The following is a 141,646-nucleotide window of genomic DNA, read 5'->3' as shown; positions in this document are numbered from 1 at the left end:
AACGAGGTGATATCAGAAAAACCTGTAGTCTTCAATTGTTTTTATAGAAATCCCAAAATTTTGCAGACGACCCATCGATTTTGATCAACCAGCAACAAAATGGATACGCTTACACAACTTCTACTCACTATCCTATTCAATTATCCTCAAATCGGAACAGTAAGTTGGCTGGGGCACCTTGGACGCGTTTCAGTAAAATAATTTTAGGCATCAATTCCCGCGCAACACCATCACCAGAAGTCGTCCAACAGCTTCAGCAAGTGTCGGAGAATGTAAGTTTTAAAACTACAAAATACACTTTTTGCAAGTGGGCGTGGCCTAAAGTGGGCGGAGCTTCGTCATAAAAATAGATAATTTCCAGGCGTCCAACTCGACATCACTCCAATTGGCGTCAAGTCTGACGCAACTGGTGCAAACACTTCTCACCACGCTTCGCCTACAGTAATTTTTGACTAAAGTCATCCATTATCGATTGATTTTTATTTGAATTTCTGCTTCCACCAATACGTGTCTTGTTCAAAGCTTTTGTGCCTTCTCCCGTGTGCACCGCCCTGTATTTTTTGCTCTCGTTTCTTTCTTTTAATTCCAAAAATCAATAAATTTATTCTTTTTTTCCAAAAAATGTTTTTTTTAAAGTGTCGGTTATTTTGTCCGCAATCAATTTTCTTAAAGCAAAAGCCGATATGCCGATATAAAATCGGTTTTTACTCCAAAATTTAAAAAAAAATCTTCAAATTTGAAATAAATATTATCGAATGTTCGGAAATTGCAATAAAATTGATATATATTGTCGAAATAAAGAAAAGTGATACCCGGTGTTTGCGGACTTAATGCTAATTTTAATAATTTTTCCACTAAGTCCGCAAACACCGGGTATCACTTTTTTTATTTCGACAATAATTGCTTAAGAGGCGTTGTCTGTAAGATGAGGATTCCTCTTGGCACAGTTGCAAAAAGTTGTTTCAATCTAAACTCTTTTTACAGCATATGTACCCCTATGGTAGTGATTTATAAAAAATATGTCACCAGTCCCCTATGACGTCATCCCAGGAAAATATGCCCAATAATGGACTTTTCACCCAAAAATCCATAAAAATTTCAATTTTTTAGATAACATCGGGAAACTTTCGCAACATGTTAGAATTGTTTTTGGTTACCTCCACACAAATTTTCGGCACCCCAGACATTCCAGAAACAGTTCAATTGAATTTCATTTTCATGTTTTTTCAACTTTTCTCGAAAATTCCCTCTAGAAGTTCTCAAATTTCAAATCGTATTAGTATTCCCCGCTGAAAGTTCTTTTAGGTCCGATTGAAAACATCAAAAAGTAGGGGGACCATTTTGAGATATTTCGATTTTTTCAAAAATCACATAAGGGTCCCCCCTTATGAAAATTTCATTTTTGAAAAAAATTTCAAAAAAAAATTAACTCCGAAAATAATTGGAATGTTGATAAAACCCTTGAAATAAGTCACTCACAAAATATGAAATCTCAGAAATGTGTTTGAACGGATTCCGTTTTTTTTTCATCCAATTTTTTCCAGTTTTTTCCCGTTTTTATCAATAATTTGTACAGAAGTCCTCAAATTTTTAACGACATCCTACTTCCTTGCAAAATTTAACATATATTTCAATTGACATCATTAAAAAACAGGGGGACCATTTTGAGATTTTTCCATTTATTTCGAAATTCAGATAAGGGTCCCCCCTTATGAAAGAAAATTTTTATCAAAAAAATAATTCAAATTTTTTTTGATGCAATAGACGTTCAAACTATAGAAAAGTATTTTCGATATTTTATCGATGTTCTCAACGTCTATTGCATCAAAAAAAATTTGAATTATTTTTTTGATAAAAATTTTCTTTCATAAGGGGGGACCCTTATCTGAATTTCGAAATAAATGGAAAAATCTCAAAATGGTCCCCCTGTTTTTTAATGATGTCAATTGAAATATATGTTAAATTTTGCAAGGAATTAAGATATCTTATAAAATTTGAGGACTTCTTTACAAATTATTGATAAAAACGGAAAAAAAACTGGAAAAAATTGGATGAACAAAAAAAACGGAATCCGTTCAAACACATTCCTGAGATTTCATATTTTGTGAGTGACTTATTTCAAGGGTTTTATCAATATTCTGATTATTTTCGGAGTTAGTTTTTTTTTGAAATTTTTTTCAAAAATGAAATTTTCATAAGGGGGGGCCCTTATGTGATTTTTGAAAAAATCGAAATATCTCAAAATGGTCCCCCTATTTTTTGATGCTTTTAATTAGACCTAATAGAACTTTTAGCGGGGAATACGAATACGATTTGAAATTTGAGGATTTCTAGAGGGATTTTTTGAGAAAAGTTGAAAAAACATGGAAATGAAATTTATCTGAACGGTTTCTGGGGTGTCTGGGAAGCTGGAAATTTGTGTAAAGGTAGCCAAAAACATTTCTAACATGTTACGAAAGTTTCCCGATGTTATCTGGAAAATTAAAATTTTTATGAATTTTTGGGTGAAAAGTCGATTATTGAGCATATTTTCCTATGATGACGTCATAGGGGACTGGTGACATATTTTTTATAAATCACTACCATAGGGGTACATATGTTGTGAAAAGAGTTCGGATTGAAACAACTTTTTGCAACTGTGCCAAGGTTCAATACAAACATTCTCACTCTTACAGATAGTACCTCTTAAAATGAAACTTAAAATCTCCAGAATAGAAAATTAAATAAATAAATACACAATCGCTGCGAGACCCAACACAAAATATATCGCCATGCGCCTTTAAAACTACCGTAACTCATTTTGGCGGAAAATGTGTTTTTCGGACCATTTAAATCGATTTTTCTAGTGTTTTTTCGACGAAAAATCTCCGAAATATTGATTTTCCTACTGTTTTTCTAGGTTTTCACTTGAAAATATAGTTTTTACTTCTATCTATTTCCAACAAAACTTTGTCTGAAATTTCAAAAAAAATCAATTTCTCGCCACTATGAGCGTTTTCTTTGTTTTCTTTCTCCTTTTTAATGAATTTTTCTGCTAAAAACCGATTTTTAGCAGTTTTTCTACATTTTCAGCGTCATTTTGCTATAAAAATCGGTGATTTTACTCCAGAAATACCTCCGTCGTCAGGTTTTGTGTATTGTCCGCAAACACCGTCACGTCAAAATGCGGACTGCGAAAAAAGGCGGTGCATTTGAAAACAAAAAAAAATCGGCGAGAAAATGGTTAAAAAGTGATTTTTCGACAATTTTTTCTGGATTTTTATTGAAAATTTTATTTTAATGGCTTCAATTTTTTCTCTCACCGGTTTGCGATTCATTTTTGATATAATTTCATCATCTGAGCTATTTGCTAAAAATGCAATAAAAAATCGGTTTGTCATCTTTTCTTCGTCAATTTCAGCATTTTTGCTTGTTCCGTAGCCTCTTCGTTACTCAAACGTAAATATCAGACACTAACTGGGGGTAATGTAAATGCACTCTATTGAACTCTAAAAATAGGAGCGAGTTTTGAATTTTTTGACTATAATTATAGAAATATAAAGCTAAAGTCTCCCAAGTTTTGTAACCAGTTGATACTGGGTCAGAAATTCTGAATTTTCAGAAAAACACACCGAGAAAATACCAAAACGTTTAGTAGAAACTCGAATAAAGACACAAAGGAGAAATCTGTCCTAAAATAATAAAAAGGTGTGCTAAAATCTGTCCTAAGGCCTAAAAAGCAGACTTGTCAAAAATCGGGCCGGGCCGAGATTTTTCTTGACCGGGCCGAACCGGGCCGAAATTTCTCTTGGCCCGGTCGGCCCGGATTCAAAAATGGGTACCCATTTTTACCAATTTTTTTTTTTGAAATTTTTTGAAAAAATAGAGTAAAAATGCTTAAATTATCCTACATATTCACATTTTAATTCAATTTTAAATGTTTATTCGAAAACTATACTTTTTTCAAAAAATTTCCAAAAATTTCCCAAAAAAAATTCAAAAACTCAAAATGTTTTGAAAAAATGCTTCAAAACGGGCCGAGCGTGCCGGGCCGGGCCGAGATTTTTACTGATTTTGGCCCGGCCCGGCCCGTGACAAGTCTGCTAAAAAGCAGAAATAATCTTCCCAACTTATTGAAAAAGTGTGTCGTAGGATATAAGGCATCGTGACGTCACTGCCGTAAACACCATCACGCAAAAGTGCGGACTTTCAAAATATTGTCATTTTCTGAGAATTTTTATTGAAACTTAACTGATAATTGCTAAAATTTTACGCTTATTTTGCATTCTCTTCACAAATTTGTTAATTTTCGCTCCTTCCGATCGAGATTTACTCATTTTTAACGTTTCGCCGGCCGTTTTTTCATTGTTTTCGCGGATTTTAATCAGAGAATTTATTTAAAAATTATTAATTACTGTCCGCTACTTTTCCGTTGCTTTTTATAATCATAATACTCATTTTCAGAGATATGTATCAGTTTTAGAGTAGAAACAGAAAATAATGAGAAGTTGTCGTAGGATATTAGACATTGTGACGTCACGGTCGTAAACACCGTCACGCAAAAGTGCGGGCCTTCAAAATTTTGATGATTTTTGAGAGTTTTCGCTGAAATTTACTGGAAATTGCTCAATTTATACGCTATTTTTTCGATTTTCACACCTCCCGATCGAGATTTACTTCGCCGGCCGTTTCTGAATCAGGTTTTGTCGAGTTTAGTTATAAAGCTTCAAAATATTGATAATTTTCTCATAATTGAAAAATTGATATTTTTGAGAGTTTTTGTTGAAATTTACTGCAAATAATGCCAAATTTGACGCTTATTGTGCAATTTGTTCACTAATTTGTTTTCGCTCTTTCCGATCGTAAGAATAACTATTTTGAAAGATAACTCTATCCGCTGCTTCTCCGTTGCGTTTTATGATTATAATGCTCATTTTCAGATATATTGATAACTTTTTAGAGTAGAAACAAAAAATATTGAGAAGTTGTCGTAGGATGTAAAACATTGTAATGTCACGGCGGGTAACTTCAATAAAAAATAATCTCAACTTTGACGCTTATTGTGCATTTTGTTCACAAATTCGTCAATTTTCGCTCCTCCCGATCGTGTTTATCCCGCTTCGCCGAGAGTTTTTTAATTAGGTTTCGCTGATTTCAATCAGAGAATATATATTTTTAAAAGTCAACCCTTGCCCGCGACTTCCGTTGCTTTTTATCATAATTCTCATTACCTGAAATGTCGATCACTTACATTTTTAATCGCTGAAGTTGTTTCTCTCGGCAACAGCTTTCTATCGTTTTCTGCAGTTCAGTTCCTTTTGTCAAGTTTCTATATCTTCCGGCTATCTGTATTGTCGTGTTCTGTTGTTAGATTCTGCTAAAATCTAATTATTCAAAAGGTTCCTTGCTTTCCAGGAAATTTTTTTCTGGTAAAACCCGTTTTCGCTACTTTTGTTCCGCCCCACTGTCTTTTAAACTCATATGCACTGACTCTTTCCTTTCTCTTTTCAGCATTCTTGTTTCTTTCCAAAATGTCATACAATGTTCACATTTTTCAGAACCGACGCCAACAAATCTCAAAAACTTGGAGAAAAAAGCAATGATGAGTGTGTACAACCATTACTCTAGCTTTTTCAGGAGGAACTCCCGTTGAAGTTTTCATGCGTGTAAGATGTACTCTCTCCGGGTGGTCTCTCTTCGGAGTTATCTGATCCATGCATTTTGGAGTTGGAGATACACATGCGGAGTTGGATTCAAATCCTTCTCACTAGGTTGGAGATGCTCCGGTAGATGTTCGATAGCGTAAAAGATGTAATCTCTCCGGGTGGTGTCTCTTCGGAGTTAACTGACCCATGCGTTTTGGAGGTTGAGTTGCACACGCTTAGTAGGATTCATATCCTGCCAACAAAGTGAGAGAGACTCTAGTTGATGTACGCTCCCGCGAAAGATGTACGCTCTCCGGGTGGTCTCTCTTCGGAGTTATCTGACCCATGCATTTTGGAGATGGAGTTACACTCGCGGAGTTGGATTCAAATCCTTCTCACTAGGTGGGAGATACTCACACATTAGATGTTTTTCGGAATAGAAATTGTAACCTCTCCGGGAGGTGTCTCACTTCGGAGTTAACTGACCCATGAATTCTGGAGGTTGAGTTACCGATTCGCGATGATTACATCCACTCGGTGATACTGAATCGGCTTCTCTGAAGTCTTAGATAGAAATATCAGTAAGGGATCCGGTGATTACATTTATGAGCGAATCGAATATTTTTTGAAAAATGTCAAATTCAGCTTTTTTGCTTGTTCCGTGGCCTCTTCGTTCAGCTCTCCTTCTGTTTTCAGCAAAAGCTCTTCGATATTTTCGAATTTTCCGCCCAAAAGAAATAGTGATTTTCACTTGAAAAATAAATTTTTTATGGCTGTAATTTTCTAATTCAGTTGTCATCGACTCATTTACGCAGAAATTCATACTACTGAACTAGATTTTGCCGAAAAATAGCTGTTTCCTCATTTCATTTACCAGTTTCAATATTTTACAAAAAATAAGCTTAAAAGTAAAAAAAAATATTATCGAATGTTCGGAAATGGCATTAAAATTGGTTTAAAATTGCAGAAAATAATAACTTAAATCTCCAGAATAGAAAATTGAATAAGTAATTAAACAATCGCTGCGAGACCCAACACAAAATATATCGCCATGCGCCTTTAAAACTACCGTACCCCATTTTGACGAAAAATCTCGGAAATATTGATTTTCCTACTGTTTTTCTAGATTTTCACTTAAAAATATAGTTTTTACTTCTTTTTCATCTATTTCCAAAAAAAATTTGTCTGAAATTTGACCTTACGAGAAATAATCGATTTTTCTTGTTTTTCTTTACGAAAAATGTCGAAAATATCTATTTTCCTACTGGTTTTTTTTCCAGATTTTCACTTAAATTATAATTGTTCTGCTTTCATTTTCTATTTTAGTTGACACCGATCTGTTTTCGCTGATATTCCGACTACTGGGCTAGATTTTGCTGAAAAATAGTTTATTCGTTCATTTCTTCTGTCCGTTTCAGTTTCTGCTCATTTCTCAATCGTTTGATATTCCTTCTCATCTGCAGCAAAATCTATTTTTAATTTTTTTTGGTTTTTCAAAAATTCTACGTTTGAAATCAAAAGTTTGTGAACTTTTTTAAAGGAAAAATCAGCGGAATAATGACGAAAAATGTGATTTTTCGACCGCTTTTCCTAGTTTTTCACTAAACATATCAGTTTTAACGGATTTGTCTCCTATTTCATCCGATCTTGTCATTTTTTGCAATGTTTCAATATAACAAGATATATTTTAAGTTAAACTTTATTCTCTCATCATTATTCTGATGATTGATTCGATATATTGTGATAAAATTGTGAGGGTTGTGGTTGGGTGGTAGTGATTAATCCCGTTCAGAAAATTGTGTAATTAGAAAGAAAAAAATAGTAAAAAGATAACAACAAAGAGAGAAGAGTCAGAATGATTGTGGGGTGGCAAGACAACGGGAAAAGGGTACAAATACATATAAATAGACTTATATATATAAAGAAAGGTAAGTGAAATGCTCAGATGAAAAGGGGCGTGGCTTGTGATTATGTAAAGTGAATAGTAAAGAAAATGAGCAAATTTAAAACATTTTTGAAAGCAAATATGGGGTAAGAGAGGTGCATAAAAAAGTACATAAAGAAGAGGCCTAAAACAATGAAAAAAGTTTTTTTTTCAAAAAACCCGTGAAAATAGTGTTTTTTTTCAGTGAAAAATTATAAGTTGTGAGTGTGTGGTGAAACACCGGTTGGACGAGTATCGCAGGGAATAATGAGATGGTGGGAAAATGAAGGAATTGAAGAGAGACAAAAAATGATACAATTAAGAGATTACTGAGCACTTTCGATACTTTCCAGTGTCACCACCGAAATATTATCTCGCTCGTCGTCATAGATTCGCAATTCGTCGTACGGCGCCGCGTTCTGATCCGATTCCAAATCCTTAATCTTCGAATTCAGCTCATGATCGTCTTTCGGTTGTTGTCCCATTCCACGTGGCGGGTAGAGTGGTGGGACTCCGCCCATTCCACCTCCCATTCCGGTGTCGAGTGGCATCACGGGCTTACGGAGACCGGCGATCGAGTACTGAAATAATGAGAAAAAATTATAAGAGAATCGGAGAAAAAATATTGAAATTTTACAAAAACCGATAAAATTTGAAAATTTTCGATTTTTGCCGAGGCTAACTCAAAAAATGTAGTTTGTAGTCATAGCCTCAGCAAAACTGATTTTGACAGTTTTGTCTCAAATGTTCGAATTTGTGCTCATTCTGGATCGAAATATACGAAAAATATTATCTAAAAACCAATAAAACCGGTTGAAAACGCACAAAGTCACAGCCATTTCAAGTTTTGCTGAGGCTAACAGACTACAAACTACGAAAGTGAGTTAGCCTCAGCAAAACTTCACTGAGGTTAATTTTGACCGTTTTGTCTCAAATTTTCTCATTTTTTGCCGATTCTGGATCGATTTTTCGGCATTTTTCTTCGAGTCTATTTATTCCTACCTGATCATTATCCGCTTCGCCACCACCTTCCACTGCATACGGTCTCAAATTGTCTCTATTCATCTCTTCCGGTCGAACAGTCTCAAATGCTCCGGGCGATCGTTTCGTGTAGACAACCATCATGACAACTAACAGTGCGAGAAGGAATAGAGAAACAAGGATCAAGACGATGGCTGGAGAGCTGATACCCAGCTTCGAGACGGCCAGTGTTTCTCCACATCCGACAACTTGTCCATCGTCTCCGAGAATCGCATTGGCTCCGTCATTACACGTACAGAATGGTCCTTTCCAGAAGTCCACACACGCGAATGATCCACCACAGTAGTTGGTTGGCAAGTCGGCACACGTGATTCGTAGATCACAACCGTCTTGAACTCCCGCCATATTCGAGATCGACACTATCGATTCCTCGTTTTCGTCCATTGCTCCGCCACGTTTTAGTGGAAGATTCTGTTTCGACCAACGATACGTTCCGATGCATCCCTGAAACTAGTGAAATGATGAAAAAATGAAAGAATTCGTAGTTTGTAGTCAGGAAAACCAGAAATTCGTGCGCAAAATCGAATTTTTTAGTGATTTACAAGCTAAAAATACTCAAAAACCGCCCGAAATCAATCGAAATGTAGCGAAAACCGAAAAAAAAGAGGAATTTCTGAAAAATTTCGATTTTTGATGAGGCTAACTTAAAAAGTAGTTTGTAGTCTTAGCCTCAGCAAAACCAATTTTGACCGTTTTGTCTCAAAATTTGCCAATTTTGGTCAATTTTTGGTGAATTAACTATGCGAAAAACACTCAAAAACCGCCCAAAATCAATAAAATTTAGCGGAAACCGGAAAAAACCCTGAATTTTGGAAAATTTTCGATTTTTGCTGAGGCTAACTCAAAAAGTGTAGTTTGTAGTCTTAGCCTCAACAAAACTAATTTAGACCGTTTTGCCTTAAATTTTCGCATTTTTTGCTGATTCCGGATCGAAATTTGCCTGTTTTGCCTCTCAATCTCCCTCACCTGGAATCCCTTATTTTGTCCCTGTGTTCCCAAAGTGATCTGATTGACTTGAAGCGAGAACGGCTCTCCCTTATCCAACTGTGTCGAGACAGTGTACGCATTATCGATCGATAGACTGGCACGAGTAGGATTCCGTGTGAATTGCAACCAATAACTCGCATTCTCTTTCAGAAGCACTTCAGACACTCGGAGCTCTTGTCTCGCCCGTTTTCCTCCACTTCCGATATCGAATTTTCCAGCGGCAGTGACTCCGTTCTGTCCAGATTCCAAGTTAGTCGACACATAGCTCTGTTGGGAATCAGTGCCGAAAGAGAGCTCCGCCGGTGCTCCATTAACTTTTCCAGAGATGAACAACAGCTCAATATCAGATACTTGTTCCGGGAATGCGATACGCGGGGAGTACTCAATGAATGCACCTTGTGCGAACTGAATCCACTCCATCTTTCTCTCACATCTAGCTCCACCCCATCCAGGATCACAGACACACTTGGCAACCATCGCTCCGGATCCTTGAACATCCGCAAAACAGTCTCCGTGGACACAATGATTGAGGGAATCAACTGAATTACTGTCACACGTGGCACCCCACAATCGACATCCTTTCTCCGAGTTTTGTTCGAAAGCGGGCGTCGCCAAATCGTATTGATCTCCGTTCACGTACAAATTCCGAACGCATCCGTTGAGTCCAGCACGTGGAATAGTCTGTGGATAGTCCTGACCGGATAGTGGTGCGAGACCTCCAATCTGCACTGGAGTCACTATATTCAGACGTTCGTCGTCATCCGGTGTGTACAATTCGGCTCTACACGAAGAATCGTCGGCGCCAGCACCCAAGAATCGACAGTTGTCAACTACCAGTTCCACTCGTTTTCCCTCTTGATTCACAGAGATATCATGCCACGTTCCGTCGTTTAGAGCAGTCGATGCAACTTCCAGAGAACTTCTCGATTGTCCGTTCATCGACACTTCCAAAGAGATTCTACCGCCGCGGAGTTGGATGAAAATGTAGTCGGAATACTCGATGTGAGTGTCATTTCGTTGAGTTTCGAGCGGTCCGTTGTAGAAGAGAAGAGCGTCGGATTGACTGAAAGAGATTGAATTGAATTGAGGGAAGAAATTCGAAAAATTTGGATAAAAACGGCGAAAATCGGTTTGCTGCGGCTAAGACTACAAACTACATTCTGGAGTTAGCCTCAGTAAACTTCGCTGAGGCTAAAAATTGTGTAGTTTGTAGTCTTAGCCTCAGCAATCCTAATTTGACTGATTTTTTGTGTTTTCTGTCGGATTTTGTCGATTAAAGACCGATAAATACCCTTTTCGTATTGAAAATTGCGATTTTGCACCCAACAATCGAATCCGCACCGAATTCCTAAATATCAGTTTTGCTGAGGCAAAGAACTTTTGTAGTTTGTAGTCTTAGGCTCAGCAAAACCAATTTTGACCGTTTTCAGCCGTTTTTGAACGATTTTCAAAGCTAAAACAACGTTTTCATGCTAAAAATGTAGTTTGTAGTCTGTCTGTTTAAACTCACGTAGTCATGAAGCTGAACGAGATATTCAAGCTAGTACACGCCGGCATTGGCTTATACCACGCGAATCCGTTTCCTCCGAAACTTCTCGTCGTTCCCTGGCACCTTGATCCCTTCAATCCATCATTTCGACACTCGCAGAAGAATCCAGGATTCGTGTTGTGACACACTCCATCGTTATGACACAACGAGTGTTGACACGCGGGCGGTGCTCTCCACACGGGACACGTGCAATCGTCACGTGACGTCGCATTGACTCCGACGATTACTGTAGAGTTGGCGGAGACGACGATTCCATCGTAATCTGCAGAGTTGAGTGTCTGACAACCGGCATCGCATTGAGTGAATTTGCACATGTCGATTCCGACGCCGACGATTTCCACGTTGAGTTTACGTTGCAAATCGGCACGATGGGCGGCGATGAGTCCGTTGAGTTGGGCGGTATCACGATATCCGGAGCCACGGGCGTTGAAACGGACATTGAGAACTGGTACGTCACGTGTTTGGAGAGTGGCGATTCCGACCTGCAATTTGGAATTTTGGAAGAGAAATTTGGACAGAAAAAGAGAAGTTTTGAACTAGAAAGTGTGTTGGACACGCCCATTTTTGAAGTTTCTGTTTTTACAAAGTGAAGTACGCGTTTTTTGGAATTTTGACAATTTTCCTGCTTCTTCGGACCGAAAATACTGATTTTAAGGTTAGAAAAACAAAAAATCGGAAAAAAAAATCCGCAAAAATACAAAATTTTCCATTATTGCTGAGGCTAACTCAAAATGTAGTTTGTAGTCTTAGCCTCAGCAAAACTAATTTTGACCGTTTTGCCTTAAATTTTCGCATTTTTTGCTGGTTTTGGATCGAAAATTGGCTGTTTATCCGAAAAAATACTCAAAAACCGCCCGAAATCAATCAAAATGCAACAAAAACCGAAAATTAGAAACATTTTGTTTTTTGCTGAGGCTAACTCGAAAATGTAGTTTGTAGTCTTAGCCTCAGCAAAACCATTTTTGATCGTTTTGACTCAAATTTTCGCATTTTATGCTGATTTTGGACCGAAATTTGAGTCGAATATCGCCCACTGTTGCATTTTTCTTCACAAATTCGTTCAAAAATCATACCAAATTACATCAAAATGTTCAAAAAGTGGCTATTTTTGACCATTTTTCATACAAAATTTTAAATTCCGCTAAAAAATGGGCGTGGCCTATTCTAATGGTGCGATCAGAGTGGGTAAAAGTGTAAAACGTGCTATATAGAATCTATGAAAAAAGAGTCACAAAAACACAAATAGCACGTCTAATATCCATGGAAATTACCACTCTTCCCAGCCGACTCGCCCAATCAACCTAAACTCTTTGTCTGTCTGTGTGTCTGTCCAGATGTCCACCTACCTGTACTGAAAACACGTCAACCGTCACATCTCCACCCATATAAGCAGCCATTTCCTGTTTGAAGATATCCATGAGAGATTGTCCATTAGAATCCGCACGAATAAAGTCATCGGGTAGTTGGAGTGGTGTCTCTTCAGCTATCAACAACTGGACACTTCCCTGATTGTCGAATGCAATCTGTGGAACGGCACTGACGATTACTGTCACGTGACCGACGGCGTCCTCATCTCTCGCGTTATCATGTACATTAGCTGACATTGTATAGGTGCCTGCAGCCATCTCGGCTGCCATTGTGATATCTCCCTTGTCGGATAATTCGAATCCTGGACGTGAGTCTTTCCATGAGAATGTCTTGTCACCGAGATCCCAATCATCTGCGTCGTCCACGTAGACACGTCCGATTACTGTCTGTTTCAGGCGGCCGAGGTACGAGTTGACGTGGATTGTCATGTGACCATCGTGCATTGTGTTGTCATTCTGAAAGAAATGAGAAAATAATGAGTTTTGCGTCGATTTTTAGGGTGAAACGTTCAAATTTTCAGTTTTTTTAAATAGAAAGCTGAAATTCTGAGAAAAAGTCATTGGTTTTCAGCAAAAGTCGTTTTTTTTTGGAAAAAACGATCAAAATAGGTTTTACTGAGGTTAAGCGACTACAAACTACAAAACAAAGTTAGCCTCAGTAAACTTCGCTGACACTAACTAGCAAATGTAGTTTGTAGTCGCTTAGCCTCAATATAGGCTGCTTTCTCAGTAACATTTCGCTGAGGTTGAGCGACTACAAACTACAAAATGCAGTTAGCCTCAACAAAACTAAATTTCCTTGTTTTTCGTCAATTTTTTCGGTTTGAACCGCTTTTTGGCGATAACGTTTTGGATATTTATCCTCAATTGAACCCCCAATTGACATCGCTTAACCCATTGTGTGCACACATGCATATATTTTTTGTATTGAGAAGGGGCCGCCTATTTGTTTGTCACCTTCAAACATGCGCGGTATGCACCGCGCATCTCTTTTGATGGTTTGTAATGAAATGTGTGACCAATAGTGAAGAGATGAAAGGTGTTCCCCCGCCGACACACTCGTTTTCTCATCTTTCTTCTGATGGCATTTCACACTCATCAAATATCCAATAGAAATCTCTCTCTTCGCTTGTAAATTTGCGAATGGAACGGAAGTTGGCACAAATCCATTTCAGAAGGAAAGAGTGCACATCCCCTAATTGGCTAATAGGACGTTCCTTCCTCCGTTGAGAGACTACATTTGCATAAATCTCATCACATTTACATAAGGAAGAAGAAGACGACGTTCTTGACTTTTTGAACAGGAGATGAGTGAAGTGAAGTGAAGACGAAGGAACAGATGGTTTAGCCTTAGAGACGCTAAGAGCTCAATTAGCATTAAAAAATGCGAAAATATAATCAAATTCGGATTATTTTACAGCCATCGAAAATTTGCAAGAATCTATTGCGAACTCCCTCAAAATTCGATTCTAATGCAAAAAATCTAATTAAAAGTCAAAAAACCTAAGATTTGCATTTTGCTGAGGCTAACTCACAAGTGTAGTTTGTAGTCTTAGCCTCAACAATTCCAACTTTGATTAATTCTCGTTTTTCCGGAATTTTGACAATTTCCCGCTTTTTTCGACTCAAATACCAATTTCAAGGTAAAAAAAAATCGAAAAAACTCGCAAAAATACAAAAATTTCGATTTTGCCGAGACTAACGCAAAAGTGTAGTTTGTAGCCTCTTAGCCTCAACAAAGCCCAAAAATCACTCATTTTAGCTCATTTTTCTCCATTTTCTCGGGATTTTCCCTTAAACTATTTGCACATTCTCCTATACAACAAATTAGCGGCACCCATCAAAAAAAAACCGTTAACCCCCTTCCATGTGTCATCGGATTACGGTCATTCCCCTCTTTCTTTGTGACCCTTGGCGACCACAAAAGGAATAAGAATAAGACGTCATAAGACGCTGCTGTCGTAGAATACAAATTATATGTATCCGACGGCATCGTTAACCTAGAAACTGTCCGTTGACAGGCGGCCCGGAGAAAAACGAAAAACGCGTCAAAGACACGCCAGTTATACATCAAAATTTCACTTTTTCCTTACCAAATCTCCAATAATCACGTGAACCGATGCCTCATTTCGTCTACCAGCACGATCAGCCAATACCAACGGAATCTCCAGAATCTTTCCTGGTACCGGAGCCTCTCGATCGAATTCCTGAAGTGGTGTGATCGTCATTGAGCCATTTCCACCGTCTCCGTTCGGATTGAAGACAACATTCAAATATTGACTATATTTGAAATTCGGAGAGAGTTCCATGGTGAATGGTGGCCCGAATTCACTGAAAATATGGGAAAATTAGCGAAAAATTTGAAGGAAAACGCGCCAAAGGCACGCCAAACATTAAAAGTTCGAAAGAATTGACAAAAAACGGCTTTACTGAGGCTAAACGGATACAAACTACAAAGGGAAGTTAGCCTCAGCGAAAATTACTGAGGCTAAGGAAATTGTGTAGTTTGTAGTCAGTTAGCCTCATTTTCAGTTTTTCGCAGAAAATCTTGTATTTTGACCGTTTTTTAGTAGTGTTTTCACTAAAAACATAATCAAAACGCGCCAAAGACACGCCAGAAATCCAATTTCATCACTTACGCAGTATCCCTATCGGTGGCTCGAATCTCGCAAGTTCCCAACTGATTGACCGGAGTATTTTCGCGGAAAATACATGGCCGCGGGACAGTATATGGCTCGGGTCCGTTGTCGTTGACGTCTTGAAGATAGACTGCGACCATTTGTCTCCCGATGTTGTTGGCTGAAAAAAGGGAATTGATAGGCGTCAAAGGTGCGCCAGACATCATGAATTTTCAGCGATTTTTGGTCATTTTTTGGTCAAAAATGTCCATTTTAGGCAATTTTTGATCAATTATAGTTAAAAAGTACTCACAATTATCATAAGCCTCAATTATCAAGTTATAAACGGCAATATCCTCGCGATCCAGTGAGTGAGCAACACGCAGAGTTCCATCCTGATCGATAGTGAACTGACGTTTCGGGTCGGATTGACGATTGATGCGGAATCTGAAAAAATTGGGATTTTTGAAAATTTTTTACTGAAATAAATGAAAAAAGTTCGAAAAAACTGACGAAAATCAACTTTTTTTACTGAGGCTAAGCGGATACAAACTACAAAGTGAAGTTAGCCTCAGTGAAAATTACTGAGGCTAAGGAAATTGTGTAGTTTGTTGTCAGTTAGCCTCAGTAAACGGAAATTTCGCCGTTTCAGTGAATTTTTCAGGAGTTTTCAGTTTTTTCGGTGTTTATAAAGATTTTTTGCTGAACATCTTGCATTTTTACCGTTTTAACAGACAAGTGTTTGCTGAGGCTAAATGGTTTTGTAGTTTGTAACCAGTTAGCCTCAGCAAACTTGAATTTTACTGTTTTTGGGTGAGTTTTCTCCCAAAATCCCTCATTTTTTCCCTATAACTCTTTTTCTTCATATTCTCTCCCCAATGACTCCAGGTGTGTTGTCTCCTTCTCTCAAGTGTCGTCTTTCCTATAGCCTCATTGGCCACACCGGTCAAGCGAGGTGTTGTGTGGAGGTGCTTCCATGATTGGATGTCTCTCCCCTTCAACACGATATCATTTTACATGTGTATGCAGTCCCCCCGTCGTCAAATGAATTCAAAAGGTTGGAGTGCCGTGTCTGTGTACACTTGCGTAATTACTCGCGGTGGTGCCAAGCCTCATTAACCATGCAATAACTTCTTGGGCTTGCTACTTTCATTTTGGAAGAGTACTCCCAATACTATTACTAGTAGTAGTAGTTGGAAGATGTGTTCACAAGACATTACACTTGTTTCCGTTATAAGGATGTGCCTCTCCTCAGTGTATCCACCTAATTACATAGCCCTTATGTCCGTGTATGACATCTGGTCACTTTTCTCCCTATTTTCCAATTTTACGGACACTGTGTTATGAGTGGTGTGTAGTTAATCCGACTTTCCTGATGAAATCGAATTGGAGGAGAAATTCAAAAATTGGGGGGGGGGGGGGGGTGTTCATGATTCAAAATGCAAACAGTCCGGGGAGGCTATTATTATCACTCTAATCTATGGCTCACGTCGTTCTACAAATAATGAAAACGAATGGAGATTATTATCATCGGACAGACACCGAGAGATAGGAGAGAAGAATTAGGAATGCATGTTCCGTCCGCAAAACCGATTAGTGGAGACAAGCCACGTGGCATAGCAAAACTTCAGACTTTTTCAGATTGCCACGTGGAATCGACCGTGGAAGATCTGTTAGTTACTTAGCAAAATATTTTTGCCGAAATCAATCGAAATGTAACAAAAACCCAAAAATTTGTGAAATTTCGATTTTTGCTGAGGCTAAATCAAAAATGTAGTTTGTAGTCTAGGCCTCAGCAAAACCGATTTTGACCGTTTTCTTTCCAATTTTCGCATTTTTTGCTGATTCTGGACCGAATTTTGACTTTTTTACCGAATTCCGCCCGAAATCAATCAAAATGTAACAAAAATCCGAAAAAATCAGAAATTTTTGATTTTTGCTGAGGCTAACTCAAAAATGTAGTTTGTAGTCTTAGCCTCAGCAAACCCTTTTTTGACCGTTTTCTCTTGAATGTTCGTATTTTTTGCTGATTCTGGATCGAAATTTCACAGTTCAGATTGCCACGTGGAATCGACCGTACTCTCCCAATTTCAAATTTGAAAATCCCCATGACGTCAGCTTACACTCCCCCGAGAACCTCTGACTCATCATATTCAAATTTCTCTCAAGTTTCTTCCATTTATTTATAAGAAACATTTCAATTTCCGATGAGGCGAGAAACAAAAAGAAACAATAAGTCAGAGAGTGACCACAGCAATCGTGAAGTTCTCTTCTCTCTATATATAAATGCTCGCACCCCTTCATGTAAACAATTGGGGGGACGAGGAGAGATGAATGAGGCCGTACACAGATTCCGAGGAACACACATACCAACAAGGAGGGGAGGCAAAAGAAACAGAAACATTTCCGTCTTTTCACTCGGCCAACTTTACACCGAGGAGATGAAGGGAGAAAACACACTACTAGATAATCCACTTGTGAATATAACGACGACGGGCGGCACCAAGTACTTCCTGACTTTTGGCAGGGCCTTGTGTAAAGGTATGCATTCGATTTGATCTACAGGAAGAAGAGGAATCTCGAAGTTTGAGAGCAAATACGCTCTACTGAACCCTAGCCACCTGGAATCCCAAATCCCACCAAAATATTTCGTACTAGTCGTCACCAAATGTGAAGGCCACAATTATCTCATCTCAATCCTGACAGAAACCTGCCAAAACCTTTCAAATCGTGTGTGGTGGCATATGTGGGAAACAACATTGTGTTCGAGTCCAACCACTAATTATCCTTATCCGCATTGCTCAGAGCACGAACGTGAATAGACCCGCTAATCAACTTGTCATCTCATTTTCATTCCAATAGAAGAGGTGTCCAAGGCCATCTGAATCCCTCCTGCTGTGAGCTTATGGGGGCTCTCGAGTGGGTTCAAAAACGTCTCTCTATATTACACTTTGCGCGCTATCGGGGGGTCACTCAAATGTGACAAAAACTGTGCAAATAAGTGAAGGATGATAATCATGTCTCGGGTCACTGACTCAAAAGAGTTGGAGCATAGGTGTCTGGTATAGAGGAGGCCTAAACTACCAGAATCCCTCCAAGACGGTGTTACACAATTTCCTCTTCAATGGTGGCGTAAGCGACCATCGAAGGGGGAATTGAGAAAAAAAACGAAATGCATTCCGTTATTCATTCCAAGGCCACCCCAACAACTACAAATACATCTCTTTCTCCCTCCGGAAGGCCAAACAAAACCCCTCTCTTTCTACACCAAAACCCACCCAAATGTAGGTAAAAGGTAAGGGAAAAAGGAGGAAAAGAGAACGAGGTCACCACTCCACCATTACCCCCCCGAGGAGACAGCCATCTTCCCCCTTTTCGTCTTGTGTGCGCGAAAACTGTCATATATAGTGGTGGTGGATAAATGCAGAAAGTGGTAGAGAGAGAGAGTCGATAAAAGTCGACTTTTTTGACAAAAATCTAAAATGACAGCACAGTCATCATCGATGTCCCCGAGGTTTCCTAGTTTCCTACCATCCACTTCGAATCGCGAATTCATAATTTTCGGCAGAATTCCGACGGATGATCACTATCTCACTCTGATGAATCATCGCGTGAATGTTGTTGTGGAAGAAGATGGAAGAAGTGAAAGTAGAGTGAATAACGGAAGAATTGAGATTCATGTAGAGAAGTTGAAATCGCGTGGAAGACGTGGAAATCGCGACGTGGAATTCAAAAAAAGCGGAGCCACGTGGAACTTCAGAATTTAAAGTTTTCGCGTGTAAATTATGACGTGGAATTCGAAAAACGCATTTTTCACGTCGAAAATGGAAAGTTGTGACGTGAAATTACGAATTTGAGTTATATCACACATTTAACAAAAAAAAAAACGAAAAATTCGGAGAAAAACTCTTTAAAATCGTGGAAAAACACTTTTTGACCCAATATTTCACGATTTTTCATTGAAACTGCTAAGGCCAAGCGACTACACACTACAGGAGAGCGTTAGCCTCAGCGAAAAAACCAAAATTAACTGAAAAATTCTAATTTTTCCACTATTTTTCGATGAAACTAATCGTTTTTACCACCAAAATGACCCCCAAACTCTCTTTTTTCTACCAAAACGCATTTTGAAAAAAAACTTACGAGAAGTTATACATCGGATTACTCGGATCGTGAGCCTTAAAAGTCTCCAAAACCGTTCCGATCGGTGTATCCTCACTGATATTCTTCATAACAAAAACGTGTATATCGCGTGCCCGGACACCACCAACCAGCGACGAGAACCGAGATTTCGCCACTGATGGTTCAAGTCCAAATGGTAGCGACAAATCGGTGAACGCCTCGGCGGCGTGTATCACAAATAAGCTCGCCATGAAAAGTGTCACCCAGAGCCCCGGAAAGTAACCCCTACCTTGCCGTGTCGCCGGCATCCTTGTCACTCGTTGTGTATCGTCCGATGATTGTGCCACGTGGCACGTCTTCTCTGATACGGTGCTCGGTGGCTCCGTGAATGTGTGGTGCGTGGTCGTTGCGATCGACGAGTGCCACGTGCACCGCCGCTTCTGCATCGTGTCGTCCGTCGGAGACGCGGATTCGAAGTGGGAAACCGTCGCGTTGAGCGGAATCCTCGTAGTCCAGTGGCTAGAAATTTTGGGGTTGGGGAAGAGGGGCTCTCTATAAGGGTTAGGTGACACTAGGCTTTTTGAGATTTTTCGGGTTTTAAGGCACTTCTTGGGCGATGTTGTTGCTTTGATGGTGTTGTTGAGTGCGGCTAGGCCGACTTTTGCGTTAGACGCACTTTCTACTGAAAAAGAAACAAATGAATTTAAGAGGAAATAGAGAAAAGAGAGAGATTTTGTTGCAAAAACATTTCAAAATCAAAGGAAATTTGCATAGAAAGGGAAACGTGTGAAAGCGGATATAAGCGGAATTGAAGGGAGGAAAGGGCGCGGATTACGAAATGAAAACAGTTTTTTGTTGCCAAAAAGAAAGAAAAAATCGAGAGGAAACAGTTGTTGCTGAAGTTAAGTGACAGTAAAAGAAGCGAAAGGACGATTTTGTTGAGGCTAAGCCTACAAACTACAAAGTTGAGTTAGCCTCAGCAAAAAACGCAAAATTTACGCTTTTCATGAAAATTTGAAAATGTTTAAAAACAAGCAAAAAAGAGGGAAAATGCAATTTGCTGAGGCTAACGGCTACAAACTACAAAGAAAGTTAGCCTCAACAAAAAAAAATTAATATGCGAATTTTACCTTTTTTTTCACTGTTCTCAACAGATTTTCGATTTTTTATCACTCGAAAATCGTTATTACACACTAGAAGTTACAGAAAAATCACAAAAAATTCAAAAAATCGAGCAAAAACTACCAAAATTACGCTTTGTTGAGGATAACTGACTACAAACTAGAAGATGATTAGTCTCAGCAAAAAGAGAAAAGTTTTACTGAGGCTAAGAAGATATACAAACTACAAAACAAGTTAGCCTCAGCAAAAAACGAAAAATTCGAATTTTCAACGGAAAAAAAAAAGATATTTATGGAGTAGAAAAAAAATACAAAAATGTAGGTCAAACCTAAGATCAAAAAATCTTACAAAAAACATTTTGTGCCCATAAAAGCTAGTAGTAGCTATGTGTAAGTGTGTGCGAAAAAAAGTTTCTTCTCTATAAGAGATTTGGGATGAATGAAGGGAAAAAAAGGGGAAAAGTAGGGGGAGGAAGAGTATAAACGTGAAAGCAATGTCTTCTTCTTCTTCCGAAGAATACTAGAGAGAGAGAAGATACACAGAGAGGAGCGATGCGCGATGCAGGAGGCAAGGACCTAGAGAAAGGTCGAATCAAGAGAGACGACAGACAGTGAGAGACGCAGAGAGAGTGTCCGAGTGTGAAGAGACGGCGAGACATAGGCCACGCCCCCACCCATCGCTTCAAGGTAAGAAATAGGAGAACACACAACCGAGTGGACCTTGGCGGGAGGTGGTATGGAATGACTGTAGAGAGATGTGAATGAAGAGAGAGAGGGGGACGAGAGAGACGCAGAGAAAATGCACAGGTAGGTCTCTCCGGAGAGCCTCTAGACGCAGAATAAATGGAGGTAATCGCTAATCGGTTTGGAGGCCGTTTTTTGCGCGCGCGCGCAACGCTTTGGCGTCGGATAGAGGGAGAGGGGGACATTATTGAGATGGATTGGGGCTCGGAGATGTCAAACCAGTCAGTTGGGTGTGGTTTTTGCAAGAGAGAGAGAAATCCGACAACGCTGGGATTTTTTGTGAAAAAAATTCAGAATTCAAAACTTTTCTTTAAAAATTGAGATGGAAAACTCGAAAGCCACGTGGAAAATTAAGAATATGAGTTTTGTTGAGGCTAAGTGACTACAAACTACAAAACTGAGTTAGCCTCAATAAAAACTGTAAATATCTGATTTTTGAGCAAAATCAGGATTTTTACGAATTTTTGGCAAATTTTTCCTCACAAAATACATTTTAACCTCGAAAATTCATCAAATTTACGCAAAAATTAGAAAATTACGAGATTTATAACCCCTGAGAGCTGTTTGAAAACTTTGCTGAGGCTAACTGACTACAAACTACAAAACTGAGTTAGCCTCAACAAAAACTGGAAAATATGAATTTTCAGCATTTTCCAAGATTTTTATGTGCTTTGAATAGAAAAAAAGCGTAAAATTCAGCAGAATTCCAAAAAATGCAGAAAAAGCGATAGAATTTTCGAATTTATACGGAAGAATCGGGAAATTCGCAGGAAATCTGCAAAATTATACAATCGTAGGTCAAAAGTAGTAGGTCAAAACCGCTAAAGCGAGTGAGTAAAGTGGGTGTGAAAGTTTCGTAAAGAAGAAGTTTCGAGCGTGAGAAAATTAGCCGTCGGGGGAGCAACGAATTCTTAGAATTCCCCGGCCGCGGGTGGGGACCACCCATTTACGTTTCTCTCAATTTATTTTCTTCATTTTCTCACTTCTTTTACTCCGGAAGAAGACGACGTTTTGCATATAAACGTCTCCTGAATCCTAAACGGGGCATCATAGGAAAAAAGAAGGACAAAAGACAGCTGTAATGCTTCTAGGCTTCTGACGACAATGATGGGTAAAAGTATAGAAGAGAGAGGCGGCGCGGAATAGAAAAAAACGAGGAATGGAGAGAAAGAGTGAATCTTGTTAGGAGACGTCGTTGTTGTCGGATGAGAGAGAAAGGAGTAAAGGGACCTCCGGAATAGTAGACAAAAGGGATAAAAACTAACTGGGAGTGAGCATTCTACAAAAAAATCGGGAAAAAATCCGAAAAATTGAGAAAAATCGGCTAAAACTCAGTTTGCTGAGGCTAACTGACTACAAACTACAAAACTCGCTTAGCCTCAGTAAAACATAACTATTTATGTAATTTTTCTTGATTTTTTCAAGAAATTTACGACTTTCACTTTGATTTATGCTGCTCAAATAGCATCAAAAATCAAAATTTGAAAAATAATGTTTTACTGAGGCTAAGCCGAAGTTAGCCTCAGCCAAGTTTTTTGAGGCTAAGTAACTACAAACTACAAAACTCGCTAAGCCTCAGTAAAACCGGAAACTTTTTTAAATCAAGAAATGGTAAATCCCTGGATTTTTTCAAAAGTTACGATGATTTGCAAGTTTTTGGGACAATTTGAGCCTTTGAATGCTATTGTACTGAGGTTAACTGTCTACTACAAACTACAAAATGAAGCTAGCCTCAGCAAAAATCGTTTTTCAGGCTTTGAACAGGAAATGTTGAGTTTTTGTGGTGAAATTTGCCTCAAAACCACTCAATTTTGTCGGAAAATGACCTATAAAAGCTACAAAGTTAGCCTCGGGTCATCGCTTTCCGCTTGAGCTAGCACAAGGCTGCTCTCGCTATTCGAAGACAAAAAATGACCACGGAGGGAGGGGGAAACACTAAAAAATGTCTCCCTCTCATCACTATCTTCTCTATTGAGTTCGTCGGCCGCGCGGAGGAGCTCTTCCGTCCTGCTCATCTCTCAATCCACTTGAGGCATTCTTCCCGTGTGTCCACTTGATAATATAGTAGAGTAACTAGCCTCTCTTGCTCTCGTTTAGCTATGCGTTGAGCTGACCGCCCCGCCGACAAAAGACACAAAAAAAGTGTCGAGGAGGTGCTTAGAGAGGTTAAGCAGCTCCCTCGTGTTCGAAAAAGTAGGTCCCTTTGGTAGTAATAAAATAAAGAGTACTCGCGCGGCACCTACTTTTAGTAACACGGGCGGTGCCTAAAAAGGGAGAGAGAGATGGGCGGTTAGATTTTGAAATTTTATAAAAAGGGCGCGTGAAATGAGTTTTTTATTTTATTGGAAAGAAGGTTTATGGCTTTGGGAAAGTTTGAGAGCCGCAAAAGGGAGAGAAAAGAATAATGAATGGGAATGGATGCATTAAAAATGGGTGATGAGATTGAGCAGACTAAATTAGATTCGAAAAAAACCGCGAAAATATGAAAAAATCTATTAAAAAGTTTAATTTTGGTTTTGCTGAGGCTAACTGACTACAAACTACAAACTCCAATTAGCCTCAGTAAAATATGGAAAATACAATTATTCCAGTTTTTGTTCCTTTTTCAAAACATTTTCTTTAAAAATCCGACAAAAAAACGACGAAAATTCCAAGAAAAGCAATTTTTACCGAGGCTAAGCGAGTTTTGTAGTTTGTAGTCAGTTAACCTCAGCAATTTTTACTGAGGCTAACTGACTACAAACTACAGCTTGGAGCTAACCTCAGTAAAATGTGAAACATGCGTTTTTTTCCAGTTTTTTTGGCTTTTTTCTGAACATTTTCTTCAAAAATCCGGAAACAACTACGAAAATTCCAAGATAAGCAATTTTACTGAGGCTAAGCGACTACAAACTACAAACTCTAGTTAGCCTCAGCAAAATTGAAAAACTGCCTAATTTCGCTATTTCTCGGTTGTTTTCGACGATTTTTAGCTTAAAATGACGCAAAATCGCAGCAAGTTCCGCTTAACCGCCTCCGCAAAGGCCTAAAAGGTCGGTCCAATGTGAGCTGACTCATCACTGGTATTCTTATTTCTACAAAAAAGGAGGGTATGGAAGAAACAGGACAGTGCCTCCAAGTGCTGTGTCGACAAGACGAGATGAGTCAGTGGAGGACAGAGTGTGAGTGCAAAAGATGCATGTTCTTTCTACTAAAGAGGTGTAAGAGAAGAAGAAGAAGACGTTGTTGTGGTGGTAATACGCATTGTATGCACAAGTGTGAACATCACTAAAATCAACATAGAGCACCTGCGCCCTATAGAGATAGGTAAAAAGTTGTCAATAGAGCGAGAGACTCTATTTCGAAATTTTTGGATTTTAGGCTGAAAATCTGGATTTTTTTAAAGGTAAAAACACCTAAAAACGAAATTCCGAATTCTATCCTAGCGCCGTCGACTATATAGAAATCGCATAGAAAAGAGAACACCTGGGTATGCTGCCGACCGAACAACGTATGTTTTAATGCATTCTATATAGCATTTCGCGGATATTTCAAATGAAACGGGCGGCACGGATCGACGTTTTATTCTACAACTACAAACGCATCGAGAAAAAACGAAAAACTGACAGATTGGAAAAGTTTCAAAACTATTTGAAGAAATGTGCGCACCGACGCATGGAGAATAAGAAAACGAACGCATCGAGGAGAGAGTGAGGCGTGTGGGCACTTGAACAAACATTTTTATTCATATCACTCGTCGCTCTGTCATTTTTGATGATACCTCCGAGGCGGCGCCGGAAAGAGACGAATGAGTCATATAGAATGTGTTATCAGCTCTTCTTATCGATTATTGGAGAAAGAGAGAGAGAGCACAATAATAATAATTGTTTTTATGTGTGTGAGAAACTAGTAATTTTGAATGATACTAAAAGTAAACGTTGCGATTATTGGCAAGAAAGGGGACTAGAAATGAGAAAATCGCTTCAAGCGACTACAAACTACAAAATGAATATAGTTAGTTTTGAGAAAAATAGATGAAATTATCTCGGAAACACTGAAAAATTAGACAAAAATAGGGGAAAAAATGAAAAAAGTAGACAAATTCAATAAAAATCTCAGAAAAACGGTTTGTTGAGGCTAACTGACTAGAAACTACAAAATGGAGTTAGCCTCAGCAAAAATCATTTTTCGATCGTTTTTTTTTTCAATTGTAGAGTGAAAAATGGATTTTCATGACTAAATTGCCATAATAATTTGGAAAAAATCGGTGGAAAATAGAACAAAAAACGAAAATATTGGTCGAAATTTGAGAAAAAAGTTTCCTGAGGCTAACTGGCTACAAACTACAAAATGAAGTTAGCCTCAGCAAAATTATTTAATGTCAAAAATTATGTTTTTCGGTCGTTTTCAGTTTTAGAGTAAAAAGTGGATTTTCAACACTAAATTGCCATAATAATATTGAAAAATCGGTAAAAAGTGAAGAAAAATCTCCGAAAATCTGGTTTGCTGAGGCTAACAGACTACAAACTACAAAGTAAAGTTAGCCTCAAAAAAAACTTGCATTGGGCTATTTTTTCCCGTTTTTCTCAATTTTTGAACCAAAAAATTCTAAATTCCAATAAAAAAGAAATGAATGACGTGTATCACTACCGTTCACCTCTTCCTCCAACCAAAAAAAAAATCAACACAAAAGGGGGGTACTAGAGATGAGTGAACAGGAATACAATGCTCAATACACCTTCCCAAAATCTGGTCATTGTCTCCTTCTCTTGAGAATGCTGCATATAGCTCTTGAAGTCTCTTCAATAGGTTTGAAGGGAGGAAAGGAGCTCTTCATTCGAAAAACACCAGAAAAAAAAACGAAACCATCGAGTGTGAACTCTCCGAATAAATACACAAACCATTGGCTAGGCGACTGACCTGACGGACGGACTGACTCAATGTTGACAGGAGGCGCTAGTAGCACACTCCTCTCTCAACACAGGAAGAAGAAGAAGCCGCGCGCGAAAAAATGACCATCGGCTAGTTTTTTTTTTGAGGAAAAGGAGGCGAAGAGTGGATACTTGTAAGAGAGAATGAATGATGTGAGGATGGCATGCAACCCAACACAACCACCTAATTGCCAAGCATTATTGCACTTTTTTTGGGGGGAATTGGTTGGAGAAAGCTATTTACCGTAAGTTTTATTGACAGTTAGGCAAGTGGTAAGTGTGTATTGTGGAGAGATGGATTCAGAAGATTCTGATGAGATGACGGACTGGCAGCTAATTGGATATGAGGCATTATGGTATAGCGAACGGCGAAAACTAAAGGATTCAACAAAAAATGATCGAAATATAGGATTTTCGGTATTAACAAAAAACTTTTTTCGGTTTTTGTTCGTAAACGACTAAAAATAGGCTGAAGTGTGTCGAAAAAACGCAAAAATTCACTAAAAACTGACCAGAATCAGTTAAAATTCGGTTTACTGAGGTTAAGAGACTACAAACTACAAAGCGGAGTTAGCCTCAGCAAAAACGGAAATTTCATTGAAAATCAAAAAATTTTCCGATTTTCAAGAAAATCAGAGCGGAGTTAGCCTCAGCAAAAAGCTGAAAATCAATATTTTTGCGTTTTTCGAAAAATATCAGAAATGGCTACAAACTACAATTCATCTTTATCCTCAACAAAACACTTCCAGCTGTTAGCAGATGTCCTTTCTCACCTCCTCCTTAACACGTGTAGATCAAAACCTGACGATGTGCTAAAAGACGGTAAAGACACCGACATTATCTAATTTCTAGATAACATCTCAACCAACAGTGTTTTTTCTTCCTACATTCCATCAAGATACCAAAAGTGCGAATACCCACTCCGTTTCCACTTCGTCACCTCTTCTGAAACACCAACTAGGTCACGAAGAGGGATGGAATAGGGAGAAGGAGAACAAATTGAATCATTTTGGCAACAATTGTAATTAGTCTCACCTCCGACCGATGTAAGGTACAAATGAGGCTAACGGCGACTAATTCCGAATGAAACATGATGAACAAGTTCATCAGAAACATTGGGTAGGGACTTGGCCAGGTATCGAGTCTATCAGAAATTCCGAAACGTGGAATGACTCAGAAGCTGACGTCGTGAGGATTCTGAATCCACACTGAGATTCTCCTGGGATGGAAACCGACCGAGACCACTTAACATCGTGAAAAGTGAAGAACCTATGAGATTGACTAAAATCTGATATGACTCAGAAGCTGACGCCGCGAGGATTCTGAATATCTTTTCTAATTTTGTCTAGGACCATAATTGACCGAGATACAATGCTTTTTAGTTTGGAAAATGTGTAAATCGGTCAATTTTGGTCAGAGACGAAATTTGAAAACGGATTCAGAATCTTCACGACGACCGCTTTCTCGTTTCGACTGGAAACATCAAGTCTCGGAGTCTGAGGACCGCCTAGACAGAACTCATATAATTCAAAAAACTCTACTGAAATAGAATCGAAAACTAGTTTTTCGAAAAAACCGGCTTCGGATTCCTTTTCAGCAGAATTTCAGCTTCCTAACGATAGTCAAGGGATCGGGTTGCATTGCGGCTCTCAAGATGTCAAAAAGTACGATAGAGCGAACTTTTGCCTCTAGAGATTCCAGGCGTTTTATGCTATCTAAACCACTTTTTCAGCAAAAAGTCATCTCATTTCTATATTTTTGTGAAAATCAATCTATAGAAGCCATCCGTCTTCTTCTTCCTCCAAAAGTCAAGAAAGACAAAAAACCAGTTATGGTCTTTCAATATCGATGAACGACGAAAGAGGCTTATTCCTCTGTCTCTCAATTCTCAAAAGACAAAAAAACCCACTTCGAACAGACATACACCGAGACTAAGTCGGTGGTGTTGTAGAGACCGCCTTTTAATTACATACCATAACTACTGTCAGAAAAAAAGAGACCGTCCGTGAAGGACCTTCAAAAGGACAGTTGGTTGGCAACAAGAAAAAGCGCCCGGGTGGTATGTCAGGGTGCGAAAAAGACAATAAAAAGGTGATGAGTGGGGGAAGGGTCATCAAATGAGAGAGACCTTTTGTCGTCGCTTTATTCTTCTTTCGAGAAGAGAGAACCAGCGGAAGCACCAGGGCACCTTATAAATCAGTCACTTTCAATTGACCCTTCTCGGCTTTTTTTCAAACGATTCTGATAGGTAGATGAGCACTTAGAGATGGGCGGTTTGTAAAGTAGTGACTAGACCACGCACGTTTTGCAATATTGCTGAGAAACCGTGACAAGAGGAAGTAGCTTGTGACGTGACAAATTTGAGATAAGACACGCCCATTTTTGCAAAATTGCCGCACGGAAAAGATGAGAACTGCGCTCAGAGGATTCACAAGTTTTGTGGTTGGGTGCAACGTGGAAACTTCTGCAACCCGATGAGTAGGCCACGCCCATTCAAACAGAAACTGCAGATGGTAAAATGTGGGCGGAGCTTTGCCACGTGATTCTCGGAATTCGGATCAAATTGCCACGTGACATAACTTGAGCTGAACCACCCCCATCTATTACCATGTTCCGCATGTAAGCGGTCAAACACCGATAAGTAGGCGGAGCCACGTGGATTCTGTTAACCACGTGTCTCCTATGCTGACGTAACATATCCATATCCCGAAAAAAGTGCTAAAAATTCCGGTTTGGAGCATTCCACAGCGGGAATGAAATGAAAAAAGTGATTGTTTCTCTTCTTGTTGCACCGTATTTAGATGGAAAAGAGATATCAAATTTCGCCACCGCCCTTTTTGCTACAAAACAAAATGGTGTATACGGGCGGTGGTCGGAAGCGAGTGGAAAGAGAGAAACAAAACACGGGCGGCTCAAAGCGGATCATCTTGCGAAACTTAAGATTTAGAGGAGATTTTAGATGTTTGGAGAAATTGTTCAAGAAGTGGAAGTTTTGGTTTATAATAGGGAATGGTAATTACACTATTTCATGTGAGTGAGATAGAGCGAATTAGCTATTTTTGGTCAGTGCCATAGAGCAAGTTAGCAACTATATTTGGTCACTGTACTGCAAAATTGAGTGTAATAGAGCAAATTTGCTACACTGTCCAATTCTCATTCACGAATTACGCAGATAAGTGATACAATGAAAAGTGATAAACCTCATCCTCTCGGAGATCACATAAATCCATTGATTCTCTCTCACATAGTTATCGTTTCGCATTTCTCGCGAAATCCATCTGCCAATACAGAAGGGTCATAATCGTTTCGCATCTAATCTCTCTTTCTCGAATTCCGAAACTGGCTTATCGAGAGAATTGGGGGGGAGAGGAGTGGGTAATAGAAGAACGGCGTCGTGGTGATGTCCAGTTGGAGACGGTCTCCAGCTGTGTGAATTAGGAGAGAAATGTGAAAAGTTGAGAAGATTCTGGAGGATTCTGAGGAAAAGGAGGGGAACTGGAACGGTTGTTGAGGCTAACTTGGAAGTTATAGTTTGTAGCCAGTTAGCCTCAGTAAAGATTGCAGAGGCTAAAGTTACAGTGACCAAGTCGTCAATTTTTTGTGATTTTCTAAAACAAAATTTCACCCCGAATACCACAAAAACTCAACATTTCCTGCAAAAAAACTGTGAAAAACGATTTTTGCTGAGACTAACTTCATTTTATAGTTTGTAGCCAGTTAGCCTCAGTAAAGATTGCTGAGGCTAACGACTATAAACTACAAAAAAAAAGTTAGCCTCAGCAAATCCGTTTTTTTTTTTCGATTTTGGTTCTCTAAAGAGATTTTTGAAGGTATTCGGACTGAAATTGGCTCAAAATATCCAAAAATTGACTATTTTTATCGAAAGATTAAAGAAAAAACTCAAAATTTCCTTCTAAAAAATCCTGAAAAAAGTTTTTGCTGAGGCTAAATTCATTTTGTAGTTTGTAGCCAGTTAGCCTCAGTAAAGATTGCTGAGGCTAACAGCTACAAACTACAAATTAGAGTTAGCCTCAGCAAAAACAGAATTTTTGGCAATTTTCAAGATTTTCGACTCAAAAAGTGTAGTTTTGACACGGAGATTTCAATTTTTCCGAAAAGTTGAGATTTGTAAGCATTTTGACATCTTTACTGAGGCTAACTCTAAGTTATAGTTTGTAGTTGCTTAGCCTCAGTAAAATAGCATTCTAAGGCAAAACATCCAAAAATTGACTTTTTTATCGAAAGATTGAAAATAGGCTCCGCCCCACTTAGGCTACGCCTTCTCACACGATTTTGCATTTGAAAATCGTGTTCCAGGAATAATGGAAAACTGCCTCAATGCTCCAAAACTGCAAGAATGGGCGTGGTTTTTTTTGCAGAATTAGAATTTCTGCAACTTAGAGGCTACCAAAAACAAAGTGACTCCCAGTGCTCTTACTACCACTACAACGGAGAAAAAACTAATACATATCCGGAGAGAGAAGTTTTATGGGTGACAGCCGGTCCGTGCGCGCGCACTTGTCGGTGTGGGATGAATAGAGCGGGAGAACCTTCTATACGTTCACTCTCTCTTGGGAGCTCGTCAAAATCGCATCAAACATGGAGAAAAAGTAGAAGAAGACGTGAGAAGGACTTCAGAAGATGTTGCCTACTCCTTCTTATTCTCTTTTTCTCAGAGCCCAGGGAATCTTCTTTTCTGGCGGCAAGTTGTACTATGAGAGGAGGAGGCCGTGTTTTAAACCATTAATCATCAAAAGTTTCCGCCGGAAATCTGGGAGTGGCAGATTTCTTTGGAAAAACGAGGAAAGAGCTTGACCGATTCGAGTGTTTTTACTATTTTTGAAAAGAAAATAGCAAATATTTTCGGTTTTTCGAAAACATACCGAAGACAACTCATTTTGCTGATGCTAACCGACTTTTTGTAGTTTGTAGTTTTCAAGGTATCCGAGAAAGAAACGGTTGACACTAAAAAACCATCGAAAACAACCAAAAACCGATTTTACTGAGGCTAAGCTCAATTTGTAGTTTGTAGTCTTAGCCTCAGTTAGTGCTAAATGTAAAAAACGTGGGAAAATTTGGGATTTCGGCTTTTCTTAATTCAAAAATTATGTTTCGAAATTACTTACGGAATTAATCAATTTTTCTTGAAAAATATATATAGAAAAATGAGAAAAATAGCTTCAAAACAAGTTTTGCTGAGGCTAACTGACAATAATAAAATACAAACTACAATATTTTATTAGGCTCAGCAAAAACTAAAACAATATTCCGGATGTTTGATGACGAAATTCAGTTTCTAGCAAAGAAAATCGAAATTTTCTGAAAAAAACTTTAAAAATGCGCGAAAAAATCAGAAATTAGCAAAAAAAATCAATTTTACTGAGGCTAACTCGTCATTGTAGTTTGTAGTCGCTTAGCCTCAGTAAAAGTCTGCTGAGGCTAACTTGCTACAAACTACAAGTCAGAGTTAGCCTCAACAAAACGAGAAAATGGAGCGAAAGAAATTCTCCGGTTTTCTCGACGAGAAAAGTGAAAATTGGGATAATGTAACTATTTGCGAGAGTAAAAAGGAACTTTCCAGACGATAAAATGACGATAAAAGGAGTATTTTCCGAGTCAACGAATTCATTCGGAACACGAATAAATCGAGGAGTAACGTCTTCTTCTTCTGAATACATCTAAAGAGATTCAAATCGTTCGAAGATGAAATCAGCACTCCCCTCAAACACGGCAAAACAACTAAAACTTTTCGGAGAGAATGACAGAAAAAAGAAAGACGGGCGGCGCATAGAGTGATTCATGATTCATTATGATCGTGGTGAGAAACAGAAGACTATTTTTGATTTTATAGAATCGTGGGAAGGTCGGAAATTCTGCAGAAATGGGAAAAAGTGGCCGGAAACTAGAAAAATAAAATTCGAATTCTGATTTTTAGCGCCAAAACAAAGTTGCTCGTAAAACTCGGTGCATTCGGGTACGTGAACACCGTCACGACAAATTGCGGAGCCACGTAGCAAAAATAATTTTTGAATTTTTTTCAAGAAAGAAAAAATTAATTTCAGAGCGTAAAAAGTGGATTTTCAGCGGATTTTCGAAATTTTTCCTAGAAAAAATTGATTCTAAAGCTCCACCCACATTTTGGCCACGCCCCCTTCGCAATTTTGTGACGTGGATTTTACTTTCTTGGAGTTTATCAGTTTTTCTCAAAATTTGAACATTTTCCCTCATTTTTTTGGGGAAAAAACTGAAAATTAATCATTTTCTGCTAGTTTAGAAGAGTTTTTCACGAAAAAACCTAAGAAAAGATTATTTGAATCATTGGAAAACGGAAATTTTAATGTTGAAAAATAAGAAATTTACCTTTTTCCAGCAAAACTAAAGCAATTTTTACAATTTTAAAGTCAAAAATCATGAACTTTGGTTCTCAATGCTTATTTTGAAAAACTATTTCGCCAAATTGTTTTCTGAATTTTAACAAACATCGAGTCTATTCAATTTCTGGGTTTATTCCGGTTTTTATTGTGAAAAATGCGGAATTAAAGTCGAGATTTCGAAAAAAATACTCGGAGTAGTGGGCGCAGCTGATTTCCGTTTTTTTTAATTTCGAATTTTCACCACAATAAACTAAATTTCCGCAGATTTCCTCTGAAACAAAATGGGATCCAATCAAGAAAAAAGCGTTTCTGATCTACCGCACATTACACAGACACAACGAAACATCTCATGTTGTCCCAACAATATCTGGGAGAGTGAGCAGCAAGTGTTGGTGGCTGTTGTCCAGTTGGGAATGAGTCGACAACAGTTGTTCTCATTCACTACTCCACACAGAGGCATCTTTTTAATGCTTTACAAATTGTGATTTATAACCTCTTAGTAGTGATGAAATACGGGGACAGATGAATCATTTAGGATTCTGGAGAGATGAAGAAGATGAGTAAGTTTTAGGGTTATTCGTTGTAAACTGCAAAAATCTAGATGGAAAACGTAAAATTTTCGAAAAATTGAGAAATGCAAGCGAAAAATCGCAAAATTTGAAAAAATTAGTTTTACTGAGGCTAAGCCAAATTTGTAGTTTGTAGTGAGTTAGCCTCAACAAATTTTGCTGAGGCTAACGACTACAAACTACAAGTTTCAGTTAGCCTCAGTAAAATCTTTTTTTTCGATTTTTTTTTAAATTAATAGAAAATATATAGACTACAAACTACACAGTTGGGCTAGCCTCAGTAAAAATTGCTTTTTGCCCAAAAAAGAAGAGGATAATTAAAATTTTTATGGTCGCTCATCCGTCCGATCTTTTTCCAAAAAAAGAGAATTAATTTTTTTTCGTAATAATCCAAAAGAGAAGAGGATACATATCTCAAGTGGATATTGGGGGACTACTTTTTAGGCTCTGCTTAAGCAGAAAATTGGGGAGAAGAAATTGTATTGTTTAGCTGGGTGGAGTAGTAGGAGAAGGGAATTGTTTATTTTGGAAGGCTTAGGGGGACACTAAAATAGGTCATTAGGCGGGTATGCTGGAACTCCAATATGCGAGAGAAATTGCGAAATTTCATTGAAGAAAAATCGGTTTGTTGAGGCTAACTGACTACAAACTACAAATTTGAGTTAGCCTCAGCAAAATCGTATTTTTGTGGTTTTCAATGAGTTTTAGTGGGAAATGTTCGAATTTTTAGGTGTTTGCACTAAAAACATTGGAAACGATTTCAAAACTGAGTTATTTGCATGAAAACCTAAAAAGTTGACAAATTATATTTATTTTGAGTCTTTTCCAAAAGTTATCTAGTTTGTAGTCGCTCTCTTCGCACTAAAATTGAATATGGTAATAACTCTGTGTCCCCTCCCTCCGATCATCTATCCAAAATGATTTATTAATGTAGTTTAGGAAGGGAGAGAGATGACGTGAATAGGGGAAGAGGAGGAGGAACAATTAGAAAACTGTCTCCAGCTGTCTTCTTCTGGAGACCTTGAATAGGGAAAGAACTAGACCGATTAGGAGTAAATCGAGAGGAGATGATGGAAACAAAAAAAAGTATATTCAGCGGAGAAAAAAAAGGGGAAATTACAAAAATGACGTATTGAAGATCCCGTCACGGCTATGTTCATTTACTAAACTTTTCAAAAATAGGCTAGTTTTGTAGATCACAACTTTTGGATCATTTTTCTAGTTGTCAACTTTTTGATAGCTCCGCCCACTTTTGAGATATCCGCCTTTAAATATGCCTGCGGCGCTAAAATCGTTATATAGAATCGTCAGGGGTGCCTGCGGTGCTAGAATCGGCTGGGGTGCCTGCGGCGCTAGAATCGGCTGGGGTGCCTGCGGCGCTAGAATCGGCTGGGGTGCCTTCGACGCGAAAATGGTCGATGGAGAGGAAGGAGAGGATCTTGTTGAAAGAGCTATCTTTAAAGGCGCATGTCTCAAAAATGGGCGGAGCTAGCAGAAAATTGTGATCTACAAAACTAGTCTAAGCCGTGATGGGATCTTAAAATTGAGTTTTGAAAAAAGTTTTTAAAAAAATTTTCAAACTTACCATAAAACCCGAAAAATCTCATTTTACGCCTTGTATCACCCTTAAAACAGGAAAAAACGAAACATACCTGTTTAACTCTGAGTACTCCCACCGAAGACTGTTTTGAATCCTTATCAGTTGTCACATAAAAATACTCGGATTCCTCTGCCAACTGATAAGTGAACACGTTGTCTTTAGCCTCCTCATCAGCGTCGAATGCGGAGAAACTCATTACGGCTGCACCGATTGGGGCGGTCTCGTCGACTGAGCCTTCGTAACGGGTCTGCAATGAAATGGGGTTGGAAAGGTGGGTAAACCACAAAAATTGAAAAAATCTAGGTTTTGAAATTTTACACTGACAAAAATTGTCAGTGTACTTTTGTCAGTGTAACTTTAAAGGCGGATATCTCAAAAATGGGAGAAGCTACAGAAAAATTGCCAACTACAAAAATGTAGCCATAGTTTTGATCTAGAATTTTGATATTCTTGTTTTTTTGTTTGCTCCGCTCACTTTTTTGATACGCGTCTTTAATATAGATGCTTCTCTACCCTCCCCATTATCAAAATTTGCTGAGCATAATCGGTGGATTTTTGTGAAAAAACGAATAAAACTTTAAAAGTTCAAGGGATAATATGAAAATGCAAGAAATTCTGCGTGTTTTACTCCAAAAATCATAAAAATCGATTGAAAACTCGCAGAGATACACCCATTTGAAGTTTTACTGAGGCTAACTGACTACAAACTACAATTCTCAGTTAGCCTCAGCAAAACTGGAAATCACTGTAACTCAGCGAGTTTTAATCGGATTTTTGTGATTTTTGGAGTAAACGATAGGATATTTGCCCTATTTTTTTCTGCAATTTTCTAGGCTGCTTACATATATTATAGTTGTTCCAAACACCACTCTATAAAAACTTTTTGGGCCGTACTGTATCTCAAAAGTTGGAAGAATTACAAAGAAAATTGTCAACCAGAGAGAAAAATTGAGCGAATATGATAATTTACTCCAAAAATCACAAAAATCCGATAAGAACTCGCTGAGTTACAGTGATTATAAGTTTTGCTGAGGCTAACTCATTTTTGTAGTTTGTAGTCAGTTAGCCTCAACAAAATTTAAAATAGGTGCAACTCAGCGAGTTTTCAACCGATTTTCATGATTATTTAAGCAAAAAAAGCAGAATTTTTTTGCATTTTCATATTATCCCTTAAATTTTATAAATTTTATTCATTTTTTCACAAAAACCAACCGATTATGCACAGCAAGAGTGTTGTCGGTGTAAAAACGAGCAAAAGTAGTAATATTCTTAATAATCTGCCAAATTCTAACATCTTTTTGTAGTTGGCAGCTTTTTGATATTTAGCTCCGCCCACTTTTGAGATATGCGCCTTTAAAGGTACACTGACCAAATACAGTGACAATTTTTGTCAGTGTAAAATTTCCGACTTAAAGACTTAATTTGTAGGGAAGTTCATGACGGGATCTCAAACATTTTCAGTTTCCAAAAAAATCAAAAATTTTTCTCATTGCTTACCTTCTCGAAGAACGGTGCATTATCATTCATATCAGTCACTTTAATAGTGACATTCGCGAATCCCTCTCTCGACGGAACTCCTCTATCATTTGCTCGAACTTCTATAATGAATTCCCTCTCTGAACTGATCTCTCGGTCCAAAGAACGCATTGCAAATATCTTTCCCGTATTCTGATCTATCCGGAATACAGGTTCTCCATTTATCAGTTTATTTCTGACGATTCCATATTCAATGTTCGCATTCTCTGTCGTTGGATCATCGAAGTCACGGGCCTGTACATCCATGAAATAGACACCTTCCGAGTCTGGAAATTACAAAGAAATATGATATAAAAAGTACAATTATTTTGGTCGCTGCAAAAGTTTTTTGTTAGTGTAACCTTTACAGTGACCACTTTTTTGTGAACTGGAGCGCCTCCGACGCAAAATTGTTCTGGTATGCCTGCGGTCCTAGAATGCTTCTCTATAACAGTTTGGGGTGCCTGCGGCGCTAAAATCGTCTGGGGTGCCTTCGGCGCAAAAATGGTTGCATTTTAGGGATCTTGTTGAAACAAGTATCTTCAAAGACGCGTATCTAAAACGCGGACAGAGCAAACAAAATACAAGCAATTACAAAATTGTAGATCAAATTGTGATCTACATTTTTGTGGTTGACAACTTTTCAATAGCTCCACCCTCTTTTGAGATATTTCACTTTAAAATAGGGTATTTGGTGTTAAAATTCAAGTTTTTCCGTGAAAAAGTCAGAATTAAAAGAAAATCACATTTTCAATGAAAAATTGAAAACATTTTCAGCTATCGAAAAAGTGCCAACTACGAAAATGAAGCTATAGTCTTGATCTACAAAAACGTTAAAAATCAAAAAAACTGAATCATAGGTGAAATTGTGACGGACTCTCAAAGTTGGTCACTGTAGTTGGTCAGTGTAACACTTTGCGATCTTTAAATGCGAATATCTCAAAAGTGGGCGGAGCTATTGGAAAATTTTCAACTACAAAAATGTAGCGCTCGACTTGATCTACAGAATGAGTTAAAATTCAAAACAATTAAATAAGAGGGAAAGACGTGACGGGATCTATTAGCTCGACACGCTTATTACAACCGCGCTCTACCGAAACCGAAGAAAATTGTGTGCGAAATTGAGAGACTCAGAGAAAAAGAGACATTTTTCAAGGGTATTTCGGTGGAGCGCAGTTGTAAGAACTGTCCGGAGCTAATAAACAATCTGAACTAAAAACTCACGAATAGGCTCCCGATTCTCCTCAATGAATCCATACAGACGCTCCGGGAATATCGGTGAATTGTCATTGATATCCCTCACATTCACCTGGAATTCAAAAACTACAGTATCATCATTGACTACAGTAATCCTCACCTGCACATCCGCATATCCTACCAGACCATTTCCATCATCATCTATCGCCTGCACAACGAAATTCCACGAAGGCACGCCAGTCGGTGGGTCTCTATCAAGAGGTCTCACCAACTCGATGGTCCCCGAATACTTTCCAATCCGGAACACCTCATCAGCCCCTTGTCCCTCCAATCGATACACTATTCGACTCGATTTCTCATCCTGATCCGCATCCGTTGCCCTCACATTGAACAACACTTTTGGCACGTCCACGTCCTCTTCGATTACTGTAGTCGCGTATTTTAATTGCTCGAATTGCGGGGCGTTGTCATTCACGTCTTCTATATGAATGTACACGTTTGTTGTCGCATTGTGCCGCCCGTCCGAGGCGATTAGGATGAGATGATATTGGTCGGATGACTCGAAATCCAGGGGTTCTTTCACAAAGATTGTTCCAGAATCAGTACGGACTCCGAATGGAATACGGCCGCCACCGGCGCCGATTAGATGGTAGCGAAGGTTGGAATCTGGAACACAAATCGTCATAATCTAAGATAAAACGGGTCAAAGGAGCGCCAGAATAGTATAGTATAGCAACTTTGATATTCTGAGAAAACGCGCCAGTGACGCACCAGCGATTTGAATATCGGAAGTATACCCACCAGGACTATGCGAAAAACTTTACGACGAAAAGTTTTTTGGTTTTTTTTGGATAGTTTTCTTGGTCAGTGTAACTTTGTCAGTGTAGTTTGTCACTGTAATCAGTTGGTCATTGCAATGGCCGAGTTGACGGATTCTAGGCCACGACTACCTTTTTTTAGCTGGTTTCCGAAAAAACCGTTTAAAACATTTTGAAAATTTCAGATTTTTCGTTTTTTCCTGAAATTGTTTCTTATTTTGTACTCCAAAACAGATTTCAATTTTTCGGTCAAAATTTTCGAAAGAGAATAGAAGTTTTTCGCTCAACCCTGGTACCCACCGACTTTTTTGAAAACTTTAAAAAACCAGGAAAAGGGGGCGGAGCCGATTTCTAAGATTTCTGCGACTCTTCAATTTTTTTGGAAATCTAGGAAAAAAAAAGGCGGAACTTATTTTTCAAATTCTGGAACTACTTAGAAGAAACGGAGCAAAAAAATAACAATTTTTTAAATGAAAGTGGGCGGAGCCTAGAAAATGGAAAAGAGCAGAATTAATTGGAAACACGATTTTTGCTGAGGCTAACTAAACTTTGTAGTTTGTAGTCAGTTAGCCTCAGCCAAGTTTTACTGAGGCTAACTGACTACAAACTACAAAGTTTAGTTAGCCTCAGCAAAAAGAGAAAATGGGTTTTTGAGTTTTTGAACAGTGTTAAAATTTTTTCTTGTTTTTTCTGAGGCTAACTCAATGTTTGTAGTTTGTAGTTTGCTAACATCTCCCTTACGTTTATCCAAATCGTGTGCCTTGATAGTGATGACGTCATGTCCCTCCCCTTCTGATTCCTTCACACGTCCAATATATTTGGACTCTTCGAACGATGGAGCATTGTCGTTCACGTCGTTTATCACAATTTGCACTTTTACGTTGTCTGAAAAATTTTGTAGTTTGTAGTTTGTAGTCTCTCTAAGCCTAGCAACAAAATCAAAAAAATTTTGTCAGTGTAACTATTTTTTGTCAGTGTAACTTTTTTTGTCAGTGTAAGTTTTTTTCATACAAACTACAAAAAGTGTAGTTTGTAGTTTGTAGTCTCCATTACCAACCTTTATTCGGTCCATTTGCTCCTGGCAATGCTGAAACCGACCGATCGCTTGCCTCCACAGTGAGAATATACATATCAACTTTTTCGCGGTCGAATCTGAAAAAATTCAAAGTTTTCAAAAAACGCGTCAACGTCACGCCATACTTTTCATTGGGGAATATTTCTCCGGTCAACTCGTCAATTCGAAAGTGTTTCGTCTCTTCTCCATTCGCTTCACCGACTATCCGATAGTGTACTTCATTCTGGGGACCATCGGAATCCGTATCGATTGCTTTCACAGTAACAATCGGTTTTCCTTGGGTTCTGAAACAAGTAATTAGGGTTAATTTGACTAATTAACGGTTAATTGGAGAAGAAGACGCTTCACCCACTACTGAAAAAATGGTCACTGTAAATGGTCAGTGTAACTTCTACAGTGACCAAATGTAAGATTCAAATTTCAGAGACTACAAACTACAATTTTCAGTGACGACCATCGTCAAGGATTCCATAACTAATTAAGGTTGATAATCAGGCGGCGCCCACTTTTAGGACACCTTCATTCTGATATCTACTGCCCAAATTTATTCAAATTTTTGGAACTAATTTTAGGTATCGCCTCCAGAAAAAGTTAAGTGAGAGGGGGTCCTATTTTGACTGATTTCACTGAAACTGCTGGATGAAAAACTCTGAAAATTGGTGGATGAAGTAATTGGACTATGCTTAACAAAAATATCAGTTAGAATCCTATAGTTTTTAGCCAGATTGTTAAGATATTCCTGTTGGAAATCGTTTTGAATTGATATTTTTAATTTTTAGAGTTTTCTACTAGTTCTGTCATAAATTACCTAAAATGTAGTGTTTCAAAAACACAATTTAGACCATTAGAAAGCAAAACTCGTGAGAATCTGGAATCTGTTTTTAGAATCCAGCCAACTCCAAAACCGACCGAGATACAACGCTTACAGTCTCAAATTTTCTTTCTCTTTGTTCATTTCCACTTTGTTCGAAATTTCCAGCAGCTTTCCGGTTACCGTAATCTTCTTCAGACTACAGTACTCTCCCTACAGTACCCCTCTCCCCTACAGTACCTCTCCAAATACTCATTCGGTGTCATTTCTTCATCAATTGTTCCCGTGAACAAGTCAACTGTGAATTGGGGAACCACGTCGTTCACGTCCATCACTTCAACGACGAATGTCTTCGTAGATGCCACGTGGGATGTCATGTCCTGAAAAAAATTTAAAAATTGGAAGAGACTACAAACTACAAAAAATGGTTAAACTCAGAAAAAACAAGAAAAAATTTGGTCACTGTAACTTTTGTCAGTGTGTTTCAAAAATCCGTCTTTTTGCTGAAGCTAACTGTTTTTTTGTAGTTTGTAGTCAGTTAGCCTCAACAAACTTGACTGAAGCTAAGCAGGAAATGTTGATTTTTCAAGGTGTTAAAGCTGAAAAATTTGAAAAAAACTGTTGACTTTGTCATTTAACTTTTGTCAGTGTAAGTAACTCTATTGTCAGTGTAACTCTATTGGGGGCCAACGGAGGCCAGTGGGCTGACGACTAAGTTTCCAGACTACAAAATACAAACTACAAACTACAAACTACACACATACCGTAGCCGTGAGTGTCAACGTGTAATTGTTGACCTGCTCGTAATCCAATCCCTCCATAATCGCCACCTCAACCCACTCGTTTCCATTCTCAAATTTATTAAACTGTCGGAATTTCGACTCGGCTTTCGATTGGCCCTGTCCTCCAGCCGACGCCGTCAATTTATAGATGACGTCACTTTTCTTCTTCGAGTCTCCAGATGAAACCGCCCGACATCTCAATATCACTTTATTCATTTCCACGTTCTCGGCTACAGTAATCACTGATTTGCAGTCTGGTGATAGTTGCCATTTCGGTGCTTTCTGTTGTTTGTCCAAAACGTTTAAAACGACTTGGGCGGTCGATTGAAGGGCATCCGGCATTCCGTTATCGTCGGCTATCACGTTGAAAATAAACTTTTGAGTCTTCATTGGAATCGATTTGATCAGGGTGATCTCTCCGGATCGGCGATTTACGAGTTCAAAGAAATCAATGTCGTTTTGATGCTCTTCGCCTGGAAGATATTGGAATTATAGACTACAAACTACACAGAATTTTAAGATTTTGTCTTTGTAACTTTTTGTCATTGTAAGTTTTTGTCACTGTAACTGTCCATTCATTTCCTGACAGAGATTATCAAAAACAGTTGAATATCTACATATCAAGTTATGTTTTATAGCCTAGAAAATTGCAGAAAATAAAAAAAATCTAGCAAATATGCTATCTTTTAATTCAAAAATCACAAAAATCCGATAAAAACTCGCAGAGTTTTTAGCGATTTCAATTTTCGCCGAGGCCAAGTCAATTTTGTAGTTTGTAGTCAGTTAGCCTCAGCAAAGTATATTGAGGCTAACTGACTACAAACTATAAAATAAAGTTAGCCTCAGCAAAAACCGGTTTTTCACGGTTTGTGGTTTTCGGACTGAAATTTTAGTGCCAGTTAATAAATTCTGCAAACGCGCCCACGGCACCCCAGCCATATTTCCAGATATTTCTCACCTGCCGTAGAGTCCACCTCCAAAGAATAGGAGATTTCCGCATTGTGTGCTGCATCGTTATCAAACGCGAATACAGTAATCACAGAGGTTCCGATAGATTCAAACCGGGAGACAGATGTCTCGTAGGAGGGACGTTCGAACTGTGGAGAATTGTCATTCACGTCCACAACTTCCACCGAGAATTGACAGAAACCAATGAGCGGACGGTCGCCGCGGTCGGTTGCCTGGAAATTGATTTAGATTCGGAATTTTAGTTTGTAGTGAATTGTTTTTATGACGCTCAGCTTACTTGTATGGTGTGCATTATTTGGTCAGTGTATAATTGTCAGTGTAACTTTTGTCAGTGTAAACTGTACGGTTGATTTTTTGTTTCATATTTTGTACTTCTTCACAACATCCTGTGCGGTTGATAGCGGCTAAGAAAGACTACCTCACTATCTAGAAAAAAGAAAAAAAAGTTAAAGACTATGCTCTGTTTTGGCTCGAAACTACAAAAAACCGAAAATTCGTTTTCGTAGTCTATAATATTTGGTCATTGTATTTTGTCAGTGTAATATTTAAATCATCTAGATTTGCTCATTAGCTAGCTGTTAAGACACTACAAACTACAAAACTTGACTCAGCCTCAACGTTAATCTGAAAGTTTTGGCCATACTTGTCAAGGTCCGGGTATTGGGCCGCAAAATTCAAAAATGAAATTTTCTAGAAATTTTTCATTTTTTTTTTCGCGAAAAAGGCAAATTTTCGAACATCATTTAGAATTAGAGGAAATTCTGAAAAGTCATCTAAAATGATCACATTTTTGATGGAAAAATGAAAAAATTTCGAAAAAAATTTCCAAAAATTGGTTCATTTTTTTGAAGCCTTTCGAAGTGTTTGTAATTATGTCAATGTAAACTTCCAATTATGACTCATCTAGACTCTGCTTCAAAATTTCAGTGGCACAAAAATCTGTATTTTTTGAAGTTTGTAGTTTGTAGTCTGCACCCCCCCCCCCACTCACTTTGACAGTAACATCCTCCCGTGGCCTTGTCTCCCTATCAAACACAACATGTGGAGAAGGTGTGAGTATTCCAGTATGCCGATCGATGACGAACGCTTTCCGACTCTCCGATTGAGTATAATACAGAGAGTATACAATATCACCGTTGGCTGACGAGTCATCATCTGTCGCCTCCACTTTCACAATGGTTGGAGGGTCGGATTTGTAGGTTCCTTCCTGGATTTTAGCGATTTCTGAGTAACGGGCGCAGTCTGGAAAAAGAGGAATGGTTAGAAACAAAATATTTGACAAAATAAGAAGAAGTTACAGAGATTCCTATAATTTAGAATTGTGGCCTAATTTTGTTCACATTTTTCTCGGTCAACACCTTCTCAATCTTTTTGAAAACACCACGAACGTATTCAGCTTATCAAGAGCTTTCAAATAAGTATAATCATGACCTCATTCCAATCATGTTCAGTTTTGACCTACCGGCAACCGGGTTACTGTACTTTTCGTGATGGGACCCAATTTTCTGCGAATATGGGCATGATTATACTCATTTGAAAGCTCTCGATAAGCTGATTTCAAAAATAATAAAATTTCAAAAGTTGGAGTTTATTTGACTGAGTTACTGTATCTCCAAAAAATGGCATGTTGGTCACTGTAACTTTTTTTGGTCACTGTAACTTTTTTGTGTCACTGTACCTGGAAACTCTGGTTTATTATTATTGACATCCTCAATCCCAATTAACAACGTGGCATACGAAGCATGAGTCTTCGACGGATAGACACAACAACTCCCGTCGTCCTGTACAATTACAGTCAGATTGATGGGATTTGGTGTTTCAGCCAAATCGACTGGAGACACTCCATGTCTCAACTTGACGAGTCCCGTGTGTTGATCGATTGTGAATAGATTCATGGTTTGAGTGGAACGCTCGTTTTTGTCAAGGAACGAGTAGGTCACTTCGTCACGGTCTGCGTCTCGGGCCTGGAAATATGGATGGTGATTAAAATAGTTATGCTAGAATCCATGATCTGGGGCGCATTTGGCGCAGACATGGTGCCTGCGACGCTAGAATGCTTATCTATTACTGTCTGGGGTGCCTGCGGCGCTAGAATCGTCTGGGGCGCCTTTAGCGCCAAAATGATTGCTGGTGAGGGATTGGTGGATCTTGTTGAAACAGCTCTCTTTAGAGACGCGTATCTCAAAAGTGGGCGGAGTCAAAAGAAAACTGTCAGCTACAAAATAGTAGATTAAATCTAGAGGTACATTTTTGTAGTTGATAAGTTTTTGATAGCTCCGCCCACTTTTGAGATATGTACTTTTAAAGAAATGCATTTTTAAGCCAAGGTGAGGCAAGTGCTCATCTTTAAAGACGCATATCTAAAAAGTGGGCGGAGCACAGAAAAAACAATCAATTACAAAATTGTAGATTAAATCTAGAGGTACATTTTTTGTAGTTGACAACTTTTTAACAGCTCCTTCCACTTTTAAGATATAAACGTTCTAAGCGCCGCCATTTAAAGTTACACTGACACACGTCTTCTACTTGTCTGTCTTTAAAAACGCATATCTCAAAAGTGGGCGGAGTTATCAAGAAGGTGTTAACTTTGAAAATAGAAATCTTAAATTTCTCTTCATTTTTGCAATTTACAAATTTCTAGTAGCTTCACCCACTTTTGAGAATTAACGCTTCAAAGTTGAAGATGCCCCGGCCTATACCAGCATCGTTGACACATCTGTTTGCGCCGAAGGCGCGCCAGCCTGTTCTGTATAACGATTTTAGCGTCGGAGGCACCCTAGACAGTTATAGATAAGCATTCTTGCGTCGCAGACATGTCACGACAATTTGCGCCGAAGGTGCGCCAGCTTTTGGATTCTCACGCCGCAGGCATATCCAAAGACGCTTATCTCGAAAGTGGGTGGAGCCAGAAAAAAACTGTCAACAACTAAATTGTAGATCACACCCAGGGCTACATTTTTGTAGTTGACCGTGTTCCCTTGGCTCCGCCCACTTTTTAGGTATTCTTTTTTAAAGATAGCTGTTTCAACAAGATGCTCTCCTCCCTCACCACCAACCATAATTGCGCCGAAGGCGCCCTAGACGATTCTAGCGCCGTAGGCACACCAGGACACATTATGACCGTACCTGTATTTGAATAACGGGAGTCCCTCCCTGTGCATCCTCGGCCACGAATGCAGTATACTGACTGGTCGGCAAGAAAACCGCACTTTCATCATTCGTATTCTCCGTCCGGATATGTACCATCGCCGTACTTTCCAACTGATTCGTGTGTCCGTGATCACGGGCGGTCACATTGAAACGGTAGACAAAGTGTCGTTCGTTGAATTGATCGGCGTCTAAACGGACTTTTGCACTGATCTCTCCGTTCTCGTTGATTGAGAAATTCTGGTTGTCCAGGGAGTAAGTGATACGAGAGTTGTCGCCAGAGTCCTTGTCGATGGCGGTCACTGAAAATGTGTAGTTTGTAGTCTCTTTGAAAGTTGGTCATTGTAGAAGTTACACTGACAATTTACAGTGACCAAGTTTTTCAGAAATCTGGGGTGCCTGAGACGCGTTTTTTCCGTTTCTTAAAGATTGGAAAGCGCGCCTACAGTGCATCTGACTGTGACTACAAAACTACAATTTCATGGCTCTCGATAAATTGGTGGAAACTGCGAAATTAAGTTGATGGCCTAGAAAATCAAAATTTTGAAAAAAAATTAGGTCATCGAATTTTTTTGAATTTCTCAATTTTTCAGTGTTTTAAGGTGTTTTCAAACTCAAAACACGATTAAAACACGGTGTTTTGTATGGTGGCCTAGAAAACCAAATTTTCTTAAAAGTTGGACCATCTTCTTAAAATTTTGGAATATTCGTAGGTTCCAAATGTAAACACCGCAAAAACTCGTAAAGCATGATTTTCAGCTCAATGGCCTAGAATTCCAAAAGTTAGGCCACCAATTTTTTTTCAAAATTTTTATTTAGTATTTGCGTTGTTCTCAATCGACTATTTCACGAAGCCATCTTTAAGACATGACAATGTTAAAATGCGCCAAAGGTGCGCCAGACACTTCCATGTTAAATTCGAATTCCCGGCCCTTTTTACGCCTATCTAGACGGTATTCTTACAAATTTCAAATACTTGGCATTTTGTCGTCGGTGTTTGCTCACAATCGGTGGTGCAGTATCCCGAAAAAGCTTTCCTAACGAATTAAAACCAAGAAATCTGAAAACGCGCCAACGACGCCCCAGCCCTTACCTTTCAAAATAGTCTGATTCAGCGGGATATCCTCCCTGACTTGAGCAGTATACAGTGGACGAGTGAACATTGGAATATTGTCATTGACGTCATCAATCCGAATAGTCAATGCCACGTGGCTCTCTCGGTTGTCCTCTCGAGCAGTCACTTTCAGTTGATGTTGTTTCGGAAGGGATTGATCGTCGTAGTCGAGTTGTCTTGTTAAATGAACTATCCCTGTTGACGGATTGATTCGAAACCATTTCGTTTCGTCTGGGGTGTCTCCTTCGAGGGAGTAGATGATGGGTCCCTTCGAACGACCGTCCTCGATGCTTCGAAATGATTGCGCTTTCACGTCGACCACACTGAAATGGAGGGGAGAAATTAGTAAAGTGACCAAAGTTAACTTTGGTTTACGAATTTACCCAAGTTTTGTTGTTTAAACCTATGCAATGAAAATTGTAGTTTGTATTCTATTAAGACTTGTATTCCGCCTTCCGCCAAATGACCTCAGAGCGGAAGGAGGAATACAGGCTTAAATGGACTGTAACTCGTTTATTTTTTAATATCTTAAGTTAATGTCCTGTTTTTTCTACTCGATAGACAAATTTATGCTGCAAATTTCATCTATTGAACACTTTTTGCTACCGTCCCAAAGAAAAGCTACTCCGCCAATTTAAGGAGCTTCTTCCGCTCATCTCTGTTTGTCACTGTACCTTGGTCAGTGTAACATCTTAAAGGGTGCATATCTCAAAAGTGAGCGGAGCTATCAAAACGTTGTCAACTACAAAAATATAGAGCGCAATTTGATCTACAAAACTGGTTAAAAATTAAAATTATCTGACAACACCGGAAGTGTGACAGGATCTCAAACAATTCCCAACCTACACTGACAATTTACACTGACAAAATTGTCACTGTACGTTAGACTGCGTGTATCTCAAGAATGGGCGGAACTATAAAAAAGTTGTCAACTAGAAAAATAATCTAAACTTTATCATACCAAATTCACACAAGTTTTAGACACCCCACCTTCCTCAAACTCTTACCTATAATCCACCAAATTATCTTCGGACACCGTCACCTCGTACTCTTGTTTCGCGAATTGCGGCGGCCGTTCATCAGCTAGAATCTCGAGAATCGCCACTTCCGATAGTTGAGATGTCGAGTTGTCAGTGGGTGTCATATCGATTGCTTGTACTGAGATACGGTATGTCTCTCCTCTTTCATATTTACTCCATCCAGTACGGACGACTCCAGATTTCGAATCGACTGAGAACGAACCCGCGGCTGGAAAAAAAAGAAAAACTTGGTATGGTCTGGTGCGCGTTGGACGCGTTTAAAAAAAAATGTAAATTCCATACTTGTTAAGGCCCCGTGCTTATCTATAACTGCTTTGGGTGCCTGCGGCGCTAGAATCGGCTGGTGCGCCTTCGCCGCAAAAATAACGCAAAAATGAGGATCTTGTTGAAATAGCTATAAAGTGGGCGGAGCAAACAAAAAACTAACAATTACAAAATTGTATTAGGCTGATGCATAAGTTTCTTTCTTTTTTGAAGGTGTGACTTTGGTCCCCGGTCTCTAAGCGATGAGGTTGTTTTTCAACCCAAACATTTTTGCATTTTTATGACCTCTTTAGTGGCTAACATATAATGTTTCAAGTTGGTGCCTAGACACTCCGCTCGTGAAAACGATGGATTTTTTGATCGCCAACCAAATGCCTATTTTGGAAGGTTTTTTGATTTTTGTCGCATTGGTATCAAAATAATAAGATCTTTATAAGAAATTAATTGCAATTTATAAAACAAGACTTGATCTTGTTATCACATTTTAATTTTCAGTCGGAATGTTGAAAACAAAAAAGTTAAGATCAGACTATTGAGAGCAACGAGAAATCATGGTTCAGCTGGGTTCAAACAGATTACAAAAATATTTGAGAGAACATTTGTACCAAACTATTTGTAAAAGTTAGAGGGGAAAATGAGTAAGTTATGCCATAAAAAAGTTTATGACACAGCTATCAAATTAAGTGATAAAACTTGGCTGATAAATTTCTTATGATTTTTGCTCTTTCGAGAAATTTTGTGTAGTAGACCTAAGTGGAGTCTAGGTCTCTTCTCAACGCTCACAAACAAGTCTGAATTATTTTATTGTAAGTAATCAATAGTACATACATTGATCTGAAAATGTGCAAAATATTTAGTGGATTGCTTCAGAGCTTGGAGCAGTAGGCCTCATCAAACTCAAAAATCACGTGATTTTGATGATGTTGACTTGGGGCTTCTTGCGAAAAAGAACAAATGATGTGAATATTGGAAACAAAGTAAATTTAAAAACATCAATGTCTACTTTACTCAATAACTAACATTTCCACCGATTTCCCTATCTACAGTTGAAGAAATATCGAAAATACTCGCACACTCCTAAATTTCTGATCCTAACCTTTCGTCAGGGACCCGCACTGAACTATCGTTGCTTAGTTGGAATGCGTTTATTTGTTTTTTATAAATGACATTTCTTGCTTGTTTTAATTCTGAATAGCTCACCCATTCTTGTCAACATTTTCTAGTAAAAAAATGGAGACGAAAAGTGGTAGCAAAAAAGGGTTACTCAAGTGTTTTGACGTGCCTCCGGCTGAGATTAAACGGATGGTGGACGTCAAGTCACAGGTATAATCACAATGAGTTATAGGTACTAACCAACAATGTTTCTTATTATGTGAACTATTAGTCTTCTAGAAATTTCATACCAAAAATTACCCAAAAAAAGAAAGAAACTTATGCATCAACCTAATAGATCAATTTTAGCTCTCCATTTTTGTAGTTGACGGGTTTTTTCTAGCTCCGCCCACTTTTGAGTTATCCGACTTTAAAATTAGGTATCTGGGAAAGCCTCACTTGTCTTCTAGTTGTCTATCTTAAAAGACGCATATCTTGAAAGTGGGCGGAGCTATCAAGAAGGTGTCAACTATGAAAATAGTGATCTTGAATTTCTCTTTATTTTTGCAATTTATAATTTTCTAGTAGCTCCGCCCACTTTTGAGATATGCGCCTTTAAAAATAGCTAACTTGGTGGGAAAATTAAATTTTTTCCGAATTTTTATTGTGAAAAAAGCAAAAATTTTTCCGACTATTAGTCAGAATTAAAAGAAATTTTAAAAAATCCTCAAAAATAATCACATTTTTAATGAAAAAATGAAGAAATAGGCAAATTTTTCAAGCCGGGGCCAGCTCTTGACAAGTACGCTTCTCATCACTTCATCACAGTCTGGCGCGCCTACGACGCGTTTTTATAGAGTAAAAAACTCACGAATCACATCGATCTCCTTGTACAGAACATTCGAATCGCCATCTCCATTCTCATCGCGTGCCACAAATTGATAGACAATCCGTCCGATTGTTGGATTCAGAGGGACCACGGCGAGCATAGGAAGCGGAGAATTCACAAAACTGGGCGGTTCGTCGACATCTTCCACATGGATTCGAATCGTCTGGGTGCGGCCTGAAAATAGTTTTTCATTTTTTATGAAAATTCAGAAAAATTTGAGTTAACATAGGTATAGGGACATTTTATTCTACTGATAACGTAGTAAACTTTTATTTTAGAAAGTTTGGCGCACCTTGGGCGCGTTATCAGGAAAGAAGAAGTTAAACTGATTAAATTCATTTTTTCGAGAGAAAACAGCGTCTAAGGCGCACCAACTTCGTGAGTGGGAGAGAAACTGAAAATGCGTCACAGGCGCGCCAGACTGTCACACCAATTGAAAGCTTGGAAGGTTACAATGACCGAGTCTCAGTGACCAAAAGTGATTTTTTTCGAAAAACGCGCCACCGACACCCCAGCCTCTTTTCTAAAACTTCCAGTTCCTGGGCAGGAAAGCTACACTGACCACATGTTTTTAAAAAACGCGTCAAAGGCACCCCAGTTGGTTTTCGAATAACAGACGGATCATCTCATTATAAAGGTTACACTGACTAAATTCTTTTTTTTTTTGTGAAAAATGCGTCAAAGGCACCCCAGACAAACATTTTTTGTGAAGTTCAAACTGAAATGACCCTTTGTTCCTAAGATGAAAGAAAAAGCGCCGCAGGCGCGCCAGATTTTTGAGAACCTTTTAAAATTTAGGGTAAAACTGCCTAAATTATTATACATATTCAATTTGAAATGCTGAATTTAAAATTTTGAGTCGAAAACTATACTTTTTTTTTAATTTCAAAAAATACAAAAGAATCGAAAATTCTATCGTAACAAGTCTGTAGCAGTCTAAGTTTCTTATAGACATAAGAACCGCGCCGCAGGCTCCCCAGACGATGTTAAAGTTTGTCACTGCAAAAATCATTTTGTAGTTTGTAGTCTCTTTCCAACTGTATAGATTTGTATAATAATGTTGCATGCATCATGACTAATACCCAAAAACCGTTCCAAACGAAAAACCAGCCCAAAAAACTTGATCAGTTAGGTTTTATCAGGGGGAGGGGAGGGTACAAAACTAGACACTTTCTTATCTTTTTTTTATTGTCATTGTACATATCAACACACAGCTGGTCATTATCATTCCGTTATTCTCTGACAAAAATTATGCAACTTTTTATTCGATTTCTATCAATTCTCACTATTCTGGTAGTGGTTACTGTAGCTGGAAAGATTCCAAAGAATTCCGATTCCGAGAAATTGACGACTACAACGGAATTATCGAATCTACAAATTCAAGTCAACTCTCCGAATGGGGCGGGCTTTGTGCATTCAGCGGTGAGTTTTAGGGAGACTACAAACTACAAAATTAGTAAAAATAATAATGAGGGTTGAGTTTCTACACTGTCAAAAAAAGTTTAAATTTTGTTCAGTGTAAAAAATTTTTACACTGACCAAAAAAAATTTGTGAGCTTTTTGTCAATTTGTAGTTTGTAGCCTGTACTCCCATGTCTCTTTCACTATTTTCAGCTGCCAATAGAAGCACGTGCTCTGGGAGCCCGTCTACATGGAGGGAAGTCGAAACCGACGATCAATGATGATGTTCTGATTCCGTTTGATGATCCGGATTTCCAGTAAACATAGATACTGTTCAATTGTTTTTGGGTTGAAATTATGTAAAGTTTACTGTAAATATGTTTTCTATCTAATAAATAATTCAGTTTTTAGAGAACGGGTTTGTCAGCCTATTTTCAATTTAAAAGCACCGCAACTATGTAAACTTGCATATATCTTGAAAACAAATGAAAAACCAAACGTCGCGACGGGATCTCAATTCAATATAAACTTTCCCCTTTCTACCTGTACCAAAACTTTTGAGGAGACTACAAACTACACTTTTTCTAGATGTGGTCAGTGTAATAATTGGTCACTGTATTTTGTCAGTGTTACTTCGTTACAGTGACAAATTTTTTCAGTCTGTTATTTTTCATAAACGTTCCCCCTTCTACCTGTCTCTGATAGGCCCCCCTCAAAACCTTCGAATTCTTCTATCAATTTCAAATCCCCCTCCTGCTTCCTCTGCCTGTCTCTTGTTTATCCATATGTTTTCATTTATTAAATATATGCGCGTGCACGAATACACACACACATATGCCACTATCTCCTCCCTGCTTCTCCTTTCTTTTGTTGTTGTCACTATCCAAGTGGAAATGAAATAGTACAAGGATGTGGAGAGATGCAGACACAAAGAGAAGAGAACAGAAGTTCTTCAAAACTACTTTTTATCACAGGAACTTACGAGCTAACAGATGGTTGACAGACTTTAAAAGTGCGTAGTGGCTAAGAGTCTAAAAACGCTACAAAGGTGCTCCAGATTGCTCGATTTCAACTTTTATCAGGTTAAAAATGAGTAGAATATACAGTAACCGTTTCAGGCAAAAAACTGCTTTCAGGCGCGCCAGACACCACTGAAACTGTAAATTTCCCCTTTGTTAACCAGAAAAACTAAATTTTGTCATTTTTTACATTAGAACCATACCAAAAGACGCCAATTTTAAATGAAAACGCGCCCAAGGCGCACCAGACACAAAGGAACAATAAAATGCTACGTTGGCAATGAAAAACCAACAATTTTTTGACAATTTTTAGTCAGAATTTGCGAAAACATGTCTCAGGTGCGCCCCTAGACTTTAAATTGCCAATTTCCAATAGAATTTCAACATAGAAAGCTAAATTTTGCTGATTTTTGTCATAAAATGCTATGCTGACATTAACAAACCAAACATTTTGTGACGATTTACGGTCAGAATTTGCACAGAAAACGCGTCAAAGGTACGCCAGACACTAAAAATCACATTAAATCCCGGTTTGAAACCAGCTGTTTTGCAATTTTCCTGTTTCCATTATTTTTTGAGAATCGCGTCAAAAGCACACCAGATTCCAACTAAGCAAGGGTTTGCTAGACGCGTCTAAGGCTCCTTGATACAATTTTTTAAAAACGCGCCAAAGGCACGCCAGACTTCATTAAAACTCCTGACAGAAGAAGATGTGATAGATTATTGTACGGCATGAGGACACCTTTTTTTCATTAAAAAACGCACCAAAACACACGCCAGCGTTTTTTGATCCCCTGAAACATATTTCTTGACATTTTTCGAAGTTCTTGTAGTTTGTAGGCTCTGTGGTGTCCCAAATCCATCAATCAGAGTCTCCGAGCTTCTTAGCGCAATTACTAGCCAGTGGGTGGTTGGTCCCCCCCTTTTCATGAGGGGTGACCGGTGGTGACACCCAATTTATCTCTCAACCACCCTAAAAAAAGTAGTCACTTAGAGAAATGAGTCTCCCCTTCGTCTTCTTCAACTGAAGAGAGCAGATGTTCTCCTTTTTCTTTTTTTGGTCAGTGTAATCGGGAGGGGGTGATGCAAGGGTCCCCCAGAGTGACACCTCATTTGGATAGAGACGAGGAGGATTACACTTGATCCATAGAAGGAGAAGGGGAGATTAGGTGCCCCCTTTTAGACCATGCCTCAATGCGTACACAAGATATATTGGATTAGAGCAGGAGGCTGTGGTACCTTTGACGCGATTTCAAAAAGGATGAAAAAATTGGTCACTGTAACTTTCTTTCTCAGAAACTGGAGGTTTTAGGGAAGAGAATCTGGGGTGTCGGTGACGCCTTTTGGTCACTGTAACTTTGTCAGTGTAAGCTTCTAAGCTACAGGGGGAATGTAGCTGGGGCTCCTTGAGCGCGTTCCTACAAGACCAAATGGTTAGTGAATCCTCGAAAGCCTTGTAGATGCCGACTGGGGCGCCTTTGACGCGATTTTAAAAAGGATTTTCCAACAAAAACAATTTGGTCACTGTAACTTTCCTTCTTAGGATGTCTAAAGTCTCCAGTTTTTGGGTAGAGGCTGGGGTGTCGTAGGCGCATTTTTCAAATTTTCTTGAAAAATCACACTTTTTGTCATTGTAACTTGGTCAGTGTAACCTTCTAAGCATGTGTGGCTGGCGCGCCTCGCGCGCGTTCCTACAAGCCTGGAACACTTCGATAATCATGACTAGTAGAGTGGCTGGAGCGCGTTTGACGCATTTTCAACAACAAAAAAGACGATTGAATTTGGTCAGTGTAACCTCTAGGAGTGAATAGCCTTAAGGTTCTGAAACGAAGCTGGGGCGTCTTTGACGCGTTTTCAAGAAACATGTATGGTCAGTGTAACCTTCACAGCTTCTTACTAAAGGCGTAAATGTTAAATTCGTGTCTGGGGCGCCTTTGACGCGTTTTCAACAAAAAAAATGTATTTGGTCATGGAGGTTTAATCGTTGGTGCTTTTTCAAACTTTTTTTCCCAAAAAACACACTTTTGGACCCTGTAACTTGGTCAGTGTAATCAACCACTTTTTGTGATAGGCTGGCGCGCCTGCGGCGCATTTCTAGTTTCCCTCAGCCTCATGTCCTAAGTAAGATGAATTGGCTTATGTCATCGTCTTCCGCCAAAAGAGGCGACCACATTAAAAAGACACATTTCCGATTTTTGAGTAGAAAGACGGACAGCAGATTGTGCCTCTCTTTTGTTGTTTCGGCACCACGCTTTTTCGGGTTTTCATGAGGTTTCCGTTGGGATGGATAGAGAAGAGAGGAGCATAATCTATTTAATGTAATGAGCACAATTAGTAGAAGGGGAAACTGTGATCAAAACAAGAAGAGAGAGGAGATTCGGAGATGTTTGGAGAGACTAAAATTGCAAGTTTTGGAGAATTTGTGGAGCCGAAACAGGATTTTTAGACTAAAAATCTTGGATTTTCCATAATTTTTGAAACATTTTCGTTTTAGTGTTTTAGTATCTGCTCAGTTTCAGTTACAAATCACCAAAAAACCGGTACAGTTTTCATAAGAGCCTGTTCTTTTGAAAGGTTTCAAAAGATTTTCTAATTTGATTCTTCTACAAAACCTTCCAACTCTCAATTTTGTGATTTTCAGGTCAATCTCAAAAGTAGAACTAGCGGGGTATTTTTGCTGAGCTTAAAGACTATAAACTACACTTTTTCTTGATCTGGTCAGTGTAGTATTTGGTCAGTGTACTTTGTCAGTGTAACTTTTTTTCAATTTTTTTTCGAAAACTATCCGATTTTTTCCATGGGAATACCTTCTCAAGACTGATTGTTTGAGGAATCTTGAGAAAAAATAAGGGAAAAGTTCAGGAAATTAATGTTTGCAAATAACTTGGAGCTAAAAACAGTGACCTAGTTACACTGACAAAAATCAATGTAGTCAGCATTTTTGACAAACTTTTTTTGATTTTTCCTGAAATTTTTTCTATTTTTGTACTCAATAACAAGTTTATAGGTGTCTATCTTACACGTTTTTATACAAATTCAAGATTTCTGCCTCCGAAAAACTAATGTTTTCAGAAATTTTCGAAAAATTTTCGGTTTTTGCTCTGATCATCATTGACTCCGTCTCTGACGACGCTACAATCAACACGGATTTATTGTCACCCCGGTAGCTGCTTAGGCTCTGTTAAGCATCTTCATATCATGTTGGTCCCCTGACAAGTATAAATTAGAAAGTCCCCCCTTCTTACACTGACCACCCCCATTTCTCTCCGTAATTGTATTAGGATCTCCCCCCCTCAGGAACTCCCTTAAGATCTCTGCTGACCTCTAACTGACTGACATCCGTCTGATGTCTTCTTCTTCTGGAGCCATCTCCTAGATTTGATTAGGTCCCCCCCCTTTCTAATGGAATCTAATTTTGAGTAGTCTCCAAATTTCTTGACATAAGGAGGAGGCACTGACTACTCAAATCATTATACATTTTATATATATATATTTAGACAGAGAGAGAGAGAGTGAGAGACGCAGAGAAAAAGTAATGATGATTGATGACACGTGGAAATAGGGACTCGAACTAATTTAGATGAATGAGCAAAGGGGAACAGGTGGTACCTAACACGCTGGGGCGCCTGCGACGCGATTTTCAAAAATTGAATTTAGTCATTGTAACTTTTCCTCCCAGGACGTCTAAATCCTCAAATTTCAAAAAAAGAGGCTGGGGTGCAGTTGGCGCCTTTTTCAAACGGAACATTTTCAAGCTACCAATTTTGAAATTACTGGCGCGCCTTTGGCGCGTTTTTCGAAACGGATGACTTGAGGGGTGTTAGCTACACAAGGATTGGAGATTGATGAATTCAAAAAGCGGCGACGGTGCGCCAGATCAAAAATCTATGAAAGTATGATTCAATCTCATATTGGCTAGAAAATCTCTCTGGCGCGCTTTCGGGCCGATATTTTACAGTTGAGAATTAGGATTACCAACATTTTTAACAAGAAATCAGGTTTTTGGAGCTGAAAATCCGTTTTTTTGTTCACAGAAAAGGATTTTTGAGGTATTTTTCGGTTGAAAAAAGGATTTTTATACTGAAAATCTGATTTTTTAAATGAAAAAAACGTCCTCTACATTAGAGGATTGAGGAATTTCAAAAAGTGCCGAAGGCGCGCCAGTTTTGATTTTGCGGTGGTTACTATTAAAGTGATTGGTAACGAAATTTCGCTTTAGGGTAAAAATGCGCCGACGGCGCGCCAGTCTTCAAAATGCCTTGAAAAGTGTGTACCTAAATTTTGGTCATTGTAACTTTTTTACACTGACAAAACTTTATTCGAGGAAACTACAAACTACACTTTTTCATTTTGTCAGTGTAGAATTTGGTCACTGTATTCGGTCAGTGTAACTTTTTTTGTTTTTTTTTCCAAAATTAAAAAATATCAAGAAAAATATTTCAGGGGGATCTACAAACGCTGGCGTGCCTTTGGCGCGTTTTCGATAAAACTGTGTCTACATACTATGAGCTTAAGGACTATAAACTACACTTTTTTTGATTTGGTCAGTGTATTTTGTCAGTGTAACTTTTTATTTCAATTTTTTTCAAAACTATTCAAAAAAATAACTCACTACTCTGCAATCCATTAATCGGCACCGTCGCAATGATGGAACTCATTTTTTCGAAATTCAACGCTTTCAGAATATTGATTTTTCCATCGTCATCGATTTTCAGCCACTCTTTCGCCACGGTGATCTCACCGATCGTTTCGCCAGGGAATAGGGGAATTCTCTGGAAAATTTTGGGTTTCTAGGCCACCAAAGTTAGACCACCAAAGGGAAAGTTAGGTCACCAAAGTTAGGCCACCGATGGGAAAGTTAGGTCACCAAAGTTAGGCCACCAAAGTTAGGCCACCAAAGGGAAAGTTAGGCCACCAAGAGTTTTCTAGGCCATACCATTTTCTTGTTCTCAATCTCGTCTCTCGTCGAATTCTCCTTGATTCTGAATATCAAATCATCCAGATGACGTCGTGACCGTGACGTCTTCTGAATCTCATCTGAATTCGTCGTATTCCTCGATATCCTCCTGACGACGATTTCCAGCCAGGCGTCGGAGTGCTGAAAACATTCAAATTCTCAAAAGTCCAATAGAGCGCACTTACCTGTTTCCGACTGTTCCGGGCGACCACGTGGATATGATAGATACCGTAACCCACGGGGAGTACGGTAGTTGACACGCGACCCGAGAATTGATCGATTTGGAAGAAACGGGACGGTTGGGAGAGGTGGAAATGCAGGGGTTCCGACACGTTTCTGGAATAAATTTGTAGTTTGTAGTTTATGTAGTTTGTAGTAGTTGTAGTCTTTGTAGTTTGTAGTCTGTAGTATTCGTCGTTTGTAGTCTTTGTAGTTTGTAGTATTCGTAGCTGTTAGAAATTTTGGTCAGTGTAAAATTGTCACTGTAAGTGCGCTACAATGACCAAATTCAAAAAAATTCTCAGTTTTGTAGTTTGTAGTCTTTGTAGTATTTATAGTTTGTAGTGTTTGTAGCTGGTAGTAACTTTTTGTCAGTGTAATGAACACTGTAAATGTACTACAGTGACCAAATTGAGAAGTTTTTTCAATTTTGTAGGTTTTGTAGTTTGTAGTCTTTGTAGCTGGCAGTAAATTTCTGTCAGTGTAGTTTGGTCAGTGTAAAAGCTCTACACTGACAAAATTCAGAAAGGTCTTCACTTTTGTAGTTTGTAGTCTTTGTAGTATTTGTTGCCTACCTCTTTTTCACATCAAAAACCGTCGAATTCGCTGGAATCTTTTCTCCAAAAGTCACCGTCGACTTCTTTGACTCCAGAAGAAAATTGACGTCTCCAGAATCCGCGACGTCGATGATCACTTTGGTTTGGGCCGCCTAAAAAAAATCAAAATTCACAATTTTTGCCATTAGAGCGCACTTACCACATCTCCTGAATCCTCAGTAAATGCTCCAAGATAGAAGACATGCCTCCTGACGTCTTCTGACTCCAGATTCCGTGTCAATAGAATATCGATTGATTTTTCGCCACGTGGCACAATGGAAAACATGTCGGGCACTTGGGAAATCGGGGAAATCACCGGATTTTTTGAGTTTTTTCGATAATTTTCGACGGAAATTGGCACAGAGAATACCAAAGATGTGCCCGGTGGTTGGTCAGTGTAGATGGTCGACTGGTATACTGTAGCAAGAAATTTCGCGTGTTGGTGGTAGGTCAAATTATTTGGAGGTTCCACGTAGAGATGAAGGGTGACGAGACGATGGAAATTGTCCTCTTGGATGTTGAGGAATAGTTCGAAGAGCTCCCCGCGGAGTTGACTGATCGATGTGTTCGTGGTGATCTGGAAATTGGAAATTTTCGTCAAATTTTTGGTCACGCTGGTCAGTGTAACCCTTTTGTTCAGGAAATAAGGGAAAACACAATGTTTTCAAATTTTTGGAATTTTTAATCGTTTCCAAAAAAAGCGTGTTCTAGGTAACTTTTCCAAGGGTATTTCGATTTTAAACTATTTGCGATGACGACGGAAGCGCCAGAGGTGCACCAGATTTGGTCAAATTTCTAAATTTCTAGGCCACGAGTTTTCTGAATTATTTGTTGGCCGGCCCCCTCGACTTCAAGAAAAGGTACCTCCAAATTGATGAAAATGTTTCCAATTTTTTTCAATTATTATCGAAAGTGTGGACATTGCTGATGATTTTCCAGAACTTCTTCTAATTGTGAATTATAGTCTAACTTTTGACTTGTTCGAGGAAAAAAATCAAAAAATTCGAAAACATTGAATTTTGAGTTTTAGTGCCAATTATCGGGGCCTTGACAAGTATAAAATAATGCGCAAATTTTTTTAAAAATTATATCAAAAATAGTCAGTGATCCCGTATACATACGCCTTTGAAATTTGAAAACGAAAATTCGACTTTTTTTGAAAACATTTTTTCAATTATTGAGTGAAACGAAACCCGGCAGACCCGTCGCAGGTATGCTAGAGACGAGTTTTTTCAAACACGGATTTTCCTAAGTTTTCTAAGCTCGGGACAGTTCTCACAACTGCGCTCCACGAAATTTCCCTTGAAAAATGTCTCTTTTTCTCTGAGTCTCTCAATTTCGCACACAATTTTCTTCGGTTTCGGTAGAGCGCGGTTGTAAGAAGCGTGCCGTGCTAATAATAGTGATTTCTTATTTTTTTCAAAAGTTTCTTATAATTTCAACTAAAAAACTCACTCTGTGTCCGTCGTCCACTTGAAAACATGTACTATATATTGATGGTTGTAGTGTTGCATTCTCTCTATCTCCTATTAGATTTTGAAATCGTAAATCACTTATCAACCATCCCGTCGGTGCTGTTGTTGGGAGTTTCAGCAGGGTTTTTGTCTGAAATTTTGATTTTTTTTTCTTTAAAAATGGTTTATTTTTGCTTATTAAACTTTTTTTCATACCACTCAAAATTTTTGTCACTGTAAATAAGCATTTTGCCAGTGTAACTTCTTTTTTTTACACTGACCAATTATTATCCCTGGCGTGCCTGTGGCGCTTTTAAATTAGATTTCATTGCCGAATTGTGGATGTCTGGGGTGTCTTTACAGCGTTTTTCATCAAAAATTCATATTTTTGGCTAAAATTCATTTAAAAATTGGATGTGAATGAGAAAAAAATTTGTCAGTGTAACTTTTTACAGTGACCAATTTTTTTAAAAATCAAGGATTTTTTTTGCATCCCTAGTTTTGTAGTTTGTAATCTGTTAGCCTAATGGCTACAAACTACAAAACTAGAAGTAAGACCCCCCACCAAGTTTTCCCTCATTCCCTCCCTCTCCCTTTTTCGAATTTCTAAAATTTGACGTATTGAAATTAATATATCTATCTATGCTCTATGTAACCACATGGAGCATAATTCATGTCATTTGATATATTTGTTCGGTTTTAGAAGGGGACCCCCTTCCCCCTATTCATTTTGTGTTCACTTGTCTGTTGACACCCCACTGAATTTGGAACTCATTCATAGAGGAAGCATATTGGGAGAGGCTTAGTGACTACAAACTACAAAATCATCAAAATCGGAGTTTGTTGAGAATTAGGACTTCTCAGAAGCATGAAGACTTAGTTTATGGACAGGTTTTGCGAATTTTTCCAAAAAATTGCTCATTAATATTTTTTTGATTTCTGGTTTTTTGTTGATGCTTCGAGTCAAAAATTTTGTAGATTTTTAATTTGTAGTTTGTAGTTTCCCTTATCCTCAACAAAGTCAAATCCTCTTGAAAAGAATAGTTTCCTCATGAATATTAAACATGGAAAATATGTCTTCTCGTCTTTTTCGAAATGACAAACAGACAAAAACGTATAAATATCAAAATTTTAAAAACGTTTTCTTAAAAATATTGAATTGCTCAAAACCTGTTTATAGAGGGAAACATAAAATAAAATGATAAGGTGTAACGACTTTTTTTTGGATTTTTTGTCGGATTTTTCAAAAATGAACGTTGTCAACTTTGGTCACTGTATATTATCAATATGTAAGTTTTGGTCAGTTTAACCTTGTGCCAGTGTATTTTCACTATAGCTTTTGTCAGTGTAATTTTGTCATTGTAAATTCAAAATCAATTTTCTCAGCTCTCAGGTAGTTTCCTCATATAATTATCAAGAAGCCTACCCCCTACCACTACACTGGAAAAGTCTTCTTACAATTTAGGTCATCTAGAAAAGTCAGCTGGACATGCTGCTAATCCCACACTTATGCAGTTTGAAGTCGACTCGAAAAAGTTGGTCACTGTACATTTTTGTCATTGTAACTTCTTGGCCAGTGTATTTTATCAATGTACTTTGATTGATAAATTAGAAGCCTATCCCCGCCCGTGTCTAACATCTCGTACCTATTCTGCCTGATAATCCTGAAATGCCACCCAGGAAGGGTTAGCTGCATAAAAACTACTAAATTTTATAGTTGGCAGTCAATCTTTACTTTTTTTGTCGTTGTATTTTGTCAGTGTATATGGTCAGTGTAACTTTTTGGTCAGTGTAAAAATAAACTAATTCCATGAAGTTTCTACTCATTCTCACATCCCCCAAAGGCTATGATTTACATCAGATTAGAACCCAATCCCCCTTCCTTCTTCTCTAACATCTGGTCTCCCTGCACAGGAAAAGCCGTGTCCTCCTCTCCCCGTCTCTCCCCAGCTGCCTTTTTTTCATTTATTGTCCATTGCCATGCCTCACACCAACGGGGGAGGTGTCAGTCCAAATGGATATACAACCAGAGAGGAGGCATTCAGATATTATTATTATTATATAAATTCATTGCCCCTTCTCTGATGTGTTATGTTTTTGTTTGGGTAAAAGGGGAGATAATGCATTTTAATGGATATATGTATTCGATTGTGGGTAAATGGAGGAAAGCAATGTTTAGATTGTACTAGTTTTGTGTTTTTGAAGACATTAGGAGAGAGAGACACTACAAACTACAAACTCTTCAAAGATGGAGATATGAACTATCATAGTATGCTTGAAGCTAATCACCCAGCCTACTTGGTCACTATATAAAGTTACACTGACAAAAATTTCTCTTTTCAGTGACCAAAATAATTTTTATCCGATTTTTAATGAATCTTAGCTGCCCCAAAAATTCCAACTTTTGAAGAACAAAATCTCTACAGGCACGCCAGACTCCAACTTTTACATCAAGAGTGCCGAAAAAACGCTTCAACGACGACCCATTCCCTTTTTCATTCAACTTTTTTGAAAAACGCGCCAATCAATTCTCTATTTTCTGATTGAAGCAATGTAAATCGTATTTTCAAAACGCGCCCCCAGGCGCCCCAGTCTTTTCCAATATTTTGAGTTCAGCATTTATACACTGACAATACACTGACAAAAAAAGTTACATTGACAATTTTGTCACTGTAACTAGCAACTGACGCATTTTTTTCGCTTCCGATTTTATCAGTTTCCTATTTGTTTTGACCTACACTCCTCCCCCCTTATTCAATTTCCTTCTCTTTCTCTCTCCATGAGCATTCTCCAGGAGAGAGAGAGAGAGAGAGAGAGAGAGAGACGCAGACACAAAAAGAGACGAAGCATTGGAATAAGAGCACAGCAGCATATGCTTTATGAGTAGGTGCTCTCTTTTATGATCTCTTGTTGCAAGAAGGCTTCCGGAAGAGGAGGACAACAACATGTTCACTTTGCTGAGATTTCAAGTGGAAATGAACAAGAATATTCTAGGGAGAGAGAGACGCAGAATTTCAAAGTTGGTAGTTACAGTGACAAAAATTGTCAGTGCAACTTTTTTGTCAGTATATTGACAGTGTATACATGTTGAACTCAAAATATTGGAAAAGACTGGGGCGCCTGGGGCGCGTTTTGGAAATACGATTTACATTGCTTCAATCAGAAAATAGAGAATTGACTGGCGCGTTTGTGTTAGTTCGGCACAGTTCTTACAACTGCGCTCCACCGAAACCCCCTTGAGAATTGTCTCTTTTTCTCTAATTCCCTCAGTTTCGCGCACAATTTTCTTCGAGTTCGATAGAGCGCGATTGTAAGACGCGTGAATATGCTGAACCCAAAATATTCTAAAAGTCTGGCGCGCCTGGCGCGCGTTTTGGAAATGAGATTCACTTCAATCCGAAAAAAAGGTCTGGAGCGTCGTTGACGCGTTTTTTATCTCTCTTGATGTAGAAATTGGAGTCTGGCGGGCCTTTGTCGCTATCCGCTTTTAAATAGGGTTTCATTGTCGAATTGTGCAAATCTGGGGCGCCTTTGAAGGGTTTTCATCAAAAATTAAAATTTTTGAAAAGAAATTGTCAGTGTAACTTTTTACACTGACCAAGTACACTGACCATCAGAAAAAACACTTTTTTGTAGTTTGTAGTCTCCCTTTAAGCCTCTCCCCTTCTGACATCTGTCCCCTCATGTTTCCCATCTGCCTCCCCCCCCCCCTTCTCATACCGCCCGTATTTCACTTTTTCGCGCATTTGACCTACACTTTATCCCCTTTTCTTTCCCTTCTATTTAGCTTCCGTATCATCGAAAATTGTACATTTCGAAAAAAAAATAGGGGATGGGAATAATCGGGAAGAGAGGAAAGGGCAATGTTGCGTGAATGAAATGGATATGGGAGAGAGGGAGACTACAAACTACAAAATATAGCTAAGCCTCTGGTCATTGTACTTGGTCACTGTAAAAGTTACAATGACAAAATTTTTTTTGCAGTGACCGAAATAGTTTTTACCCAATTTTTCAATGAATCTAGGCTAAAATTCCCAAATATTAATGAAACACGCTCCTAAGACACTCCAGACAGACTACAAACTACAAAAACACCTTTAGCCTTAGCATTTACCATTTTTTGTTGGTTTTTAAAGACTTTTTCAATAATTTTTTGGAATTTTGAAAATAAAATACTCACGACGACTCCATTTGATAGTAGAAATAGAAGAAGGGACCAAATCACATTGATGTCTTTTATTCGACTCTTCATGTCTATCTGAGGGGGGATTACTGTAGTCTTCTCGTTTTCATTTGGAGTACTGTAGTTGGGGTGGTCTGAAAATTGGTGAAATTTAATGGAAAAATGACGACAATTGACAGAAAACAGAAGAATTAGTAGAAAAAAAAACGTTTCAGAAGAATCCAGAATCCGGATTTGATAATCAGATGGAGTCAAAGAAATGGGAAAATTAAGGGAGAGCAGAAAAATCGGAATCTGAGAATCAAAACACAGTAGAAAAAGTCTAAAAAGAGACTTTAGACATTAGTTTTAAGGTCTTGAAAAACGTCAAAAATTTCAAAACATACTAATATGAACCTAAAATAAGAATGATGTGAATCCATTGATAATTTAAAAAAATGCTTGGTCATTGTAAAGTTACACTGACATTTTTGATTTTGGTCAGTGTAACTGACAAATTTTTACGAAAAACCTATGTAAAGTTAGTCGACGAAAAATGTAGGGTACCTACCATATTCAGAAATACAAAAAAACAGTAAATAATCACGAGTTGGTCAGTTCGAAAAAAAGTGACCAAGTTACACTGACAAAAATTATTTTACAAAAAAAATGTTTTCAGCAACAGGAAAAACTCAAAAACTGAGGAAATTCACAAATTTTTGAGATTCTAACGATCTCAAAACACCCAAAGAATCCCAAAAACCCCGAAAAAGGGACCACCCAAAAGTAGTGACTAGTAGCCTCCAGCCGGCCCCCCAACTATGTGTATTCAATTCGTATGGATGATGATGGTGATGTGTCAGTATGTAGTATCTCCTAACTTCTGGAGTAAAACGAGTATAGAGTGGGGGAGGGACAAGAGAAAAGGGGGGAGTGGTTGATGATGGGGGGGCGGGACCGGGACCGGGAATGAGAGAGGAAGAATGAGATGAGGAGGAGGAAGGGATAACAAGAATAAGAATTGAATTGAATTGACAAAAGAGTTAACTGATGAGACATCTGGATGGACAGACAGACGAACTGACGAAAAGACAAATCTGTTGGTCAGTGTACTTGGTCACTGTAAAAAGTTACAATGACAAAATTTTTTTTGCAGTGACCAAAATAGTGATTTTGAGCCAAAACTGTCAGAGATAGGTTGAGCGGAGAGGTAGCTGAAATTATTGGTAGATTGAATTATTGGACATCTGGATGGACAGACAGACAGGAGGACGGACAGTCGTACTAAAAAACTCATGTTTTTCAAATATATCTCTGTATTTGGACTGTCAAATCTATCATTTCCGGGACATCCGAGCTTCTGGACAAACCGACAGACTCTCTCCCTATTCAAATTTGACATCAGGACTTCAAGAATCTATAGTTTTTAAGACATCCGGACAGACCGAAACACAGACTCTTCCCGCAGTTCAAAATTGTTTAGGAATTGCGAATTGATATCTTATTATTTTGTCAGTGTAACTTGGCCACTGTAAACTTGGACATCTGGACAAACCGACAGACTCTCTCCCCCTCTTTCCCAAAAAAAGAACCCATTTTTGACCATGACTCTTCCCGTCGTGCCGCTACCGCTACCCGACGAAAAACTAATCCCCTGGATGTTCATTTTCTTCTCAATACTCTTTTAGGAGAGAGTGTGGAATTGGAGGAGACGCAGACATCGAAATGGAAAGTGAAAGTGTCTTCTTATTCTGTCCGAAAGAAGCAAAAAGTCCCATTTCGAATGGCATTGATGAATTGCTCTTTGAGTAGGCAAAAGAAAGAAGAAAGAGTTTCGTTTTTGGCGGTGTGGGGAGGATGGAGGACACAATCAGATTCTGAATAAGGAAAAAATAAGGTTCCGTAGGTTTTTACTTTTCAAAAAACGCGACTGAGGTGCGCCAAATTAAATTTTTCCTTCAAAATTGTGGAATTGATGGGACGGTTTGAGAAGGGGGAAAATTTGAAATTTGGATAGGAAGGAGAGTCTGTCTGTGTGTCCAGAAGCTTGGATGTCCCAGTAGATTTGACAGTGGAAAAAAACAGACACTGACAAAAATTATTTTGCAACCTTTGTGACGGGTGTTACAGTAAGACCGGCAGTGAAGTTTTCCTAGAATTCTAGATAAATCGAACGTCTAATCCTTCCGGAGCCAATGCTTCATCACTGCTCCAGAGCAAAAAAGATGTGGCTGGAGCACCTCGAGCGCGGTTTGAAGTGTGTAATGTAAGAAGATTTCCGAGAAAAAAATCACTTCTAGAAGGGGAATGGGGAGAGGCTTACAGTGACTACAAACTACAAAAAAATTTAGAAGGAGTACTGTAGTTTAAAGTCTGTTAGCATCAACATATCGAAGCTAGCGGTTTCTTGGTCACTGTAAAAAGTTACACTGACAAAAAATGTTTTGCAGTGACCAACCGAACCAATATTTACACTCAATTTTTAAATGAATTTCACCAAAAAATTCAATTTTTGATGAAAAAACGCACTAAACACACTCCAGACATCCACAACTCGACAATGAAACTCAATTTAAAAGCGCCACAGGCGCGCCAGACTCCAATTTTTACATCAAGTGTGACGACAAAAAACGCGTCTTGGTCACTGTAAAAAGTTACACTGACAAACATTTTTTCTTGCAGTGACCAAAATAATTTTTACCCCGATTTTTAAATGAATCTAACCTAAAAATCCCAATTTTAATGAGAAAAGACACCCCAGACACCATTTTCAGCAAAAACCCCTCTTTTTGGTGAGTGTAACTTTCTTCACTTTACAAAATCCATCTCTCATCCAACACCTGTCAACAAATTGCTCCGGGGGGACACTTGTCAGTGTACTCCTAATTATAATTACTCCTACTGTTTTCTATAGAAATTGAGAGAGAGCAGAATAATAAGAATTAGCCATGGGAGGGGGTGTCTAAGGAGACGTCAAGAAACGGGGAAAAGAGAGCACCTGCCTTCCCCAGAGAGTATGTAGAGAAGGTAATGAATGAAACAAAGTGAGAGAAAGAGAGACGCAGACACAGAGAACGAAATTAAATTTGACTTCTATATTCCCCTTATAAGCAACCAGAAGCATAATGACATTCAGGGTGTGTCTCAGGTTTCAAGAGTGTCTGGCGTGCCTTTGGCGTGAAACTTTCAAAATTTTGAAATTTTGAAACACTTGTTACGCGCCAAACATCAAAGTTCAACAATTTATTGAATCCGGGCTTTGAAAAATTAGTCTTTTTCTAAACTGGCGTGCCTTTGACGCGTTTCACACGAAAATGTACAGCAGAAAGCTCATTTAAGTCGCCCTACAAAATATCATTGAAAACGCGACGAAGGTACGCCTGACATTAAATCAGGTTACGGTAGTTTCGATTGTGTGCAAACACCGTACGACAATTTGCAGAATTTCTGAAAATTGAATAAAAACTTCAATTTCGAAAATTAAAAACAGTGTTTGGACCAAAAACTAGTGATTTTTTTTGGTTTTTAACGTAAAAATCACCTTTTCGGTCAAAAATTGACTTTTACGGCCTAAAAATGGAACGTTTTTGAGTGGGAAACACAGAAAATGTCTGGGGGATTGTCTGGCGTGCCTCAGGCGCGTTACTGGTCAAAATCTCATAAATGGAAGAAAAACGAAAGCGCTTCAGACCGATTAATCTGAAAATCGAAAAACGCGCCTGTCGACACGCCAGATTTGTTAGTAAACTTGTTAAATGGTTGTGAAGGAAGATGAGCTGGTGAGGAGTAGTAGTGTAAAATGAAAGAAAGAAAGTAATGTAGTGGTGAATAATGGATGCTTTTCAGGGGGACGGAAGGAGGGGATAAAAGAATGAAAAGAAATGGAACACAGGGAGAGAGAGGTATATAGAAAGAGAATGTTCCTTTTGAAGTACAAACAACACATTTAGGACGACGACTAATTGGTAATAGTAGAGGAGTTAGCAAAAGTTACAGTGACAAAAGTTACACTGACAAAAATTTTATAATGGCAATTAATTTTTAGAAACTTTGGGGCTCAGAAGACCGTTTTCAGATTAAAAAAGACTTTCATCTTAAGTTTTGTAGTTTGTAGATTATCCGTTTTTTAGGAAATATTCTGGAAATTTGGTCAGTGTAGAAGGTTACACTGACCAGGTTAAAGTGACCAAAACGACAAAAACACCGATTTAAAATCAATAATTGGTAGAAAGGAAATCAGGAATTTAGTCGTTATGAACGATTTAAAATGGCTAAATGATAGAATAGGATGAATTTGTAGTATCTTGTCTAGGAATTTGGTCATTGTAAAACAGTTACAGTGACAAAAGTTTTACACTGAGAATTTTTTCCAATTGTCGGACACTTTAGGGTTCAGACCGTTTTCAGCTCAAAGAAGACTATCACGTTAAGATTTGTAGTTTGTAGCATATCAGTTTTTTAGGAAATGTTCTAGAAATTTGGTCAGTGTAGAAGGTTACACTGACCAAGACAAGAAAAAAGTACACTGACAAAGTTACAGTGACAAAGAAAGTGTGAGATGTTAATAATGGTTTGAGGTAGACTAAAAGTAGAAAAAAGAACCAAAAAAATAAATCAGGTTGTTCCCGAATCGGACCATGAAAGAGCCAGAGAAAGTATAGCTGGGAAACCTCTAAAATTCCTTCGAAATAAATAAAGGTAGGTCAAAAATTCCCTAATTGAAGAGGACAGTCTCCTCTTCCAAGAGGTAGGTCAAAAAATCTCAAAAATCCCGTCAAAAAGTGGAAAATAAAGAGTGTTGTTGCACCTCCTCCTCCTCCTCTCAACCAGAAATGATCCCCCTCTCTTTTCCCATATATAGAGAGAGCCTCCGAGACGCAGCAACGCCAACAAAAAAAATGGGCGTGGCCTCTGACCAGTAGACCCCAAAGAGAGAGAGAGAGAAGAGAGAAGAGACGCAGAGAGACAGGAGGATGGGGGATTGTTTTGGGAAAACAACAGGATGGGATAAATATGTTATATTCGGGTGGTGGGATGAACACTTCGTTAGTTGGAGAGAGAGACAGGATACTCCAAAAATCGTAGGTTATCTAGTGCCAACTACAGCTAAGAGAGGGGTTCCAGTACCCTGGCGCGCCTTCGGCGCGTTTTTAAGCCAATTCTAGAATGCTCAAAATCTCTATGATAGGGGTACGCTCCACACAGAAACACATACCTAGTCTGGCGCGCCTTCGGCGCGTTTTTCCAAGCGGAATCGTAGTGCATGTCACTACTACTGCTAATGGGTAGAGGGTGAGGATTCCAGTACCCTGGCGCGCCTTCGGCGCGTTCTTTAAATCTGGATAACGGTCGGGCTCAGAATGTCTATGATAGGCTACTGCTAATGGGTAGAGAAGGGCAGAGTTGCGAGGAAGTGATTTTTTCTAAAACGGAAGTCGGAAGTCGGAAGTAAAATTTGTAATCCGGAAGTCGGAAGTCGGAAGTAAAGTTTCTAATCCGGAAGTCGGAAGTCGGAAGTCGGAAGTAAAATTTTCAAAACGGAAGTCGGAAGTGAAAAACAGCCCGGAAGTCGGAAGTCGGAAGTCGGAATTCCACGAAACTCTGGAGAAGGGGATTCCAGTGGTTCGAGTGGCTGGGTCGCCTGTGGCGCGTTTTTCAAATGATGTTTTGTAGGCTTGTTTTCTGAGGATTATGGGAGACGAAGATGGAGAGAAAAATAAAACAATTTGATGGAAACGCGTCAAAGGCGCGCCTGACACTCCAAATCCTGGCGAAAGAAACGAATTAATTTTAAAATTTTGAAGCCATTGTCCATCCTCTTTTTCCCTTTCTCTTTTTTAACTGGCGCGCTTTTGGCGCGTTTCGCAGGGAACGTCTCCCATAATCCTCAGAAAACAAGCCTACAAAACATCATTGAAAAACGCGCCGACGGTACGCCAGATATGAAATAAAATTCCAAATTTTTCAGGTCTGGCGCGCCTTTGACGCGTTTCCAACCAATTTATCATGCTCTCACAAGGGTTCTCCACGACGAAATGTTTCAATTTTTCTGAATTTTTGATCCAAAAGTGTCCCATAAATTCTTCTTTTCCCCCTGGTGTCGGTCGGTGACATTTAATTTCATTTCCCCTCCTCTTCGCTTGAAATTTATCGCCCTCCCCCTCTTTTTTGCACTCCCATCCCATTTTCTTCGTGTGTGCCTTCTGAAGACGACGACGTCGACGTCTTCTGGAGAAGATTGCACTATACATAAGGGTGGTGAGAAGGGGGGAAGATGTTTCGTCTCGAAATTGAATTTAGAGGAAAAAGAGGAAAACGAAGAAGAGGGGGGAAAACGAGTAGAAGAAGCAGAAAAAAATTATGGAGTACACACACACCGAGTCCATTTTTAACATCGTTATGACTTCCCTCTTGGGGGTACCCAAAAGTGCTTTTTTGAGACGAGAGAAAACGCGTCAGAGGCACGCCAGACCTAGGCTAAAACGCTCCAAACCATCTATCGGCACGGTACTGAATCCTAGCTTTCCAAACTTCAAAAATTGGCCGAACTAGAAGTTACAGTGACAGGATACAGTGACCAATTTACACTGACAAAATATTTGATTTCATGTCTGGCGTACCATCGGCGCGTTTGTAGCTTCAAAATCGGCTAAAAATGTGACTTTTTAAATCAAAAATGTCATTTTTCGATGAAAAATTGGCTAAAAATGAGTTTTTTAGGCGAAAATTTTGGAAAAATCGCAAAATCCGCACTTCATTTTTGACTTGCTTGGTCAGTGTACCTTGGTCAGTGTATTTTGTCAGTGTACTTTGTCAGTGTAACTTTCATTCTGAAATTTCACAATCTGTTTGTTTTTTCTTAGTACTCTTCAATTTAACCCATCTCATGCAAAAGCAGAAGGTGACGAAATCTTCCAAAGGAGGAGACTGAGCCTGAGTAATGACTATTTTGAAATGGTTCCCTCTCCTCATTTATCTTGTTAGTAGGATTTTTCTGGGTTTTTGAAGTGAAGAAGGGGAGGATGAGTCATGGTCAGAAATAGAGAAGTAAAAGAAGGAACATATGGGACCCCGGGGACCGAGAAAGGAAGGAGAATAAAAAACTAAAAAATATCAGAAAGATATAGTAAAAATGAATTTTTTAGGTGTCTTTGGACCGTTTTTCATCAAAATTGGAATTTTCAGCTGGATTCATTGAAAAATCGGTGTAAAATTATGTTGGAAACTTTCAAAACAAAAATTTTAAGTTGGGGACTCAAACAACCAGATACCGCTAAAGAATACACTGACAAAAATATACACTGACAAAAAATACAGTGACCAAGTTACACTGACAAAAACAGTTTGATTGGCTCCGTGTTGCTAATTGCCTCTTTTTCAATCGACAAAATAGCGGTGTGAAATGCACAAGGAGGTACAGTAATCGCTCCAACAACTTTTGCCGTTTTCAGTTGAAAATGCCCTCCTTTGGTGTATTTCATTTCACAATATTCTCCCATCTTCTTTGACTAAAATTTAATTAAATTATTTGGGGGGCTCTTCTTCCTCTTCTTTTCCTTCTTCTTCTTCCCAACAACCAAGTACCGGATATTACATGGAAGAGATGAGTATCGAAGTGTTTATTGGGAGGATGGGTGTCCTTCTCTTGTCTCTATTCATCCCTTCCCAATCAATTTCCGTTATTAAGAGAAATTAAGGGAATGAGAAAGAGAGTTATTTATATGGGAAATATGGTGAAATATGGTGAAATGAGGAATCTTGGTTATTTGATTTTGAAATTTTGTCAAATTTGCACAAAAGGAGAAACAGCTTACAACTAAAGAGAGACTATTGGAGGCTGGCGTGCCTTTGAAACGTTTTTGTCGCTATTGGTAAAAAACCAGAGTCTGGCGTGCCAGTGGCGCTTTTAAATTGGGTGTCATCATAGTTGTCAAGGACCGAAGGCCCGGCTTCAAAAAATTATCCTTTTTTCCCAAATTTTTTTAATTTTGATGCTTTTTCAGAATTTCTTCTAATTCTGAGTGATAGTCGAATGGCGCCAATTTTCCGGGCCTTGACAACTATGGGTGTCATTGTAAAATTGAGGGGGTTTTTTGATTAAAATGAATGTCTAGAGTGTCTTTGTCGCGATTTGGAATCCTTACTGTCTAAAAACTTTCTCAAATTTCAAAAATGTGGCTGGCGCACGCTTGACGCGTTTTATATCTCTTGGGCTCTAAGATATCAATTTCTGGCGTACTGTCAGGGGCGCCTGTGGCGCGTTTCTTTAAAAATAAGTAAAAGTTTAAAGTTACTATCAAGTTTCACGCTCTTCAAAAAGCTTTTGTTTTGCGAAAAAAAACTTGAACTGGCGCGTCTTCGGCGCTTTCCGAATAAATGTAAATGAAATCATCACCATTTTAAGTAGATCGACAGTCTTGTCAAGACTACAAACTAGTAGAGCAAAAAACTGTCTGGCGCACCACCGGCGCGTTTTTTGAAAAAAAGTTACAACAACTCTTCAAACGATATTCTGAGAAAGTGTCAGACAACAATTGTCTGGCGCACCTTTGGCGCGTTTCAAAATGAGTAGAAATCTGAAAATTTTGATACTAGCCTGGGGCACGTCGAAATCTCTTCAAAATTTTTGAGACTACAAACTACAAACGACTTCTAATAAGACTCTCCATGAGAGTTTTCGCCAACGTGTAAACACTTTCGAGTACAAAGCAATATCCGGTTCTTGCTTAAGAAGAAAAGGGGGGACTCCTAAATCTAATTGATCCGCAAATTCTCTCTCTCTTTAACCCAAAAATGAATGTAGTCTCTCTTCTTGAGATATATACGATATATATGCTAAAAGAGGAATATCCTATTAAAAGTCAGCAGAAGAAGAAGAAGAAGCAGGAGAAGAAAGAGCACATCAAATTTCAACATTCTAAAGAGAGCCTTAAGCTGTGACGGGATCCAGGAGGATAGGAGAAGAATGGGGGGATTAGTCATGAGATCCCGAAAGGAGGGGAGGATATTCAAATGAGAATGGAAGGGGAGATATGGAGAGAGAGAATCTACCTTTTAGTGGGTGAAAATGGCAAAAAAATAATAAATATTTTGAGAAAGTTACACTGACAAAATACACTGACAAAGTTACACTGACAAAAAAGTCAAATACTCGATTTTCTGGTAATGGAGCTGTGATGTTAGTAATATTACTACCATAAAATGTGCCTGAGGCGCCCCAGCACCTTTAGACTCAATTTTATCTATTTTCGTTCGAACTTGTCAAGGCCCGGATACTCGGCGCCAAAATTTAAATTTTTCGGAATTGTTTGAATACTTTTCGCGAACAAGTCAGATTTTCGACAATCATTCAGAATTAGGAAAAAATCTGAAAAATTAACAAAAATGTTCACATTTGCGATGAAAAATTGAAAAAAAAGGAAAAAGTTACACTGACAAAATACACTGACAAAGTTACACTGACCAACTACATAAATACCTAAAAATTATGATTTTCGAGTCCAAATTGCCATATAATCACTGGAAAAGCACAAAAGCAATAGAGAAATCAAGATTTTAGAGCTAAAATTACAAGAACTTGACCAAAAATCCACTGAAAATCATGGAAAATTATAGAGATTCATTATAGATTTATTCATACTTGCAACGGGCCCGGCCAGGCCCGGCCCAAAGGCCCGACTGAAAAATTTGAACTGAAATTTTGAACGAAAATTTGAATTTTTTTGAATTTTTTCCTAAAAATGTCGAATTTTTGACTATACTTCAGAATTCAATCAAACGATAGTTATACATCAAAAAATTGAAATTTTTAATGTAAATTTACTAAAAAATTTAAAAAATTTGGTAAAAAAATAGATACCTTTTTTTGAAGCCGGGCCTTGAAAATTCTCCACCGGCCCGGGCCGTAAATTTGCAAGTATGGATTTATTAGATTCATTAGATTTATTGATTCAATTTTGGGCTAAAAATTTCTGAAAATCAGAATTAATTGAAAATAGCCCTATTTTTGCTGAAACTCTTGAAAAATTATAGAGAAATGATGATTTCCGGACAAAAATTGCAGAAAATTAATTGATTTAAAAAATGCTCGAAACTTTGTGATAATCAATTTTTGAAAAAAACGGGGAGAAATTATCAAGATCACATTTTTACGCATTTCCAGCCGATTTCCAGTTTGAAATTTCAGAGATTAGCAGAAAATCTCAGAAAACTGACACCACGGCACAGTTCTTACAACTAAGCTCCACTGAAATTCCCTCTCTGTGTATCTCAATTTTCTTTGATTTCGGTAGAGCGCGGTTGTAAGAAGCCTGCTGTGCTAATAAGTACACTGACCGAAATTCCAGCTAAAATAAAAATGAACTAATTTCTAAAGAAGGGATAGAAAGTAATTATGTATTTTCAGACTATTTTAGTGGGTGACAATGACAAAAGTTACAGTGACCAATTTACACTGACCAAAATATCAGACGGTGCGGATGATTCTCTGGGTCCAAACACAATGACCAAAACAAATTCGTTATTATTTTTTTTCTCTACATATTCCGATTCTATTTTTACAGTGAACCCACAATCCTATGTAGGGCCCCACCACAAAAATTACAGTAACCCGGGATTGCAAAAAATTTTGAAACCGCTGTAACTATGTCAGTTTTGAGACAATTCTTCTAAAATAAAAAACTTTGACCCAGCAATTTTTCAACCCTGCGAAAATTTCATCGACTGGGGCGTCATCGGCGCGTCTCCCTCCACAAAACTATAGTATACTATTTGATAGTATGAACATCAACAAGTTTCTGATCATTGTTGTTTTCATTTTCTGCAACATCTTTGCAACCCCCGCAACTTTCTCTCCGCGAAAAATGGAAAAAAGTCCTCCGAATAATAGTTATGGACGGAAGGGTATAAAGGAAGCATAACTCCTTTCCGATTCCCTTGTTTCTGCAGAAATAAAATGGCAAGAGTTTCCCTGATTCTCGTGATTTCCCTTTTCTTTGGAGTTGTCTTCTCAATTGACTTTGGATCCTCGTCCAGTGAATCTTGTGAAGGTTTGTGTTAGGGGAAATGGGTCTGCTTAAAGAGGGAGAGGAGCTGCTTAGGAAATTGGTCTGCTTAGAGGCGGAGCTGTTTAGCATGCAGTAGGTTTCGCAGCATGGATCTAAGTTTTGGGTCTGCTTAGAGGAATAGGGAGCTGCTTAAGAAATGGGCCTGCTTAGAGGTAAAGCTGCTTAGCATACAATACGGTAGATGTGTCTGCTTAGTAGGAGAGAGTGGGAGCTGCTTAGCAGGGAGTATGGTAGACACGTGAATAGTTAGAACATCTCTAGGTTGGAAGCATGAATCTAAGTTTTGGGTGTGCTTATGAAACAGGTCTGCTTAATCCGGAGCTGCTTAACTTATAACACTACAAACTACAAAAAATACACTGGCCAGAAAAAAGTTGGAGAAAGTTACAGTGACCAAGTTACACTGACAAAATACACTGACCAATTTCGTTTCGACTGGGGCGCCTCCGGCGCTTTTTTTCACCAACTTAACTAGACATTTTCAGGCAGTCTGGCGCGCCTTGGAAGCGTTAAAAAACAAGCGAAAACAAATTCACGTGACTAAATAAAGGACGTTTAAAGACAGTTCTCAGTTTCTGGCGCGCCTGAGGCTCGTTTTCCAAAAACACAGAAATTTGTTGTGTAACTTCAAGCGTTTATATCTCAAAAGTGGGCGGAGCTATCAAAAAATTGTCAACTACAAAACTGTAGCCCTAGTTTTGATCTACAATTTAGTTGTTGACAGTTTTTTGTTTGCTTCGCCCATTTTTTTTAGATATGCGTCTTTAAAGATACTTGTTTCAACAAGGTCCTCCCACCAATCATTTTTGCGCCGAAGGCGCCCCAGCCGATTCTAGCGTCGCAGACATGTCACGATACTTTTGTAGTTTGTATTCTCTAAACTTTACCCATCAATTTTCAAATTTCAGATGACAGTCATGGACATGGTGGCGGTGGCGGCGGGCATGGAGGCGGACATGGAGGAGGCAATGGTGGAGGGGGCGGAGCTAACGTAAGTCACACACCCTGAGATTACAAACTACAAACTACACATTTCAGGGTGGCTGCCCAACCGGTTGGCGTCGTTTCAACCGTCCCAACGGTGGTTGGTGTCTCAAATCATTCGGCGGAGTTTTGAATCAAGCAGCCGCCGAGGCACAATGCAAATCTTATGGTGGAACACTTTCTGGACTTCAAAATTTGGAAGAGGCCAGATATGCGACACGTGAGAGAGAACACCTTTTTGTAGTTTGTAGTCAAAAAAAGACTAAAAATTTTCCATCAAAAACTTGAGAAATTGCTTTGGATGCTAGCAGAGCAAGTCTGTAATGCGTTTTTGTCTCTACAGTAAGGAAGGATGCTCATATAAGAAGTCGAATTAGCGATTTTGATGACCAATAGCGTCTGGCGCGCCTGCTGCGCGTTCTACGCACTAAATACAGTAGTAAGCACAACAAAAAACTAAAAAGACATCTCTCACAACACAAAAAAGGTAAAAATTCTTTCTAAACGTCGGATAGGCAGCGAGATCGATAAAACAATGTGCGGTGAGAAATGCGCGCGCGCGAGTACATCAAATACAGTAACACACGGAGAGGTGACACTACAAACTACACAAAAAATATACTGACTAGAAGAAAAGTCGGAGAAAGTTACAGTGACCAAGTACACTGACAAAATACACTGACAAATTTCGTTCTGGCGCGCCTTAGGCGCGCTGTTGTTACCAAAAAAAGAGAAGTAAGTCTCTTTGTTGGCTGGCGCGCCTGAGGCTCGTTTAAAAAACATGGAAATATACTTTTACACTACAAACTACAAAAATTTGGGTGTCTAGAAATTGTCGAAGAATTAACAAGGTTTCTATGGGATCACATCCCATAATATGGATTAATTGGAGCTTAGAACGCTTGTATCTCAAAAGTGGGCGGAGATATCAAAAATTTGTCAACTGCAAAAATGTAGAGCTAAGTTTAATCTACAATTTTGTAGTTGACAAATTTTTGCTGGCTTCGCCCACTTTTGAGATATGCACTTTTGAAGATAGCTGTTTCAACAAGATCCTCTCCTCCCTCCCGACGAACCATTTTTGCGCCGAAGGCGTCCCAGACGATTCTAGCGCCGCAGGCACCCCAAACTGTTATAGATAAGCATTCTAGCGTCGCAGACATGTCACTACACTTTTTTTTCGGCTCTGACGCATTTTCCCCGCAAACTCTTGCTGTTTTCAGGCACCGCTCTCCCACTCCTTGGCCGTGCCAGTGGTTCCCTGTGGGTCGGTGCAAAACGTACCCGAGCCTGTACGGGACAAGTCATCACCGCCTCTTGCACCGGCCTCAACTCATTCGGATGGACAGATGGCTCCGCGACGGGCACCGCCGGATTCGTGTGGAGTACCAAGCAACCGGACAATGCACACGATAAGAAACAGGATTGTGCCATACTTTTGGCGACGAGACAGTCCTCTTTGACAGTGAAGAATGTGGTATGGGCGGCGAATACATTGGATGACGTGGCGTGTGTCACCAGTGCGGCTGACACGAATCCACGGGCGGTCGCCGGATATTTGTGTGGAAAGGCGGCCAGTAGATAACCCCTTTCTTACCATATTTTGAATAAAAATCGTGTTAACAGACTACAAACTACACAAAAAATACAATGACCAGAAAAATCCAAATGGTTACAATGACAAAATACACTGACAAATTTTTTATTCTCATCAAGACTACAAACTACACAAAAAACCAAAAATCGGGGAGTTTTTCAGACTGGGAGGCGCATTCTTGAGCCTTTTAGCCTCCATTCGAGTCGGTCTGGCGCGCCTTTGGCGCTTTTCAACACAGCGGTATACAGTTCCACCTTATCTTAGAATTAGGCATTTCATACTACAAATTACACAAAAACGCGTTCGAGGCGCGCCAGCAGTGACCAGGTTGTTTATTCCTTTTTCCGTTTTGCGGTAGACTTTCAAATTGGAAAAACGCGTCACAGGCACGCCAGATTCAGGGGTAAAACGCCTCCGTGGCGCGCCAGCTCTGATCAGACCTTTTGTTTTTTTGCATTGAAATGGACTGGTGGACATCCGGACAAATAGAAACACAGACAGAGCCCAGAAACGCGTCGAAGGAGCGCCAGGCATCCTATGAAGTGGACATCCGGACAAACAGAAGCCTGTCTATAAAACCAAAAAAAATGCAAAAATCCCACTTCACAGCTTCGGATAAGAAGAAAAAACAGGCTGTGGTGAGAAATGCGCGCGCGCGCGTAGATCAAACATAGTGGCACACGGAGAGGTTAGTCTAGAAACATTATTGAGTGACACTACAAACTACAAAAAATACACTGATTAGAAAAAAGTTACAGTGACCACATACACTGACAAAATACACTGACAAATTTCGTTTCGGCATTTCATCTGGCGTCCGCAGCACTGACCAGATTTTTCCTTTCTTCCTTTCGAATGAACATCCGGACAAACAAATGCACAGACAGAAATGTCATTTAAGGGGAAAAGCGTCAAAAGCACGCCAGCTTGTTCAGTGTCAAAATTTCATTTATTCATTCCTGATCCATAGAATTTAGGCGCCCTTTCCACAGGCATATGCTCTAATAGCCCTTGGACCATTGTTATCTCCAGAAGGCAATCCACATGCCACGTCATCCAATCTGTTGGAATACCACGTCCATTTATCCTGGATTACTGTAGAACGGGCGGCCAACAAGACGACACACTGTTGAGACTGTGCATGTGAGTTGTCGGGTTGATTGGTGTTCCAGATGAGTCCTGATGTCCCGATGGTGATTCGATCGGTCCAGTAGAATGAGTTCATTGAAGTGCATTTCGAGGAGAGAGGGGACGAGTTACACGTGTTTGTACGCTTGGCTCCGAGCCAGATGGAGCCGGATGATTGGGGAATGAGGGAGAGGGCGGATTCTGGAAAAAGTGGGAATTTCTAAATACTGTGACCAAATTTTACACTGACACAATTTTAACACTGGCCTGGGCCTGTGGCGCTAGAATCCATGGGCTGGGGCGCCTTTGACGCAAAAGTGTCGTGGCATGTCTGCGACGCTAGAATGCTTATCTATAACTGTTTGGGGTGCCTGCGGCGCTATAATCGTCTGGGGCGCCTTTGGCGTCAAATTGCGGGGGATTAGAGAAAATGTGGATTCTGGAAAATTTTGAAATACAATGACCAAAATTTTACACTGACACAAATTTTTTTACAGTGATCAAGAATTTTTTGTCAGTGTGAAAATTGAACAAGTTTAAGATCCCGTCAAGGCATCTTTTTAGGTTTAAAATGCTTAAATTTACTATTTTCTGGTAGATCAAATCTTGCTCTACATTTTTGTAGTAGTCAACTTTTTGATAGCTCCGCCCACTTTCGAGATATGGACCTTTAAAGAAAGGCACTTTAAAGCCAAGGTGAGGCAAGTGCTCATCTTTAAAGACGCATATCTAAAAAGTGGGCGGAGCTAGAGAAAAGATGATAATATGAAAATGTAGGAAGTTTTATGTGCAATATTTTTTGTAGTTAACAGCTTTTTATAGCTCCGCCCACTTTTATAATACAAGACTTCTAAGCGCGGCCATTTAAAGTTACACTGACATAAACTGTAACTGTCACTGACAAATTTTTGAAATATGAAGATTTTTTTCAAAAGCGCACCCTTGACGCTTTTTTCTATAAGAAACTGATCAATTTCGACGTTTTCCGCCCATTTTTCTATTTGAACATTGAAAAAACTTTGACCGTTTGTAACAACGTCAATCTTTGTCAAATCTTTAAAAAAATTTAAGTTTCTGGTAGATCAAATCGTGATCTTCATTTTTGTAGTTGACAACTTTTTGATATCTCCGCCCACTTTTGAGATACAAGTGTTCTAAGCGCCGCCACCTAGAGGAGAGACGCAGATAAACGAGAGCGCGCTCGTTTCTCTGCGTCTCTTGTTGAAGGAAGGGCATCTTTGAACGCTTGTATCTCCGGAGTGTGAAGAGATAGTGAAAAACTTTCAACTGCAAAAATGTAGCCCTATTTTTGATCTACAAGAATAATGTAATTTTGAAAAGTTTGAGTAAAAAATTAAGTCAGGAGAAAAATTCAAAGTTAGGGTAGACTTTTTCTCAATTTTTCGTTTTTTTTTGGAATTTTCAGTCACAAAACTCACTAGTAATCCAACTAATCTCCTCCTGACTCACAACTCCCGTGAGTTTCGCCCCAACCGACTGACATCTGGCCTCCGCTTGGGGTTGAGTGTGCTCTCCACGGTACACTTTGATACAGTATCCACCGGTCGGACGGTTGAATCGTTGCCATCCGGACTCACAGCCACGCTACAATTTATTAAAGTCCAGGGACTACAAACTACAAAAAATCGGGGCTCCGCTCAAAAACGCTATTTTTTTCCTTTAAAAACCATCAGAGCATTCAAAAAAAATTGTGTCTGGCGCGCCTTTGAAGCTTTTTATCAACAAAAAAAAATCGAGGCTGGGGTGTTTATGGCGCGCTCTATTTGATAGCTGTAGTCTTTGTAGTTTGTAGTTTTTGTAGTTTGTAGTCTCTAAGCCTCACATTGTTATTATTGCTGTTCCCATTGTCGCCACGACCACCACGGTATTCTGAAAAATTTAAAAAATTTGGACGGGGACTAGGATTTTCCTAGGCCACGCCCCTACCTCTCTGTGTCACCACTGAACCAATTATAAGAGCCAGCAGGAGTAGGAGAGTTCTCATTTCTTTTTGCTGAAAAAAAATTTCAGCGAGTAAAACGTTCAAAATTTTTTTTAAAGAAACTTGGCGGTTTTTATATGCTATTCAGAAAAATTTTGCAATATTATACCCGATCTATAAACTATAGCCATTTCCAGGCGGGGAGGTCATAAAAAATTTTTGCGGAAAAATATTAAAAAATTTCAAAACTTTTGCAAAAATCACTTTTTTCTTCAACAAACACCAAACGGCTCAAAAAACTAAAAAAATAGCTGGCGCGCCTTTGACGCGAATTTTAAATTTCAAATCGGGTAAAAGTAGAAATGGAAAGAACATTATTAGCACTTTGTTGGAAAAAAAATGTGTCTGGCACACCATTTTTGACAAAACCAGAAACCGAATTTCAAAAATTTAAATATCTGGCGCGCCTTCGGGGCGTTTTCGTGGAGCCCGGAGTAGCACGAGTTCTGAACAGCCTGGCGTGCCTTTGGCGCGATTTTGGAAAATGTAGGGTGCCAAGCAGAGCTGTGCGGAATTCCTTCCTTCGACTTCCTTCTTCCTTCTTCCGGGCTTTTTTCACGTTTTTATTCCTTCTTCCTTCTTCCTTTTCAAAAATTTTACTTCCTTCTTCCTTCTTCCTTCTTCCTTTTTGAAAAGTTTACTAAAATTTTGTAATTTTCGACGGAATTTTGGCGGAATTTTGGTGGTTTTTGACGGAATTTTGTATGAAACAACATCAAAATTCGTTTTCAGAGATGACTAGAAAAAAGTTTCCTCAAATTTGTCATTTTAAAAATTAACTTCCAATTTCCCGGTTCGGAACTCAACTTCCTTCTTCCTTCCTTCTTCCTTCCTTCTTCCTTCTTCCGGGCTTTTTTCACTATTTTCTTCCTTCTTCCTTCTTCCCTTTTGAAAAATTTACTTCCTTCTTCCTTCTTCCTTCTTCCCTTTTGAAAAAGTTACTTCCTTCTTCCTTCTTCCTTCTTCCCTTTTCAAAAATTTTACTTCCGCACAGCTCTGGTGCCAAGCTTCCGATATTCTTCTCGAGTCGTCCATCCGTTACAAGTCTGATTTATAATGGTTTTGTAGTTTGTAGTCTCTCATCAACAAAACCGAAATTTATTCAAAATTCAATTAATTAGCCCTCTTCCCACACAGGAATCCTCTCAGAGCCCTCTGTTCACTTCCACCCGGATTCACGCATGCCACGTCATCAAGGCGGTTGGAATTCCATGTCCATTGGTCTTGGATTACTGTAGAACGAGAAGCCAACAAGACGACACATTGTTGGGTCTTTGCGTAGTTGTTATCTGGTTGTTTTGTGTTCCATTGGAATCCAGACGAGCCTTGAGTTGAGCCATCTGTCCATAGGAATGAGTTGAGTGGGGTACATGTGGAAGAGATTGGAGACGTACTGCATTGGGCAGTACGTTTTGCACCGAGCCAGATGGAACCGGACGTCAGGGGGCGGAGCGTACGGAGGGCGTGGCCTGGAATGCGATTTTTGGTCACTGGCACTGGCAAAATACACTGACTACAAAGTTACAATGACCAATAAGTTTTGTCAGTGTAAACTTCGGAAGGCCGTTACGGCTTCAAATAATGTTCGAATTTTTTGAATTTAAGCAAATTTTGTAGATCAAATTGCGCTATACATTTTAGTAGTTGACAACTTTTTGATAGCTCCGCCTTCTTTTGAGATATAAGCTTCTCAAGCTGTACCATCTGGAAAAGAGTTCTTATGCGTCGCTTAGATCAATTTTAGTGCGCCAAAAAAGAAAAACAATTAGAATTTTATAAAAATGCTTAAAATTCAAGTTTTCAAACCCTAAAATCAAGACCCGATTCTCAAAAACTCACGATTTTTCCATTGATACGAGCGTTGTGAGTTACAGTGACAAGTTTTCGTGGCTAGCCGACTTTGATACCCCGCCAGATACTCATTTTGTATCAAAATTTTTCGAAAACTAACATTTTTGTAGATCAAAATTAGATCTTCACTTTTGCAGTTGACTACTTTTTGATAGCTCCGCTCACTTTTGAGATATGCGTCTTCGAAGTTGTGCTATCGTTTCTCAGCGTCTTTCATCTTTTGTCAAATGACTGTATCTCAAAAGTGGGAGGAGCTATCAAAAAATTGTCAACTGCAAAAATAATTCCCTAGACTTGTTTCTTCAAGAATTTAATCAAAAACGGAAAAAATCAAAAACTTTACTAAAATTGACCCCCAAGCGGAATCGAACTCTGGTTCCCATTCTCATAGTGGTGCACCTAGACCAAGAGGCAAAATTTTTGCTAAAAAATGTGGTTTTTGACACGGAAAATCAAGTTTTGAATAGTTTTCAACGTCAGAAATAGAGTATTCCAGTTATTTTGGTGTAAAAATCACATTTTGGCGTTAAAAATAACAATTTTTCAAAATTTGCGAATTTTCAACTTTAAAGGCGCATAGTTCAAAAGTGGGCGGAGCCAGAAAAAAGTTGTCAACTAGAAAAATGTAGAGCTACATTTGATCTACAAAATCAATAACAATTTCATTTGAGTGGAATCATGAGGGATACCGTGACGGGCTCTGAAACATCAACTATTTTTAATTTTTTACACTGACACAAAAATTGTCAGTGTAACTTCAAACGCGTGTATCTCAAAAGTGGGCGGAGCTAGGAAAAAGTTGTCAACTACAAAAATGTAGATCACGATTTGATCTACACAACCAGAAGTTCGTTATGCGTTTTCAAAGTGAGTGCTCACCTGCAACCCTTCCAATCTCATTCTCATTCATCAGACCCGACAACGCAGCTCCCTCTCGTCGACACCGTGACTCCGCCTCCATTTGGGAGACGTTTCCTTTGAAAACTCTCATACACCATCCACCAGACGGGCGGTTGAATCGATGCCATCCACGTCCACAGCCACGCTGGAATTGGTTTTGTAGTTTGTAGTTTGTAGTTTGTAGTTTGTAGTTTGTAGTCTACAACAACTTACATTGTTCCCACCGTTGCCAGGGCCTCCATGTTCATGACTATTACTGTCCGAATCTGAAATTAAAAGTGGTGGCCTAGAATCCGTCAGTGTCGGATTCTAGGCCACCCCTTACCTTCACAGGATTCACTGGATGAGTCAAATCTTGCAAAAATGGAACCGAATAAAGAAAATACGATGAAAAGTGTGATTTTCTGCATTTTAATGGTTTTTGATGGTGCCGGAAGTGATCTTTTATACCTTTCATTCGGAAGAATCATAAAATCTTTAAAAAACGGGTAGAAACGGTGTTGGAACTGATGTTGGCTGTGTAGATCAAACCATGCTCTTCATTTTTGCAGTTGACACTTTTTGATATCTCCGCCCACTTTTGAGATACAAACGTTTGAAGTTACAATGACAATTTTAAGTCAGTGTAAAAAAAAAATAGCAAATATTTCCGAGCCCGTCACGGTATCCCTCATGGCCCCCACTAAACTGAAAATTGTACCAATTTGTAGATGAAATTATGTTTTTTATTTTTCAAGTTGACAATTTTTTGATATCTCTGCCCATTTTTGAGATACAAGCATTGTAAGTTACAATGACAAAATTTTGTCAGTGTAAAAAATTAAAAATAGCAAATGTTTCAGAGCCAGTCATGGTAACTCCCATGGTTCCACAAATTTGAAATTAAAATTAAATTAAAGATCAAATTCAGGGCTACATTTTTGTAGTTGACAACTGTTTGATAGCTCCGCCCACTTTTGAGATATACGTCTTTAAAGTTGGATATTCTCAAAATTTGGAAAAAACTGTCATTTCTTACGCTAAAATGTGATTTTTACATTAAAATAATAGGAAAATTTCATTTCTAATGTTAAAACTATTCAAAAACTAGTTTTCCATGTCTGGAAACCACATTTTTAGCAAAAATAAAATTTGGCCGAGAAGGTGTTGGTCAAGGTGTACTATGAGAATGTGGTTCATTCCCGCTTGGGGTCAATTTTTTGAGTTTTTTATTTTTTCTGTTTTTAGTTTATTAAATTTTGTAGATCAAAACCAACTCTACATTTTTGCAGTTGATAACTTTTCGATAGCTCCGCCCATTTTTGAGATACAGCGCTTTAAAGGTAGGCCCTCTTAAGCCAAGAGTGTTCATATTTGAAGACGCATATCTCAAAAGTGGGCGGAGCTAGTAAAAATATAAAAACAGGAAAGTGTAGAAAATGTTGTATACAATATTTTTGTAGTTGACAACTTTTTGATAGCTCCGCCTACTTTTGAGATACAAGTGTTTGAAGTTGGAAATTAGCATTACCTTGATTAACCACGTGACCTCACTTTTTTAATTCAAAAAAAATCGATAATTTCCGCGTGTCCCCCTAATAGTTAGAATAGTTCAATGGGTGACCGGAACAATTAAAAAAACCATATCCACAAATAAGCCCCGCCCCCTCACTTCGTCATTTCAAAACTTTCATTCAAATCATTCCCAAAAACTCGCAACTTATCGAGAAACAAGTGCTCGGAAAACAATGGGAAAAGGGTTGGTTTTTTAAAAGTCTCATTGCGATTTTATGGTCTGAAAACTGGAATTTTCAGCTTTTTCATGAAATTCTTGTCGTTTTTCTTTTTTAGCGCTTGGAAATTGGCCTATGCGTCTGTATTCTAAGTAGTACAACTTTGAAGGCGCATATCTCAAAAGTAGGCGGAGTTATCAAAAAGTTGTCAACCACTAAAATGTTGCCCTAGTTTTGATCTACAATTTTGTAGTTGACAATTTTCTTCTGACTCCGCCCACTTTTTAGATATGCGACTTTAAAGACCAGTTTTGTGCGACTCTCCAACTGGGGCGCCTCCGGCGCGTTTTTGTTGTCAGCTCAATGTCTTAATGCACAAAAATGTAGATCAGGATTTGATCTACCGGAAAAATAAAAAATGAAAAATGAAAGTAGTCAGAAGCCAGTTTTAGCAAAGTTATTATTTTTTTACGCTGAATTTTTGAAAAATTTACCAAAAAATTTTTTTCGCAGATTTTATCATAGTTTAATGGGTAATTGGAGCAATTAAAAAGCAAATTTAAAAAAGCAAAAAAATAAGCTCCGCCCCCTAAATCAATCATCTTCCCTTCCAATTATTCATCAACTACTCTCAACTTATTGAGAAACAAGCGCTCTCGGAAAACAATGAAGAAATTGTCAGTTTTTGTGGGTCTGTAGGATTTTAAAACAGGAATTTTCATATTTTTCATAAAATTCTGACCAATTTCCTCTTTTAGCGCTCGGAAATTGATTCATTTCGAGCGAAGTTACTTGCAACGCGCCGACGGCGCGCCAGACGAAGCAGGAAACCGCGTCAAAGGCACGCCAGATGTCTTTTTACCGGGAATTTTCAATTTTTGAAAACTCATGGAGCACATTGTCTTTATTAAAAATTCTGTCTTTCTGGCGCACCTTTGGCGCGTTTGAAACCACAGCTGGCAAAACGCGGAAACGCAGCGCCAGTCAATTTCCGAATTTTTTACAAATTATTTTGGTTATTTTGAATACTGGAAACCCCACCCAGTCTAGGAACCAACAAAAAATTAATTTAATATCGCTGGTGCGCCGTTGGCGCGCTTATAATAATTTCCTACTAAAAATGCGCCCAAGGTGCGCCAGACTACTCTGATTTTGATGGTTCAAAAACAGATTTCCGTCCATTTTTGTGCTGAATTCATAAAACAACAATTTTAAATTTTGATTGTCTCAATTTTCAGCTTAAAATCTCAAAAATCTGGGAAAATCCGATCTTCCTACAGTACCCTGAGAACGCGCCGACGGCGCGCCAGCCGGAATCTTAAATTGGTTCAAATAAAACGTTTATGAACCCTCTGAAAGCCGATCAGCCAGAAAAAAAATTAAATCGCTGGCGCGCTCTTGGCGCGTCTTTAACACGATCTTCTATCAAAAAAGCGTCCCAGGTGCGCCAGACTAGAAGCTCAAAAACGAAAAAAAAAAAAAAACGTATTCCTACACCCATTTTTCATGAAAATTTCGAATATTTTCTTATTTTTTTGCAGCACAAAACCAGGAAAGTATCGTAAGAACGGATTCCAGAAGCGAAAGAAATGTGACGACACAATAGCGGAGGATGATACGGAGGTTCCGATGAAGCAGAAGAATAGTAAGGAGGAGAAGACGAAGATGTCTTCAGCTGAGCATCATGTGAAGAAGAAGTCAAAAGAGAAGGAGAGAACGTCGAAAGAAAAGAGAAAGTCATCTGGAGAGGTGACGGAGAAGGAGAAGGAATCAGAGGGTCTCAAGATTGCAAAGGCTGCAAAAGTTTTCTGCAAATATTTACTCGATATGAGTGAGTACAACCCTGAAAACCCCTGTGGAACTAAAAAATTTCTAAAAATCATCGAAAAATTTCAAAAATCCGCTCTATTTTCAACCTTCCTCCTGACTTCATTTCTCTTTCAAACTTTTCAAATTTACATTTTTCTTGTAGATCAAAAATAGGGCTACATTTTTGCAGTTAAAAGTTTTCCTCTATTTCTTCACACTCCAGAGATACAAGCGCTCAAAGATGCCCTTCCTTCAACAAGAGACGCAGAGAGACGAGAGCGCTCTCGTTTCTCTGCGTCTCTCCTCCCCTCCCCTCTCGCCTTCAGGTTGCAATCTTTAAAGGATTGTGTCTCAAAAGTGGGCGGAGCTATCAAAAAGTTGTCAACTACAAAAATAAAGATCTAGTTTAGATCTACCAGAAAATCTAAAAAATTTTAAAATTGGACAAAAACTTACGTTGTTACAAATTGTCAAAGTTGGGCAATTTTCAACTAGAAAAATGCTCGGAAAACGTCGAAATCGATCAATTTTTGATTGGAAAAAGCGTCAAAGGCGCGCCAGCTCATTATACTGTCAAAAGTTATATTTTTCCAATCTTGGTTAATATCTGGCGCACTTTTGACGCTTTTTGAAACTATCTCACATTTCCAAAAAATTTGTCAGTGACAGTTACAATTTTTGTCATTGTAGCTTTAAACTTGGCGGCTTAGCACGCGTGTGTCTCAAAAACCTCAATGCAACCATTTTTGCGCCGCAGGCGCCCCAGACGATTCTAGCGCCGCAGGCACCCCAAACTGTTATAGATAACCATTCTAGCGTCGCAAACATGTCACGACAATTTTGCGCCGAACGCGCCCCAGCCCATGGATTCTAGCGCCGCAGGTATTTCCATAGACGCTTATCTACACAATATAGAGTAGTGCCTGGCGCACCTTTAACGCGTTTATCTTCAATTCTCTCTTGTTTCCAGAAGAATCGTCCGTGAGCACGTACTTTGACGAGCACCTCGCCAGCTATAAACCGCCCGACCAGACGACTGTCGAATGGGAGAAAAATATGACGAAGAATCGATCGAAAGAGCAAAAAATGTATGATAAGACACGTGTCCAACTGAAGTGTCAGACACCCGAAGACTCTGAGTATATCAATGCAAGTAGTGTGAAATTCGACGGGTCGGAGACCGAATTCATCATGACACAGTACCCCATGTGGGATACTGTACGTGACTTTTGGCGGATGGTCTCGCAGCGAAAAGCATCGAGAGTTGTCACCATTTTTGAGGTAAGAGTCAGTTCTATCAGCTTCGGGGTGCCCTAAGTTGGTCAGTGTAACTAGAGGGTGCGCGCAGAGAAGCGAGACTGTCTGACTGTCTGTGCACTGCGACTTTTATATAATCAAATAGGTCTTGAAATTTCCAATCGTTTGATATAAAATTCGAAGAAATACGTTATAGATGGGCGGAGTTGTGGGCTGTAAAAGTTGGTCGAAGGAGAGTGGAGGAGAGAGCGTACAGAGAAGCTAGCGTGTCTGACTGTCTAGTCACTGTTTTTACAAGATTTTTATATAATTGGATAGCTCTTGAAATTGTCTATCTATTGATGTAAAAACACATATAAAAATATTCAAAATGGGCGGAGTTATTCGGTGTCAAAGTAGGTCAATGTAACTATGAAGAAGGGGGGAGGAGAGAGGGGAGAGCGCACAGAGAAGCTAGCGTGTCTGACTGCCTGCGCTTTCCCATTACGAAAAAATTATATAATCGGATAGCTCTTGAAATTCTCTATCATTTGGTATAAAAACCGTCTTCAAATGTTGAAAATGTGCGGAGTTATTAGGTGTCAAAGTTGATCAATGTAACTATAAGGAGGGTGGAGGAGTGAGAGGGAGAACGCGCAGAGAAGCTAGAGTGTTTGACTGTCTAGTAAATATTTTTACAAGTTTTTTATATGATCAGATAGGTCTTGAAATTTCCTATTGTTTGACATAAAATTCGAGGTAATACGTTATAAATCGGCAGAGTTACGGGGTGTCAAAGCTGGTCAATGTTTGACATTGGAGTAGAGCAGGCATGGGAAACCCGAGTGCCTAACTGTCTCCGGGCACTTTATGTAAACAGACATTATATAATTGGATAGCTCTTGAAATTCTCTATCATTTGGTTTAAAAACGGTTCTCAAATGTTGAAAATAAGCAGAGTTATGAGGTGTCAAAGTAGGCGCCAGTGTAACTAGAGAGTGCGCAGAGAAACGAGACTGTCTGACTGTCTGCACCCTCTCTCTCTCTCACTTCTCTCTTATTTCCAGCCATTCTGCGACGAGGCTATCGAAGAATGGAACAAAGTGCCGAGTTTGATGACGTCACCGGCCACGCCCCTTTCTGGAAATGAGGCGTCGAGTGAGGATTTCAAGACACAGACAAGAGATCAAATTGTCAATAATTCTGTTCGGGTAGGTCATTAAAAAAAATAAAAATTTGCACGATTTGAGCCGAGTTACGGTTTTGCTGAGGCTAACCGACTACAAACTACAAAATGCAGTTAGCCTCAGCAAAAATTAGAATAGCTCAAAATTTGGTCAGTTTTCGACCGATTTTTCTAAATTTTCTACCATCTTATAGCGCTTTGAATTCTCAACACTTCTATTCAAAAAACATGCAAATCCGCCAAAAGCCCGCTGAGATACATCCGTTTCAAGTTTTGCTGAGGCTAACGGACTATAAACTACAAAATGAAGTTAGCCTCAGTAAAACTTAAAATGATCTTAACTTGGCTCAAAATACACCGATTTTGATTTTGAAACGTGGAAAATAATCGGGTAAACTAGTAGAATTCAAAAATGTAAGTTTTCCAGTGCGAATCCACTCAACTCAAATCGTTCTTTCCACTCTACTCTGACCATTACATGAATCTGAATGGATGGCTGATTAATACCCAACGCATTGAAGTTGATGAACGAGACAAGACATGGGTCAACACGTATACCATTGAGATTGTCGCGGACGGGTGTAGTGAGGCCATCTACTGTCGTTTGTTCAACTGTACCACGTGGCCATGGAAAAAGACGCCAAGCGAGGAGAAGAAATTGTTGGCACTGGTTCGTGCGCCATGGAAGGTATGAGATGGCCTCTAAAATTCTGTTTTGGCAGTGTAAAAATAGCGAATTCGGCCTGGGGACCCTCTAAAAATAACACAAATAAGATTTCACCCTAGTAAGGTTCGAACCTCCGACTCTCTGATTCCCAGTTATCTCTCTAACCGCCTACACCACGCGCGCATAACTGCGACGCCACAACCGAGGGTTGTGATAAAGGCGGTGATTTCGATTGCGACCTGTGGCTTTCTTATAGCCTATCAGCGACTATCTCTACACTCCAAATGGTCAAAAGTGGTCTTTACCACCAAAATTTCTAATTCTTATACCCTTCCCATCCTCTATAAAACGTACAAAAAAGATTTGACCCCAGTAGGATTTGAACCCCCGACCCTGTGATTCCTAGCCATCTCTCTTACCGCCTACACCACGCCCACCAAACCGTCGCGCCTCAACCTAGGGCTGTGATAAAGGTCCTTTGAATTTCAATTTTGCAGGACGTGCACCCAGCGACCCAACCCAACGATCCGGTCATTGTAATGTGTGATCTCGGTCTCGACCGTTCCGCTACCGTAGTCCTCACCGCCATTCTCATCGAGCTGGTCTTGGCTGGAAAACCGCCCGACTGTGACGGACTGTTCAAACGAATGCGTGATCAACGAGCCGGTTGTTTCACCATGTCAATGTTCTACACGTATGCGATTCGTGCCGCTTTGAGCTATTTGAAAATCAAATTTCGTCAAATGGCCGATATTCCGGACGACGTGAAGACGATGGTTAACGACGCGTTGTTGAAGGTTCCGTTCGTCAATACGAAGACTAAAGTGTAGGCGGAGCCTAGCTGAGATTGTAATATAAATCAAGTGGTGTGCAAGAGAATAAATATTTCTCACTTAATTATTATCCAAAAATAATTGAAATTCATCGAAAACTGACAAAGTTACACCTCTTTGAAGTTTTACTGAGGCTAACCGACTACAAACTATAATTCTCAGTTAGCCTCAGCAAAACATGAAAACTTTTTTTTACTGAGGCTCAGCACATTTGGAATTGATTCGTTTTTTGGCGTTTTTTTCGCTTATTTTTTGAAGTTTTTACACAAACAAAAAACTAAAAATGAATGTATTTTCCCGATAAAAATGGAAAAAGAGGAGGTGCCATGCAATACAACGAAAAAGAAATAAAAATCCAGATGATTATCACAAGAGCAGAAGAAAATGTATGGAATTATTGAGTTGAGAGAAATCTCAGTTTTCCCGCCGAAAAATTCGGGAAATCTTTTTTTGATCTACCATCGAATTTTCGGCGCCAAAAACTTTTATCCGTGATGAGTGTGAGAGGGGTTAACATTAAAACTAATCGATAAAAGCTTTTTTTGAAAATTGTAGATCAAAGGGTTACTGTATATAAAAGCGGGAATTTTTTGAAAGAGAAACTGACTAGAATATCACAGGAATTATTGATTTTCAAAGGGTAAAAACGGGGAATTTTTGGAAAAAAAATTTCAAAAAAAAAATTATACAAAAAAAAGGCGGAGACTATAATTCATTAGAATCGCTATCCGAACTAATCAATAAATGTTGCTCTCCACTGACTCCGCCCCCTCCACCACTGACGATGACGTCACTACTCGTTCCACGTGATCCACTTCTGCCACGTGTCGACGTGACGTCATCTTTTCGATTTCCACCGAATTCCACGTCATCACTATCTGTCATTTGGTCACTGGCGAGTGCTCGTTTCGTCAAGGCGGCGAGTTTATCACGATTCTCGAGTCGTTCGATTGCGGTGAATTTACGGACGAATAGGGATCGCATTAGGCGCCCGGCGGATGACGTGGCGTCTAGCGCTGACTTCTTTGGTCCCCAATCGTCGCTGCCGAAGAAAGACTGCAAAAAAAACTGTTGAAAAATTATCCAAAACGTGAAAATTTTCATTTTTGCTGAGGCTAACTCAAAAATGTAGTTTGTAGTCAGTTAGCCTCAACAAACTATTTTTTTTGAATATTCGGATGTTTTTCCACAGTTAACTCGACGAATATAGAAATAAGAGCGAAAAATTTGACTTTTACTGGAATATTTAGAGATTTTAGTCCAAAAAAACTGAAAATCGAAGAAAAACAAAAATTACTGTTTTTGCTGAGGCTAACTTAAAAGTGTAGTTTGTAGTCGTTAGAATCGGCAAAACTTGAAACGATTGAAAACTATTGATTTTTCACGATTTTTGAATCTGAAATGGGTAAATCAGGAGTTTGCCTTGATATTTGATCATAAATGTCTTTAAAAATCTGAACAAATCAAAATAGTCAATGATTTCCAGTTTTACAGAGGCTAACTCGTTTTTGTAGTTTGTAGTCAGTTAGCCTCAGCAAACTCGATTTTTTCAGATTTTCTCTACTTTATTAGTCATTTTCTCACCATTTCCTGAGTTTTACTCATCATCAGAGCCGACGAGTTCTTCGACGTCTCCTTATTTCTGGGCGTCCGTCTTCTCTTCCGTTGTCTCTCATTCGGATAACATCGATTAATGAATGAAATGAACGGAAGAGCCGATCCACCGAGGAATATTGTTGTGAAGAGGATGAGGAAGAGTACGGTAGTCAACAGTATCGATTTCTTCTCTTTATCCAAATCCATGTAGAGGACGAGAGCGAAACACACGGCTCCACGCATTCCACTGAAATGAAAATTGATTTTTTTAAAATCTGTTTTGATCTTTAAATTGGCTTGAATTTGGAAAAATATATCGAAAGGCGATTTTGCTGAGGCTAACTGACTACAAACTACAAAAACGAGTTAGCCTCAGCAAAACTGAAAATCATTGAAATTGTTGATTTTTTCAGATTTTTAAAGACATTTATGCTCATCTACTACTAAATCGGGCTTAGAACACCTAATTTTCCTATTTCAGTTTCAAAAATGGTTGGAAAAAGTACTTTATAGCCGTTAGCCTCAATAAAACTTATTAATGGCCCAAAATCCATTTTTCTGAAGAAATTTTTCTCTTAAAATAACTATCTCAGAATTCTTCTAAATCTCACAAAAGCGTAAAACTACGATGAAAAGCTATCAAAATCGGAAAAAAACTTTTTACTGAGGCTAACTGAAAACTGTAGTTTCTAGTCGCTAAGCCTCAGCAAAGTCAATTTTTGACTCATTTGGAGCCAAAATTGAAGTTTTTGAAAGGTTTTTTATTTGAAAACGCAAAACAAGGCTATGAAAACACAACCAAACCACAAGAATCTGAAATTTCGAGTGAAAAATACGAAAAACGGCCAAAAATTATTTTGCTGAGGCTAACTGAAAACTGTAGTTTGTAGTGAGTAAGCCTCAGTAAACTCATCTTTCACTCAAATCGCTTCAAATAAAACGTTTCTAGAACAAAATTTCGTGAAAAAAACCAAAAATCTTACTGTCAACTCACCTAAACCACATAATAATCTGATTCTTCATCGAAATCTGCACATCTTTTCGACACTGATTAACGAGATACGCCAGTGGGAACACATTACATGCCCTTCCCAATAGACATAACACAACACTCCAGAATATTAACCACGGAGCGAAATTCAATTTAATCGTGAAGAACGCCATTCCGATGTAGGCGAACGTCGACGTCTCAGCGACGAACGATATCGTTCGAAACGTGTGACGAAACGTGATTTGGGCGATCGGACTGACGTTGTGACGTGTATATTGAGACATTGAGATACCACAGAAGAGGATTGCCATGATTCCCGAGAGATCGAGAGCCTCGGCGAATCCATACGGAATGTAGGAGAAGATCAAAAGAAGAGCGAATTCCAGAGAAGGCGTTTTACGCAGATCCACGTGTTTGAAGAGCTGGAAAAGTGAGATTCTTGAAAAAAAAACTGCTAAAAATGATCATTTGGAGAAAAAATTATGAAAAACTGTGGAAAATAGCTGAAAACCGTTTTGCTGAGGCTAACAACTACAAACTACAAAAAGTAGTTAGCCTCAGCAAAAAAAAACATTTTTCTATTCTTCAACTAATTTCCGTTGTTATTTGCTTCAGAAATACTAAATTTCCGTCTGCCAGACTGATTTCTAGCTATCTGACATACTTTTTCTGAAAAACAGCTGTAAAAATTGGTGAAAAACAGTGAAAAACGGTTGAAAATTCTTTGTTGAGGCTAAAAGACTACAAACTACAAAACCGGGTTAGCCTCAGTGAAATAAGAAAATGTGAAAGCGATTTCAATCTCAAATTTCACAAATTTGCTTCCAAAAACCATTACAAATTGAAGCATACTGTTCAGTTTTCGATCAATTTCACGTGTTGCTGAGGCTAACTCACTACAAACTACAAAAACGAGTTAGCCTCAGCAAAACTGAAAATCATTGGAAAGGTTTATTTTTTCAGATTTTTAAACACATTTATGCTCAAATATCACTAAATCGCGCTTAGAACACCTGATTCTCCTATTTCAGATTCAAAAATGATAAAAAATCGGTAATTTTCGATAGTTTCAAGTTTTGCTGAGGTTAACGACTACAAACTACAAATATGAGTTAGCCTCAGTAAAACAAAAACCTTTCATTTTTCTTGTTTTTTTCGCGTTTTTTCGCTTATCCAACTCACCAACGCACTCAACAATCCGATTCCAACACCAAGCCACGCGGAAAAGAAGAACATTTCAGTGAATGTAACAAATGCACTGGTAATAATTTCCGACGCTGGAAGTGAGTTGAACGATGGTTTCGCGTGTCTCAACGCAGTCGCAGCCAACACAATCGAAACGGCGTCGTTGAGCATCGACTCTCCGAATACGAGCATATAGAGAAGAGATTCCACTTTCACCGCTTGAAATATTGCCAACGTGGCGACGGGATCGACGGCGGAGATCATGGCGGCGAACGCGAAACATTCGAAAAATGTGAATTCGAAGATTATGCCGATCTGGAAATCAGGAAATAGGGATTGTTGAAATGACTACAAACTACAAAAATCGCAGAAAAATCACTTAAAAAGAGCCAAAAGGGAGTTAACTGAGGCTAACTGACTACAAACTACAAAAATGAGTTAGCCTCAGCAAAAATAGTTTTTGCTCGTTTTTTCGTATTTTTCATCCGAAATTTCAGATTTTTGTGGTTTTCGTAGCCTTTAAAGTGTTTTCAAATGAAAAACTTTACAAAAACTTAAACTATGGCACATTTGAAGCCAAAATACTTGGTTGAGGCTAACGACTACAAACTACAAAATATAGTTAGCCTCAGCAAAAAAATAAACTCGTTTTTTCTCATTTTTCAACTCACCGCTCCCAAAATATAGAGTCCCGCTCCGATAATCATCGCAGAAATCGTCGTTCCAAGAATCGCAAACGTCAAAATGGGTACAAAATTGGAGAAAAAATATCCCTTATTCAAATTATACGCATTTTCGAATATGATAGGCGGTAGCAAGACTAAGAAGAAGACATCCGGACTCAATGCTTCAATTTCACTCCAATCTCTCTGCGAATACGAAAGAATCGATCCGATGAGTGCTCCGAGAGCAACGATAGCCAATGATTCGGGCATCCAGTGGAGTTTTGATACAATTAACATATGGACGACGAGAGTTGCCAACATTATTACGAATAGAATAAAGAATATCGCCAGTGATCGTTTCTTCTCCTCCGATACATTTCCGACGATCGCCGCACCGTGTTGTTCAAGACTTGTCGCATTCGCATCGATTGTTTCGCTGAAACTTTTACAAAAATTGGTTCAAAAACACGAAAAGTAGAAAATTTTCAAGGCCCGGCTTAAAAAAATGACCCTTTTTTTCAATTCTTCATCGAAAATGTAACCATTGTTGACTATTTTTCAGAATTTCTTCTAATTCTGAATGATAGTCGAAAATTTGACTTTTTCGCGAAAAAATTCAAAAAATTTGAACATTTGACTTTCGCGCCAATTTGCCCGGGCCGGGTCCTGATTTCGCTGACAAGGCCCGGTCCGGCCCTGAAAAATGGTCAAAAATGAGATATTTTCGATCGTTTTAACTTTTGCTGAGGCTAACGACTACAAACTACACTCTAGAGTTGGCCTCAGCAAAACTGGAAATCGTTGGAAATGTTGATTTTTTCAGATTTTTAAACAAATTCATGCTTAAAACGCACTAAATCGCGCTTAAAACACTTAATTTTCCTATTTCAGATTGAAAAATGGCCAAAAATGAGATATTTTCGATCGTTTTAAGTTTTGCTGAGGCTAACTCACTACAAACTACAAAAAGTGTTTAGCCTCAGCAAAACCTTTTTTTAAGATTTCCAGCTGATTTTCACAATTTTTTCTTTTTAAAATCTCAAATAAAGACACCTACCCCAACACATCAGTCTTATTCACCGCCACCACCTCCTCCGTCTTCTGAGTGCTTCCAACGACGACGACGACGTCTCCTCTTGAATCGGTGTCGGCCGTTTTGAATATCAGAATGAATATGCATATTGAAATTGCTGAAAGTCGTTGTGATTTATATATCAAGAAAATCTAGAGAAAAACTATTTACCGCTTTTCACCAAAAATCGCATAATTCCAGTGTTCGTCGCGTTTAGTATCGTCTCGCGGAGTTGCCACGTAGCACCATTCGCGAGTATTTTCTGAAAAAAAAATTAAAGTTTATTGGGGGCTGATTTCCACGCAGACTTGAAAAAATTCAACGATTTCAGTTTATTTTCGATGAAAAAACTGTCAAAAAACTAGAAAAATCATTGAAATTTTTGGTTTTGTTGAGGCTAACCGGCTACAAACTACAAAATGAAGTTAGCCTCAGCAAAAATTGAAAAGACTAGGAAAAATATGATTTTTCAAAGGTTTCAAAGGATTTTTGCTGCATATCTACTAAATTGCGTTTAAAAGACTCAATTTCTCAAATTTGAAACTCAGAAAAGTGTCGAAAACCTCTTATTTTGAACAATTTCAGTGTTACTGAGGCTAACTGACTACAAACTACAAAGTAAAGTTAGCCTCAGCAAAAACTAAAACCTTGAGAAAATGCCGATTTTTGGGAGATTTCTTATGATTTTCAGCTGCAATCTAATACATTTTAGAATAATACAAACTACAAAATGAAGTTAGCCTCAGCAAAAATCGAAAAGTCTGGAAAATATGATTTTTCAGGCGTTTAAAATAATTTTTGCTGGACATCCACTAAATTGTGTTCAAAATGCCCAATTTCTCAAATTTGAAACTCAGAAAACTGTTAAAAATATTCCTTTTTCGAACGTTTGTCTGTTTTACTGAGGCTAACTGACTACAAACTACAAAATGTAGTTAGCCTCAGTAAAAAACTAAAACCTTGAGAATATGCCGATTTTTGGGAGATTTCTTAAGATTTTGAGCTCCAATACAATGCAAACTACAAAACGAAGTTAGCCTCAGTAAAATATGAAAACCAGCGATTTTCGAAAACCCAGAAAAGCCACCGGGGGAGGTGACAGAATACATATCAACGTGGCATACACGTACATACATGTACACATTTCAATCGAAATTCTCATCTCTCCGTCTCTTCTCTCTCTCACTCATTTTCCTCCTCTTTTCATGTGAAGAGGAGAACGTGGAAAACGAGGGGCGAGAGAGAGAGTGTGTCGAGCGCGGAGGGTGGCAGACACACAAAGTGCGCTCCAGTAATATAGAAAAGGAGAAGCGACCGAACCAGTCATTTTGCAAATAGTCAAATAGAGAGAGACAGGAAGAAATAGGGCTTCTCTTTGCCATTGACAAGAAAAACGGTTTTTGATGTGTTTGTGTGCAAAGAGTGGGGAAACTAGTGACTTTTGAAGGTTTTTGAGAATTTACTGAGGCTAACTGAAAACTGTAGTTTGTAGTCAATTAACCTCGAAAAAACTATATTTTTTGCTCCCCAATCATCCCCGCCGAAGAAAGACTGCAAAAACCTGTTGAAAAATGTAAGAAACATGAACGAAAACGCGAAAATTTGAGATTTTTCATTTTTTTTTGCTGAGGCTAACTCAAAAGTGTAGTTTGTAGTGAGTTAGCCTCACTATCAGCAAAGCTTGAAACGATTGAAAATTACTGATTTTTCACTATTTTTGAATCTGAAATAGAAAAATCAGGTGTTCTAAGCGCGATTTAGTAATATTTGGGCAAAAATGTCTTCAAAAATCTGAAAAAATCAACATTTCCAACAATTTCCAGTTTTGCTGAGGCTAACTCATTTTTGTAGTTTGTAGTCAGTTAGCCTCAACATATTGTTCATTTTTGAATATTCAGATGTTTTTCCACAGTTAACAAGACGAATTTAAGAATAAGAGTGGAATTTTTGAGATTTTTGGCCGAAAAAACTGAAAATAGAAGAAAAACAAAAATTAATTTTTTTACTGAGGCTAACTCAACATTATAGTTTGTAGTCGTTAGCCTCAGCAAAGTCATTTTCAGTCGTTTTTCACCGATTTTCACCAATTTTTACGGTTGTTTTCTAGAAAAAGTATATCAGATAGCTAGAGATTATTCTAGCAGACGGAAATTGAGTATTTCTGAAGTTAATAACATCGGAAATGAGTTGAAGAATAGAAAAATGTTTTTTCGCTGAGGCTAACAGATATTTGTAGTTTGTAGTCGTTAGCCTCGGAAAACTCGATTTTCAGCTATTTTCGACAGTTTTTCATATTTTTTTTACTCAAAAAACTCATTTTTAGCAGTTTATCAAGAATCTTACCATGATTTTCTCCTCTTTTTCTTCAGTTTTTTTTTCTCTTTTCGAGAGAATCAATAAAAGTACAGAAATTGGAAGAAGTTCAAAATATCTCGTTTCGGATAGAAGACTGAATCTTCTGACGGCTGGGAAGATGATTTACCAAGATTCGGACTAGGCGTCTTCCTCTGCTTCTTCTTTTTCCGATCTTTATCGGCAATAAGCTTCGGAAGAAGAAGAAGTGGAAGGGGGGAAGTAGATGGACAAAAATCGATCCACTTTTATTTTTCCAGCAGAAAATAAAGAAAAAACGAAATTCACCAAGAGAGGATCCAGGAGAGGGAGAGAAAATAGACAAAAAGAATGGAGATATCATTTTTACGAATAAATTGGGGGGTGGTGGTGTTCGGGGGGTAAAAATCAATCATCATATTCACGAGTGATGGGAGGAGAGAGGAGTGGAATAAAGAATTAAAAAGAAAATAAAAATAGAGAGAAAAATACCATTGTTGTCTTAAATAAAGGGGGAAAAATTAAAAAAATCCAGTGATTTCGGGGGTAATAAGCACAGATTAATCGGCGGGGGATTGGCGGGGAAAAAAGGGAAAACCTACTAAAGAGAAACGACAGAAGAAACTTTTGGGACACACAGTGAGAAAAGGAAGAGAGAGAGAGCAATCATTTTGGCTAGAAAGTGTAGAATAGTAGAGGGAAAAAGAGAGAGAGAATGTACAGAGAAGAGAAGGGGAAGAAAGTTTTTGGTGCCATTTTGGTAAGAGAGGAGAAATGCTTCTTTTTAAGAAAACCAACAAAAAAATCAGAGAATGAGCTCAGAGAATCCTTGGATTCAAGAGACAATATATCATTTCTACTACAACACAGTTGCTAATAAAGAGAAGCGGAGAATGGGAAAGGTTACGGTCTCGTATTATGACTCCATGTGTTTAATTGGGGAGAGAGAAAAGAGAAATTGATGATGATAAAAGAAAGGTCGGGTTGTTGTTGAGGGGAATCAAGTCAAAAGAATACATTGAAAAAAGAATTAAAGAGAGACACAAAGATTAAAAGAAAGGCCTTAGGCCGATGGTCCAGCCACATCTTCTCCGCTCGTCGTCGACACCTCAACTCCTCCAGTCGTTCCGTCCATTTCCAGTGTCGGCAGAGGTCGTCCCGATGGAAGGCGCGACTCGGGATTCCTGAGCTCGTCGAAGAACGCGTGTTGACAAGCCTGGAATTAGATTGTTGGCTACACAGTTCAGCAGGATCGAATGGAGATAAGAATCAGAAAAAATCTCGGGTCTTTTGGCTTTTTGGACAATGCCATTGTCTGTAGTTGTGTCTAGATCTCTATCTGTTAATCCGGATATACAGGCGTTTAGAAGTCTAGATGAGTGCCTAGAGATCCTCATTTTCAGATTTGTGTGTCTGTCTGTACACCTAGATGTCCGGATGTCCGGATGTCACTCTGTCTGTATTTCCAGTCATTCAGATATCGGAATTTACAACAATCTTGGAGCCTAGATTCTTCTCTCTGCCTGTACATCTGGACGTCTTATGTCTACATGTGAGGATGTATAAAAATCTGTGTGGCCAGATATCCAAATGTCCGTCATCCCAAGATTTCTGTACTTTTAGATGTCTATATAGCGGTATTTACATCTGTGTGCGTCATGTTATACGAATTTTGTCTATCCGTCTGTCCGTCTGTCCGGATGTCCAAACGATGTTTTCAAGCATCAATTCGCTGATTTTTGGTCAAATTTCCGGAATTTCTTCCCCATAAAACCCCCCGAAAACATCCGTTCCTCATTTTAGAGAAATGATGACTCATCTCTCTCTAATTGACACTTAAAAATCATACCGCTTGTGGTGTTGGTCGAGACGTCGGCGTGTACTCAATGATCTTCGAAATGAGGTCGATGGCGTCGGTCGGTGTGTGGACACGGAACACCTTACTCCACGGATGTGCCTTGATTTGAGGGAATTTGAACTCTTTGTAATTTGGATTCATGCTCTGAATCTGTTCCCGAGTCGGTGTTCCAAGCACTTTGATAATCTCCACCAACTGATCGACTCCAGAATCTCCTGGGAAGATTGGTTGACCGAGAAGGAGTTCTGCCATCACTGTTCCTGCCGACCAGACATCAATCGAGTTCGTGTAGTTCGTGGCTCCAAAAATGAGCTCCGGAGCACGATAGTAACGGGAGCAAATGTAGGAGACATTCGGCTCGTTGCGTACCAAATACTTTGCCGATCCGAAATCACAAAGCTTCAAAACTCCAGTCTCCGGGTCGATGAGCAGATTCTGTGGTTTGATGTCACGGTGACAGATTCCGATTCCATGGATGTAGGCGAGTGAACGAAGAAGTTGGTACATGTACAACTTCACGTAGATCATAGGAATCTGCTGTCGCTGTTTGGAATAGTGTCGGGCCACTCTGAAACATAGTTATAGATAGCTGGGGTGCGTTTGGCGCGTCTAACCTGTAGACAGTCTCTGGAACGTATTCGAGTATCAGATTCAAATACAATTCATCCTTCTTGTCACCACTTGAATAGAAGAAATACTTGAGTTTGACAATATTTGGATGGTTCAACTTCCGCATAATTTGCAATTCTCGATTCTTGAATCGTTTGTCTTGAAGCACTTTTTTGATTGCCACCATCTCGTTGGTTGTCGACAGTTTTGCAAGGAACACGACTCCGAACGATCCGTTTCCTATGACTTTCTGATCATAGTACGAGATTTCGACCTGAAAATCATAGAAATGTACTTTTCAGTCAATTTTTCTCTAATTTCCCAATGACTAATCCCTAATTACCGTCATTTTCTCATCGATGACCGTGTTTGAGAAGGCTGTGAATGTCATATTTTGAGCGGGAATCATTTCTGTTATAATTATGACGAAATGAGTGGAATTCGCGTGAGTCACACTACAATTTTCTTTGTTTTTGTGAGAAAAACTCAAAATTTTTAAAATTTTCGGTTGTGCCACGTGATTTTTTGGGGAAAACGAACGACAATTAGTATTTTGAAGAAATTACAGATGTGACGAATGGAAAAACGAGATTGTGGGTAGAAATCAGACTTAATTTTCTCATTTTTGAATCAAAAGCAGTCTAGATGAGTTCGAAAAGGTTAATTGAGAATATTAGCTCGGCACAGTTCTTACAACTGCGCTCTACCGAAATGCCGTTGAAAAATGTCTCGTTTTCTCAGAGCCTCTCAATTTCGCACGCAATATTTCAGTTTCGGTAGAGCGCGGTTGCAAAAAACGTGCCGTGCTTATACAAGTGCAAAAAGCGCAATCACAGGAACATTACTATGATACAATTCCTCAATTTTCTTGAATTTTCAGAGCAATTTCAGCCAAAACCCTTCAGCTTGTCAAATAGGAAATAAAATTAGAGATTTTAGCTCAAAATTACGTACGAAACCTCAAAAAACAGCCGAAAAGACTCAAATTTTCCAGGATTTTCAGCCAAATATCATTATCTACGCAGTACTTTGCTAAAAATCCGCTGAAAAAACTGGATTCACTACTTCACAAAGCGATATCATTCCTACACCAAGATGTTCTCTAGAATCCGTTTACAGCAATAAAATCACATGAAAAGGACTGAAAAACCGCTCAAAATCTCAAAGTTTCTCAAGTTTCCCTGAATTTTCCCACACAAAACCAACCTGCTGATCGACACCATCTGTGGCCACTGAAGCGACGACCATGGTGACCTGCTTGCCGCTTTTCAGCGAGCACGAGAGCAGCTGCTTGTTCATCACCACACTTCTTCCAACACTTCGTCTCGTCTAGTTGACTCCAAATATTCGAGACGATTTCCGGATGGGTCAAAAGACGGAGGGGGGTGGTTATGTGGAGGAATGAGGTTCCACCTGAAAATCAGATCGAAAATTATTTATATAGAGATAGAAAAAGAGAGAATTGAGCGGAAATTAGAGAGGAAAAGGGCGAAGATTAGAGAAAAGGAGAGAAAATCAATAAACGGAAAAGGGAAAAGCGTCGTGGAAAAGGAAGGAAGAGAGAACCAAAGAATCTCTAGTTTTGAATATAAATACTACTGTAATTACCACAATTAAATAGCGGTTTATCGTAGTTACTTTGAAAGTGGTGTGAGATTTTTTTAAAGGTGAAAAGGTAGAGAGAAAAGCGGGATGAAGTACGGAAAATATCAATTTCAGAGCGACAAAGTTGAGAAATTCGGAGAAAATGTATATTAAAAAGGACAGAAAAGTCAAATTTTCCGGGATGTTAGGCAATCATACGAGCAGGAACCCATTTCCCACAATAATCTCACCGAATTTCAGACAAAAATGTTATAAACTAATGGGAATGACTGAGTTTTTGACGGAAAATAGTTGAAAGGCAATTTCAGAGTAGTTTTTAAATCGCTGGTGATATAAAAGCACCAAAAACTACGGGCTGAGCAACCAGCAAAGACGATGAGGTCAATAGAAGTAAATTAAATGACAAATCCCAGATTTTGATTGAAAATCTACTAAAATCATCAAAAAATCGAATATTTTCATGTCTAAATCGTCAGTTAACTAAGATTTTCTGTATTCTTTGTTTCCATGTTCTCATATGTATGATATAAAACCATCACTTTGATCAATATCTTTTTTGTTTCTGATATCATTGGCCAACAGATTGAAAAAAAGACCCCCGTGATTCAATCACAGTTTTTAGTGAGAAATCGGTCAGAAATCATCTAGAATTTCCAATTTTCCCTGAATTAACGCCTACATACCACTTTTAGGATATGAATCACTTCTTTCTTCTCTAATAATAGATTAATCCTCAATCCGCCTCTAAATGCCACGCGCTTTTCCCTAATGCCAACTCATCGTGTTCCCCGGAGACAATCGATAAGCCCACTTCTCTGAATCCTCGCTCACCTAACCTGTGGCGCCAAAATTCAGCCTATAGAGAGACCCCAGAGAAACCATAGAAATCCACACCAAAATCACCCAGTAAACTGCTATTGGGGAAGGAAGGATGGAAAAGCGAGAGAGGGAGAAAAACCTCCATCAGGCCGCCACACCGCCAAATGGAAAACCATGTATATAGCGTATTGTGGGTCAGAGACGCAGCGTCTCCCCCGCTAGAGACGCCTCACATCGCCAAGACGCAGGCGGACAGACGTCCGCCCGTCTAAAGGAATCAGAGACAGTGACGCAGACAGGGGCGGCCTCTCCTCTCTCTCTCCATTTCTCTTTTCACTCCGTTTTCCACACAACGCCGCTCTCTCTTTCTCTCTCACTCGTGTTCTATCCAGTGATAGATATGCGACAGAGACGTAGACACCACGACAGACGTCATCTCAAAAGTAGTCGTCTTCTCCTTCTACTTCTTTTACCCCGCTATCGTTGTTGGCCGGCGCCCGGCGAATCGATGAAGACGTCGTCTTCAGGGGGCCCTCTCCTTCTAGTTGTAGTCGTCGTCGTCGTCGTAGAGAAGCGGAGCAACACTGAGAGCTCACTATTCTCACGCAGCTAGGAGAGCTCCTTCTCTCAGCTCCATAAAAAAACTCAGAGAGGGGGGAGGCAAACCCGGCGCAAACGACGAGAAATAGATGCTAACACATACATATATATATACATAGATATGGATAAGCCGATCCGTGCAAGGTGATATCCTCGTGTGGGGGAGGAGGTAGTAGACGGAGGTTGATGGAGAGGGAGGAGGAAGGAAAAGAGAACAAGAGACGAACAAAAAAAAACCAATAACAAAACAACAGCAACACACTAAAAAACGTCAAAAACCCCGAGGACGCTTTTCGTACATACGGGGGGAAATAGGATGATGGCGTCATTTCTCAGAATTTTCTCAGAATAAAATGTGCTGAAAAAGCAGTGGAATTTGGGAACAATGAGGAAGATGGAAAAAATCAATAAAGGAGACAGAGAAATTTTGATTCGAAACTTGTTGCCGATCAAGAATAGGCTGAAAAATCGAAAATTTCCAGTTTCAGTCGGATTTTTAAGACAAAACACGTCATTTTTCGGTGTTTTTCGTCAAAATGTTCTGATTTTTGAATTAAAAACCTTCGTCAGGGGCATTGATCCTCATTTACCACGGTTCTTTGGGTATTTTTGACTCAAAAAAGGCTAGAATCCAAAAATTTTCACTAAAACATCAAATTTACACAAAAATTGGCTCTAAAAATTGGTCCGAAACGAGGAAAACGACATCTATCCCGAGAAAGTCATTGACTAAAATTGTGTTTTTTAGAAGGTCCTAATGTATAATTTCGCTGATTTTTAGACGCATCAAATTCTGAAAATTTATCAAAACTGGCGGAATCTGAAAATTCTAGACTGAATTATGCTTCAAAATCCGTAAGACCTTACTGAAAACTTATTGAAACTCGGAATTTGCGATTCCAAGCCAAAAAACTCTCTCTAGTTATTATTTCCAGCAGAAACAACTCTACGCACCTCCTAATCAATCCAGAAACACTATCAGCAAACTTCCTCACGATAAAACCTCTCTCTAACGAAAATCAATGCTCCAATTGGAAGCCAAAAGTGACAAGAATAGCAATCGCGCTCTATCGAACACGGAGGGTTTCAACTCTGTCTCGTTAATCTCTTTTCCTGCATAACCCCATCATTTTTCTTCCTTTTTTGGTGTCACCACTTTTTTCCAAGTTTCCCTTTCGATTTTTTTTGTGATTCCCGACCGACGGACACTGTTTCTGACGTCATTAGAGTGGTGATGATGACGGTGAGGGGGAAAGAGAAAAAGAGAGAGATGCGCTCTCTTCTCTCTTTTGTTTGTGTTAGTATCAACATCATATCACTTAGTGTTCCTCCGAAAAACGAAATCATTGGAATAACACGGGATGGAAAAGGAGAGAATTGATATCGAGAAGAAAGAAGAAAACCAATAGCTAGTGCCGTTAAAAAGTTAGATGGAGACAGAGAAAGAAAGATGAAATATACTTTCTTTCTTTCTGTTATGAGATGCCGGCGGGGGGCATTCTTATAAAATTTTATTTTATTCGATATGTGCTCTTTTTTTTCGCAAAGAAATTCGGAGAGGTTCAGAGAAAAATAGACTGATTTACACTTTTTGACGAAAAATTCAAATTTCGAGCGATTTTAGCTGCCAAATTCCATAGTTTCTCCAAATTTCAAGCAGGTGCAGAAATCTAGCTGAAAATCCCTCAAAATAGAGCTAAAAAACTCCCCGTTTTTTCCAGAATTTTTCACGTGGAACCCGTTTTTCACCGACTAAACTAACATTTTTCCAAAAAATCTCTTAATTTCAGAAAAATGGTTCAAATAATCTCGAAAAAAACAGTCTCATTCATCGGCCAAAAGATGGCCACTCAAATCGATGAGCAACTTTTCAGCAAGTACGGATTCAAAGTCGAACAGCTGATGGAGTTGGCCGGTTTGGCCGCTGCTCAGGCTATCGCTGCTCACTATCCAAAGAGTGAGTTATAGATAGAGAAAAAACACGAAAATTCCGGTTTCAGGCAACGTCGCCGTCTTGTGTGGACCCGGAAACAACGGAGGCGACGGATTCGTGTGTGCCAGACACCTTCAACAATTTGTGAGCTCTCCTCTTCTTCTTTTTGTATCGTAAATATGTGTATAGATGGGGGCGGAAGAGGGGGGAGAGAAGGCAAAAATAAGAAATCCGCTAGGGGAAAATTTTGATACTAAGTTAGCTAGACATGTCTGGGAGAGCTTTGGAAAACAACCTGAGGAGAGGAAACTACAAATTACAAAGTGGGCGTGGTCAAGAGGATCCGATTTAATTTCTGAGAATCATAGAATTCACATAAAAGCAGAAATCACGAGTTCAAACCGAAAATCTAGCAATAGTAATATGGATTTTCCACCAAAATTGAGATTTTCAGCCAGGAAATTCACATCACAATTTCTAGATTTCAGCGATTCCTTGAAACAGTCCCAAAGATCTCCTCTAGCCTATCGATTAGACTGAAAATGCCGGATTTAGCGGAAAACTAGACGATTAGGTCTAGATTCCCTGGCTAAACCAGTTTTCAGCGAAACAATACCACAGATCCCATCTAGCCTATCTAATCTTGATATAGACTGAAAATGCCGGATTTTGCTGGAAAACCACGCTTCCAGCTTATCAATAATCGATTTTTCCAGGGCTTCAACCCATCCATCGTCTACCCGAAGGAATCCAAAAACGAGCTAATGAAGAGTCTCGTAACTCAATGCGAAACCTCGTCCATCCCAATACAACCCACTCTTCCCACCGATCTTCACACCTTCCCACTCATCGTCGACGCTCTTTTCGGCTTCTCCTTCCAACCACCACCACGCGAACCATTCACTCAAATTCTGAAGACAGTGCGTGCGTCTGGAATTCACGTCTTCTCAATCGATATCCCATCTGGATGGGATGTGGAGAGGGGTGCACCAGAAGACACTTCAGATGACGTCATCCACCCACACGCCGTTATCTCGTTGACACTTCCAAAAATCTGCATGAGAAACTGGACAGGTCCACACTTTCTCGGTGGCCGTTTTGTTCCATGTGGATTAGTGGAGGAGATGCAACTCCAGATGCCAGAATATCCAGGATTCGAGCAAATTGTGAAGGTGGAAGATTAGAAGATCAAAATTCAGCACATTTTTACATTTCAATATGCTAATTTTTTCTGTTTGCATATCACTTATCATTGTTAAAATATGCATATTCACATGAATAGATTCCCGATAAACTGAATAAAAGCCGTTGATTTCCACACTCTCTATTGAATATGTCCCCATTCTATCTATCCCTTCTATTTCTATCGATTCCAGCTGTTTCAGTTTCAGCCGGAGACTTGATAGAAGTTTTCGGAATTGCAAGATGTCCGGATACATCGAGATTCGTCAAGAATCAGCTAGTTCCATTCTATGAGAAGTTCAAGTCAAACTTCTCAAGTGACTTTAGACTAGATTTCCATGCAGTGCCTACCGGGGGACACGATGTAAAGGGACATTATGTGTAAGTTGAATCCCCGAGGCCACGCCCCCTTTCAGCAATGTTCTGGTGAATTTCAGCAACAAATGTCTTCATGGAGCTGTAGAGTGTGCTTTGAACAAACTACAAATGTGCTCCAAGAAGCATATCGCTGGAGATTGGCTGGTTATAGTAGGATGTATCCAGGGTCTGAAATCATATCCCGCTGGTCTCAACTGTCTTCCGGATACCGAGGAGGGGAAGAAGTTGGATATATGGATTTTCAGAGAGAGAATTGACTTGAATTTCAGAATCAAAGAGTGCGCTGAATCTGAGGAAGGAGAGTACTTGTTGAACGATGAGAACTCTTATCGTTATAATGTGGCTCCAGGATCCGCATGGGTACGTTTATAAGTCATTTTCACCCAGAAAACTCGAAATTTCCAGCTTCCATGGATTCAAGTAAACGGGGAACGTAACAAGTACGCCGAGTATAATCTAAAAACTGTCGCCTGTGGGTTGAAATCGATGATGGACAAAGAAATGTGCAAAGATGAGAATAAGTAAACTATTCGGAATTAATCAATAAACGTATTTCTGATTCATTCTAAATTTTTCCTCTCGAAACTGCCAGAAAGGAAATTGAGCGGAATTTAGAGAGAGGGGGCTGGAAACTTGGCAGACAGACAGGAAACTAGAAGGGAGAGGGAGAGATTTTGAGTAAAATTTCTATGGCAACAAGGAGGAGAGCTGGAATTTTCAGTGATTGATATACAAAGTGAAAACTAGTGAAATATCGATCAAAATTAGCTGAGCAAAGTCCAAAATCGCTGAAATTGCCGAATATTTGTAGAAAATCACAACATTCTGGGCGGAAACTAAATTATGGCAATTTAAAGTGTCAGATACTCTGAAAATCCTCAATTCTAGACAGTTTTGACACAAAATTCTCAGTTTTTGTAAAACTCGAAGTCACGAGTGGAGACGGCACGTCGGCGATAGAAAAACGAATCGCCGGCTGTTGAAGATGTTGGAAGAATACCTGGAAAATTAAAATTTTGGTGAGAAATGGGAAGAAAAACGAGAAAAATGAGTTTTTTGAAAGAAATATTCAAGAAAAAGTATCAAATTCCGAATTTATGAATTTCAAGCCGATTTTTTGATGATAAATGTTAAAAATGAGAGAAAAAAACTGAAAAATTGCGTTTTTGATAGAAAAATGTTGAAAAGTGACCATCAATATCGGCAATGACTAAAACTAACAATTTAAGATAAACAGTGGAATTTTCTACTATAAAATGAAGAAAATAGAAGCTGAAATTTGAAAAATTGGGGTTTGAAAACGAAAAATGAGTGAAAAAAGCCAAAAAACTTGATTTTCATCGCGTTTTTAGCAGAAAAATTCAACAAATGAAACAAATTGCCTAGTAAAAAACACTTTTGGAGCAGTTTGGAACAATTTTTCAGAGAAATCTGCAGAAAATTGAAAAATGTAAGATTTTGCTGATTTTTTTTTTCGGAAACCGTTGAAAACTGCATGCTTTGTTCACAAAGAAGCTAAAATTTGTTTAAAAACTCGAAAATCGGTTGAAAATCTCTAATATACGATCTGAAACATTTCTGGGCCCGGAAAAGCAGCAAAAATTTAGCAAAACCAGCAGAAAATTAAGATTTTCATGACAATTTCAATGAATTCAACGAATTTCCGATGAAAAATGAGCAAAAACTGTGAAAAATCACGGAAATTCCAGCTAGAAATCAGTGAGAAAACTCGATTTGCCGCGTGGAAAATAAATCATCGTGGCTCGAAAAATGGGCGGATCGTGACGGGACCCGAATTAACAAATTTCGGTATGCGCCTTTCCGAGTACTGTAGTCGCGTGTTTTCAGCGATTTTCGAGAAGAAATTAATGAATTCCGAACTGAAATTTTATAGAGAAAAAATATAGCATTTTTTCCAGCCTGAAAACAAAAAATTCGAGGGAAAATTGAGTAGTTTAACTACAAGCACTGCATCGTGACAAAAGTTCTCTCTCAATTCCATCGAGTGCAATGGGGCGCGTTTGCGATACCATCTGTTGTTAAGAACATCGGTCTCTTATTCGAGATTTCTGGGCATCTAGAAAGGTAGAAAATGAGATAAAAAACGATTGGAAGCATAAATTTGGCAGAGAATAGAACAAATGAAGGTGTTTTTATTTGAATTAGAAGGAAAAAGGATAAAATCCATGGAATAGTTGTTTTGAACCAATAGATTGCTGATTCTTCTCCAGTCTAGCAATTTGGCCACCACCGATTCATATCTTCTGAAATATTAGACGCTTTCTAGCTAAAAACGAAAGAAAACCGACTGAAAATCTGCAAATCTGTTGAAAAATCAAGTATTACACTTAGCTCCGCCCACTTTTCTGAAAACGATGCTGAAACTAAAATTATTCAATTATTTATTCAAAAAATTTGCAAAATGCCCGCCTCTTGATTAAAAAAGGTGCTGTATTAGCCGGAATTTATAGTTTTTCGTTAAAAAATGATTTCAAAAAGAGAATCCCGTGGATCTCCCTCACCACGCAGAGGTTCAGCACATTCGAAGGAGGAATTTAGAGGTATTGAGGCGGGATTTCAATGGGATAGAGGTGTTTGAAAGTAAGAAATTTGCATACTTGCGACTGGTCGGGCCGATTTGAAAATTTTCGTAAGGCATTTTCAGAGAAATTAGTTGATAGAAGATGCTCCGCCCACGGAAGAAAGGATGCCTGTTTCGGAGTGATTTGTGCTTTTCAGCCAACCTCACGGCCTAAGATTAGGCGGAGTCATGTTTCCGCAATTTCAGCAGCAATCTTTCACAGGACCTTCGAAGTCTGCACTGCAGCATAGGTAGGAATCGAAAATCACCATCTAGAAGATTCTGGCGCCCGATTTTCATCTGAAAATTTGGAAGAATGCCTTCTCCGACACTCCATGGATTTGCTTTGCCCATTGCTCTCTTCATTGCTACTGAAACTGGGCGGCGGAATAAATCAGACGAGAGAGCGCGCGGCACCACTGCCGACGGTGAGAGACGCAGGAAATGTTCCGCCGACGCTCAGATACTCAAAAATTGTGATTTCCACGAACTAAATGACTAAATGCAGATCTCTCCGCCTACTTTTTGCAACGTTGCTGCATGATTTATGAATAAAATGTTTCTCAGAGCCACTTCCAGACACTTCCGTTTTAAAACAAGAAAAAACTGGTTTAAAACGCAAAGAAAGTGCTCGAAATTTAAAAAAAAAACTAGTTTTCAGCCAATTTGAGTATTAAGTGGATCAAAAATGGGCGGAATCAATGCAAAATCTGGCGGAACATCCCAGATATCGATCAGCGGTGTCTGATTTTGTCCGGCGACGATTCTTCGGGTGTCATCGCTTCCATTTTGCATAGGAGCCGCCCATCTTTCGAGAACACCGCTGACACCATCTAGAAGCTTCCGGCGAACGATCTTCATCTGAAAACTTTTAAAAAATTGATAAAATGTCGTTAGAGTAACCATTTTTACCTCGGTATCTCTTCTCCGATACCCCATAGCTTCGCACCGCTTACTGCTGTCTCCATCACTTCTGAAATTGATGTTTAAACTGAAATTATTCAAATTTTTATTCAAAAAATCAAAGGAAATGCCCGCCTCTTGATCAAAAAAGGTGCTGTATTAGCCGAGATTCATAGTTTTTCGTTAAAAATTAATTTATTATTTCCAAAAAGAGAATCCCGTGGATCTCCCTCACCACGCAGAGGTTCAGCACATTCGAAGGAGGAATTTAGAGGTATTGAGGCGGGAATTTCGGATTTTTCAGAGTTTTGAAGTTATTTTCAGCAGGGAAAATTACTGAATTGAAGATTTGGACACGGAATATTACGAGAAATGTCTCAAACTTTCAAAATATGCTTTAGGTCGAATTTCAGCGATTTCAGCAACAATTTTCTGTCTGAAAATGAGTAAATTGAATATATGAACACTCGTTAGCACAGAAAGACATCAAAATCATCGAATTGAGATTTTTAAGACAGGTTTTCGAGATTTTAGCGCATGATTTATGTTTCGGAGCCGCGATAAATCTGAACATTAAAGTGGCGCCGATTTTCAGCATATTCAGAAGCAATATTTCAGCAAAAAGTTTTTAGTTTTGCTTCGAAAATCTCAAATGTCACAAAAAACCTGCTAAAACCGATCGGCGAATCGTCAGAAATCATTGAATTCCTTCCAAATCGCTCTCACTTGTCCATCGGTGTGTCCAGGTGTCCGTCGGCGTCAGAAAGTCAAAAAGGAGACAAATCATCTGAAAAAATTAACTTTTTAGCCGAAAGATAATTTGAAAAAAAGAAAAATTCCACGTGAAAATAAATTTCCGCGTGAGAAATTCCACGTGGCACGTGATGTCATTGTTTTTTCCACGTCATCAGGTCAAAAGACGGGCGGTATGGTGATTAATTAGTGTGGAGAGCATTTAACCTCATTTCTGATGACGTCAGACTTCCAGGAGACCTTCAGAAGACGTGGCGAAGACGAGGAACGGCTGAAAAACCACATCATTGAGAGCTGATCGCGACGAGACCCGTTTCGGCGCGAAAAAATCTGGAAAGGTAATTTCAATCAGTTTTTTAAAATTTTTATTGGTTGTTGAGCCTAAAAATCAATTTTTTGATCTAAAAAGGTGGGACGGACATTCGGACACACAGATTTTTGAGGTTTTGGGCGGTTTTCTTCAGAAAGGAGAACGTAACCAACGAATTTCATGGAAAATTGGACACATTGAGTAGAAACTGAGTAGGAATTCAGACTCCGCCCACTTTTAGGCCACTCCCACTTTCAGAAATACTCATTTTGAAAGCCTTGAAGCGGAAATAGACGGGGAAGCTGAATTACGAGCTGGTTTTTTGAAATTTCTGTAAATTTAAGATACCGAAATGGTTGAAAAACGAGTATCGAATGAGGCGGGGTTCGTTTTAGAAAAAGTGGGCGGAGTTTCACATTCTGATGTGTTTTTGAAGGTGATTTGGCCGAAAATTAGTGTTTTCAAAAGGGTAACGTTACTTCTGGTGGGAAAATAATAGAAAGGCCGGATAAGTAATACAATTTTTATCGGAAAATGTGTTTTTTAGCGAAAAAGTCCAGAGAAAAAATTCAAAATGGTGTGCGCGTTGGCAAGCGCAGTCGACGCAAAATTGCGGACTTTTCAGAACTTTCCCACGCTTACCGTAAGAAACAAACAAACAAATAATTGTTTTTAGGCTGAAAATTTTCTGAAATATTTTGTTTTTCGGAGAAATTTGTGATAAATTGTATATTTTTGGAACGTTTGTTTAACTTTTTGAGGAAAAATCAGATTTTTGCTTACATTTATCGTATTTTCTTTTGTTTTTTCTGCTAATTTCCGCTCAATTCTCTCTCCGTCTCTCTCTCTCTCTATAAAAATAATTTTCGATCTGATTTTCAGGTGGAACCTCATTCCCTCACATAACCACCACCCCTCCGTCTTTTGACCCATCCGGAAATCGTCTCGAATATTTGGAGTCAACTAGTAGGTTGGTTTTGAGTTGGAATTGATAATAATTTTGTACAAAATAGAGAAAATAGTGAATTTAGAAATTAATTCAACTTTCCTCTAGTCTTCAAATAACTCATTTTCCTTGATTTTCAGGTCGAAATCTCATACTATGATCAGAAAGTCATAGGAAACGGATCGTTCGGAGTCGTGTTCCTTGCAAAACTGTCGACAACCAACGAGATGGTGGCAATCAAAAAAGTGCTTCAAGACAAACGATTCAAGAATCGAGAATTGCAAATTATGCGGAAGTTGAACCATCCAAATATCGTCAAACTCAAGTATTTCTTCTATTCAAGTGGTGACAAGAAGGATGAATTGTATTTGAATCTGATACTCGAATACGTTCCAGAGACTGTCTACAGGTTAGACGCGCTAAAAGCACCCCAGATGTCTATAACTATAACTGTTTCAGAGTGGCCCGACACTATTCGAAACAACGACAACAGATTCCAATGATCTACGTGAAGTTGTACATGTATCAACTTCTCCGTTCACTCGCCTACATCCATGGAATCGGAATCTGCCATCGTGACATTAAACCACAGAATCTGCTCATCGACCCGGAGACTGGAGTTTTGAAGCTCTGTGATTTCGGATCGGCAAAGTATTTGGTACGCAACGAGCCGAATGTCTCCTACATCTGCTCCCGTTACTATCGTGCTCCGGAGCTCATTTTTGGAGCCACTAACTACACGAACTCGATTGATGTCTGGTCTGCTGGAACAGTGATGGCAGAACTCCTCCTCGGTCGACCAATCTTCCCAGGAGATTCTGGAGTCGATCAGCTAGTGGAGATCATTAAAGTGCTCGGAACACCGACTTGTAAGTATTGATATCTAGAAATCTGAGGACATCCGAATAACTGGAAGCACAGACAGAGTAACATTCGGGCATCCGGAGATATCTTCGGCAGTTGATAATTTTGGACATCCAGACATCTAGGTATACGTACAGGCAGATATCCGGATATCTAGACACGCAAAATCTTTAAAAAAAAAAGAACATCGCTTTCCTCCTTCTCTCCCAAAGTATATAATTTTCGATCTGATTTTCAGGTGGAACCTCATTCCCTCACATAACCACCCCCTCCGTCTTTTGACCCATCCGGAAATCGTCTCGAATATTTGGAGTCAACTAGACGAGACGAAGTGTTGGAAGAAGAAGTGTGGTGATGAACAAGCAGCTGCTCTCGTGCTCGCTGAAAAGCGGCAAGCAGGTCACCGTGGTCGTCGCTTCAGTGGCCACAGATGGTGTCGATCAGCAGGTTGGTTTTATTGAATTTATCAGTTTTGAGCAGACTTCTCAAAAATCGGGCCGGGCCGATTTTTCTCTCGGCCCGGCCCGGATTCAAAAATGGGTACTCATTTTTTAACAAAATTTTCTGTAAATTTTTCAAAAATTTAGTGTAAAAGTGCTTAAATTATCATGCGTATTCACCTTTTGATTAAGTTTAAAAACTCTGGTCAAAAATTATACTTTTTTTTGAAAAATTTCGAAAAAAAAGTCAAAATTTTTTAAACAGGACGAGCGGGCCGAGAATTTTTCTGCTTTCGGCCCGACCCGGCCCGTGACAAGTCTGGTTTCGAGTAAAACATTTTGTCTTTTCTCACACAATGTTCCTGTTTTACAGACTTCTCACGGGCCGGGCCGGGCCGGGCCGAAACAGGGATGTGCCTATGGAGGCGCTTTGGGCGCTGAAAGATTTCAAAGTGGGCGAAAATGCGACGAGAGAGAGTGCGTAAAATCGAGAGAGAGAGAGTGCGTCTGCGTCTCTCCATTTCGCACACTCTTTCTCGTCGCATTTTCAAATTTCGGCTGAAAATGCGAGGCGCTCAACGCCACCCGGACACATACCTGGGCCGAAATCAAAATGTTCTCGGCCTGACCCGGCCCGGCCTTCCTACTCGGCCCTTTTCGAAACATATTTTGAAAAATTTTCGAATTTTTTGAAATTTTATTGAAAAAAGTATAGTTTTTGACAAAAAATTTAGTATTAAATCAAAGTGTGAATATGTATGATAATTAAAGAACTTTTACTATAAATTCTAAAAAAAATCATCAGTTCAATCGAATTTTTCTGTGATCAATGGGTCAAAAACAAGACTTATCACAAAAAACAGAAATTTTTCTTGAATGATATATTCTTTAATATTTTTTTAACAAAAATTCGTGCTTCTTTTTCAATAAATTTGCAACAAAATTTGATTTTTCCCGTGTCCACCTGATTTTTTATAGCTTTCACGTTTCTTTCACACAAAAAAAGAAAAAATAGTTTACAATGACTGCTCTACAGTACGGCCGCCATTTAAAGGAACATTTCGTTGGGCGATATGGTCTCGGCACGATTTCCGCTCGGTAGTATTTTTCTTGTCATAAAACAAGTGTTCTTCTTTTGAAAGAAAACATAATTTACGTATTTTTTGTATGTAAAGTTTTTACTCGCACATGTGTAGTGTATTTTGTTTTTAAAATCCATTTTTTCATCCGAAATTTTCAGGCGATGGGCCAAAAACTACTCGAGTGGCTTCAAAAATTTGGATGTTTGACAGATGTGAGTTGAACCAATAATTTTTGTGTCCAAAATTGATTTTGTTTTTGCAGGATAATTATCAACAAGACGGTGTAGTTTCACTCCGTTGCAGAAAATCGAATTGCAAATCAACCTTCCCAACGATAATTGGATTGAAACGCCACGAAAGTCGTCACAGTCTCATGTTTTCGGCATCTTCTGCTCGTTTCTATGAAGTTGCATCGTTGAAAAAAGGAGTTCCAAACACAAATCCATCGGAAGGCTACGAAGTTGTAGTGTTCTCTCATTATTCCAAATTGGAGGGAGCGAATGTTTCCGTTTTGGAAGAAACTCCAATCAACAATGTTATAATTACGAAAATTGAATCGAAATCGATGCATCAAGGATTCTTCCAAGCTCTCGTATCGGTAATTGTTTTTTTCTCCACTCGTTTCTTTCGTAACGAAAACGTGTCTGCCTTTTATTTTCCAATTGGTTCTTGGAAATCGCCTCAGACAAAAGAAAAACGACAGCACGTCCATCCATGATTCATAGTAATTAAATTAATTTGATGTTTTGTTCTTGCAGACCAACGTCTCCGGAATCAGTCGCGTGACTTATATGGAAGATGGTGTCAAGTACATGATTTTGGTCAAAATGCTCGCCGCTGGAAAGAATTTTGGCAGTGAAATGAAGGCGATTGATGATGCTTTCAAAGCGTTTCCTGATACTGCTTGAAGATCTTTTTTCCGAACTTATCGTTTATTCATTTTTCTAATTGTTTCTGTCAAGATTACCTTTCTCTGTTAAAATTATCCTTATACTGTCTAAATAATAAAGTTTGGCCAAGGATTTTCTAAAAAAAGTTTCGCGCTCAAAACGCAAGTGCGGCTGGAAGTCATGGGCGGAGTCAAGGCGGAGCTTAACGCAAGCGCCGCACATGAAATTTCACTCGATTTTTTTTACGAGCGGCAGACAACAGTATGAGAAAATCGTGTTTTAATCGATTTTTTCTCCGTTTTTTGCCGTATATTTCTATTTTTCAATGAAAATTTATAAAAATTTTAATTTCGCAAACAATTTTCATTATCGTTTACGTATTTTTGCCATATTTTCACATACTTTCAGTTCAGTTTTGTTATTTTTCAGGAAACAAGAGAAACGACGTCAAAAATGTACTCCAAATCAACGACTACATCAATTTCCGACGTGCTTCGTGTTAGTTGCTGAAGAAACAAAACGATTCTCTCCGATCGAACTTTTTTCAGGTTTCGAAGTAAACGGAAAAGAAGAAAAGACGACGTCAACTACGCTGCACCACCAGACACAGGCGAGATTCCGGAAGACGCATGATTTAAATGAGAAAACGGGCGTAGATGAGGTAAACTTTCGTTTCGAACTAATACAATTGACAGATAGAAAAATTTCTTCAGAATGGACAAGAGGCGCGTGGCTAGACGAAACGGTAACATGTGTTCATCAAGCCAACCGTTGAGTCGGAAGAATTAGGAGAGGAAGCCGTCGAAGAGGTGGAGACATCAGAACATAAAGAAGTGGAAGTCGAGTTAGTGTTCTGATTGAACTAAAACCGTTTCTCTCCGCCTGAATTTTCAGATTTCCCCGTGTTGCTTCTCGCTGTCAACAACAACAACATCGTCAATCGTCGGCAACCATGAATCGGTCATAAATTATATATTTTTTCAATTATTGCGATATTGTTATTTTAAATTATTGTTTGCAATAAATCTATGATTGAGACGTTCTGCTAAGGGCTGGTTTGTAATAACTGAGGAATACATGTCCTTTGCATCAATTTTTAAAAGGAACAGCCTTAAAGGCGTGACATGCTCAAAATCTACGTTGTCTGTTTGCAGTTGAAAATGATCCCTCATTGTTATGTTGAAACGACACCACGTCGCAAAAGAGGCAGATCGTCTTCCCAAGAGCTGAAGCACTTCCGTTCGGCTCCAACACAAACTTATCGAACTTTTCGTACTAAGTCAACACAAACTCCGCCACGGCCGCGGCCAGCGCGCCCATATACGGTCCGCGCGCGGACGCCTGTCGCCCACTTCCACATCTTTTCCCGAAGTCCACGCTGCGTCCATATACAGTCCGCAGCGGACCAAATTTCCGCAGCGGACTCTATATGGACGAAAAATGGGACTGAATCCGCATGCGGTCCGAACGCCAACTACCTGTGTGCGCCATTCGAACACGTTTTTAAAGTGTCGCCGCAGTTTGCGGCGTGCGGACCGCATGCGGGTTCAGTCCCATTTTTCGTCCATATAGAGTCCGCAGCGGAAATTTGGTCCGCTGCGGACTGTATATGGACGCAGCGTGGACTTCGGGAAAAGAGGTGGAAGTGGGCGGCAGGCGTCCGCGCGCGGACCGTATATGGGCGCGCTGGCCGCGGCCGTGGCATGCAGCAGCTCTTCCAAAGCTCTCGGACTTCTCTCGAATAATGATAATTTTTTTATCATTTACGGAGTTTTTACGTTTCTTTCCCTATTTTTCGAAAGTTTCGCTTTACTTTATGTTTTTCTCTATTGAAATTTCTCCTTATTAATTTTTTTTCGTGAAAAATTCTTGCATTTTACTGTGAATGATCAAACAATTATTGTGTTTTCAGTCAGTCCGTTGGCCCCAAAAAGAGAAGAAGCGGCGATAGCTGAAATGGAACCAATTCATCGATTTCCTCAAAGGTTTGTGATAATATTCAGCATTTTATATTCAAAATAAGTTTTTTCAGTTAGGAAATTAGATAAAATTGGCCAGAACTACTTTCACAAGCACGACATATGTTTTCGTCCGGAGGAAACCATTTTCGAAAGTAAGTTAACTGAATAATTATGTTTTATTCAGCAAGTAATTTATTTTTTTCAGAAATACAAAGGGAAAGACGGAAATCAACGACTGAAAACTGCTTCTACGACAATTGGATTTCGATGGATTTCAAGGACACGGCTGGCGGACAAATTTGTAATTTCTAAGTAATTTGTTGTGTCTTCCTTCTTATTTTTATCATTTTTAATGTTCCTTTTATCTTTCTTTAAATAAAATAGTAATTTTATCTCTATTCTTCTTTGTTAAATGACGATCTCAACCGGAAAACAAAGTAGGGAGAGGGCTGGCGGTGAGAGCGACTACGTCCGCGCGCGGACTCAAAACGGACCGTTTACGGACCACATACAATCCTCTGCGAATTCGTGCTGAGTCCACGCGCGGCCCATATATCGCCCATATTGCGTCCGTGGCGGACGACCTGTGCAGGTGGTTAGCGTCTAGGTGGAAAAAAATTTTGGGCTGGTTCGACCCCTTCGCCATTTTTTTCTTTTTTTTTGTTTGATTTCTTTTTTTCCCAGTTTTTTCAATGTTTTTCTGGAAGCTATCATATAAGTTTGGCGGCACCTCCATCTGTCAACCGGCAGATCTCTCTTATAATCATCAATTGAAAGGGATTCAGAAGAGAATCACGTTGATGGTGGTACAAAAAAGGCTTATATGATAGCTTCCAGAAAAAAACATTGAAAAAACTGGGAAAAAAAGAAATCAAACAAAAAAAAAAAGAAAAAATGGCGAAGGGGTCGAACCAGCCCAAAATTGTTTTCCACCTAGACGCTAACCACCTGCGCCATTCGAACACGTTTTCAACACAGGTAAAACGGGGATGCCGAGAAATGGGGTGATCGGCAGCTTGAGAACCGCTAACAGGCGAAAAATGGTCGGTCGGCAGCCGAAAAAACCGCGAACAGCTGAAGGGTTGCCGACTGGTGGCCGGCAAGCCGCAAACAGCCCAAAAGTGGTCCAAAGTAAAAATTGTTAGAATCCTATAGAAACTCACAACTTTTGTGGAAACAATTTTGTGTACGATACCTCAGAATCCTTTCTAGTCTAATGACAGTCTTTATTTCTAAAAATTTAATAATTTTGATAAAGTGGCTGACTGGTGGCTGAACGGCGGCTGAAGAACCGCGGGTTGGTCAGCGGTGGTTCGTCGGCAGGCCAGTGGCGGCCGAATGGTGGTTCAAGGTGTATGCCTATAGTGATTTTAACAAGTTCTTGCAATCTGGTTTCTGATAGAGTGATGAAAAGAGTTAAGATAAAATGTTTTTCATAGAATGTAGATTAGGATAACAAGATTAAATACAGTAATACCTCTAATAGAGGTGCTCCCAGTAGGAAGAGTTTGGAGCTCAATATCTCAACTCCCTCATGAGCTATCACACTTTTTCCAACTGAAGAAATATCTTATAAGTATTCAGCTATATTTTGTCTGTTGACAACTTTTTGATATCTCTTTTAAGGAAAAATATATACCGCGTTGAGCATAGTTCTTTGTCGACACCTCACTAGAGGTGTTACGGTAAATTATACACTGCCACTTACAATTCTTTTTAGTTTTGCCAAATTCCCAATGTTCGAAAGTCTTGTTCAGAGTACTAAATGACTTATGAATCAACCTAATGTTTCCAGTTACACTTCTGGAATCTTGATAAGTGTTAGAACAATGGAACTACTCTCTGCTTTCCGACACTTGTAGAAAAGTGTTTCTTTTTTCGAAATGATCTGTTCTTTCTCTGATTTTTGTGTTTTCTGTTAAAAATTTGCTTTAAAATCTGTTCTTTAATTGCTAATTGACTCACAGCCAGGAAGCAGTGAAGCCTCCACTGGAAAGCGCAACGACACTCCGGTATCCCGGCCGAGCGTGTTGTTTACCGTAAATCCACATCACTTTTATTTTATTCGCCGGCAGTCATTTTTTCCCCATTTTCAAAGCGTATTTCGCTTAAACTCGAGTTTTTTCACTGAAAACAAGTTACAAAATGTAGAGAAAAGTTAAATTTATCTATTGAAAATTGTCGGAAGCTATTTTCGAAACAAAATTTGGACTTTGGCAACGAAAAACGGCTTTTCGAAAATCAAAATAGAGTTTCCTTTCGATTTTCATTTCGGAACAGTCTAATATACGATTTCAGGTGGATAAAAAGGTAAGTAAGTAAGTTTGAACTGCTCCGAAATGAAAATCGGTTGAAAATTCTTATTTTTTGGGCGTTGCGGAAGTCGGTTTTCAAACATCTTTCAATGAAAATGGGGTTGTTTCGCTAAATTTCTTATTGAAACGAAGTTAATATTTTTCAGTTGGAAATGAGGTAGGCCAGTAAGTTATCGTTTCGAAAAGAAAATTAGTCAAAAATAACAGTCGTAACTTGTTTTTATGAAAAAAGATTGAGTGAAAATCGGAAAAAATCACAAGTCCGGAGAATATGGGAAAATGAACGAAGAAGGAATTACAATACTACATTAAAACACATTGTTAACTAAGTATAGGACTAATAAAGTAGAAATCGTATTCAGAACGAAGTATAATACCAATAATAGGGGGTAGGTGCTGCCCAAATTTTGAACCGCCAGCAGCTCAAAGGCAGGCTGCCGGCGGCCCGGGGTTTGAACTGCGGGTTGTTCCCGTTTGAACCTCCTCCGGGCTGCCGATCACCCATTTCTCGGCATCCCCGTTTTACCTGTGAAAGTGTCGCCGCAGTTTATTACAAACGTGATAGGATTTGGAGGAGGCGAGAGATTTCTGACACTTACAGGTCACGGAAGCAACTTTTGAAAGTTGATTAATAGAAGTAGATCACATTAATATAAAGTAGATCACATTATTTTGATCAAAAACTTGCTAACTTTGGTCTGCCAAACCTTTACATCTCCTGGTTAGAAGCTTTCCTCAAAGAACGCACCTTCTCAGTAATGGTTAACGGATCCCTAGACAATAAAATCTCTCCTATTCCCTCGGGTGTTACGCAAGGAACTGTATCAGGTCCCCTTTTATTCCTAATCTACATTAACGACCTACTCCTGAAACTCCCACCAATCATTCATTTTGCCGCTTTTGCTGATGATATCAAATTGTATTCCCACGACCTTCTCCTCCAACACGGTATAAACCTAGTATCCAAATGGGCCTCCGCCAACGCTCTGCCTTTAGCCCACACTAAAACCTCTCTTCTTAGGCTAGGTCCCGAAAACTCTCGTCACCCATTTCATGTAGACGCCATCCCCATCTCCGAATCTACAGTAGTACGGGATCTGGGTCTATTAACCGACTCAGATCTCAAATTCGACCTTCACATTTCCAAATTATCCTCGTTAGCTGTACTCCGCTGTAATCAACTGCTGAAAGCCTTCAAGTCTAGATCTATATCACTCTACAGACATCTTTTCAACACCTATGTTCTGCCCTTACTTGAATATTGCTCTGTTGTTTACTCTCCTACACCTTCTAGCATTCTTTCTCAAAAACTTGAAAAACCACTCAGATTATTCACTAGAAAAGTTCTACAACGATGCAACATCCCTTATTCTTCTTACCTCGACCGTCTCGAAATTCTCGATATTTACTCAGCCCGCCATCGCAGACTTAAATCACAATTAATCTTACTTTATCTTTACTAATAATATTCAACAGATCCGTGTGTCTGTTTATTTGTTGCATGTCATAACTCCCTCCGTAGTGGACCGCTTTTTATGAAACCTAGATAGATAGATTGGAAATTTCCCTTAGATGATGCCCGAACTTTTCTTTTTTCAAAAATATCAAATTTGACGTCTTCTGGAGACGATGTCGATTTCAACAGTAGAAAGCGTTCAGAAAAGGTGTGTCCCGACAGGGTGGTTGAAAGCTCAAAACTACTGACACGGTGTTTCTTGACTGCATTCTTGAGAGCGCCCGGCCGCGCGTATTTGGTGTAGCGGTCTACGCAGATGACTCTCACCCATGGGGTAGTAGTTCGTTCCCGCCAGGTCCGAAAAGTTTTTTGGTTTTTTGTTTTGATAAGAGCATAGTCAGTATATGAAAGTTGTAATTATGGTCGAGATTTTAGAACAAAAGGGTGGAGTAGCTATCTTTCTGTTGACTCTGTACACACCGCTACAATTCTGTCAGAAGGGATGATTGAGGTCCAACTTTGACGGTGTTTAAAAAATCACAATCCTACAAACACCGAGTCAGAAACTGATAGTAGTTAACAATAAGCCTTTCGTCCGAATCTTCATGGGGAAGTCATACGGCATTGTCGCCGATCGTTTTAAACTCAAAATGTGTTTCTTTGTTTTTTTTAGTTAGTTAGTTTTTATTTGAGATGATGGACCAAAAGCCACTAACACAATCACAATAGAGAAAATAAAAGAAAACGATCAGGAACTTAGTAGGTAGACATGTTAAGAGTGAGATATTTAGGGAAATCAAGAAGTTTTGTTTTCTTAAGAACTTTGAGAATTTTTGTGAAGCACTCAGGTACGAATGAAAAAGATTGAAATCAAAATAGACTGAATAAGGAGCTTCTTTAACTTTTGAACTTAGAAATATGTGAAATAGTTTTAGTTTCAAAGTACTCCAGAGAAAAGAGGCGGCATCGCCGCCGAACAGTCCAAAATTTAGGAAGCAGAACGTTTTGGATCAAATTAAACTAAGAGAAGATTTCCGTGTATACGAAAAAAAATCTTTAAAGAATTTGGGGGAGGGAGGCGGCATCGCCGCTGATAAGTCAACAACTTCAAAAGAATACTTTAAACGCATCTTTCGAAGATGAGAAAAGGAAACTAGCTCGGTTACCTTAAAAAAAGAAGCAAATTCTAGAATAAGAATTTGTTTAAATATGGACTCAGTTTGCCATATTTGCCATATTCAGAGGAGGGTGGCGGCATCGCCGCCGATCAATCAAAAGTTGAAACTTTATATTTAGAGGGTCACCTGCCTATTGATGAGAGGGAAAATAGAGTTACTACCAACAATCGAAGAAAAGTTATAGGACCAGAAGAAAAAGAGAATTCTGATACCCCGATTGTTTGAACCATGTGAGAAGCGCCGCAGGCGCTGTAACACCTAGAAGGGTGGTGTTGAGAAGGAGGTTCAGTCGCCGTTAGGCGACGTGAACCGACTGGTAAATTTATATGCGGCGCAGCGTATTTTCCAAATATCCAGTCGTATGTCAGACTGTCCAATTCGGCTAGACGACCCATGACTTTAATTTGTGTTAGGCCTGACGTTAATGACTTCTTCTCTACTACAATTCCCATATGGAATTCTATCATATAGTAAGCAACGCAAGACTTTTATACTCAACTACTAGTTTATTAGCGCTCTTAAATGTTACATGAAAAGGGGTGAAAGCGGGCAACAGAGGGAAAACGGTAAAAGGGTACGGACCCCGTAAGAACTGCCTAGTTTCAGAGAAACGTCGGCTTATATAGGGCGAGAAAGGGGCGGGGTTAATGGGTGACAATTAGTGGCGCCGAGCCTGTAGAGCGGGATGCGGAGTGTCGTTGTGGCGCGTCGACGAGAGAGTGTCGGCGTTGAAGAGACGGCAGGCGCGACGACAGCGACGATGACGATTGCAGGTCTAGGAATTATGTGGGAGAGACTGTGAGCGAAAGCGAGCAGTTTCGACCTGAAAATACAGACTTTTACAATGTCAGAGTTTGGTGATAAAATGGGGTTTTAGCTAGAAAGCCGAGCAGGCTTAAGGTATTGACCGAATACCTTACAATATGTAATACCCATGACTTCCTCCTCCCCGGTGAATTTGTCTCCCTGCTCAATAATTCAATTAATAGACTATGATCTCCCCCTTGTGAATTTGCTCTTTACCTTGCCCCCTCTCCCCCTTTTCGGTTATTTCATCCATTTCACTCATATCTTCTCACATCATGTCAATTAATTCTCGTTCCCCATTTTTCCCCATTCTATCGGACTTAATTTCTTGCTTTCCCCTTATTTCGCCCTCCTACCAGGTCTATAGCCTCGTGAGGGGCATGATCTGGTCTCCTGTTTAATATTCATAATTTATATTTTAGTCAATAAATAAATTAAATTAATAGGTTTTGGAACATGCTCTTTCGAACTGTATAGGTCGTTTTCGCTGGCATTAAGGACCACTTAAAAGGTTTCCTTGTAGTGTCGAAAAATAAAGTTTGGCCAAGGATTTTCAAAAAAGATTTTCGCGGGCAAAACACTTTAGTTCACAAATGCACTAAAGTGTTTTACCCGCGAAATTTTTTGTTGAAAATCCTTGGCCAAACTTTATTTTTTTCACAGTAAGTCCGCAAACACTGGGTATCACTTTTTTTGTGTCGACAATACCTTGTGATAATAGTAAGCCTATTGATGCACCGCATGATCATAGGTCTTCGATGTACTCCAAGATTCAATGTACCCTATGATCAAATTTTTCATAGATGTACCTTTTTTCGATGTACCCTTGGATTATGGGCCCCAATTTTTCGACATTTTCAAAGAAACCGACCTTCAAATGTTTCAATATAATTAAACTTATATTTTTGTAAAAACCAGTCGGTTAACGCAGCCTAACGGCTGCTCAACCTCCTTTTCTACACCACCCGTGTTGAAAATTTGAAGAAATGAATTCATTTGAAGAATGAAAATGTTCTGTGATTATCTCCCCCGTGAACTCCTATTTCCCTATTTCGGAATCAAAAGCCACTGAAAGGCTTGAAAACCACGTTTTTTCACCTAGTGACCTAGTCGAGACCTATTCTAACTGAAAAAAATAGACGGGCATCATTAAGAGAAAGTTTCTGATCTTTTGGTCCAAATTTGAAGAAAGTCGGTTCAGTATAAAGGGCGGTAGGATCGGCGACAGACACACAAACATACAGCCGTTTGCGTTTGTTAATAGTAAAGATTTTCAGATCAATTCAACTTCTAAGTCCAGAATTCAAATTTTTCTGTGCATGGAAAGTTCTCCCAGTCCTCACGCGGCGGCCATGCCCATTTCTTGCGGCACTGTTCGAAAATTGAACGTAGCGCTAAGGTGGGAGTGGGAAAATTTTCAATTTCGTCTCGGCCCGCCCCGTTGCAAGTTTGTGATAGGGTGCCGTGCGTCTTGACATCGTTTACCTGAAAACATACATTAATAATTCTGGATTTACACTGTTCTTTACTTTGTAATTTTTTTCATAGTTTTAGGACGGATAAAATTCTTTATTATCGAATTTGAAATGACTTCATCGTCTTAATTTTATGATCGTTGTTAATTTTATGATTGTTGTCCAAAATACATCGATTTCATTTAAAGAACGGTTTTCATCTGGCTCCAGTCAATGCATTTTGCACAGATTCATATAGCAAACATGAATTCGCATTCGGCAATAGGAAAAAATGTTTCTCTGCGTCTCTCTTTTTTTTTTCGTGTTTTCCTTTTAGGGACTAGAACCACTTCTTTTGCAAACATCTTGGGAACGCCAACCTCTTCCAAGCCAACACCTGTTCTCTTCCTCACAACCACTGCATATTTATCCCTCTGCGACATCGTTTTGGACACTCAACAGATGACATCAAACGTTTTGATGGTTGTTCCTACTCAACGTCCTTTCCTTATACTGAAACTTCCATTACTCATTTTCGATGCTGTAACAAAGATATGGAATCCTTTCGAGCTGTAGGTTTTAGTTTTCATTCCGCTGGAAAATGAATGATCAGATTTCAGGTATAACTTCTCAAAAATATCGAAAAAGACAAAGTCATTAGCAAAGTCAATTAGCAAAAGGCCGTTCTCACTTAGCTTAATCGATTGGGCACCGTTCGAAGTTTGGCTTGAATTCGGAACAAAAGACTCGGATCGTTGGATGTTTAGGCCTACTTCGATTCAATCCGAAGATAAATATCTTATTGAGAATCAGATTCATAGATATTTCCGCTTTTATGCTGCGAATCCATTTGAGAAGAGTGTAGAAGTATTAGAGCAGTTAATGGATATATTCAACACACCATTGTATGGGTTATATCTCGAATCTAAAACTGGTCGAAATGTTGTCGATTACCTTCTCAGGTATGCGAATGAACTACCACAAGATTCATATCAAACACTTCATCTCTCATGTTCGAAATTAGAAGATATTCATCATTTACTGGAGACAAACAAAAAGAAAGTGGATTCATTGTCGGTAGAGATCTATAATGCAGAAGATCCCAAATTGAAACAATTGTCATTGTCTCGTCAGTTGTATAACGAACTCAGAATTTCCAATCTTCAAATGGAAAGTTCATATCTCCTGACTGCTTTGGACGTTATCGAAATCGACCTGTATAATAGTGAATTGACTAATCAATACTTGAACTCATTCCTCAAAAATCTAATAGCTGGGAAATCTAATTCAAGACTAAAGAAGGCCTTCATTAGAACACATGACGTTATCAATCTAAGGGAAATTTTAGATGGAATTCCATTTGTAAAAAGAGATCCGAGGACAACGAAAAGATGTATCGAGTAAGTTTTGTTGAACAATTTTGTGAAATCAAAGTCAAATACGTAAAAAAATTTAACTGAAATGTCCAAAGTCAAATCAATTGACAACATGTATTTTTCCAGAATTGAGTATTTCCTTGGGAAAGAATTATCCTGGATCTTTGGTGGATATGACATTCAACTTAATGACGGAAGAACTGCAACACTCCAATGGCATAAGTTTTTAAGGGAATCTGAGAATTCGACGGTTCCATTGAGATGGATTCAGAAGTATGAAGACGTGAATGAGATGGAGGATAATGTTGATCCAGAAGCAGATGAAAATGAGTATCACGAAGTGGAAGACGGAGAAGAAACGGGAAGATTCACATGTAGCTCTTATCTCAAATCACTAACTATTTCTGTTTGGTAACTACCACTATCTTTGAAAATTAATGCATTATACCAAATATATTGCTTGTTTCTCTAAGAGTTTCCATTCTTTAATTAATAAATATATTTCCTTCTCCTTTCTGTCCTCTGACGTCATCCATATTCGTAGACTGTCATGAGAATCTAAGTGACATCTCTCTCCCAATCCACTAATACCATCTGCTCGTCACTCACACAATAATCTTAAATCATCATTATCTCCTCAATTAAATCCACAATCGCCAATTACCACCACCACGTCTGCAGTGATGGTAATCTAGCCAAGCGGCGATTTGTCCTATTATTTGCTCTTCTCCATCATCACCTCTAACGTTTCCTCCCAGAAATACGACATATTGTATGCAGAAGGTCGTTTATTGATTTGGCAGTGCGTTCGGTGAACAGTGCCGCAAACCGTATCGAGTTTAGGAAAGTCTTCGATGTCACCACTACATCTACTCCGACTGCCACTCCTTCCTCTACAACACATTATTCAAACTTGGAATATCTATGAAATGTAAGTTGGAATTTCCTATTTCTCATATTTCAATCATATTTTCAGATGTCAATTTGCAAAAGTCTCCAAACGAACAAAAAACTTGGTAAAGTTAGCTGTTAAAAAAACAGCGTATATCATTTTGAACAATCTAGAGAATTTTCAAATTGAAACGACAATCTCTGAAAGTGGTAGCATGTCCCTATGGGATACTTGGCTGTTTAAGATGAAAGATGTCTCAGAAAGTGATAACACGGAATCAGAGGCATATAATGAGAATAATCGGACACACACCTTCACTTTAGTTTCTGAGAATCCTCTGCTTCGTTTTCTTGAGACTCTCAAATTTCTCTTCGAAGTGTTTGATTGTTCTATTCACTGGGTCTACTGGAACAGCTGGAAAACTGAAGATATGCGACAAGTCATCTATTGGATGAATGGATGTGATAAACTGACAAAAGTAGAAAATGTTCGGTTCTGTTTGAACGTCAATAATCAAATGACACTTGCTTTGTTCCTGGGAACATTTCAGAAGAAACTTGGACGGTTATTCCTGCATGGTGCTGTACCACCGCAAGGCAACACAGATATAACTCCACTCAATTTTTCAATAGAAATGGAGAGATTCAGTAATTTTGGTAGCGCTAGATGGGCCAATTTACCTATTTTAATGTCTATGAACACGTGCAAAAGTGTTGATCTTGGAGTATCACTCCTATCTAATCAAGATCTGAATGTATTCCTTAGAAATTGGAAGGAAGGGAAATCAAATTCGATTCTAGAAGTTCTTCACGTCTATGTACCAGATCAAGAAGATTGGAAGACAGTCTTGAATGGATTGGGAGCAGTTGTACGACATCCAACACAAGTGACTAGATGCTTGAAGTGAGTAGCCCTGACACAACTTCATAGACATTCAGTGTCGATTTTTGCCGTAAATTTTTTTTTTTCAGACAATATCATTGGTACTATGGTGGTGTGGATATTCAACGAGTCGATGGGAAGATTGGAACAGTTATGTGGACACATTATTTTGGGTATAATGAAAAAGAGGAGATTCCCAAAAACATTATTGAAGCATTCGAGAAAACAAAACAAGAATGGGTTGGGACTGATAGTGACGTGGTTTTCGAGGAGAGAGGAAACGAGATTCAAGTCTCAGACGAGGAGAAAATAATTGAACAACACCTTCCGGAGAACTGTTTCAACTTTACTTTCGTTGTCTGGAAGTAATATTTTCAATCCATGTTTCATTTTTGGTTGTAATTCTATCTTCTGTCATTTTATTGCTGTATTCATTTTTTTCACAACTCAAATTTTCATAATAAACTTTTTAAATCACAGAAGAAGAGCCCTGTCCCATTGCTTGCAGATGACAAAACGCAGAACCCTGGAGACCAAGCTACCTTTCTTTCCTATTAATCGTTCTTTGCCTCTAGCTATTAACTAACACTACAGATGACGTCTATAGGCATTCAACACAGAGGATATTGATTTGGAAACGCGTCGCGTGTGGGTACGGTAAACAGTGTCACAGATTCGAAGGAATTACCAGAACACTTCTGCTTGAGATGCCACCACTATCTCTACTCCGACTGCCATTCCTTCCTCTTCAAAATATTATTCAAAACTGGAATATCTATGAAATGTAAGTTGGAAATTCTTATTTCTCATAATCTCATCATATTTTCAGATGTCAATTTGCAAAAGTCTCCAAACGAACAAAAAGCGTGGCAAGGGCAGCTTTCAGAAAACCAGTGGATATCAGTTTGACAAATGGAGAGTGTTTTTCAATTCAAACGTCATTCGCTGGAAATAGTGGCATAGTCTCTCGGGGACAGGAGACTTGGGTGTTTGAGTTGAGAGATATCTCAGACAGAGATAACGCAGAATCAGATGTTTATAATGAGAATCATGTGTATCATACTCTCAATTTATTTTCTGAAAACCCACTGCTTCTCTTTCTTGAGACTCTCGAATTTCTCTTCGAAGTGTTTGATTGTTCTATTCACATGGTATACTGGACCAGTTGGAAAACTGAAGATATGCGACAAGTTATCGATTGGATGAATGGATGTGATAAACTGACAAAAATAGAAACTGTTAATTTTAATTTGAACGTCAATAATCAGATGACACTTGCTTTATTTCTGGAAACATTTAAGAAGAAACTTGGACGGCTAATCGTGTATAGTAAAGTCTCTGATATTGCTCCAGTCAAGTTTTCAATAGAAATGGAGAGATTCAGTTACTATGGTGCTAGATGGGTCAATTTATCTATTTTAATGTCTATGAACACGTGCAAACGTCTTTACCTTGCAATATCACTTCTCTCTAATCAAGATCTGAAAGTATTCCTCAGAAGTTGGAAGGAAGGGAAATCAAATTCGATTCTAGAAGTTCTTCACGTCTATGTAACAGACCAAGAAGATTGGAAGACAGTCTTGAATGGATTGGGAGCAGTTGTAAGACACCCGACACGAGTGACTAGATGCTATATGTGAGTTACACTGACACAACTTCACTTGTCGATTTACGCCGTAAATTTATTTTTTCAGAAAAAATCTTTGGTACTATGGTGGTGTGGATATTCAACGAGTCGATGGTAAGATTGGAACAGTTATGTGGACACATTACGTCGGGAGTAATGAACACGAGAAGATCCCAAGGAACATTATTGAAGTATTCGAGAAAACGAAACAAGAATGGGTCGGAACTGATAGTGACGTGGTTTTCGAGGAGAAAGGAAACGAGATTCAAGTCTCAGACGAGGAGAAAATAATCAAAGAGTATCTTCCGACTCAGAATTGTTTCAATTTTTCTTTCGTTGTCTGGAAATGATATATACATAATCCATGTCTCATTTTTGGTTGTGATTCTATCATCTGTCATTTTATTGCTGTATTCATTTTTTTTCACAACTCAAATTTTCATAATAAACTTTTTAAATCCCAAAATAAGAGCCCTGTCCCATTGCTTGCAGATGACAAAACGCAGAACCCTGGAGACCAAACGACCTTTCTTTCCTATAAATCGTTCTTCCTCATTATCCCCTCTAGCTATTAACTAACACTACAGATGACGTCTACAGGCATTCAACACAGAGACTATTGATTTGGAGACGCGTCGCGTGTGGGTACGGTAAACAGTGTCACAGATTCGAAGGAATCACCGAAAGACTTTTGTCTTCGATGTCACCACTACCTCTACTCCGACTGCCATTCCTTCCTCTTCGGAATATTATTCGAAACTGGAATATCTATGAAATGTAAGTTGGAATTTCCTATTTCTCATAATCTAATCATATTTTCAGATATCACTTTGCAAAAGTTTCCAAACGGACAAAACACGTGGCAAGGTTAGCTGTTAGAAAACCAGTGAAAATCAGGTTGGAAAATGGAGAGAGTTTTGTAATTTACACGTCATTCGCTGGAAACAGTGTCATAGGCCCTCAGGGACCGGAGACTTGGTTGTTTGAGTTGAGAGATATCTCAGAAAGGGATAACACGGAATCAGATGTTTATAATGAGAATCATGTGTATCATGCTCTCAATTTATTTTCTGAAAACCCACTGCTTCTCTTTCTTGAAACTCTCCAACTTCTCTTCGAAGTGTTCGATTGTTCTATTCACTCGGTCTACTGGTCCAGCTGGAAATCCGAAGATATGCGACAAGTTATCGATTGGATGAATGGATGCGATAAACTAACAAAAATAAAAAATGTTAATTTTAGTTTGAATGCCAATAACCAGTGGACACTTGCTTTCTTCCTGGGAAGATTTCAGAAGAAAATTGGGCGGGTAATCATGCATAGTGATGTGTCTGATATTGCTCCACTCAAGTTTTCAATGCCACTCGAAATTGAGAGATTCGATTATTTTGGAGGCGCTAAATGGGTCAATTTATCTATTTTAATGTCTATGAACACGTGCAAACGCCTTTATCTTGGAGTATCACTTTTGTCTAATCAAGATCTGAATGCATTCCTCAGAAGTTGGAAGGAAGGTAGATCAAATCCGATTCTAGAAGATCTTCGAGTGTTTATACCGGGTCAAGAAGACTGGAGGACAGTGCTGAATGGATTGGGAGCGGTTGTAAGACATCCGACACAAGTGGCTAGATGCTGCATGTGAGTTACACTCACATTTATTGCTGTTATTTATGTTTTCTATTACAGAGAGATATTCTGGTTCTACGGAGGAGTTGACATTCAGAGAGTCGATGGAACGATTGGAACCGTCATGTGGACTCATTATCTTGGGAAAAAGGAACACGAGAAGATCCCAAAGAATGTTATTGAAGCATTCGAAAGAACGAATGAAGAATGGACCGGGACTGATAGTGACGTGGTTTTCGAGGAGAGAGGAAACGTAATTCAAGTCTCAGACGAGGAGAAAATAATCAAAGAGTATCTTCCGACTCAATGTTTCGACTTTACTTTTGTTGTCTGGAAATGATAGTAATTTTACCTTTTGCCAGATTTTATCGCTGTATTCGTTTTTTATAACTCACATTTTTCTAATAAACTTTTTGAATCTCAGAAGAAGAGCTCTGTCCCATTACTTGCAGATGACAAAACGCAGGACCTTAGAGACCAAGGTACCATTCTTTCCTATTACCATAAAAACTGTACAGGGTGGCTGATAAGTATTGAGACATGTATTTCACCGCATAGAAAAAAATCTAGGTGTCCATTTGAGAAAATAACTATATTTTTTGAATCAGTACAATATTATGACCAGTTTAAAAAAAAGTACTACTTTTGATTCCGTGGTCGCGTGCCAGACGTCCAGATGTGACAGGGATAAAGAGACTATGCGCCGTAGGTAGTTATTACATTCATTGGCTCATATCTACAGGAGCACACATTTTTCGAGACTAGGAATTTGGTTGGTGACAGCTGAGATGTTATCCTCAAAACTATATTAATACAAAATACAGATAAGCGCATGGTCACGGACCCACGAGGGCTTCAAGTGCAACTTGCAGTATTGAGAAAAATGAACAAAATGGCGAGTTTTTAGATAAACCGTCACAAAAATTGAGGACAGAATATAGGAAGAATTCAACAATTCTGAACTGAATTTACAGTGTCTAATACATGTTTTGATCATATTGTTTTCTGGTTATCGCATTCTTATGAGTTGATAATCATGGTTTTCCATTATTTGCTTCAAAAACTAGACCTTCGGATATCAGAGAGGCCCCCACTCTCCTCAATTTCAAAAAATTCAAGTTGAGGTCTGAGAAATGTTCAGAAAGTCTACCGTAAGCTATTTAGACCAATAATGGGACAATCGAATAATTGTTGACCGCTATATTATTGAATCTCTTTGGTTGATCGTGAAACCTTCTTACCCGCGGCGCAGAGTCACTTTTTCCTTGTCACATCTGGGCGTCTGGCACGCGACCACGGAATCAAACCTAGTGTTTTTTTTTTCAAAAGCTGGTCATAATGTTGTACTGATTCGAAAAATATAGTTTGTTTTCTGAAATGGACACCTTGAGTTTTTTTTTCTATACAGGGAAATCAGGGAAATACGTGTCTCAATACTTATCAGCCACCCTGTATTTGAGGTGCATGCATCACTATTAGAGGGACATTTCAAATAGAGAATCTATTTTTCGCCGACGAATTCGCCCGAGCTTGGTACCTAACTAACTCTTGAATTTGTCGGATTTCATAAATGTTTATGCCGAATTCATTGGAAACGGAGAAAATCCTGAATTTTCATAGGAAACCACGTTTATAACAACAAAAATGCTGATTCACTGTTCAAAGAGCTGTTCAAATAGTTGTTCGTAGAGCACCACTATTAGAGAAGCGTTTCAAATTAGGCGGCACCTCAAATACAGTTTCTACGATAACCGTTATTTGCGTCCAGCTATTCATTAACACTACAGATGACGTCTCCTGGCATTCAACACAGAGAATATTGATTTGAAGACGCGTCGCGTGTGGGTACGGTAAACAGTGTCACAGATTCGAAGGAATTACCGAAAGACTTTGTCCTCGATGTCACCACTACCTCTACTCCGACTACCATTCCTTCCTCTTCAAAATATTATTCAAAACTGGAATATCTATGAAATGTAAGTTGGAATTTCTATTTCTCATAATCTCATCATATTTTCAGATGTCAATTTGCAAAAGTCTCCAAACGGACAAGAAACATTGCAAAAGTAGCCACGAGAAAATCCGTGAAAATAACTTTATACAGTGGTGAGAGTTTTGTGATTGACACGTTTTTTACTGAGAAAGGATTCATCGTTCCGTGGAATCATCGTCCGGAGACTTGGAGACTCGAGTTGAAAGATGTCTCAGAAAGGGATAACACGGAATCAGAGGATCTTGATGAGTATGATCGGCATCATACTCTCAACTTATTTTCTGATAATCCACTGCTTCTTTTTCTTGAAACTCTTGAATTTCTTTTCAACGTGTTCGATTGTTCTATTCACTCGGTCTACTGGAACGGTTGGAAATCCGAAGATATGCGACAAGTCATCGATTGGATGAATGGATGTGATAAACTGACAACAATAAGGAATGTTCGGTTCATGTTGAACGTCAATAATCAGATGACACTCGCTTTGTTCCTGGAAACATATCAGAAGAAACTAGGACGGTTAATCTTGTGTAGTGATTCGGGGGGAGAAATTTTTCAGGGTATGATCCCTGTCAAATATTCTAATCTACTGGAAATTGAGAGAATTGATGATAATTCTTGCGTTAAATGGGTCAATTTAACTAATTTAATGTCAATGAATTGCAAAACCGCATTTCTGGGAGTATCACTTTTGTCTAATCAAGATCTAAATGTGTTCCTTAGAAATTGGAAGGAAGGGAAATCAAATTCGATTCTGGAAGCTCTTCGAGTGTTTATACCGGGTCAAGAAGATTGGAGGACAGTCTTGAATGGATTGGGAGCAGTTGTAAGACATCCGACACAAGTGACTAGATGCTATATGTGAGTTACACTCACATTTCTTGCTGTCATTTAACCTTTCTATTACAGAGAGAAGGTATGGTTTTACGGAGGAGTTGACATTCAACGAGTCGATGGAACGATTGGAACAGTTATATGGACACACTATCAGGGAAGAAGTGACCAAGAGATGATACCCAAAAACATTATTGAAGCATTCGAGAAAACGAAACAAGAATGGGTCGGGACGGATAGTGACGTGGTTTTCGAAGAGAGAGGAGACATGATTCAAGTGTCAAATGAGGAAGAAATAATTGAACAACGTCTTACGGAGAATTCTTTCAACTTTTCTTTCGTTGTCTGGAAGTGATATTTATAATCCATGTTTCATTTCTTTTTGTTGTAATTCTACCTTTTGACAGATTTCATTGGTGTATTCGTTTTTTTTATAACTCAAAATGTTATAATAAACTTATTTGAATCCCAAAAACAATATTTTTCGATTATTTTTGTATTTTTGGAAATGAAAGTATAATGCGGGCATTGCGACTCCCCACTATCTTTCAGCGCTGCGTTCCATTTTGTACACTGTCGCAAGAAATTGGCGCGCTTTCCCTTCAAAGAAAATTTTGAATTCATATATGATAGAAAAAATAGAAAACTAAAAAAGATCATTATATATATATTTTATATATATATAAAACGCATGGGGAATCTGTCCATCTGTCCCAATGTCCGCAAATTCTGAGAAACCAGTCGGTTCACGTCGCCTAACGGCGACTGAACCTTCTTCTCAACACCACCCTTCTAGGTGTTACAGCGCCTGCGGCGCTTCTCACATGGTTCAAACAATCGGGGTCTCAGAATTCTCTTTTTCTTCTGGTCCTATAACTTTTCTTCAGTTGTTAGTAGTCTTTATTAGCTGAGCAACCCGTTCCACAGAGCACCCCTACTTTTCTGATAACATTTCGACAAATTACTTCAGAAGAACAGGAAATTGGTAACTCTATTTTCCCCTTATCAAAAGGCAGGTGATCCTCTAAATATTAAGTTTTTTTTTTACTTTTGACTGATCGGCGGCGATGCCGCCTCCCTCCTCTGAAGGCAAAATAAGGCCATATTTAGACAAATACTTATTCTAGAATTCACCATCAATTCTTGAAAAGTGTTAGATTATTCTCTATACTCATAGTCGCTTATTTAATGAGTTGCCGGTGGCAAGGTACCCTCATAACCCTGTAGTTCTCCGAGTCCTCACAATAAATACGCAACGACACTCCGCCAAAAGCTCACGCGCCTACCGTAACCTCAGCGCGTCAGTTCACGTGGACACGTGTACTCCACGTGGCAACAAGTAGTTTCTGGAGTCGGTTGGCTTTCAGAGTTTAGTTCTAGTTTTAGCGTTGGTTCTTTTAACTTTTGTTTTGTAAGTTTACGCTCTCTTATTTTATTTTCTTGCAATAAACCTTATTTATTGTAAGAAACTGTGTATTTGTCGTCTTATTTTATCAGGACCCTATCACCCCGTATTCGTACGCGGGCAACTTGGGGGCCGAACCGTTTTTCTCAATTTTTCGTTACTCTTCCTTGTTTTCTGTTCTTTTCTGGTTTATTTTTCTTCTGTTTGAATAAACGGAGGAATTATTTACTGGTTTTTGGCAGTTTCTTTCGTTGGATAACGGGGAAACTTGGAGGAATTCTCCGAAGAATCGAAGTAATCTTCGTCGATTGAAAATCAACGAAAAGTAGACAGTTTTTGAATAGAAACTTAGTTTACGGACAACAACGCAGAAGATGAGCGACAAAACATCGTCGAAGCAGTCAACGTTGGAAGTAGACGACGATCGGATGATTGTTGTGGAAACTCAAATGAGCGTGAAGGAGAGAAGAAAGAAAGTGAAGAAGTTCACTAAACTTGTCGCTAGCAGCGTCAAAGTGGAGGACGAAACAAGGTGGCAACTCGGGGAGTTGACAGCAAAATGCAGCGAACAGGAGGCGGATGCGATTCTGGAGCCGATGAGAATTTTCCTCAGAGAGTTGTTGGAAAAGTTCGAAGAAATCGGAGGAGATGAATGGCCGCGAGCGGTGATTCGAGTTATGAGAGAGTTCAAGCTCGAATCGGTGGAAGAGTTGAGAGAAGCGTGTGCGAAGGCAGCGCAAGTGCAAGTCGAGGAGAACTTGTTGACGGAGTGCTGGAAGGAGGAAAGGGAGATGCTCGGGGAGCAAATCCGAGAAATCCAGAGAGAAAAGGAAATGCTCGGGGAGCAAATCCGGAAAAGTCAGAGAGAAAAGGAAGTGGCTGAGGCTCAGGTCAGGAAGTTGGAGAAGGCGCTGACGAAACTGAGGAAGAAGCTGGATCCGGAGGAGCGTAAGCCGAATGGCTTGCGGGATGAAGCCCAGGAAATCGCTGTGGAAACAGTGACGGGTGACGAAAAAACGAGTAGTGAGGAGAAGAAGGTTTTCATGGTAGGAAATCTGGGAATCCGTGTGGAAAACAGGAATCCGTACAGGGAAACGGCGGAGAAGAGCAAGGAAATCGCTGTGGATACAGTGACGGAGGAGAAAAAAGAAGGGATGAAGCCAAAGAAGACGGTGATTAGAGAATCGAAGATTCTCATAACTCCGAGAATCGGTGTGAAGGGAAAATCCATCTTTGAGTATCGGAAAAGTGCGCTGGAAACGTGGAAGGATAAATTCGATTTTGCGAATGTAGAATCGATCGTATTCTTGTTAGAGCTCACGGAGGACGAGGAGACGAACCAAAAGTCGGGTGACTTGGTGCGAAAGTTAGCTGAGGAAGTGAAGGAGATCACGATCATTCCATACAAAATGGATGGTGCAAAATCGGGTTTGGTGGAAAGTTGGAAACGGAGTTGGATAACTGCCGGTCATGTGAAGTGGAGCGATTCGGCTGCGAGTGCGGACGAAAAGTTCAAAACGTGGGAACAACTGCTGGAGTTCTTGGAGGCGAGGACGACAGAGAATGTGGTGGTGGCCCAACTGAGAAAGGAGTCGGTGACTTCGGAGCCACGGATAAAGGAGGACAAATGGAGTCACCAGTGATGTCATCTTGGTGGACAATCCAAATTGTTAATTAATTATTTTTGTTTAGTAGTTTTTATGTTAGGGTGGTGTGACTGAGTTTAGGCTAGGTGGTGTGAGATAAGGGGAGAAGAATGTAAGTCGTATCTGTGAGAGTACTCGAACCGGTCGGGGCCCGGTTTCTGTAAAGGGGGGGAAGTTGCCGGTGGCAAGGTACCCTCATAACCCTGTAGTTCTCCGAGTCCTCACAATAAATACGCAACGACACTCCGCCAAAAGCTCACGCGCCTACCGTAACCTCAGCGCGTCAGTTCACGTGGACACGTGTACTCCACGTGGCAACAAGTAGTTTCTGGAGTCGGTTGGCTTTCAGAGTTTAGTTCTAGTTTTAGCGTTGGTTCTTTTAACTTTTGTTTTGTAAGTTTACGCTCTCTTATTTTATTTTCTTGCAATAAACCTTATTTATTGTAAGAAACTGTGTATTTGTCGTCTTATTTTATCAGGACCCTATCACCCCGTATTCGTACGCGGGCAACTAATGGTTCAGACATCCGGGTCTTAGAATGAATTGTACTTAATACAGGTAATGTGTTTTTTGCCTGTCTGAGAAATCCCTCACCAAAAGAGAATTTCCTATTCACATCTTCAAAACTTGCGTTTAAAATATTCTTTTGAAGTTTTTGACTTATCGGCTGCGACTTATCGGCGGCCCCCTTCTTCCCCCTAAATTTGTTCAAGATTTTTTCCATATACACGGAAATCTTCTTTTTAGTTTGGTTTGATCCAAAAAGTTCTGCTTTCTAAATTTTTCACTGTTCGGCGGCGATGCCGCCTCTCTTCTCTAGAATACTTCGACACTAAAACTATTTTACATATTTCTAAGTTGAAAAGTTAAAGAAGCCCCTTATTCAGTCTATTTTGATTTCAATCCTTCTCATTCGTACCTGACAGTACTTCACAAAAAAATTATTTAAATTCTTAAAAAAACACTTTTTGAGTTTTTAAACGATCGGTGGCAATGCTGCATGACTTCCCCATGAAGCTTCGGACAAAAGGCTTATTGTTAACTACTATCAAGTTTCTGACTCGGTGTTTGTAGGATTGTAATTTTTTAAACACCGTCAAAGTGAGAACTCAATCATCCATAATGACAGAGTTTGAGCGGTGTGTACAGTATCAACAGAAAGATAGCTACTCCACCCTTTTGTTCTACAAAATCTCGGCTATAACAGAATATTTACAACTTTCATATACTGGCTATGTTCTTATCAAAATAAAAATCCAAAAAAAAATTTCCGACCTAGCGGGAACGAACTCAGCACCCCACGCGTGAGAGTCATCTGCGTAGACCGCTACACCAAACACGCGCGGCCGAGGCGCTTTCGAGAATGCAGTCAAGAAACAACCGAGCCAATAGTATGCCATGGATTTTTTAAAACTTTCTACCACCCTATCGGGACACACGTTTCTTAACGCTTTTTACTGTTGAAATCGGTATCGTCTCCAGAAGACGTCAAATTAGATATTTTAGAAAAAAGAAAAGTTCGGGCATCATCTAAGCGCAATTTCCTCACAGGTGGTTCGCGATGGAAGCATTGTGCGTTCGCGCGGTGTCGAATATGGGAGTCATAGGAAACTTATGTGCTAGTTATATGCCTGGTATATGGAAGCATGTGGTGCAGCGGGAAGCATATACGACCCACGCGCGATCCGTGTTTTCTTGCCGTTCATCATGTCTACCGACAGCTCGTACGATGCCCTCGCCCACTAATTCCACCCATTATAACGTGTTGCTACTTTGCTATTCCATTCCGAGTCTGTTCAGCTCTATTCTTTATGACATATTCATTTTTTCCGTTTTCAGTTTTCATTGAAAACAAATTACGACTATATCCTCAGTAACAAAATCACGAATAGTTTTAGAGAAAGCACAGAAAGCTATAACTTATTTCCTTTTTCTTTCATTCCATTTCTTACCAAAAAAACAGAAATGAATCAAAAAAGTTTAAATCAGCTAATCAATGAAATGAATGTTTTTCGAAAGCCTCTGGCACAGTGATGAGCTTCTTATGGATCTACCCACGAAGAAAACTTGTACCATTTAATGCAATTTAATTCTATTCACGAATGCAATTTAATGCATTTTTTGCATTTTTGTACCATAAAAATGCATTATTTTGCGTTCGTGGGTAGGCAAGTTTTCTTCGTGGGTAGATCCATTACTTTTCTTACTTCTTCTTGACAAAAACTTACCGTCTTACCTTTTTCCATCTAAAAATAATTATTATAGCCAATCCGAAGTAAGAAAAATAAAGACGCTCTTACTTTCATGGAATAAGATAACTTTATCATTTCCTTTCATTGAGCTTTCCCTAAAAAATCGCGATTCAGCTTGAAAATTAAAATTACACTTTTCGGACATTAATTAAAAATTAATTTTTATTTAGTCGTAATTTGTTTTCAGCAAAATTTGACAAAAAGTGCATGAAAATCTTCGAAAACGGAGAAAATTATGAAAATGTCTTTGAAAAAAAATTACAGTTTCAATTACGATAAACAGCACGCCATGGTGTAATGGCGGAGTGTCGTTGCAAGTTTCAGGTTTACGGTGAAAACATGGATCCTATATGCGAGCTATATGGAAGCACGCAGGATCCGTGCCACAAGCACCACGCCTCGAAGCATATCACTTCCGCGCGCGAAGCACATCGTTTTATGCGAGCACATGGAAGGTTATATGCTTCCATTTCGAATATGCCCCATATACTGTGAAAAAAATAAAGTTTGGCCAAGGATTTTCAAAAAAAATTTTCGCGCCCAAAACACTTTAGTGCATTTGTGAACTAAAGTGTTTTGGGCGCGAAAATTTTTTTTGAAAATCCTTGGCCAAACTTTATTTTTTTCACAGTAGCATCCATCGCGAACCACCTGTGCTATCTATCTATCCAGGTTTCATTAAAATCGGTCCAGTACGGAGGGAGTTATGATCGGCGACAAATAAACGGACAGACGGATCTGTTGAATATTATTAGTAACGATGAGAAAGAAAGGCGGCCGGGCCCAAAATCGAACTTGCGCTCTTTGCGCAGAGACAGCCGCCTTGGACCACTCGGCCACGCGGACACATTTCTTAGAAGGTGAACTAGTAAATGAGGAGAGGCCAGCCGGATGAAGCGCCGAAGGCGCGGCAGCCAGGCTGGTAACAAATATTCAGCGAAAAAGTTTGAGAATTCGGTAAAACGTGGCAATTACAACTGTAATCGTGTCGAGACCCAACACATAAATTCCAGCATGCGCCTTTAAAGATTACTGTATTTTTGTTTTCGAAAATAAATTTTTTATCATTTTTCCATCATTTTTCCATCATTTTTATGGTTTTCAAGAGATTTTCGACGATTTTTTACATAGCTTTATCAATTTTAGCTCATTTAGCTTGCTATTTTTCATAATTTCCAGCAAAAATCAATAATTGTGGAGAAAATTCAGCACTCCTAAAATTATTTTCTCTAGATTTTCAATATTTTTCACTCATTTTCTTTTTTTAAACAAATAACCCCTCAAAATTCATTTATTTCCCTCTATTCTTCGCTCTTCGGCCACCGCGTATTCCTAGGCCATCATTTCTCTTCCACCTCTTCCGTTTCGAAATAAAAGACCTGTTTGTTGCAGTTAAAATCTTAAAAATCGACTTGGAAGCGTCTTCGCTTCTCAAAAATCATGGAGGACGATGCCGTTGAGGTGAGAATCAATTTAATAATAAATTTTTAATTCGAAAAATAATTTTTTGCAGGCGCAATGCACACTGGAAAGTTGTGCCAATGAGCGCAATAATCTGAAGCTTATAATTCAGCAAAGAAGAAAAACTGTACAGGAATTGGAGAATTATTCGAAAATTCAGGCGGTAAGCATTCTGAAAATATCGATTTTTCGAGAAAAAAGGGAGTTTTGGTCATATTTCAGCAGTTTTCGAGGTTTTCGAGATGAAAAAATGAGTTTTTGAAGTGAAAACAACGATTTCCAGGCGAAAGTAATAAAGATACGACAAGTTTTTTCTTATTTCTGTTGAAATTTGGTCAAATTCTTGTTGTTTCCTATTAAATTCGCTGAAAATCGAGTTTTTGAGTTAAAAACACAATTTTTGGCTGTTTTCTTTGATTTCAACCTGAAAAATCAAGTTTTTGATGTGAAAACAACGATTTTCATGTCGAAATAGTGAAAATTCGAAAAGTTTTGACTAAAAACTCGTAGATTTTGAGTTTTTGCTATTTTTCAGCGAAAAATCGAACTTTCGAGATAAAAACTATGGTTTTCTTGTGAAAATCGTCAAAATTCGATTATTTTTGTCAAAATTTAGTCAGTTTCGCATTGAAAAACTAGATTTTTTAGCGAAATCCGCATTTTTGGCTGTTTTTGATGATTTCCGGGGTCAAAAACTACTTTTTCATACAATTTTCTCACTAAAATTGTATTTTTCAAATCATTTCCCATTTAAACCCCCATGATTTTTTATTTTTCGAGAAAAAATGGTGTTTTGGTCATATTTCAGCTGTTTTCGATGATTTCAAGCTGGAAATCGAGTTTTT

At 39.0% G+C, this 141,646-nt stretch overlaps 22 protein-coding genes across 22 annotated transcripts in view; 13 read left to right on the top strand and 9 right to left on the bottom strand.

The window, feature by feature from the left end:
• Positions 1-445, top strand: part of GCK72_003493 (uncharacterized protein) — a gene marked incomplete at both ends in the record, with an annotated part of 7,305 nt that extends 6,860 nt beyond the window's left edge. Inside the window, 3 exons of the mRNA XM_003107395.2 lie at positions 67-159; positions 208-272; positions 362-445. Coding sequence (XP_003107443.2) covers positions 67-159; positions 208-272; positions 362-445 — 242 coding nt within the window. The remainder of the gene's footprint in view (positions 1-66; positions 160-207; positions 273-361) is intronic.
• A 7,429-nt stretch (positions 446-7,874) lies between these two features.
• On the bottom strand, positions 7,875-19,483 carry GCK72_003492 (uncharacterized protein; the record flags this gene model as incomplete). Its single annotated transcript, XM_053724087.1, has 9 exons — positions 7,875-8,129; positions 8,551-9,033; positions 9,556-10,639; positions 11,087-11,607; positions 12,472-12,948; positions 14,586-14,823; positions 15,132-15,291; positions 15,424-15,557; positions 19,254-19,483. 9 exons carry the CDS (start codon positions 19,481-19,483, stop codon positions 7,875-7,877), a joined length of 3,582 nt encoding a protein of 1,193 aa, XP_053592732.1.
• A 34-nt stretch (positions 19,484-19,517) lies between these two features.
• GCK72_003491 (uncharacterized protein) lies at positions 19,518-20,240 on the bottom strand (the record flags this gene model as incomplete). The annotated part of the gene is made up of 2 exons (XM_053724086.1): positions 19,518-19,751; positions 20,232-20,240. The coding sequence occupies 2 exons, from the start codon at positions 20,238-20,240 to the stop codon at positions 19,518-19,520; spliced, it is 243 nt and encodes an 80-aa protein (XP_053592731.1).
• Positions 20,241-34,456: 14,216 nt separating this feature from the next.
• Positions 34,457-63,161, bottom strand: GCK72_003489 (uncharacterized protein; the record flags this gene model as incomplete). Its single annotated transcript, XM_053724084.1, has 24 exons — positions 34,457-34,486; positions 34,603-34,797; positions 36,048-36,352; positions 37,290-37,374; positions 37,423-37,928; positions 38,822-38,965; positions 39,138-39,232; positions 39,281-39,439; positions 40,207-40,346; positions 40,731-41,221; positions 41,707-41,929; positions 42,709-42,959; positions 43,396-43,681; positions 44,844-45,166; positions 45,958-46,301; positions 46,986-47,226; positions 49,246-49,437; positions 56,296-56,455; positions 56,620-56,781; positions 56,826-56,976; positions 57,435-57,568; positions 57,616-58,032; positions 58,911-59,060; positions 63,090-63,161. The coding sequence occupies 24 exons, from the start codon at positions 63,159-63,161 to the stop codon at positions 34,457-34,459; spliced, it is 5,256 nt and encodes a 1,751-aa protein (XP_053592729.1).
• Positions 50,515-50,985, top strand: GCK72_003490 (uncharacterized protein; the record flags this gene model as incomplete). The annotated part of the gene is made up of 2 exons (XM_053724085.1): positions 50,515-50,685; positions 50,878-50,985. The coding sequence occupies 2 exons, from the start codon at positions 50,515-50,517 to the stop codon at positions 50,983-50,985; spliced, it is 279 nt and encodes a 92-aa protein (XP_053592730.1).
• A 10,864-nt stretch (positions 63,162-74,025) lies between the features above and the next one.
• Positions 74,026-76,706, top strand: GCK72_003488 (uncharacterized protein; the record flags this gene model as incomplete). Its single annotated transcript, XM_003107312.2, has 4 exons — positions 74,026-74,119; positions 75,046-75,128; positions 75,176-75,341; positions 76,345-76,706. 4 exons carry the CDS (start codon positions 74,026-74,028, stop codon positions 76,704-76,706), a joined length of 705 nt encoding a protein of 234 aa, XP_003107360.2.
• Positions 76,455-76,721, bottom strand: GCK72_003487 (uncharacterized protein; the record flags this gene model as incomplete). Its single annotated transcript, XM_053724083.1, has 1 exon — positions 76,455-76,721. The coding sequence occupies one exon, from the start codon at positions 76,719-76,721 to the stop codon at positions 76,455-76,457; it is 267 nt and encodes an 88-aa protein (XP_053592728.1).
• Positions 76,722-77,691: 970 nt separating this feature from the next.
• Positions 77,692-79,851, bottom strand: GCK72_003486 (uncharacterized protein; the record flags this gene model as incomplete). Its single annotated transcript, XM_003107381.2, has 4 exons — positions 77,692-78,047; positions 79,286-79,451; positions 79,690-79,736; positions 79,794-79,851. The coding sequence occupies 4 exons, from the start codon at positions 79,849-79,851 to the stop codon at positions 77,692-77,694; spliced, it is 627 nt and encodes a 208-aa protein (XP_003107429.2).
• A 1,110-nt stretch (positions 79,852-80,961) lies between these two features.
• Positions 80,962-83,009, bottom strand: GCK72_003485 (uncharacterized protein; the record flags this gene model as incomplete). The annotated part of the gene is made up of 4 exons (XM_003107440.2): positions 80,962-81,317; positions 82,579-82,744; positions 82,813-82,865; positions 82,925-83,009. The coding sequence occupies 4 exons, from the start codon at positions 83,007-83,009 to the stop codon at positions 80,962-80,964; spliced, it is 660 nt and encodes a 219-aa protein (XP_003107488.2).
• A 1,317-nt stretch (positions 83,010-84,326) lies between these two features.
• Positions 84,327-90,039, top strand: GCK72_003484 (uncharacterized protein; the record flags this gene model as incomplete). The annotated part of the gene is made up of 6 exons (XM_053724082.1): positions 84,327-84,337; positions 85,853-86,142; positions 87,091-87,401; positions 88,424-88,567; positions 88,970-89,230; positions 89,707-90,039. 6 exons carry the CDS (start codon positions 84,327-84,329, stop codon positions 90,037-90,039), a joined length of 1,350 nt encoding a protein of 449 aa, XP_053592727.1.
• Positions 90,040-90,747: 708 nt separating this feature from the next.
• Positions 90,748-95,744, bottom strand: GCK72_003483 (uncharacterized protein; the record flags this gene model as incomplete). Its single annotated transcript, XM_053724081.1, has 7 exons — positions 90,748-91,098; positions 91,627-91,885; positions 92,633-93,051; positions 93,812-94,129; positions 94,486-94,915; positions 95,537-95,669; positions 95,723-95,744. 7 exons carry the CDS (start codon positions 95,742-95,744, stop codon positions 90,748-90,750), a joined length of 1,932 nt encoding a protein of 643 aa, XP_053592726.1.
• A 3,201-nt stretch (positions 95,745-98,945) lies between these two features.
• On the bottom strand, positions 98,946-101,648 carry GCK72_003482 (uncharacterized protein; the record flags this gene model as incomplete). Its single annotated transcript, XM_003107358.2, has 4 exons — positions 98,946-99,098; positions 99,732-100,308; positions 100,355-100,623; positions 101,556-101,648. 4 exons carry the CDS (start codon positions 101,646-101,648, stop codon positions 98,946-98,948), a joined length of 1,092 nt encoding a protein of 363 aa, XP_003107406.2.
• Positions 101,649-105,167: 3,519 nt separating this feature from the next.
• Positions 105,168-106,490, top strand: GCK72_003481 (uncharacterized protein; the record flags this gene model as incomplete). The annotated part of the gene is made up of 3 exons (XM_003107319.2): positions 105,168-105,330; positions 105,374-105,450; positions 106,023-106,490. 3 exons carry the CDS (start codon positions 105,168-105,170, stop codon positions 106,488-106,490), a joined length of 708 nt encoding a protein of 235 aa, XP_003107367.2.
• Positions 106,491-106,639: 149 nt separating this feature from the next.
• On the top strand, positions 106,640-107,391 carry GCK72_003480 (uncharacterized protein; the record flags this gene model as incomplete). Its single annotated transcript, XM_003107455.2, has 4 exons — positions 106,640-106,869; positions 106,926-107,090; positions 107,136-107,226; positions 107,272-107,391. 4 exons carry the CDS (start codon positions 106,640-106,642, stop codon positions 107,389-107,391), a joined length of 606 nt encoding a protein of 201 aa, XP_003107503.2.
• A 2,713-nt stretch (positions 107,392-110,104) lies between these two features.
• On the bottom strand, positions 110,105-113,336 carry GCK72_003478 (uncharacterized protein; the record flags this gene model as incomplete). The annotated part of the gene is made up of 5 exons (XM_053724079.1): positions 110,105-110,308; positions 110,360-110,438; positions 112,910-112,989; positions 113,045-113,177; positions 113,227-113,336. 5 exons carry the CDS (start codon positions 113,334-113,336, stop codon positions 110,105-110,107), a joined length of 606 nt encoding a protein of 201 aa, XP_053592724.1.
• On the top strand, positions 111,766-113,239 carry GCK72_003479 (uncharacterized protein; the record flags this gene model as incomplete). The annotated part of the gene is made up of 3 exons (XM_053724080.1): positions 111,766-111,849; positions 112,500-112,768; positions 112,819-113,239. 3 exons carry the CDS (start codon positions 111,766-111,768, stop codon positions 113,237-113,239), a joined length of 774 nt encoding a protein of 257 aa, XP_053592725.1.
• A 1,570-nt stretch (positions 113,337-114,906) lies between the features above and the next one.
• On the top strand, positions 114,907-115,653 carry GCK72_003477 (uncharacterized protein; the record flags this gene model as incomplete). The annotated part of the gene is made up of 3 exons (XM_053724078.1): positions 114,907-114,957; positions 115,008-115,343; positions 115,504-115,653. 3 exons carry the CDS (start codon positions 114,907-114,909, stop codon positions 115,651-115,653), a joined length of 537 nt encoding a protein of 178 aa, XP_053592723.1.
• Positions 115,654-125,268: 9,615 nt separating this feature from the next.
• On the top strand, positions 125,269-126,597 carry GCK72_003476 (uncharacterized protein; the record flags this gene model as incomplete). Its single annotated transcript, XM_053724077.1, has 3 exons — positions 125,269-125,378; positions 125,427-126,206; positions 126,309-126,597. The coding sequence occupies 3 exons, from the start codon at positions 125,269-125,271 to the stop codon at positions 126,595-126,597; spliced, it is 1,179 nt and encodes a 392-aa protein (XP_053592722.1).
• Positions 126,598-127,036: 439 nt separating this feature from the next.
• Positions 127,037-128,325, top strand: GCK72_003475 (uncharacterized protein; the record flags this gene model as incomplete). The annotated part of the gene is made up of 3 exons (XM_003097002.2): positions 127,037-127,113; positions 127,159-127,977; positions 128,046-128,325. The coding sequence occupies 3 exons, from the start codon at positions 127,037-127,039 to the stop codon at positions 128,323-128,325; spliced, it is 1,176 nt and encodes a 391-aa protein (XP_003097050.2).
• A 338-nt stretch (positions 128,326-128,663) lies between these two features.
• GCK72_003474 (uncharacterized protein) lies at positions 128,664-131,549 on the top strand (the record flags this gene model as incomplete). Its single annotated transcript, XM_053724076.1, has 6 exons — positions 128,664-128,740; positions 128,786-129,592; positions 129,651-129,881; positions 130,184-130,360; positions 130,406-131,221; positions 131,270-131,549. 6 exons carry the CDS (start codon positions 128,664-128,666, stop codon positions 131,547-131,549), a joined length of 2,388 nt encoding a protein of 795 aa, XP_053592721.1.
• A 1,559-nt stretch (positions 131,550-133,108) lies between these two features.
• GCK72_003473 (uncharacterized protein) lies at positions 133,109-134,391 on the top strand (the record flags this gene model as incomplete). Its single annotated transcript, XM_053724075.1, has 4 exons — positions 133,109-133,185; positions 133,230-133,721; positions 133,926-134,063; positions 134,112-134,391. 4 exons carry the CDS (start codon positions 133,109-133,111, stop codon positions 134,389-134,391), a joined length of 987 nt encoding a protein of 328 aa, XP_053592720.1.
• A 1,424-nt stretch (positions 134,392-135,815) lies between these two features.
• Positions 135,816-137,084, top strand: GCK72_003472 (uncharacterized protein; the record flags this gene model as incomplete). Its single annotated transcript, XM_053724074.1, has 1 exon — positions 135,816-137,084. The coding sequence occupies one exon, from the start codon at positions 135,816-135,818 to the stop codon at positions 137,082-137,084; it is 1,269 nt and encodes a 422-aa protein (XP_053592719.1).
• Positions 137,085-141,646: the final 4,562 nt, after the last annotated feature.

This window comes from Caenorhabditis remanei, chromosome I, assembly GCF_010183535.1.
Source record: "Caenorhabditis remanei strain PX506 chromosome I, whole genome shotgun sequence".
In the NCBI taxonomy this organism is placed as follows: domain Eukaryota; kingdom Metazoa; phylum Nematoda; class Chromadorea; order Rhabditida; family Rhabditidae; genus Caenorhabditis; species Caenorhabditis remanei.
Note: the sequence above shows the minus strand (reverse complement) of the source record. Positions and strands in the feature narration are given on the sequence as shown.